This window comes from Lycorma delicatula, chromosome 10 (assembly GCF_047948215.1).
Source record: "Lycorma delicatula isolate Av1 chromosome 10, ASM4794821v1, whole genome shotgun sequence".
Lineage (NCBI taxonomy): Eukaryota > Metazoa > Arthropoda > Insecta > Hemiptera > Fulgoridae > Lycorma > Lycorma delicatula.
Genome location: NC_134464.1, coordinates 6101500 through 6245678, shown reverse-complemented (window position 1 = coordinate 6245678; position 144179 = coordinate 6101500). Strand labels below are relative to the sequence as shown.

The 144179-nt window shown below is 33.9% G+C and overlaps 1 protein-coding gene across 1 annotated transcript; it reads left to right on the top strand.

Annotated features, from left to right (window-relative positions):
• Positions 1-31470: 31470 nt before the first annotated feature.
• On the top strand, positions 31471-131933 carry LOC142331333 (uncharacterized). The gene is made up of 4 exons (XM_075377161.1): positions 31471-31737; positions 80245-80388; positions 121176-121899; positions 131765-131933. The coding sequence occupies exons 1-3, from the start codon at positions 31717-31719 to the stop codon at positions 121869-121871; spliced, it is 861 nt and encodes a 286-aa protein (XP_075233276.1). The 5' UTR covers positions 31471-31716; the 3' UTR covers positions 121872-121899; positions 131765-131933.
• Positions 131934-144179: the final 12246 nt, after the last annotated feature.

Genomic DNA, 144179 nt, shown 5'->3' with positions numbered 1-144179 from the left:
ATGCAGCTGTGCATTACTAGTGAATTTCTTATCGTATTTGTAGGCTTATTTAGATGTTCTGTTGCCGAATTAAACCGAATCGATGCTTTGGAATCAGATTACTTTTATTGATAGCGGTTTTATTACAAACAATGGAAAGCGCACGATAATCATAATGGCTGCGCGTATACGAATTCTTCCAATAACTGTTTAGCCGATCACTTGATTTTATTTATATTTTTTATTATTATTTAACGAAACCGAACACGTTTTGATTAAATTTATCGCTTTTAGAAAACATTTTTAAGAATTACTGTCCATCTTTATCCTCTCCGGTCGCATTTTATTCGTTTACAAGTAAATTTATTTATGTACTCGTCCAATTCTGTATACTACGTGCTGTTACTTTACAATTTACTTTCCTGAATCTATTGTCCGTAATATTATTACATTAACGCTTCCTACTGACCTATATATATATATATATATATATATATATATATATATATAGCTATATATCTTTTAATTGTATTACTACTCTTATTATAATCGTCGTATAGGCCGGTTCTGATATAACATACACTGCGTTACAGTTTGATGAACTCAAGACGTAAGAATATACATGTGCTTGCACATACACACACACACACACACATACACACATTTACAATCACAAATATTCCTGTATGTGTAAATTTACCGTACAAAAATAATCCGGCTCACTGACCCAAAACATGATGCGCCGATTTTATTTAATAATATTATCGCTAGTATTTTATTTTATATTAGTTAATAAGTTACTACTGCGTAATTTACGGTATACTACGAAATAAAATGATAACATACCTAGAAATGTTAGTATAAAATAGAAAAAAAAAAAAAATAATAATTAGTCGATAGGAAGGCAAAATAATTCAAGTGTAGAATTAGAATTTTTTTAACGATTTGGAAATATCTGTTAATTTAGGTATACAGGATGTCTGAAAAAGAATTCAGCGGTTTAAACAAAATTACTTAATCGCAGTTATAATTACAAATTTGTGTTTTTTATTAAGCGAATGTACAAAGTGGAAAGGTTTTTTTTTTACCTTTTAAAGGATCGCTTCTCGGCCTCCGGCCCCGTTCTGTAAAACCTGTATTTACTGTTACCGGTAGCGATATACTGCTTCAACAAATACAGCGCGCCTACATTCGTGTCGTCGGAGCTGACAATGATCAGTGGCTGTTAGTCAACCTGCGTTGCTGCGGTGTTTAGGAAACACAGCTGCGTAATGTGTTGCAGAAGTGATACTGTCGGCTAAATAAAAACGTTTCCTTTGTTCGAATCGTGTCCCCGATTTCATAGGTTCGTGAGGCCAGTAAATTTTTCTGAACCTCTGGCAGGTTCGGGAAGCGATTTCGCTCCGACCTCGCCGGTGGTCTATATTAGGAGCTTTTAAGCTTTGACTTTTTCGAGCGGGATTGCGTGAGAACTAGCGGCCTTGCTCGGAATAACTAAGCTGAACGCTCACCTGTCTTGCGGTAGGTGTTAGGTTCTTTCAAACCGCAGCTGTAGCGCCCGGCACCGCAGTTGTATCGTTTTAATAAGCTGCGATTGCCTCGAGGACTCGGTCGGTTTAGCCAAGGACTTGGTTACCGGTGACCCCTTCCTGCCGAGAAGGTCACTAGGGAGGTCTCCGCCGAGGCCACGGATGTCTCCACGAGAGGGGAGTCCCCACTCTCTTGTGAACCGGCCGATTGCACGAAAAATCGGGCCAAAACCTCTGCGTCGAGCTGTGCGGGAAAGACTTCTCGGAACTGTGCAGGGAGAGCAAGGCAATGGAGGGCAAGCCAAGGCTGAGAGGCAGCTCCTTACGAAGTCGAGGATGGTGGAGTACCCCGATGCTTCAAATTTCAAGGCTTTGGGCACACCTCTCTCCGCTGTAGAACACAGTTGGAGACGTGTGGTCATTGCGCCCTTGCTGGGAATAAGGTAGTTAACTGCCCTAATAAGATCGCGCCTGCAAAGTGCGCTCCCTGTATCTTGGTGAAAGGCTTTGATGTCGGACACCAGATCGGGTGCAAACAATGTAGATCGCATAAGGAAAATGTTAATTTTCCTTATAAAATTATTTTGTTTTAAATTCTATTTTTTCAATAGTATTTATTTATCGATAAAATTTTGTTTGTACTTTCTAATGGAGCCGAGATCGTTGCTCATCGTTTCTACTATTTTGTTAATTAAACATTATGCTGCATACATGCATCGTTTACATATATTGTAATCGCATTCTATATTTATAATTATTTTTTAAAACGTTAGTGTTTTTGAAGTAAAATCGTGATTCAGATTGTCACTACAATAATAATTCAGAACAAACGAGTTTCAACGAGGTACGGAAGTCAGGACAATTCCTGCAAGTTAACTGTAGCCAAATCAATAAAGCAAGAAGAATATTCACATATGCGAAAAGCGCTCGTAATATATTACAAGTTAGTGCTTTTCCTTCCTACCGGCTGCTTGGATTTTCATTATAAAAATTAGCTACACCGGGGATTCGCTCTAAATTTTAGATTTTCTCTCACCTACATTATAACTTTTTGAATGTTAAACGTATACGATTAAAAAAAAAGGTGTCATTTTGAAGTTATTGAAGTACTTTAATTTATTATTTTAAGAGAAATATCGATTAAATATCAAAAGTATAAAAACATTTGTCGATAAAAGGAACTAAATATCGTTCATAATAATTAAGTTAACGAATTTTGACAAACCTAAAACCATCAAAACTGTTTGAAGCGAACAGCTAAGAATGCATTTGAAGATTATTGAAAACCAAAGATTAGTGTCTTTATTTATTTTATTTTATATTTTTTTTATTTGTATCCCCAAATGCGGGTATCAGAAACAATACCAGAAAAGGCGTATCAGAAAAAGTCAAGAACAAGATACACGCGTAGAAGTTTTAAGAAGTGCGAATAATATTTTACGAAGGAATTTCCTAAGTTAATTTTTGTATCGTAGGGTTATTTACGATAAATACAAGGAACACGTATCGTACGTTTTGATTCCTCTTCGTGAACAGACCGTTTAGTCGTACCGCTAAAATAAATTATTTAATAATAAATAAATAAATTATTTAATAAACATAAAAGAGCGTAGCATAGGCTAGTAAAATAACTTATCGATCTTTATCTTTAAATTATCTTTATCGGTCGCGCAAGGATCACGCAAATTTAATTTCATGCAGTTTCTTTCGTTTTCTACCAGAAGTTTTACATTCTTTCGGACTGTTATTTATCTCGTCTGTCTTTAGTCCATTCTCCTCTACTGAGTTTTTTCATCTAGGAACCTTTAATTAAAAAATTTTCTTTCCGTATTCTTTTCGACCTAGACAGTCGTTTTTTGTAATATAATGCGCTACAATGCCTTAATTTTGCATTAATAGAAAGATTTTTTTTTTTATCGTTAATATATTTTGCGTAAACGTTTAGTCGTTCTAATTTGTGTCTTTTTTATGTTAATCGTCAGTTTTTCTCTTCCATTTCTACTAATTTTTTCTCCAAGATATTTAAAACGGTCCGTGATCTTCGTCGACGACCAGGAAAAAAGAACGATCTTAATTTTATCATATTTTGTTTTTTTGATTGTTTTTGGTGGCGGGATATTTACTGGCAGTTGTCTTATTTTCTGTCTTTGAAAGGAGATTGCAAGCCTATTTTTCCAGCTACTTCTTTCAATCGGTTAATTTGGTCGATCCCCTCTTTTTGATTTTGCAAAAAGCGCTAAATCATTCGGCAAAAGCTAGACATTTAACGTTGACGTTTTGATTCTATATTCCTATTTTTGCACTCGAGTCGTTATTTTCCCAGAAGTTTTTCACGACTTTATCTAAAGTCGGTGAAAGACCACCTCCTTGTCTTAGTCCGGTTAGATCGGTTCATTAAAGATACGTAAATGTACATCGTTATTCACGGCTTATTCAAAGAATACAGGTCTGATGATTCGCGCTTCCCGAAACCGTACACCGATCTTAAGATGATGAAAAGGTTTTATCGGAAGTCCGCGGGAATTTCTACAGACCGGTGTTGTACATTTTGCAAGTTAACGTATCTCAAAAATGAAACTATGTATTTTCCAAAGAGTAAAAGAAAAAACAATACTCTTCGGTAGACGCTACCCGGAAGCCCCTCGCAAAATATTTTAATCTGTCGTGATTCTTTAACCTGAACCGTCTCGACGTTAAAAATTAATTTAACGGTAACTTTAAATTAATCAAAGTTTTAATTTAGGATTTAAATTTAATTTGTGTATTCGGGAGATACCTTTCGATGCGATAAAAAATTTATCGACTTATTGGAACTCCGTAGCACTTGAAAGTAAATGTCAGCGACAGTTTCTAGTTTAAAACAGTATGAATTTTTTATTTATTTAAATTTGAATAAAACCCATCAGAACGACATTTGCCGCTAAATTTTGTACCGTACACTTCGCCGGTGGACCTAAAGCAAGGTATTTTCCCTTTATATTCTTTGTAATTAATTTAAACATAGTCGCCGGCTTCATGAGAATCTTAGCCTTACGGAGGAGGGCTGAGAGGGTTTGATACTGTTACGGATATGTAGACAGAGTAGTAACCGGGAGGCTAGGGGCCCGCGTAGGTGCTTACTTCGCTAATTTAGGCGTTTTGGCATCGAGCCCCGGTTAGCTGAGATATTCGCTGTTAGGATGAGATGGATGTGCGGAGAACTCTGTGATGGAGCTTCGGTACGGGAGGGTATATTTATCGATCTCGCGGACCACAGCAGAGAAAGATAGGGCTTGTTTCCATTAGATGAATTTATCTCTTGATTTTCTAGTAAATCAGGAAAAATTTTAGTCGGTTGAATCGTAGGACAAAACTGTCGTTGTTGCGATCAACAGTTGTTTTGTCGGTATGAGAATAGTATTTTTGGTCTTAAAAGACTCGATCGAATAACGATCGAGGCATAGATACGGGTGTCTTCCTTTACGAAGAAATGTCTGTCGAGACATTTGCATCGATGGCATCCTGACAGAGGTCAAACCGATGACATCGGTGTGTTATCAGATTTAGAGGGTCTAAAGACGACCTCCGGTAAAGCCTATCAGGGCAAGGAACGGAGGAGATGATGTGGCGACTGGGATCGTCACAAGGTGGATCTCTTTCCCTTATGGGGTCAGCATAACTCGGCATATTTTATTCAAAGATTAAAGATAACAAAATTATCCGACGATAAACACAATTAAAACACTTACAAAGTCGGATAGACGTGACGAACGATAGACCTACTGTTCGCTACTACTGAAATACGAATACTGGATGCGGTTAAATAATGTAAATTGTGTTTCGTGTCGATGACTAAGAATTTTTTCCTATCGGTAGCGATAAAAAACAATATTTTATGTATATCGTATCAGCCTGTCTATTAAAAAAATAATTTTAATTAGTTATAACGTCGAGTATTTTCTCGGCCAGATTTTACATCAGCCGCTCTAAAATTATCGGTTCTATATAATAATGCTCACAATAATAATCGTGTTTCTTGTCGTAAAAAAGTAAATAAATAAACAGTCGAGATCGTAATGATATAAATATAATTTTCAAATAAAGATTAAATTTAAATTTTAGGCTTTATTCGACTGTCGGCAGGACCGAACCAAGGCATTGGCAACGGGACACTTGTCAAGAGCGCAAAACTCTGAAGGTGGCTGGGAACGTGAAACAAGCCTTTCTTACGGCGAAAAATACAACATAAACCGCAGCGATACATTCGTTAAAGGTTTTGTTCAAAGCTTAGACTTAAAAGGAATCGTATTTTGAACGTTAATCTGAAACGCATTTTATTTTGCGCTAAAAACAATTACGTGAAACCAGCGATAATATTAATGAAGGTAACCGTGAAATATTTTGTAATCTTATAAAATTTGAGAGCGAATTTGATATCACCCTGAAAAATGTGCTGGATTCCCAAATTAAACGCATAAAAACTATTTATCACCGAAAATTCAAAACGAGCTTATAAACCTTTTATCTTCAAAGGTACGCGGCAAAATAATAAAAAAAATTAAGCGGACAAGATATTATAGTATGGTTTTAGATAATATCCCAGATATTTCACACAAAGATCGTTTAACAGAAATTACACGATACGTTAAGTATTTCAGTGGGAATTGTTCGACGGAAGAAAAAAAATAGATTTAATAAACAAGACAAAGAAGACCGGAGAAGGAATTGCAAATGAAATTAAGAAAAAACCGATCGAAGATGAGTTACCGATCGAAAATATTCGCGTCCAGAATTACGACAACGGAAGAAATATGTTTTAACCGGGAAAGACTTAATTTCATTATTAATAGAGGAAATAGAAAAAAAGGAAATCTGCTGTCGGCAGCTTACCAGAAATAGACAAAATAAGTTCATAAATGAACTGAAATTGTTTAAATACTTATAAAAGATTTATCGGAAAATAAATATCCTAGCGCTATTTATCGTACGAATATTTTTAATATACTGAACGGATGGGATTTAGAAGAACGATATTTAAGAACTGTACAAGCTACAAGCATATTTCTAACAATGCCAGCGGTAGTATCCACGGCCGAAAGAAGTTTTAGCAAATTAAGAATAATGAAAAGTTATTCGAGATCTATAAGAATCAAGATCGTACTACAGATTTAAACCTTTTTTCAATACAATATTAAATGGAATATAAATCGAGTGATTTCCAATTCGACGATATCATTAATGATTTCGCTAATTAAAAAGCGAAAAAATGAAACTACAGATACATCTTTAATTTAAATTTTAAATGCGAATAGTTAAATTAGTACCGCGAATTGATGTTATGTTTTTACGTTTTACATTTTTATTGTTTTAAAAAAAAGCTTAATTTTGTACAATTTAATTTTATTGCGATAAAAAATTTTCATAAAGAGGCGTCATATTTGATATTTGGCAAGGGCGCCAAAATCATTATTCGGTTCTGACTGTAGGGAATTTTCAACTGCGTAATAGCCATATATATATTAATTTACCTTACGTTAGGTTGTACAGTATTATCAAGTTATTTTAACTTTTTTTGTATTAGTTATTTTTACGATCTTGTATATCCGATGAGTTTTTACGTGCGAATTACTGAACTAGTACCTGGTTACATAAGATCTAAGCATTCCATTATTACCGATGGAAATAAATTAATAAATAAAATAACCTGAAAAATTATAAAAAAAAAAAATTATTCCAATTAAAAATCGTTCTCATTATATTAAAAGGAAAATAATGAACAAAACTGTACATATATTATGTACAATTTCAGATTAATGATAAGCTATTGGATCAAAGAAAAATATACATTACATTTAAATAATATATATATATTTATATATAGTATTTTTAATGTTGAAATAGTATTACCATCACGATCCGAATAAAACTTAGATTATCAGCGATTGTAAAAGGAAAAAAATTATTGCCGATTGTGTAAATCACGTTTACAGTTTTTTTTTTTTTTTTTTTTAATAAGAAATATTTATACAGAATTCAAATTTCATAATATAGGTTTTATAAAAAACTATTTTGAGTAATTGTTTGGATATATATTATATACAACTTCGTAAAAATATATTTAACGGTGTATTGTAGATATTATTATTATTACTGTGGTCCTGATATAAAATAATAATACCGATATTAATAGTAAATAATAATGCGATCGAATCCAATCATATTTATGCACCGTTGCACACGTATCTTAAGTCAGGGTAACGCTGCATCTAATTTAAATTTAACTATTTTGTATTATTTATTTTCATTACAGTATTCTTGTAATATTAACTAGTATGACGGTTGAACCTTCTGGTCATTTACCCATAATAAAATCGATGTTATATATAAAAGTTTATTAAACAATCTATTATAGAATCGAGAGATCGATCGGCTTATTAAATAATAATTTATGGATCGATAAGACTGTAATGTACTTTATTCGCTGAGAGTTGAAAGAACATGTAAACATATTAGCGACTCATCAATATCTGACTGAATGTTCCGGTAAACGTGTAATCTTGAACAGACTCAGGCCGACCGTTCCTGAGACGTGTACTTAATTAATTTATCCGGCCGCCAAAGAACACCGGTACTCGCCGATGTAGTATTCAAATCCGAATAAAAGCAACACCGTTATTAGGATTTGAATCCTAGAACTCTCGACTTCGAAATTAGGCGATTTCCGATGACGAGTTTTACCATTAGACCGACCCGACGGGTTTAAAAATAATTTTAAAGCGGTTGACATCTTAGAAATATCTTTCTGTAATAAGAATTCGTAATTTAGATTCGCGGGTATATGCTTCCCGAACAATTTTTTTACTGTACCTAAAAGAAAACAAAAATTCTACTAGCGTAATAGTACGTTTTAGTAAATTAATATATAATAAAGATTTACAGAGTCTTAAGTAAAAATGGAAAAATTAAAAACCTTTCAGATATAACGATATAGCCTGCCGCTTATCGGTGCAAAGATAATCATTATATTTCTCTGCATCGCTTTTTATTCGAATAATAAAGATATAGCAAATTTTTGATGTCGTTTTACTTTTTCAACAGGTAACGTGCGAGTCGGTAAATCAAGTATGTACAACGATGTATCAAAGGAAACCGTGTTGAAACCTTGATCAGAACGGTAACTCGGAGTACGTAGTTTAGTTACTACGCAAAAGATAAAAATCATACGTAAAATAACGTTAAAGTAAATACATGAAAATAATAAATATAAAAAAAACTACAAAATAGTTCACGTTTCACAAGGCTTTAACTCTCTTTTTCCTGTTTAGCCTCCGGTAACTACCGTTTAGATAATACTTCAGAGGATGAATGAGGATGATATGTATGAGTGTAAATGAAGTGTGGTCTTGTACATTCTTAGTTCGACTATTCCTGAGATGTGTGGTTAATTGAAACCCGACCGCCGAAGAACACCGGTATCCACGATCTAGTATTCAAATCCGTGTAAAAATAATGATAAAAATCCGATAAAACGTCGATCAGAACAGCAATACGCGGCGGAGTGGTAGCGTTTCGACCTTTCATCCGGAGGTCCCGGGTTCGAATCCCGGTCAGGCGTGGCATTTTTCATATGCTAAAAAATTACGTATCGTTTACATATCCGAAGCGTAAGCTTCAAGCTTATTTGGATATATTATCGAGCAAAAAAAAAAAATGAAATAAAACATAGATGCTATTATTAAAGTCTACGTTACTTATTTAAAATCTAAACAAATAATATAAAGATACTAAATATAGAAAATTCACAATCGAGATAACGATAACGAAAATTATTTGACCGCATATTTATGTACACGTTGAGCGGAATATAGATTTTAATAAATTAATATCGTTTAAAAGTTTATCGGCAGGGTAACATTATTTCTTTAAAAGAAAATATTTTAATTGAATGTTAATTAAATTTGCGGAAGATCTTTTAAGCGGTTCGGTAATTTAATAAAAATTGCGAGGAAAGCATAAGGTCCTTTTTCGTAAGCCGATATGTTGTGTTGAGTTACACGATAGCAGTTTCGTTGTGCGGTTTGATAGAGGTGGATAGTGTTATATTTTAAGAAAAAAATATTGTTTCTAACAAAGACTGCACATTCGTAAACATAAAAACAAGAATTAAACGCCAGCAAATTCTTGAATTTTATACGCGTTCCTGCGTAAGTTCTTATGAAGAATCCTTTGAATACATTTAACGTTCGACTACCCGACTGAAAGCGAATAACGACGATCAAAAGCTGTTTCTTTAAAATTCTGCCCCCAGACTTTTGTAGTCTTAAAAGATTGAAGACACCGCATCGTTTCGATGGATATTGAAGTGGCGTCGATAAAGCCGTTGTAAGGCTAAAACTATCACCGTTTCTGTAAAATGCTTTTATCATAAATCCACGCTGTTCTTTCGTCTAGTACGGAGCGTTCAACTTACATCGCTTAGTTTGGTCTATTAGTGTATTTGCAAACGCAAATTAATTTACAGAACGTATTGAAAATGATGTTCATCCACTTCTATACACTTTTGGACACGTTCGACCGTGTTCCTGGCTACTATTGTTAGTTGTACCCTGTCTATTTCCTGGACGGAACCGGTAATGTTTGTCTTCGATTCCCGAGGACGTGCGGATCGCTCCTATAAAGAATTTCTTTTAAATAACTACACAGAAAGAAGTCTGGACCAGTCGCATCAGAGAACCTTGGTGGTCGCGATCCTTTAAAAAAACTTATTCGTCTCCTTGAAAGCTCACACCGTACGGCTACTTTCTACGGGCGTACGGAAAATTCAAAAAAATGTGCGGGTTTTCAGTACCTCAAGTCCGGTAGTTTTGACTACTAACGTACACCTAGATAAAACCGCGCTTCATTTACGAAAAACATTTGATTTAAAATGCCGATGTTACCTCTAATGAGGTTCTTGAGCCGTTGACAGTATGAACCCTTTTAGCGTAATCAGAATCATTTAGCGTGTGGAAAATACGCGTTCGATACGGATAGCATTTCAGCATTCTCCTCGCTGCAGTTTTGGCTGAACCGTATGAAATGTTCCTTCCCCGGCTTAGTCTCCGCATAAACGTTTGAGGAGACTACGCCTGGTCGTCTTGTACGACCTGGGCGTTAAAATTGATCTGTTTCACGTACGTTTCCGGTCTAATAGATCTAACTTGTTTCAAGAAATTTTTTAACCGACTTCTGAACGTAAGTTTTAGGGTTACTTCCTTTCAAATTTCTCCCTGAACTTCGCCGACACGCAACATGAAATTTCGTCTCTGAATAAGTTTCCATTACAAATACACGTTCTTCAAAAGTTAACCGCATTTTAATAAACAACAGCACGCGTTTACGCAACGTTGTTCGAAAGCCGATGCTCGACTCAGGCTGGCAATACGTAAATGTGTAAACGGTAAACTGTCTCCCCGCTCCACCTTCAGTCGTACCAACATCTTTCATATTATTTTATCCATCTCGCACTGACGTAAGGGTTTTAACACAAATACACATTAAGTATAAACTATCGAGTGACGGGGCCTCTTTAAGTTGAACATCTTGCACTTTGTTATAACTAAAAAGGTACAGAAAGAAGAATCTATTTTTTCCCAAATGTTACCGGAAAAAATGAGTTTATAACCGCCGTTTCAATTATTCGCCCTTCTAATGCCATCAATAATGACAAATTGCCGGTAACCGCTAGGTTTAGAAAAATATTATTTAATGTGTTGACTAGGAACGGATTGCACGGTATAAAACAGTTCAAACAAAGTGTGAAATCAAAAACGTCATTCGGATATCTGCGTCCTCCCCGAAGTTAAATATTCTAATCGAAAATAAAAGACGCTTTTGTTTTTGATTATGTAGTAAAATGAAACAAATAAGGAAAATTTTTGAAATTTATTCAGTAATACGTAAGTGAGAAATTAAATTAACGATGTATGTCATTTTAAATGTCGAATAAACAACCGCCTAGATAAAAAGTGTATCTTTTAAACCGAGTGAAAAAACCAGTAAATTGTTCATCGTTAGTTATCGATGTAAAATAACTTTGTTAAACGGGTAATAAACACGTAAAACTTTTAGACAAAACTAGTAGACGATTTAATTCTGAACAAAACGGTTAAGATAAGTGAAATAAAACAACAAAAGAAAGTTAGAAAAATTCAACTTTATTTAGAAAGAGTAGTGCATAACTACATTTGTCAGAAAAGTACTTATTTATTGTAAATAAAAACCAAATTCTTTTTAGCGATGTGAAAAATTTGAAAAAACACAATTTACTGTTAAAAAATTTAAAAATCTGGACATTACACGATTGTAAAATAAAAATAAATAAATAAAAATTACTTACATAATATATTTTTTTTTTTAACAGAAATACAATAAATTATTTGAAAAATTATTATTTCAAAGTCGATAATAGAATAGCAGGCTAATCAACAACGGCAATACTGTATTAATGTTTAAATTATTCTTTAAGGTATATTAAGTGTATTAAGTACTGTGAACTGAGCTGTCGTTAGCGAAGTTTTTCTGAGACTTTTAGTTTGAACGTGATGTCGCTTTCTCGTTGAAGTCGTACTTATTTACAACAAATGATAACTCTTATATAATATTCGTTTTGAGTGTGTGTAATGGTAATGCTACAGCTGTCGCAGTAGAATATGAAATACGTTTTCCGAATCGCGGGATTCCAGATCCCAAAACAGTTAGCGCTACCTTTCGCGATCATCAGGAAACAGGTTCACTACCAAGTATTCGTACCGGCTACGAACGATCTGCTCAACGCGTCGCCGTTATTGATAAAACTATTATCGATGCAGTTCAGTGCAGTCCAGGCGTCAGTATACTACGTCTTTCTAAGCGGGTCGGAATTTCAGTTTCAATGGTTTAGAGAACACTTAAACAAAACAAGTTTTATCCTTATCGTAAATAACTACACAGAGGAGACGGTCCGCTTCACTTTCAGCATTTCCATTCGATTAAATTATCTTTCCCTGAGAAATGGATCGGTCGTTGAAGTCCACATTCCTAGCCACCAAGATCACCTGATCTAACAACTTTAGATTTTTGCGTCTTGAGTCGAGTGAAAAATATCGTATACACAACAAAAATAAATTCTCGTAAGAAATTAATTGTCCCCTTTATGAATGCGGCTGAGCAACTTAAGGACATCTCACCGGGTTGGTCTAGTGGTGAACGCGTCTTCCCAAATCAGCTGATTTGGAAGTCGAGAGTTCCAGCGTTCAAGTCCTAGTAAAGCCAATTATTTTTACACGGATTTGAATACTAGATCGTGGATACCGCTGTTCCTTGGTGGTGGTCGGGTTTCAATTAACCACACATCTCAGGAACGGTCGAACTGAGATTGTACAAGATTTATACTTTATTAACACTCATAACATATCATCCTCATTCATTCTCTGAAGTTGTCTTATCTGAAAGGTAATTACCGGAGGCTAAACAAGAAAAAGAAAAAAAATTAAGGAAAACCCTGAAGAACTAAAACAAGCAACAAATCAGTGCATGAGCGTGCCAAGAAATGTGTTGAAAATGGCGGCTCATTTTTGGACATTTATTATAAACCGGTACGTATAATGCTGTTTGGTCCGCTGTACTATTTCTAAATAAAATTAGAATTTTTAAAAATTTTTCTTTGTTTTATTCAACATACCTTACATCGGTTTGTTCAGAATTAAATTCTCTACAAATTTGTTTAAATGTTTTATCTGTTTATTACCCGATTAACAAATTTATTGTACTCCAACATAAAAAACAGGGTTTTTCCCCCAATTTACTGGTTCTTACCTTAAATTTCTCAAAAAGCTTGCAGATACGGTTTTGAGACCTATTTTATTCGATTTTTTGGACGCAAAGCCACAAGAAATCATTAATTTTGCCGCTTAATTAAGCCCTACAAATTTCAGTACTACCTCATTTCACCGGGATAGCTGAAATCCAAACAAAATATTTCACTAGCCGTAACTCGCAAACAAATCATTTTAGGACATACGTTTATAGCGAACTCTTTCTGGTACTATCACGAATAGAATCGGTTATGAAAGTCCCACAACTTGGTGGTACACTTTTATATTACGGCAACCGAATTTAACTTATTCATGCGGACCTAGAACGCGGTGTACCTTATTATCTTCTAACACACAGAAAAGTTGCAAATTTTTTCCATTTAATGTATAATATGCGATAGAACGTGACGAAACGGAAAATCGGCATTTCTATCTTGTTACAAAGGACTGGCTTATACAAGTATATCGGCCAGGAGGCGGAAAGGAGTGAGTGAATATTAACGATACATTTCTCCCGTTATTATTTATTTTGAAATTATCGGTAAAAAATTTTTATTCTGGTACAGATATCGGTAGAATGCGAGAAATAAGTAAATTTTAATAAAAAAATTAGTAAAAATACGTTTGAAAAACTATCTATAATGAATGTTTCACATACAAATGGGACCGGGCGGCCGACTATCTAAAAATTATACTTCTACCGATTAATCTATTGTCGACCGGAAAGGTATAACATATATTCCTTAAAATCTGTACAACAGGATAAAATATGAAGAATACAAAAACCGATAGACCTTTACAATAGAGTGTTAACTTCCTGAAGTAGGCTTGAATGAGTTTTCGCAATCCAGCCGATCGTAACGTAGGTGTGATCAAGAAAGTAAATATTTATACGCTAGATATTTATAAGTTTTATTTTTTTCAACGTATTTTATGAATTTTATTTTTTTTTAATCGTGACAGTTGAATTAATGAAAGCATGAAAAACAGAACGACGACCATCCGACTACGTAAGCAGACACACTTATTTAATGAAATTATTAGGAAAATATTACGAGGTTCGTTGAAATGTTAAAAATATCAGCATAATATAATGCAAAATTCGATGAAATTTTGAAAACAAATAAGATGAATTAATCGATTTCAGGGTTATTTTCCTTATTGTCATTCTAACATTTTTAATCGATCTCCAATCTCAAAATTATTAACACAGAGTAAACATTATTTCGGATCGAGTGTTTATTATCTCCTGTCCTTTTATTTTTCGCTTAAATCTTTCCATCTTTTCTAAAATATTTATATTTCATCGTCATTTCATCTAGAATATCTCCTTTTCTATCAAACGAGTAGAATAATTTGAATTTTTCTCTCGTATTTATTCGACGATCCCAGCTCAGGAAGTTTCAGCGTTAAAGTAGTTTTGAGAATGGAGTACTCCGAAACTCGTCGACTACACACGTTAGACTGACAGTGCTAGAAAGGGAAGAAATTAAAACTCGGATCAAATTATGAAAACCCTAGCGCAAATATGAAATATTGCGATAAGATTATTTAAATTTGAATTCTTCTAAACGGCGAACAGATGAAAAGAATGAATATTTCTTTTAATAAATAATAATAATATTATATTATATTAAATAATATTTGTATATTCTATAATGAGATATGAATTGTATTAAAACGTAAATAATTACAATATCATTTACTTGTTAACAACTGTTCAAAAATATGTTTCATATCTTTGAGGTTGATGCTTAGTTAGCAGGTCAAAAATAAAAAAAAAACTTTGAAATATATTTGATCGGCTTGAACTTTTCAACATCTCTTAAATTTAATACGGACTAAAATTAATTCTTACTTTTCACACAGAAATCCCAAAAATTTAAGAATCAGTTTCTGTCGATGTAGAAAGTACTGTCTTATGTTAAACCTGTAAAAAATATGCATTTTTATAATACTTTTAAGTGTCTACAATTACTGTGATCTATAATAAAATATTATTGTCTTTCATAACTGAGAAAATACTGCTCCTCAGTATCAAGTTTATCATCTGTACCCCCTCTCGTCAATATTGAAATATCAGCTTTATTACAAATTCGTAGAATTATAATACATAATAAACAAAACAAAAAAACAGGTATAAATATATAAATTTCTTTGCCGTGCTGTTAGATGCTGTGAGGTGGAAATTAATTAGTGAACTGTGTATGGTGTTTTCGAATGGTGCTGGAATTGGTGTATGGTGCTGGAATCTTTAGTAGGAGCACGATTCGGCTGCATACGATTCAATATGGTATCGCAAGCAAGACAAAAGGACAATAGGCTAGTAGCGTATTATCTGAGTAAACAGATACGTCGAGATTAATAAATACAAACACCTTAAATAATATTTCTATTATCTCGATTCCCTTTCGAACGCTTCAAAAAACTGTCTTTATGTCTGTAAATTATCGGGCAGTACATGTTCATTAGCATTTGTAATCGATTTAACAAAAATATTACCAATTTTCGGTGGATGTTGAAATTAAAAAATAAAAAAAACACTAATGTACAAGAAAAGAGAGGGAGGTCGAGATAATAGACAAGTACGAACATTTTGATCATTGAACCGGAATACGGTACGCCGTTGTAACCATACTGGATTCGTTAAATGTACGTCTTTATTCATCGGCTGCTATCTTTCTTTTCAATTCCCAGTCTAAATTTACAAGTAACTATACTTGTTAATAGAGTCATTGTCGTAAATTTAAATTAAATTTCACACAATATTTTTTTTTGCGCGCGCGCGTGTGTGTGTGATCAAGTCTTTGGTACTCTGGGCTCATTCGGTTACTTATTTTCGAGAAATTAAATCGTTGTAAATGTTGAAACAGCGCTTGTTATAGTTTATTAAATCGATTTTCCGAATCGCTGTGCAGTAAATTTAGTAAAGTCTTTGCAGTAAAGTCTTCTTTTTCTATGCTTTTTATGAATAGTTATATTTATAAAAACATCTCGAAGAAATACGCTACACACTGCTTCGGCGTTGTTACTTATTCATTATTATAAATTACGTTATAATTTGGAGTTATGGTGAATAGATTCTTTTATTAACATTTTTGAAATGTCTTATTACACGTAATTATGTCAAAAAGCCGGCTCAACGATATTGGATTCTTTACAGATAGCCAACTGTTAATAATAATAATAATAATTACGATGTTTTTATTTCAAACGTACATTAAATTATAATAATTTACAGTTATAATTAAATTATATAATTAACTGTAATAAAAAATAAGTTAAATTATTACATATCGGTTTATATAATATTTTAATGTAAACTAATTAAATAATTTATTAATAACAATATTTTAAAATACGCTAATATATATAAAGTTTCAACGACGTATGTTTCAACACCAAATAATTTTTCAACGATTTAATAAAGAAAAATAAAATATATCGAAATTTAAATGAAAAAAAAATTATCTGTGACCCGGAGGTTAAAAAAAAATATTTCGCCCGGAATTCAGTTTTCCCGGTGAAATGAAGTCGTACTGAAATTTTTACGACGTAATTGAGGATCTAAATTAATAGTTTCCTATGGTTTTTCTTCTGAAAAATTGAATAAAATAGGTCTCAAAAGTTTAACTACAGTATTCGTGAAGTTAAACTGAAAACTTTGATGTCTGAGAACCGATTTTTAGGTTTGCAATACAGTAACTTTGTTATATGACTAATAAATGCGTAAAATTTATTAACAAAATTTGTAGAGAAGTTAATTCCAAAAATACTAATGAAAATAAGTCCGATAAAAATCAAATTTTACTGAAACAAACGCAAATGAAATGACTTAAACGTTAGAAATGGCTTATTTGTCAGTATATAAAAAAATTATCGTATTTAATTTTGTTTTATCTTTTAAAATTTAATTTTCATACCTTACAGATACTGTTCGAAACGATCGATTGTTTATGCAAAATCTCGAAAGACGTATTACATCAAAAGAAGTTTTTTAATAGTATTTCGGTAGTTCTTAAGATTGTCAGATGCGTTTAAAATTGGGTTCGATAATTCTTCTTTGGAATTTACTTTTTCTGCGTAAACAAATAAATCCCTTTTAATAACCCTAAAGGTCAAGCGATTTAAATCGGGGAACGTATGAGGCCAATCGATTACCCACCTCGACCGATCCATCTGTCCAGAAAACTTAAGTGTAATTGCTGTCTAACGTCTTGTGAATAATGAGGTGGTGCCTCACGTTTTTCAAGAGCTACATCTTCTAGCAGAACTGGCAGTGGATTTTGTAAAAAAAAAAAACTTTGTACGCAATACCAAAGAGGTGATTTTGAAAAATAAATGACCCGATTATTCGGTCCCCGATTATACTACACCACACATTTATCGAAAATCGGGATTGAAAGTTCAACTCTTTAATCGCAATCGGATTTTCAGTTGATCGGCTATTTACGTTTTGCAGCCCGGCCATTTCCATTAGTACAACCGTAAAGGAAAACATTATCTGCTTATTTGTGTTTGAGTGGCACCTCGCGTTTTTAAAAATGCACAAATACTTTATACAAATCATAAAAAGCGCACGTACATTACACAAATCACAAATAAGAGACTAGTTATGTTTAATTATTGAACAGCCGTACTATAACTTAGATTCAAATTTTGTTGCTGAAGAGAACAGTGTTGCCAACTTTAGGTTTTCAATAAACTTAAAGAACTTCAATTAATGCAGTATCCTTGAAATCCTGTTTTTGTAGAATATTTTAAAACCGTTTTGTAACTATATAGTTAACTAAATACTGCAGTATATTATATTTGTTTATTATTAACTGTCTTTTTTAAACGAACAAATGAGTGGATTGCAAAAAATTTCCAGAATAAGCCATTTTCATTTATTTTTTGTTCTGCTCCTTCTTCGGCAAATATTTGATTTTTTAAAACGTTTATTTGAATTTTATTGAACTTATTTAGATCGATATTTTTAGAATTAAATTCTCTACAAGTTTTGTTAATAAATTTTACGCATTTATTATTCATATAACAAAGTTATTGTATTGTAAACCTAAAACAACGGCTTTCAGGCAAATCATTTTTCACATTTTGTTCGGATATCGTAAAAGCTACAGGAGATGCAATTCTGAGACCTATTTTATTCAATTCTTCAGATGAAAAACCATAGGAAACCATTAATTTTTCTTCTCAATTAATGTCGTAAAGATTTCAGTACTACCTCATTTCACTGGGGAGAGCTGAATTCCGGGCGAAATCTTTCGATAGCTGTAACTCCCTAACTAAGCGCTTCCAGCCCTATATTTATAAAACTTTTTTCATTATTTTGATGAGAGGAATACACCAGTGAAGTTTGTCGGGTTTCTCGTGGAAAGCTGTTTATATATATTATATATTTTTTGTATTTTTTATAATCAAAAACCAACTTGAACAACCCAAATACAGAATTATATATATATATATATATATATATATATATATATATTTAATTTATCTTCAAGCATTTTGTTCAGAATTAAATTCTCTACAAGTTTTGTTTAAATATTTTATGAATTTATTACCCATTAAATAAAGTTATTGTACGTCAAACATACAAAAACAGGGTTTATAAGGCAATTTATTGGTTTTCACTTCAGACTTCTCGAAATATTCTGCAGATACGGTTCAGGGACCTATTTTATTCGACTTTTTAAGTCAAAAACCATAAGAAATTACAGATTCTGTCCCTTAATAAACGTTTCAGTACGACTTCATTTCACCGCGATAGGTAAAATCCGAGCTAAATCTTTCACTAGCCGTAACTCGCAAACAAAGCATTTTAGGACATATGTTTATATGTAATATTTTTCCATTATTCTCACGAGTCAAAGAGATTATGAAGGTCCGGGGAGAACTTCGTAATAAACTCTATATATATATATATATATATATATATATACATATACACACACACACACACACACACACACACACACACACAGAGAGAGAGAGAGAGAGAGAGAGAGAGACAACAGACACAGACACACACACACACACACATCATAGCACTATATTTTGTGAATACTCTATAGTATTCGCTTTAAATACTATACAGTATTTAAAGATGGACAGAGCTAGGTGCGCATCTTTAAACAGAGCCGTATGATTACGGCAGGGTTCCGTTTTCGGTCCCCTGCTGTGGAACCTGGTATTTGACGGGTTTCTGGGATTGACATTCCCAGAAAGGGTCACGGCCCAGGCTTTCTCCGATGACTATCTCCTTTTAGTTCGCGGTAATTCACGACCGCAGCTGGAAGATCGAACGCAAGCGGCGTTGTCAATCGCGGAGGGCTGGATGGACATTCAAAATTTAAAGATTTCTGTGCCAAAAACGAAGTTTATGCTTCTCAAGGGTGCAGACAAATTATCGTACAGTCGAAACCTCCCCGCATTAAGTATAAAGGCTGTGGCAAGTGAGAGTTCATAAGTACCTCGGTTGTTTTGTTTGATAAGAAGTTGCTGTTTAGCAACCACATTAGATAAGTAGCGGCGGACGCCGTCTCAGTGATGCACAAACTTAGGTGGATTGCTCGAAAAGATTATGGGTTGTCTGGCCGTCAAATTTACACGGTGTAACTTCGTGTTTTTGAAAGAGTGGATTTTTACGCCACGGGATGCGATTTCGGGCCGGGTCAGTACCGGAGCGGAACGGTGATCACAATGCACCGGATTTAAATTTCGTTCGTTCAGTTGCCCATCTCCCAGCTGCAGAAGAGGCTGCAAAGCCTCGCGCTGGAAGCACGGCGGCTGGAACGGGATACCACGACTAAGGGATGATCCTTGTACAAATTTATACTGGATCTGGGGGGACGGTATGCCTCGAGTTCGTTTTTAAGTGCAACGGGAGCCCAGGTGTTCACCAACCATATTAATTTGAACCAATATCTATTTCGGTTCGCCTGGCAGCTGATGCGGGGAGGTCCAGTCAAATGAACACCTGATGTTTGACTGCCCTGCTCTTGTGTGGCAGAGACCGAGCCACCGTGGAACTTAAAAGTCAAGGGGGAAAATTGGCCACTCACAAGCGTCGAGCCAGTGTGGCGAGAGTCGCATTTTCGGACCGTGTGGGAGTTCCTTGATGCGGTTGCTATGTTCAACCGACATCAGTAGGTTACTTAAGGGAAAGACTCCTAACGCACTGCTGCGGGAAGCTAATCTTGACATATATGGCCGACCACCAGCCAATCAGGGCTCCAAGCGCTTTAATATGGTGGACAGGTACTTGCTGGCATTCAGCGACCTAGGCGTGGCAGCGAATTGCTGTCTAGACGAAGTAAATTTTAATTTACGGATGTCATATGTATAGTAGTATTTATATGTCATAGTAGTTGAAGAGGTGCGCCTACCCATTTTAGCAAATATATGACAAGTGAGCAGTTGGAACACGTAAGCCGGTGGTATATGGCACCGCGCTTAGTCCGCTCACGCTGTTAGGTAAGTTCTAGGAGCTATTTAGGATACTAGTCGCTAAACTGTTCGAGGCTCTGTAGCCGTTTGTGGCACAAACATTCGGTTTTATGCTTTAGGGCGACCGAATGGGGTGGTGGCGGGCGAAACGCCTAGCAAACCAATCCTTTTGTTATTTCGGTAACTTTGTGTTGATTTTAATTCTATTTTATCGGTTGTGCATTTAAATATTATTATTCTTTATTTAGACCTTTATTCTATTGTTTATCGGGAGGCATCGTTGATATGTCTCTCTTTCATGTCACGTTGGTTTATTCGATCTACTTATAGTTTCGTTAGTCGGGAAACCGATTGTAAATTAAACAATACGGTAAAGAAAAATTTCAAATTAATTTCTGATAAATGTTTTACGGAGATAAACAAAGAAAAATTTTAAAGTGTAAATTTTTATACATAATCTATAAATACCTAACCGTTAATTTTCCTGATGTTTATCCAGAAATTTGATCGCATCTGATATTTAATCCGATAGAAATATTTTTGTTACAATGACATTATTATAATGAACGCAGATCTAACTGAAACGGTTACCTATAATAATACGATTGGTCGATGTAATAATAAAATTTATATAATTATTTTAATATAACATTCTTTTTTTAATTTTATCATTAATTATGTTAAAGCCGACGATGATATTGAAATTAATTTAAATCACCGACTATTGATTTTTTTATTTACTTCTTTTTCTGATTTTTCTTTGTAAAAGTAGTTATGTTTTGTTTATACTAAAGAATTCAAGTTGATGTTGCAGACAATTATTTCATAACGTTATTATTGTATTTTTTTGTTCGTATTTTTTACTACTGCAATCTATATTATGTTATTTCTAGTTAAAATAATCACATGTTTTAGTAGTGTTGTCCTTGCAGCCCTTGCACTCTTTCAGTACTAACCAGAATTACATCATTTATTCCTCAATATTACATTATTTATAATTGTAGCTATACAATTCTGCGGGTTTATTTTTATCAACGAGTTTATTCATATCTTCCTCTCACTCCTACTCTCTCATGTATACTTCTCTTTATTTCTTTCTCGCGTATTTGTATGTGTATCATGTTGCAGTTGTGGTTATTTAAAAAAAAAACTTGAACTGTAGTAAAGGACAACTCGATTTCTCTAGGCTATTTATTTAAATCTAATAATAACCGGTATTAATTTACAAAAATAAAGAATTACGAAAGATAAAGAGAGAAGAGTAATTTTTGTAAATAAATCGCATTACTTTCTCCAAAAAAATATATTTATATGCGATAAAAAAAGAAACTTTTCTTGATTATTGTGTTCTTTTAATGACTTAACCCTTTTTATTTTCCCTTAGTTCCACTGTAAATCAATAGACTTATCTGCACGCGCGCGTGTGTGTGCGTGCGCGCAAAAAAAAAATATTGTGTGAAATTTAATTTAAATTTACGACAAAGATCAATTGATTTCAAAGAATAAGCTTTGATAACGATAATAAAGATAAAACGGCTTAAGAACTGTTAATAAAAAGTAAAAATGTACTGCCGGTTGCGAATTGCGATTATTAAATATTTAATATTATTATTAGTAGTAAAGGAATTAATAAAAAAATAAATAAATAATACGTAAATAAATGAAAAATATATTTACGAAACATAAAGTACTTTTACGGATAAAATATAACAAAACCGTTAACCAAAAAAATAATAGTTCAATTAGTCTAAATAGACAAAGAAGAAATAAATGCTAACAGCTTACATCGACATGAATTTTCCAAACGACAGTTTATATAAATATATCTTCTTTATTCACCGGTAAAAATAATTATTTTATCGTATTTTGTAAATCTTAATTAATTCTATTAAATTAAATTTGCTATCGTAATTTATTTTTTGTAAACGTTTTTAAATAGTTTTCCTCTATGGCATTTTACGATTTTATTTTTATCTTAAGAACAAAAAAAAAGTTAAATGAAATTTACAAAATAGGTTCATACGAATAGCTAAGTGCAGTTGCATTTTGAATAAAAATGTTCTATCGCTAACTCGCTATTTGAAAATTAATTAATAATTAAATAAATTTAATTAATTAATCTATTTTTATTCTGTATGTAAAGAAACGCAGGTAAAACATCACCTGCGTTTCAGTGCGCAGTAGTTCAGTATATTAAACTCGATGAAAAAATCGACGGGGACGTACTTCACATTTTCTTAAATAAAATTGGCGCAGATAAGAGGGAATGATTGTGCCAATTTTTCGATGATAAAGTTACGTCGCTTCTTTCACATTTCTTCTTTACCGACGGACAGCCGAAGAATGTAAGAAGATAACTTTATATTTTCATTAAAACATTGAATTGTATCTTATTACTTTTCTTGGAAGGGAAAGTATTGTAATCGGTCCGATTTGGGCATATGCGGTTTTCACACCTAAGGAACCCACCCAAAAAATCGAATTCTAATGTTCGTATGTACGTGTGTTCGATGTTGGGCTCTAAATCACCTTTATCTCTACAACTACTGGACCGATTTTTACCAAACTTGGTCAGATTACTTCTTTATACAGGGCATTGATGCCATTAACTTTTCAACTTAAAAAGTTAAGGGGCTGACGCTGTAGAGTAAGGTCACCCTCAGTATCTCGAGATTTCGCCTAATTAAGGACTCGTTTTTCTTGGGCGCATTTGTTAACGATTAAAACATAATATTTGCAAAAAAATTTTCAAAATCACACCCCAACCGCAACAAATTCTCTAAATGAATGGCTAGGTGGGTATACTGCGTCAATAGTACCTCCGTCACCACAAGGAGCGCTAGTGTAGCACTGACGTACAACTGTTATAGAAAAATATTATATTTAAATAAAATCGGATTTGTTGTGATGTTTCGTTAAGACGTGCTGGAGCCGAATTGCACAAACCTTTCTGAAACCTAAACGGTCGCGAACAATGCGACCGATAACAGCTCTTAAAATATCGGGAAAAAGAAGAACCGGGCCGGAAATCGTAGAGCGACGATCTTTTCTGATTTCATCATCGACGCGTTTCAACAAGTCCTCGGTGATTATCGAGGGCCTCCCCGAACGTTCTTCATCGTGCACGTTAATTCTGTTATTTCTAAACCTTTCACACCGTTTTCGGACGTTTCTTTCAGTCATTATCACCGTACATAGCAACCAACCGCCTATAAATGTCAGCCGGCTCAACGTTTTGACGGTTAAAAAAACGTATGACTCCACGTATTTCACAGGCGGCAACATCGATTTTCCTACTCATTTTATAACGTAATAACTCACACGCGTAAAGATACTACAACGCGACAACTCACAGACAACAATGCAGTGTGTACATTACTAACGCGGCCATGAACGACAAAGGTTCGCCAACCTTAAGGAAAGAAATTTCTCAGCGGTATTTACTTTTGAGTTATCCTCGTAAAATAGGTATGTATGTTTTATTTTTTTCATAAAATACAGATATTTTCGCCGAGTTTTGTTTATCCTTCGCTAGAAATAAAATCATTACTTAACGGTTTTTGTATCGTAATGCTACATTGTTACGACTAATTCTACCGCATTTAAAAATTTATATTATATAGAAACATATTCGTTTCCTAAAACTTATTTTTTAAAAACCTTGTAAGCCGCTTGTAATACCGAAGTCATCAATTTTTGCCGTATAACTGTCCAAATTTAAATTTACTATTGGTGATGAAGAATTTAAATTTCTAACCGCTCTTAAATCCTTTCCCAAAGTTAACTCGACATTATACAGAGTGTCCCATATAAAACGCAACCCATCAATCACTCATCCATGAAATTTCAAAAGTCAAGCTTACTCCCCTACTCGTTACTGAAATGGACTCGTCCAACATCTGAACATCGCGGCGACGCGATAGAACACTACAGATAGTAACAACAATGCAATCATAACGTTCAGTGTATTGCTAGAGACAAGATGATGTTTTCGCTAGTTGAACGTGTTTTCATTGTCGAGTCGTACTTCAGTACGAAATCAGCGGTTGCAGTGCAAGATTTGTTTCGCCATAAGTACCCGGATAAACCGGCTTCTAACAAAACATCAGTATTAAGGTTAGTCGCAAAATTTAGAGAGACCGGTTCTGTTAATAACAAGGAACACAAAAGATCTGTGTCAGTGTTGAATACAGATACAGTCGCTGAAATTAAAGACCGATTACTCGCCTCGCCAAATAAATCTATCAGACGTTTGTCTGCTGAAATTAGTTTGTCTAAATCGACTGTTCATCGGGCGACCAAACGATTACAATTACGACCTTATCGCATTCAAACGGTTCATCGACTTCTTGAGCCCGACAAAGAAAAACGGCTACAATATTGTCAACGGTTCCGTCGATTTCTGCGTGAGGAAATTAACGTTACGGATTCGTTATTTTTCACAGATGAAGCACGGTTTCATTTGGACGGCTACGTAAGCAGCCAAAACAGTAGAATTTGGAGCGCTGAAAATTCCCACGTTTATCACGAAAAACAATTACACCCGCAGAAGTCGGGCGTGTGGTGCGCGATATCGCGGAAGAAAATAATCGGTCCTATTTTTTTCGAGTACACCATTAATGCAGAACGATATCAGAGTATTTTATTTCAGTTCATCGCACTCTGCTGGCTACAACATGACTGTGCGACATCGCACTACGCGGGTTCAACTTCTGATTTCGTCGAGGAATTCTTTGGTAATCGTGTTATCGGTCGAGGCTTGTGGCCACCAAGATCTCCAGATTTGACTGGGGCGAATTTTTTTCTACGGGGTTACCTCAAAGAAAAAGCCTATAGCAATAAACCACGAACACTTGAAGGACTGAAAGTCAATATTGAACAAGCCGTATTAAATATTCAGCCACAAAATTTGAAAAAAGTTGCAAGAAACGCCGTAAAAAGAATCGAAGCTTGTGTTCAAGAAGATGGCGGCCACTTCCAACATTTACTCTAAATGTAAGGTAATGGATGGTAATAATAAAAATTACATTTACATTTACACATACCTTTTTATTATTTCAATACCTACCAATATAAGGTCGGGTTGCGTTTTATATGGGACACCCTGTACTACCGTTTCGATATGAACGGATCGCCTGACCAAAGCATTTTAATCGTATTCATTCTATCTAATAACTAATACGGTATAATAAATAATATTAATCTAATAGATTAAATTATTTAAATTCAAAAAACCTTTGTTTTATTTACAGCAATATAGAGGAATGCATCAACAAATAACTCCGAACAGGTATTTTAAAAACTACTTAAATTTCATTTAATAAATACAAAACATCATTTTATGATTTATTTTTTAATTAAGTACTTTTTGTTGCGTTATAGTAATTACATAATCCTGTAAATTTATGAAAAGATAGGTAGGTATTAAAATAATCTATATAAAATAAAAAATTCCACGCCACAGATTAATATATTACCGAATAAATCACGATTTATTATATTCATAAATACAAAAAAAATCACTGTTTAATATTGCGATTTTATTTCTGTTTTAAATTTAGTTTATATTAACAGCAATTAATATTATTTGTACAATAAAGATAAATTCTTAAGACGATAAATCAAAATAACGAAGCGCTTTGTAAATTAAAAAGGGTTCTAGAAAGGAGTCACGCAAACACGAACTCAGGTTCGCCGATTGTTTATAAATGAATTCTATTATGCTCTATACGATTTCAATTTATAAACTGCAAAAAAAAAAAATGAAATTTCAGTAGATTCGCAAAATTACAACTTTAAACCTTTTACGAATAACAGTTTTCATTTGAAATAACCGATAGTACAAAAATTAAATTTTTTTATGATCGGACCTATAAGGATGAATGAAGTTTTTTTTCGTTCATATCAAGTGCAGATCTTTATAAAGTTAGTTCCTATTATGAATCTGACCAAAAACGTCGGTTTTCGGTTAAATGGTACATACTTTACTGTACGTTTTTTTATTTCCAAATTGACTACTAAATTTACTTTTACGCTAAAGTTTGAGTCCGTAAAATCTTTTCGTAAATTGATTTTCTGTGGCTGTGAAATCAATGTATTTCATATGCAAATTAATCTTGTTTATCGTGATTCTTTCCAATAATTACTAAATTTATCTTGGTATGCTAAAATCGGATAAATAATTTTATTTTTATAAAAAATATCTAGAAAGAAATTGAGCCGGTGGAAAGAATTTCTGGTGCCACGTTGAAGAACTGTTTTCGATTATTTTTTTCTTTTTAAATTTCTTTAATTTTCCTTTTTGCTGCAAGATATCTTTACGTTTGAGTTCGTATCTTACTATATACACAGGATGTACCGGAAAGAATATCGGGATTTTTAATAACTCTTAACAGTAATGAATCGCAAATATAAAACGAAAAAGAAACTCTTACAGGTTTTCCTTACAAGTCTTCGATATCCAATCGATAGGAAAGTTCGTCCCGTAGTTTAACCCGTCTGTTTGCAGTAATGGAAGCGACAGCCGCCTTAATCCTGTGCCTCAAATAGGGAGATCGGTAAGCAGCGGAGGCGCATTTACAGGATCCTTTATAAAATCCCGAAGGAAAAAATCACACGGGGTTAGATCGAGCGACTTTGGAATGCGGTCGGGGAATTTGGTTTGCTTGGCATTTCTTCCCCCACCACCCCATTCGGTCGCCCTTAAGCATAAGACGGAATGTCTGTGCCACGAATGGCTACTGAGCCTCGAAACAGTTTAGCGACCGATGTCCTAACTAGCTCCTAGAGCTAACCTAAAAGCGTGAGCGGAATAAGCGTGGTACCATACACCATTCACGTGCGTGTCCCACCGCTTACTTGTCATATATTACTAAAATAGGTAGGCGCACCCCGTATACATACTAAAATACATGACTAGTCAATAAAAATTTATTTCGTCAAAGACAGCAATTCGATGCCACGCCTAGGCCGCTGAATACCAGCAAGTACCTGTCCACGATAAAGAGCTTGGAGCCTTAATCTGGTTGGCAGCCAGCCTTATCTCTCGGTTAGCTTCATACAGCAGCGCAGTAGGAGTCTTTTCCTTTAGGCAAACTACTGATGTCGGTTGACGAAGCAACCGCATCAAGGAACTCTCACACGACCCGACAATGCGGCTCTCGCCGCATTGACTAGCCGCTTGTGAGTGACCAACTTTCCCCTTGACCTCTAAGTTTCCGGATGACCTGAGTTCTGGTTCCCCCAAGAGCTGAGCAGTTCAACATCATGTGTTCGTTCGACCGGACCTCCCCCCAGATGCACAGATCAGCTACCAGGCGGAACCGAAATAAATATCGGTTTAAATTTACATATTTGGAGAGCACTCGGGCTTCCATCGCCCTTAAAAACGAAGGAGAGCATACCATCCCCCAAATCCTGTATAAATCTATACAAGGATCTTCCCTTAGTCTTGGCTTGCCAGTATTGCTGCGATTCTTCCATCGCGAGGCTGTAAAGCCTCCTCCGCAAGTGGAAGAGGGCAACTGCTCGAAATTTAGAACCGGTGCATTGTGATCACCGTTCCGCTCCGGTACAGGACCGGCTCGAAACCGCATCCCAAATACCTCGGCCTCCCTGCCTCTTTGTAATTTCCACATGGCCGCCCAAACTTTCACCACTAAATCGATTCAGACAGCCTTTCCAAATACAGCGGTAGCCTCGGAGGAGGTTAGATTAGGTCATTAGACGTTAGCAAGTACGGTTGGACTTGTGAATAAAAAACTTAGAAATCGTCTGGTCGACCGGTTCCAAGGCAAGGACGGTGAATGCAGAAAACAGAAGCCTGAATCCAAAATTGAGATAACCAAAATTCGCGCGCAGGAAACTGAGAAGATATAAGTGAAAATCTTAGAAAATGAAGATTTAGAAAAAACAAAAAATAAGCCCCCAAAAACACGGATGCCTTTAACCGAGAGGGCGAGGACTTCGGCCGCACTACATGTTCTAGCAGTGAGTTGCGTCTAGTTTGATGTACTTCATACAGCGCCACAGGAGCCAGTGTTGTCTGATGCCGGCAACAGGAGATCCTCCGCAAGATTTCCGGCTGGGAATCTGAAGATTCTATCTCCGAGGCCTCAGATACCTCGGAATTTGACGTCGGGGCCTTTAGGAAGATAAAGAAGTGGAGCAAAAAAGAACGGTCAAATGGAAAACCTAGGCGATAGGCATAAGGATTAAGCTCGTTTCTATGCGCTCTGACAAATTTTAATGAATATTTTAATTTTTGCGTAACACAAAGACCTTATAATAACTTTGATAGAAGCGGTCTGTGTGTTTTTTAAGTAGGAAAGGCTGTTTCCACCCTATCACTATTCGTTTAATATTTTTTTATTTAAGTAAATATTTTGTAATGATATTTTCGATAGCGCTTATTTGATGTAAATTTGAATAATTGACAACGGTTCGTTACAAACGGTATGTGTTTTTAAGTGGCAAAGACCTTTTACACCCTTGCCGTATCGTGTTGCCTTCTGGGGTTTTAATCCTACAAGTTTATTTATTAGATTTCGACTGATAAGCCTATTCTACTGACTACGTCGCTTGCGATCTGTGATGTGGGAGAGAAATATTCTCTTCACTGGTTTTTTTTTTTTTTTAAACGGAAGGGGCTAATGAACAAAGTAGTCGTCGATCCCCCTAAAAATAAAAAAAATACAGTAATAATAAATAAGTAAATAAATAATAAATACGTGCAAGATCTGGGATGTCGGTATCTGGGGTGAGGCAGTACTTGACTCACCGGCCAGGATTAAATTTGTGGGAGGCGTCTGATTGGGGGAACATAGGCAGGATTAATGTACCGGGGTACGCCCAATCGTCTCTCCCCCCGCACCTTCTGACATATCAACCGACGAAAATATAGACTATTGATTTAACAACATCCACAACATCCGCGACAAATCCGGGGAATCTGGAGATTCCATCTCAGAGGCCCGAGACACCTTGGAATTTGACATCGAAATTAGGAATATGGAGAAGAGAAGCAAAAAGGATATCTTAAAGGAAAACCTAGGTGATAAGGCATAAGAAAATACTCGTTTTTATGTGTTTTTTTGACAAATTTTAATGAAAGGATAAACGTTTTAATTTTTGCGAGGCATGAGGATGTTCTAATAACTTTGATAGAAGTGGTCTGTGCGCTTTTTTAGTGGCAAGGGCGCTTGTCATCATGCGTTTAACGTTTTTTAATTTTCTGTAACGATGTTTTTGTGAATTTGATTGTTTGACAACGTTTCGTTAGAAACGGTTTATGTTTTTAACGCAAAAAATGTTCTAACAAGGGTCCTTACACCCTTGTCATTTTGCGTTTCGTTTTGGGTTTTAATAACCATTTGATAGGTCCATTTTGTAGACGATCTGCTTTTGACAAAACTTATTTGCTATGTTACTAGTGAATTGACGGGAGGGAAAAAAATATTTTTTCCTTTTTTTTTATGTGGAAAGCGGCTGTCTAATAACGACAGTATTCGATGCCCCTTAAACCTAAAAAAAAAATAATAATAAATTTAAAAAAAGTAAAAAAAAAAAAGACTTTTAACGAGACGAGTCAAGACTATTTGGAATGAAGAAATATACGATATATTTTTTTTTTGCTTTAAATTTTCAAATTAATCTTCATGAATTTTGTGCAAAAAGTATATTAAGTGTCAGAATATATCCATTACCGCTATAACAACTTTGACGAAAAAAAAAACGAAAAATATAATTTTTTATTATAAAAAAAATAAATATAGAAAAGAAAGAAAGGGAAAAGAGTGTAATTAGATAATTATTACGTGTCCTTAAAGGATAGAAACGAATTCAAACTTAGAAGCGACAATGTAATGTATCAAAATATAGAAAGATTACGAACACAATAAAAAAGTGAACATAATTGTCTTAGATCACCTTGTCGGAGAATGGATTAAAAAAGGCTAACTATATAGATCTTTCATTTATTCATAATATGAAAACAGAAATTAATATTTAAATATGTAGAAGAAAAATATAGATTTAAAAATACAGTTTAAATCTAAAAACTTTAAAATATATAGAAGAAAATATAGATAACGCGTTTCTTTTATAAAAGGGAACCAAAATTACGATGCTATAGGGTTTCCGAAAATGAAACGGTCGGAAGAACGCAAAGAATAACATGCGGAGAGAAAAACAGCAAAAAAGAAAAAGTAAAGGAGGTTGGAACGTGATTTTTCCTGTAGAGAAAGGTTTGAACATATACAAAAAAAATTACTGTACGTGGTGGTCGGATTAAAAATCTCTTACTTTTTTTTTGGTCGATTAAAAAAGTGGAATCTACTAAAATCTACGGTCGAATTAATTATTTACGATTATTCCTAATTTTATTGCTTTTTCGAATGTTAAGAAGCTAATCGATCGTAATACAGCATTTTTTTTTTTCTTTAAAATACACAAACAATGAAATATACGGTAAATAAGCGGTCAATATGATAAAACATTTAAAAAACATATTGTTATAAAGTTCGTAAATATATCGGTCATTTTTGGTACATCACAATTTTATGGTTGTGACAGTAAATCGTTAACTAGAATAGGAAGGGATTACTATCACGTTTTATTTCTGTCGGAGAGGGGGGAAGCGGCTAACTTACTGACTTGCTAGGAGGAATTATTAACGCAGCTGATGGTGAAGACGACCTGACGTCTTGAACCACTCTCGTTTTTATTAATCTTAACAACGCATGATTCAGTCGGTACACCGATAAACAAGTGCGTTAGGGTTTTAATACGACTAAAATACAGTGACTTGTTTTCTTTTGTACTGTACTTTACAAATCGGTGTAAAGAGAAGTGCTCTTCGTCGACATCACTTAACACCGGCAATTTATACGATACTATCTTAGAAAACATTTATTACTCGTACATTTTGTCATACGTAAAATAAAATGTTTTTGTTACGACACCAGGTAATTTTTCTATACTATTTTTTTTTTAGCATTATTACTATTATTTTATTATTATTATTATTATTATTATTATTATTATTATTATTATTATTATATTATTATATTATTATCTCCATGGCGGAGTGGTAGCGTCTCGGCCTTTCATCCGGAAGTCCCGGCTTCAAATCCCGGTCAGGCATGGCATTTTTCACTCGTTACATCATTTGTCATTCATCTAGTAACTGTTGTTTCTTTGTAGATGAATGAATAATTTTAATTAAACGGTTTTAATACTTTTTTTTACAACAAAAACTTAACTTTTCTGTTTATCGAGCCGGTTTTAGTTAATTAACCTAGTTAATTTTTCCAAATATATTATATTGGAATCGTTAATTAAATCTACAGTTAATAATTTTTCAAGAAAAAGAGTACGACGAGAACCACGAAATTAGAAGATTTTAATCGATTGAATTTTTTGTCGATGTACTTTAAAAAAGAATTAACTTTTTCTATTTTTACTCGTCATTAATTATGAGGTATCGTTTAAAATTATTCAAATTTTAAAAATATTTCTCAACCTTCTTTAGAAAGGGAAAAGGTTTCGTAATCCGATTTTTCTCGTATAAAAAAGTACAAATGTAACTTACCGTAATTAAATTTTCATTTTTATACGACTTTAAACGGGTACTGATAAATTAAAACGAAAAATGTTATTCTTATTCCATAACATAATAATTTTATTAATAAAAAGTCTATTTTTTATTTATAATTTCAAAAAAAAATTGAATAGATTAAATAGATCATTAGAATAACTGTTTGTTTTTTTAATTAAATATTACATTTTACACTGTCAGTAGGAGAAAGATGATTTTCCTTCGACTCATAGCAGAAATTATCCTGACGTAAAAACCGGTTTGACTTGGGTTCAATTTAAAGTTTAAATTTCGCAATTATATTTTTAATTTCGTTCATTTTTTATAAGGTTAGGTTAATATCCAAACAATTACTTCAGAAATTCAAGGATACCTTCAACTTTTTTTTAGTTTACTAAAACCGTTTTTCTCCTTATAGCCACAGAAATGTGAAGGCGCTGTTTCCAACATTACTAGTAATTTCTTACTTTATATTATCTTTTCCGTTACATTTTGTAGTGCGATGTATAAAAAACAGCCTTAACTATCAAATCAGAGTCGATTTCTCTGAGAGTAATAATGCTAATTACATACATTCACAACCTGCGGTGAATAGAGTGAAATTCATAATTTGTAAACCGGAATGACGGGCTTGATCCGCTGTCGCTTTCACTACTGAGCTCGGAATAATAACGTTCGTTACTTTATTCGTATAACAACACGTAAGCTTAAATGACGCCGTTAAGAAAAGAAGAAAAATAAATTGAAAACCGATTATTACCGTTTTAAAACTTGGATGGCGGATCTTTATCACCCGGAAAATCATTGAAGTTCAATATAAATTTAAGTTAAAAATTCATATTAGAGAAACTAATATGAAATATTAGTTGATGCCGACCGGTTTTTGTTTTCTTTATCTAAAAATTATAAAATATATCTCTAACAATAAAATGTTAGCGGTCTAGAGATTTTTTTTTTCTTTTAAAGTTTAACTTTATTATCGAGGAACTTAATCTTAAAATCCTTTGGTTTGTATGTTAGCAGGGAACATCCAAACCTCCTGCAGGGAATCTTCAGCTGTTTTTTTTTTTATAACTGGTCATTCTCGAGTCATGAGTCATGACTGCTGTTAAAACAAAAACGATTTTCGTAAATTTAAAGATTACGCGATAACATTTTTATTTTCTAATGAAAGAAAGTTTATAAAATAAATAATCCTTACGCGCCACATATAATAGATTTAATCTTCATTCGGGGTTTTCCTTCGAGTGTGCCTTACACTTATCAAAAAATGACGTTTTTAATACCTTGAGGAAATTCCACTGATTTTCCTGCGGGTGTTTGCAAATCGAAGAAAGTTTTTTTAAATACTTTGCCTTCTTAAACGATTTTAAGGCAAAATTTAAACGATTTCAACTAACAACAAAATACGTACAATGTATATTCCTGCCGCTCTAGACAGCCTTTGTTTTCTCATACTCAGTCTTTAAATCGTTTCTGGTGTTGTTTTTCTTATTTTTATCAAAACGTAGTTTTCTCGTCTTAGTTTTTCTTTAGATAAACCTTTTTGAAACAAGCAACCTTTTTGTACAAATGTTAAATAAAATTAAAAGATACAAATTTAGTTAAAAATAAAATTCGGTTCCGAAAAAAAACCTTTACTGAAAAATAATACTTTACTTTTTTAAATTTTAAGGCTTTACTTTTACTTTACTTTTTTTAAGTCGGTGCCAAATTAAGGCTAATTTTTAACCGACTTTTCGAAGAAAAGTACGGTATTACTTTCGGTTAAAGGGTGGGATCGGGGAGTAAATTGATATTCTTTACGTTCTGAGTTGCGAGGAATACGAAAATACCGTACCGTTCAGTTAAAAATGTGATGAAGATCGGTCGAGTCGTTCCTAAGTTACGCTCAATTAAAGGTCAACAGACAACATAACCTCAATTTGAGGTTACGTTGACTTTGTATAAGCGTATTTTTTATATTGCTTCTGCAGCGAGTAAAAGTGGCGAAAGAGTTTTTTAACTTGATACTTGTGAGCGGAGACTACTCGTTATTTTTAATTATTTCATCGAATTACGGTTATAATAATTCAATTCTTGTAAACAGAAAATATATTTTAATATTAAGTATACTAGCCCGCTGGGCCGGTGTAGCGGTTAACTTGTCGTTGCATATCGGTCGCTTAACAGCTTATTTTCGAAGTCGAAGGTTGTGAAGTTTAAATCTTACCAAGAGTTAGTCGCTTTTATACGGAATTAGATAATTTCTATCTATTTAGCCTCCGGAACCACCGTAAAGTATCGCTTCAGAGGACGAATGAGGAAGAAGTGGATGAATGTAAATGAAATGTATAGTCTTGTACGATCTCAAATCGACCGCTCCTGACGGAATTGAATACTAGACAGTTGATGCCGGTGTACTTTTGCGGCCGGGGTTCAATTAACCGCTCGTCTCAGAAACGGTCGCCCTGAGCTCTGTACGGCCTGACAAGATTACATCTCATACGTATCATCTTCGTCTCATCGAGCCGTAGAGGAGTTGCTTACCGTTCAATAGTTGAATAGATTGCGACGTACACATTAGGTAAAGAAATAAAAAATTATATACCCGTTTGGGTTTTATCATTTAATTTACGTTCTGTACATTTCTTGCGAAATGTTTTACAAAAATTTTATACGAAAAGTCGGTTTTTTGCGCTGAACCGCTCGATAATCTTTTTGTTTAAGTTTTGAGCGACGGTTTATTTTTAAATCGATTTTATTTATTTTTTAACGAAAAGTTTATTTTATTTTTATAAAAGTTTATACGTAATTAATTTCTTAAAATAAACGAATAAAAATACTTTAATAAAATAAACAGAAAGATTAAAATATATTTAGCATCTGATTTAAACATGTAGTTATAGCACGTTTCTTGAACACGGCTCCGCAGGTATATTTCAATAAAATAATTAAAAGATATTAATAAGTGATATATCCAGCTTCCAGAAAATAAGCGTTAAGTCGTCGAGATCGTTCGGTTTTTCAAACTATCATCAGGAGTTAAAATATTATAATTAAGTCAAAAGTTAAAATACGTATACAGTCAAGACTGCATGTTAACAGTATACTGAAGAGAATATAAAGATATTCTAGTGGATTGAAATATAATTAAAATGAAAAAATGTTATCGTAAATGATGTTTTAGTTGTTGTTATTATCTCTTTATGTTTGTATTTAGTATTTGATTACATAATGTATCTTCTTTTAAAAATGTCTGTTCATTAATTTCATTTTTTTGGTTACTATATGTGTGGAATTGCTCTAAATTATGTGCAATTTTTTTTTTTTTTTTTTGTTTAACCTCCTGGTCCACAGTTAAGTATTACTACAGAGGATGATATGAATGATTTGTAACGTGTGTCCAAATGCCGTGCCTGACCGGGATTCAAAACCGGGACCTGCGGGTGAAAGGCCGAGACGCTACCGATCGCGCCACGGAGGCCAGCAAATTATATGTATTAAAATGATTATAAGAAATATCTAACATTTTTATAAATGTATTTGGATTGTTTGACGTTAAATACTTACAATTCAAATACATTTATAAAAATTTTAGATATTTCTTACAATCATTTTCATACACGTAATTTAGAGAAATTCCACATATATAGTAACCAAAAAAATGAAATTAATGAACAGAAATTTTTAAAAAAAGATACATTATGTAATCAAATACTAAATACAAACATAAAGAGATAATAATAATAACTAAAATATCATATCTGACAACACGGTTTTCAATTTAATTACATTCAAATTCACTAGAGTATCTTTATATTCTCTTCAGTATACTGTTAATATGCAAACAGTCTTGACTGTATACGTATTTTAACTTTTAATTTTTGACTTAATTATAATATTTAACTCCTGATGATGGTTTGAAAAAACCGAACGAACTCGACGACTTAACGCTTATTTTCTGGTAGGTGGATATATCACTTTTAATTAGTTTATGTACTCGTAGTTATAGTTTTGTAAAATATCAATAACCGTTCAAGGTTATATCATCTTGATGTCTCGTAATTTCTAATAATTAAATATCTCAGAACTCATTAAAGTCTGTATCTTATTAAGATGAAAGTAGTTTGATTTCTTATCAGTAGTGACATTTTATTAATTAATATATCTAGGTATATCAAAATTTACGTCTATTGTGAGATTTAATCGAATTATCTAGTAATTAATAGAAATTATTCGGATAATATGAAATTATAAATTAAAAGTCACTGACGAACTGACGAATAAAGTAAGTTATATAACTTTACTAATCGTTTTCGTAGCGATTATTGAAATGTAATACGAATATGTGAATAATTCGGTTTTTGTCTACTATTAAATAACCGAGTATAAATAAAAAAGGAAAATTTTTAAGTACTCCTCAAAAAAGTAATCTTTTTAATATTAGCTCATTTATCGATCGTTTCATTGTTATAAAACAAACGAAAAAAATAATTTAAATCTTTACAATTTTAGCTGCATTTTAATAAAAATAATTTTTATAAATAATTTTCCGTTAAAGAATTTTAATTTAAGTTTAATTATCACAATTTTTTTAAAAGTAAAATAAAAATACGTAACAACTGTCTCATTTAATTAAAATATTGAATAAAGTATATTATATTATTGAACACGATTCAATAATATAATACTTGTATTCATTTTTTTTTTGTTCTACAAAAAGAACGTTTTACAATAGATTACGATACCGTATACGTATTAAATAACGAATAGGTATTATTTTTTTGCCAAATTTTATTATTTATTGACGTAATATTTCAATAACAGCTTTAAAATTTTCCTTAAATTAATTTTCACGCCCCGTTTAAAATATATTCCTCTCTTAATTTTCTTGGCGTACGCGAGCTATCCTCAGCATCATTAGCCGACTTCACCTGATCGTCGGCAAAGAATAATGTATACAGGCAATCGTTTCCCGTGTCTATTCCCATATCTGCGCGCTTTGTTCTCCGTATATTAAACGCTTCTTGTACGCATATTTGATAATGCGGATTACGATTAGTAACCTTGCTTCAAACAATACAGGGCGAGTTTGTTCTCAGATACCCCTTAAATTTCTTTTCGAAAAATTATTAATTTAATGTTTTTTTTTAAATCGGCGCGGCGTAAGTTAATTTAGAGTAAGTTAAGCAGAAATTGAAAGTGATATTACTGATTTTAGCGAGACAAACCCTCTTTGCCAAGCAATACCAGTATTGCGCATACAAAACGGAAATTTTAGTCGGCAGAACAATGAAATTCCAACGACAAAAAACGCTAAGTACAAATTATACTAAACCTAATATTCGCGTACAATCAGCCGGTCCATTACTTTTGCTGTTCCTACATCAAATGAATTTAGTCTTCTTGAAAACATTGCTGACAACGAAGGTTGTCATGCAAAAGTATTAAAACCTGAGCCTATTTTTGTAACAGGCGTTAATGCGACAACCGATTTGAAAAATTTTCTGTCACGTTTATTTCCTAATTGTAATGTTATTAAATATAAACTGACAACAATGAAATCGCGCCACGCGGTAATAGTTCTTCCGGTTGATACTGAAACGTAAAATTATTAGGTCAAAAATGCTTGACAACAGTATCGGTCGCCGTACATATAAACTTAAACATGAAAGAGCACATAGAGTGGTCGTGCGAAGCATGCATCACACGGAAGATAATTCAGTAATAATTGATGAATTGACGAAGTTAGGCCACGAGGTTAGAGACGTTATTAACGTTCTACATTATCAAACGAAGGAACCGCTGCCACTTTATTTCATAGATTTGGAGTCCAAATCTAATAATAAAGAAATATTTGACGTCAAATCTCTCAACTATACCATTGTAAGCTTTGAAGCTCCGTATGTTAAAAAAGAAGTGGTCCAATGCAAACGTTGCCAACGCTTTGGGCATACAAAAAATCTATGCAATCGCCCGTACCGTTAGGTGAAATGCGGTGCAGATCACGCTACAATAGTCACAATAGCAAAGGCCCCAGGTTCTAGCTTCCTGTGTCAACTGCGACGATCAACACCCAGCGAGTTACAAAAGGTATAAAATCTATCGACAGTATAAAACTAATGTCTATTCTCCCAAACCCGCCCTATCTTCCAGAATTGCAACTAATAACAATTCTACTGATAATAATAAATATATTAATGTCAATAATAACAATTTGTTCGTGCAACTAACTCGAGTAACAATGGTCAATGGTTTTCATAACTATAATAGTAGTAATATTAATGATAACAATAATAATAAATATAATAATAGGCTGAAAAAGTTAAAATGAGATTCCCTATAATCAACAAACTATTTCGTAGATTTTCACGGGCTCATGAATGTCGTCGACTATATGCTTCAAAGATTTGAGCGAATGCTTGAACATATGAAGGATAGAATGATTGCTGCATTCGTGAATCGTCTTGAGAAAAAATGAAAAACTGTCTCAGACTTTCTTTTTCCTAGTTAGCCTCTGATAATTACCTTTCAGATAATACTTCAAAGGATGAATGAGGGTGATATGTACGAGTGCAAATGAAGTGCAGTCTTGTACGGTCTCAGTTCGACCATTCCTGAGATGTGTGATTAATCGATACCCGACCACCAAAGAACACCGGTATCCACGATCTAGTATTCAAATTCGTAACTGTCTCGGACTAGCAACCTGGAATGCTAACGGTTTGTCTGATAAAAAAACTAGAATTAGAAGCTTTTTTTAAAAAGATAGACATAGTGCTTATATCTGAAACAAGGTGTACTTACAGTCATTTTGTCAAGTTTCACGGCTATACAATATATTGCACCAGGGATTGTACACGACGGTAGTGCTGTTATTATCAAAAGTAAATTTTCTCACTTTATATTGCTTGAACATAAAAAAAAATACTATTTACAGGCCACTACCGTGGTTGTCCACAATTTTCTGTCTCTTCCATTTATTGCCCACCAAGGCATGCTGTGAAGGCGGATTAATTTGCATCATTCTTTAGATCCTTGGGTCCGAGATTCGTTTGCGGTGGAGATTGGAATTCTAAGCACCTAACTGGAGAACGCGACCATCACCAAAAGACAGACAACTTTTCAGATCAATGACTGACAATAATTTGGAACGTTTATCTTTTGGTAAACCAATCTACTGGCTTACAAATCTTAATAAAATTCCAGATCGCTTGGATTTTTTCAATTTCAAAGGTATTTCTGAAAACTATCTACATTTTGAGCCGCATTTTAACTTGTCGTCAGATCATACACCTGTTGTGTTTACGATATCTTTTGACGTTATGCTAACTGTTCGATCTCCCACGCTGTTTAATAAATTGACCGGTAAACGACGATTTCAAGGCTTTTTTGGAGGAAAATACAAGGTTGGACGTGCCTTTAAAATCACCGGCCGATGTGGATAATGCAGTACACGAATTGACCACATTGATTCAGTCAGCGGGGTGGGCCTCCACTCCCAATTTGGATTCTGCTCCCCCAGCTCAAAATATATTTCCGGTTTTCATCAGAGAAGAGATAGTAGAACGCCGAAGACTACGACGCTTATGGCAGAGAATTCGTTACTCTGCTGATAAGTGAAGATTTAACAGGGCTTCTCAAGAATTAAAAAGATTAATTCAAACTTTTAAAAACATTTCGTTTCAATCTTATATTGAAGATATCTCTGATAGGCAGTATTCTGAATATACTTTATGGAAAGCTGCAAAGACGTTCAAGAGACCCCAGCAGTCTATTCCTCCTTTCCGTAAAAATAACAGAAAATGGACGAGAAGTTTTCAAGAGAAGCGAACTTATTTGCTGAGTACTTTTCAGGCTTATTACAGCCCAATAATGTCTAATCGGGTCCAAATTAAATTAGGAAAATTTCCGAATATTCGATTTCTCCTTCTCAAATGTCCTTACCGATTAAACGATTTACAATTCAGGAGGTTTCTTCAGTGATTAACAACGAAGTAAATTCAACAAAGGCGCCGGGATATGATTTAATCATCGGTCAGGTTCTTCAAGCATTACATCGACAAGCCATACGTTTAGTCACACTAATTTTTAATGATGTTATTCGAATTGGTCATTTTCCAGTGGTGGAAAATTTCACAAATAATTGATATACCAATACCGGGTAAAGAACCAACAGATGTTAAATCTTATAGGCTTACCAGCCTGCTTCCAGTGCTCTCTAAAATGTTTTTGAAAAGCTCTTTTTAAAAAGAATGAAGCAGTTCGTAAATGATCAAATTCCAAATCACCAATTTGGGTTTAGGGAGAAACATGCTACTGTGGAGCAAGGAAACAGAATTGTTAACGTTATAAATCATGCTCTAGACAACAAAAAATACTGTTGCGGCGGTTTTCCTCGATGTCAGTCAAGCTTTTGACAAAGTTTGGCACGTAGGGTTACTCAATAAATGAAAAAATATGTTACCGCATGTTTTCTATGTAGTGCTAAAATCTTACGTAGAATATAGATATTTCCCAGTTAAACATAAAGAAGTTTTAACGAATTGTTCCTAATAAAATCAGGGGTACCTCATGGAAGCGTTCTCGGACCCATCTTTATGTTTTGTTTACTGCCGACTTGTCAATCACGTCAGATACAACTGTTGCAACGTTTGCTGACGATACTGCAATTCTTGCCGTCCATGATAATCCAGCTACTGCATCTCATTATATTCAAGATTATCTCACTCTTGTCGAATCCAGGCTTACAAGTTGGAAAATAAAGGTAAATGAAACAAAGTCGAAGCACATCACATTTACCCTTCGAAAGGAAAACCGCCTAACTCTTTCTATCTTTAATACTCCAATTCCCGATTAGACATTATTGGGCTGTAATAAGCCTGAAAAGTACTTAGCAAATAAGTTCGCTTCTCTTGAAAACTTCTCGCCCATTTTCTGTTATTTTTACGGAAAGGAGGAATAGACGGCTGGTGTCTCTTGAACGTCTTTGCAGCTTTCCATAAAGTATATTCAGAAGACTGCCTATCAGAGATATCTTCAATATAAGATCAAAAAGTCTTGAAATCGTCGTTTACCGGTCAATTTATCAAACAGCGTGGGAGATCGAACAGTTAGCATAACGTCAAAATATATCGTAAACACAATTCTCATAAGTATTTAGGTTTTCATCTTGACCGGCGTCTTACTTGGGTAAAACATATCAAATCTATGCGAATGCAGTTAAATCTGAAGTTTAAAAACAGTTATTGGCTAATAAGACATCAGGTATCCGTTCTCAGTAGGAAATGAACTATTGATTTATAAATCCATCTTGAAACCAATTTTGACCTATGGGCTTGAATTGTGGAGTACAGCATGCAACTCCAGTATTGACATACTTGAACGTTATCAGATTAAAACCACTGCGAAAAATGTTAAACATACCTTGGTATATAAGCAATAACCTCATATATAATGATTTTAAATTACAAACCGTTAGGCAAGAAATCTCTCCGGTCAACGATATCAAAATCGTTTGGATCGGCATCCAAATTATTTGGCAGCCAATTTATTGAACAACACTATCAGCGATTTTTCAAGATTAATGAGAAACAATATCCTTGATTTGACATATCGATTAAATTAAGTGGTTTTATAATCCAGCTTTACGAAGTCCTCTTCAATTTCATTTTTTTTCGTTATTAACTTTTAAGTTACAAACCACTGGGTTTGTAGCTTCTTAATGTTAATTCCAAATGCAGCTTATTTACTTATCGTTCAATTTTATCTCTGAATAGATTGTAAAGTTACTGTAACGTTACAATAAAGCAAAAAAAAGTACCCAAAGAAAATTCATCTCCTTTTTCTCATTGTTTCCGAAATGTTTTCTACGCTTTTATATACTTCAGCATTGTTTCTTATTTTCCAGCCTTCACTGGTTTAAGTGATAGGCATTCACAAAGGTATAAACATTCAGTTTTAATTACAATGTTATAATGCGTTATTTTTGCATTTTTTGTTATACGATATTCTTAGTCAGACCGGATCATCTACGCCGGATTTCTCTAATCAATTTTCTTGGATCGTATCTCCTAGATATTTGTGCTAACTTTTTAACCTTTTCTATGCGACCGATATTTGTTGACAAAAATCATGTTTGACGTGAATTTAGTTTTTTCTATAGAAATTCTTAAATCTGTATCACTAGCTATTTTTTCTAAAAGATTAATTTGTGTTGTCGCGCCTGTTATTTATCGGAAAGTATGACAAAATCGTCTGCAAATATCAAACAGTTTACTTATTATAGACTTATTCTTTCTCCCCAATTTTATCGGTAAAAATTTTGCATCTTTTAGTCTCTTATTCCGAATTCTTATTATTTTTTCCGACACACAATTAAAGAGAATCGCTGATAAACCATCATCCTCTCAATCACATGTATTTATTTCAAAGGGTTTAGAATTTTCTCCCGTGAATTTAACTTCTGACGTGTTTGTGAGGGTTTCACGTATTAGTTTAGCTAATTTTCGAATAAAGTTTCTGTGTAAACAGTGTAAATACTTTTTTTTTTTAAATAGACAAATACTACATTTTATTAGTTTATTTTATTTTAATACGAACTTAGAATTTGATTCGATCTAAATTCATTTAAAATTACCGTGAATTTTTTTTTCTTTTATCCTCTAAGGCTATTCGTCTGTAACACTAGAAACTCCCCTTAACCGATTTACTATTCCGTAAAAGTCTGTGGAGAAAATTAACAACATTAAAATTTGTCGCTAATCATATACGTGCAAATATAAGCCGTAGGGAGACTAACGGTGTAGGAGGAGCAGTCATGTAATGGAGCTTATACGATGTCGGAGTAAATTATCGTAAGGAAAAAAGTATTAATTTTTATTTACTAATTAAATTATTTTCAGATTTAAATATTAATTCTAGTTTAAATTTTCCTGTTAAATTCAATCGATCCGATCTTCGTGGCGGAGCGGTAGCGTCAATGCCTTTCACTCCAAGGTTCTGGATTCAAGACCCTGTCAAGAAGGCATTTTTTCACGCGTTACAAAAAAGTCATTTCAAATAAAAATTATCATCCACGGAAACCTGTCATCAACCATCGGTGTCGGCAGAAATAAACGGAACCTCACGAGAGTTTTTGGGTTTATCAAAACCGATATATATATTTGCAACATATCTATTTACGTTCAAAGGGAAAAATTATAGATATATGGAACTATATTAAGGAAAAAATCGATTAAAGATTCTTATAAATGTTTTTTTTTTTATTTTTTATAACTAATTTCCATGCGTAATACAATTACAGATTCAAAAGCAATAAATTTTATTTCTACTATATACAATTTTATTTTTATTATAAATAAATAATGAAATTAAAATTTTATATAAAAATGTAAAATATAAATATAGAAGAAATAAAAAATGTTATATTTATTATTATATACATATTTATAAACCTAAAATATTATTTTTAAGCGCTTTAAAATTCCCACTTACTTAATTAGTACCAAAGAATTTTGATCTGAAATAAAGTGGTGTACCTTAATTGCCACTTTGTTTTTAACATCTTATGGTTACTGATCCGTACAATTAAGGCGAATCGTTAGATATCTATTTTTTTTTTAATTAATGTAGCCGTTTTGAAAGTACAGGGACACAAATAAAATTTGCCGTCCGAATTATATTACTTTTTTATTTATTTTTGGGGAAAGCACAGATATAAAAAAGTAAATGTTTATTTTTTTTTAAAGAATAATCGAAAATAAAATTTTTATTCGACTAAATTGTGAACATGAAAAGTGAAATTAAGACTCTATTAAAAATAAAATAGTACACTCAATTATATTTTGATTACGTGTATAGTAAAATTAGTCACGAAATTGCGGTTTTAGTTTTCTTTTACAATACTGAACGGCCTTTAAATAAACTCGTAATTAATTTAATAATTGTTACGAAATTATATATCATTAGTTAAATCGATCATGTAATTTAATAAAATGTTCAATTTAAAAAAAAAGAAGAAAATAGTATACAAAAAAATTAATGTAAACAAATAAGTTTCTTTTTATTTATTACAACATTCATCTATTTTTTAAAAAGTACAAGTATTATGGCCGTGGCACTGACTTATATTTTACATGTTGCCAACCTTAACCCCGACAGTTTTTAACTTTAACGTAACCGAATGAATAGCTTATAAAAACCGGTTAGTAATACCATTTGTCTTACAGCTTATTAATTACTTTCAGTATTAATTTATACCTTTTTTATAATCTTTTTTTAAATTTCTTTATTTTTTTTATTCTAACGCGATATTAAAGATATTTAATTAATTTTATTTAATCTAATCTTTTTATCGCGTAAAAACTTTGACGGTTTAATTTTATTATTATTTTTACTTACGATATTTATTTAATCAAACTTCCTAATTGTGAAATTATAATTGTTCGTAAATAATTATAATATTATTCGTAAAATATAAAATTAAGTTTTCTTTATTTATTTTCACCGACTTCAAAAAAAAAAGGTTAAAGTTTTCATTTCGGATTAGTTTTATAACAAATTTCATTAAAAAAAAGATTCTCAAATCAACCTTCCTTTCTTTTATACTTAATTTTTATAATTTACTCGATTTTTACCTGATAATCTTAATTCTTAACCGATCTCGTTTTAATAGGAGAAATTTTTAACGAAAAAATAAAAAATTGAATAGATAAATAAAGTGAAAAACGACGAAATAATGAAAGGAATTAATGAAACCAGAAATAAATATTAAAAATTAAAAAACACAACTGCCAGAAAAACGTTGCAGACAAACTTTGCCTTTAATGTAGGATAAATAAAAAGCGTGCTGGTGACAATTTTGTATATGGTATTTGAGCCGCTACCGTGGAACAAACATACATACGTACACCCTAAATTCATTACGCTCCTTTTTGGGCAAACAATATTTCAAGAACACATCCGGTTTTATTAACGTCATTAACATAAATGAGAATATATAGGTCACATTAATAAATGAAAATCGAAAGATCGGTTGCGACATTTCCGAATAATCGTGATCTGTTAGACCGAGAGTGTACCTGATGCGTGAAAAAGTTAGCCTTCGACCTAATAAATATCCCGTTTGAATTTTGAAAAACGGACGTTTGTTTGTAGAGATTATAAGAGCACTCCATTGTACCTGCCAAAACAGGGTCCTACGGTAACCCCGTTTGTTACCAGTTGATCGGTCTCGCTTTGCACGAGATGCTCGCATCACCTCACCGCTCTAGCCTCACGCGTAGTCCCCACCGAAAACCCCGTTATTAAAGTCATTTAATTCACCTTGTGATGTAAGGTCTGGCTTATTGGAAGATAATTCAAAATCAAAATCATTGTCGTCTTCTTCAGTACCGACCGATTTCTTCATCGCTGCTTTCGAAACATACATTTACAGGCGGCTCAGGAACTGGAATAATTTCACTGTGAGGTACAGTGAAATTATTCACTGAGCCACCTGTGACACACAGAAGAGAAATCCAGACGCACTTATAAACAAACGTAACAATCGGTTACATGATCCTTCGGTTCGCGCCAAACCATAGGTACACCAAATGGCAAAGCATTCCGCGTACCTTTCAGCCACCCTCTTAAATATACAGAACAATTAGTGCATACTATATGAGAAGCCCACGTCTTATCCTGATCATCAATTTTACACTGAAAGTAAAAATGTTACGATATGCTTTATTAATTAAAGGTGTAATGTTTTTTTTTTTTTTAATATTTGGATTTAGGGTAAACTCACGACATACATAACAAAAGGCATCCACATCATTTACACAATTTCGGGGCATTATGACACTGCACTGTTAACAAAGTTAAGACAGCAGTAAGATTGAACAAAATGAATTCATTCCTAAATCTAGTGCTTGATACAAACAACACAGCCGTGTTTTCAGCTATACGTTTTGACCTGTTCAAACATGATTAATCTTGTCCATGAAGGCTCATTCTTCAGCATTAGATATGTCATATGTGCTATGATATGATTTAATTCTTTGTCGAGTATTGTTTATTTGCAGCTTACAAATTATGTTAACAAAGTTAAATAATAAAAAATGAGCTAACAAAATACAATATAGGAGCTTAAAATGCTAACTACACGTTGAAAAATGAAAAATCCTTTAATTAAAATTTAAATTTCTTTCAAAAACGGTGGGCGATAGAAAGATTTTGAGTTCATATCCGCTTTTAGCATAAAAAAAAATTAAACTCATGTATCGTATGTTAGGAAACAAAAATTATGTTTATCAGTGTGATTATTAATAAATCAATATATTTAAATTTAAATTAAAAATTTAAAGAAGGAAATGAAGTCGGATTCGAACCGATGTGCCTTCCCTTTGAACGATTTCAAATCATTAATTTCATTAATTAAAATTTTGTTTGGCTACAACTCTGGAACCGATGAAAATAAATACCGCTTATGATATATCGTTGAAAAGCTCTCGATGAGAGCTGATTACTGCATTTATGAAAAATTCCAAAATCTAAATTCTTTTGGATTTTGGGCTTTTTTGGGCCGCAGTTCTAAATACCAAAATTTCAACATTTTACGGCTAATCGTTTTTGAGTTATGCGAGATACATACGTACGTACAGACGTAACGCCGAAAGTAGTCAAAATGGATCCAGGGATAGTCAAAATGGATATTTCCATTGAAATCTGAAACCCGAAATTTTTCGCGATCACCGTAATTCCTTTACATCGTACTAGGAACTAAAAATGATTAATTAATGCGATCAATTAATTATTGCTTATACGAAGTAAAGGAAGTATTGCGATCGTAAAAAGTTTCGGTTTTCAGATTTCAACGGAAATATCAATTTAGACCGTCCTTGAATCCATTTTTTTTTTTTTTTTTTTTTTTTTTTTTTTTTTTTTTTAAGGGCGAAAAACGGTTGAACGTTATCATCGCCCGGAAAATAAATAAATAGATAAATAAATAAATAAATAAAAATAATTTTAGGTTTTTAGATAAAATTAAAACTTAAAACTACTATCACAGAAACAAAATCTGGAATGGGTGTAAAAGGCCCATTCTCGGATAACAAAAACACTAATATGTAACTTAAAACTCTGTTAAAAACTATCACATTAAAAATAAATAAAACTTAAAACTATGTTAAAAACTATCACATTAAAAATAAATAAAACTTAAAACTAAAAAAGGAGATAAGACTTAAAACTAATATCACAAAAATCTTATAACTAATATCACAGACGAATTTAAAAAACATACAAAAAAAACAAAAAAATCCGATAGGGAGTGTAAAAGGCTCCCTACTCGGATAACAAAAACAATACATAGGACAATACATACAATTACTAAAGAATACATACTTATTAAATTTTTTGCATTAACCCTATACTACGTAAAAATATAAACATGCGGTTTAAAACCTCCTTATCGTCACGCAAGATACCACGGATGTTACTAGGAATTTTAAATTTACGACGCAATGCCGCATAACATATGCAGTCCACGAGTATGTGGCGCACAGTCACGCGGCAGTTGCATCTTGCGCATAGAGGTGGTTGTCCTCTTGTAAACAGGTACTCGTGTGTGACTCTCGTGTGTCCTATCCGCAATCGACAGAGAACTACTTCCTCACGCCGGGGTTTTCTGTATGAGGAGTTCCATGGTAACACAGAATCTTTAATCTGACGGAGTTTATTATCAACAGTAGCTGTCCAATCACCTTGCCACCTTGTTCTTAATAATTGTTTTACATAGTTAATGAAATCAGAAGTAGCAACTCGGGTGGTGAAAGGAGGCTGGTTACATGCTTCTTTGGCAGGGGAATCTGCATGTTCATTACCTGGAATCCCTACGTGGCTAGGGACCCAGCAAAAACTTAATTCTGTGTTGCGATTATTCAACTCAGCGATTGCGTTGTAAATTTCAATGACGATAGGATGTTTGGAATAAAAGTTCTTTAAGGATTGGAGAGCACTACACGAGTCACTGCAAATAAGGATTTTTCTATATTTAGGGTTAATGATGTTTAGAGCCTTATTTATAGCATATAGTTCAGCGGTAAACACACTCGTAATACTGGGGAGACCAAACATATAAGTTCTCTCATTGACAACAAAAGCACACCCAACCGTATCGTTTTGTTTCGATCCATCAGTGTATACAACCGCGTCTGGTTTCGTCTTGGAGAGAACACACTGAAACATCTGCTGAAAGACGATAGATGGTGTTGATTGTTTATTACATGTAGTCAGGTCAAAATTAAAATTTATGAGGTTTATTCTCCATGGAGGATATGAGCAAGGGTACATAGGAAAGAATGACGGTGTGTCAACATTTATATGCTGCAGCAGACGCCAGGTACGGACACCTACAGGTGCAGTACGACGTGGATGATCCTCATACTTTCCTAGATTAGGATTTTTAAAGACTGACTCAAGAACCGGGTGATTTGGCTGTCCTCTGAGACGAGCAAAATAAGATAATAAGAGCTGGTCTCGTCTATCCCAAAGTGATGGTTCACCACAGTCTACAAGTAAGCTTGCGACAGGACTTGATCTAAACGCGCCTGTAGCAAGCCGAAGGAAAGCATGATGTACACTATCCAGCATTTTAAGCACGGTTTGACGAGCTGATGAGTAGGCCACACAACCGTAATCTAAACGGGAGCGAACAAAGGAATAGTAAAAACGTATCATACATGATCTATCGGCTCCCCACTTGGTGTTAGTAAGGACTCGCATCATATCTAAAATTTTGGAACATTTTGTTTTCAATTCTTTTAAATGTTTGACCCAAGTAAGACGACTATCAAAAATTAAACCTAAAAACTTAACGTAATTAGAGATAGTAATAGTCTCACCGTTCAGAAAAATTTGCGGAATAGAAGGGTTTCGTAGCCGAGAAAAAACTACACGTTTTGTTTTTTCGGATGAAAATGTGAAACCAGTAATCCTGGACCAAGCTTCAAGGTGATATATAGTGTTCTGCAGTAGTCTCTCTGCTGTAGGTGCCGAACGGCTTGCAATGTAGATAGCAAAGTCGTCAGCGAATAGAGAGCATGAGACAGGAGCCTGAACACATTTGGTAATATCATTTATGGCTACAGAAAATAAGGTGGCACTTAATACACTACCTTGGGGCACTCCATTCTCCAAGATGACACTATCTGAGAGCGAATCATCCACACGAACACGAGCCGTTCGGTGATTTATGAATCCCCGGATAAAAGCAAGCATATTGCCCTTGATTCCCCATTTTTGGAGAGTGTTAAGAATACCACGTTGCCAGGCTGTATCATACGCCTTTTTTATATCAAAGAAGATGGCGACGAGGTGTTGCCGATTGAGGAAAGCGTTTTGTATGGCTGTTTCTAGTGACACTAAATGGTCAATGGAAGATCGTCCTTGTCGAAAACCACACTGTTCTGGAGATAGAAAGCCATGTTTCTCCAAGTACCATGTAAGTCTGCGGTTTACCATTCTCTCCATTATTTTACACAACACGCTTGTTAATGAAATAGGGCGATAGCTTGAGGGGTTCGTCTGATCTTTACCAGGTTTTAGTACTGGTATAATAAATGCTTCTGACCAGCCAGGTGGGAAGACTTGTTCGGAGAATATACCGTTGAAAATATTCAAAAGTTGTTGTAGTGCCGAATTAGGAAGGTGTGAAAGCATGGAAAGGCGAATGTTGTCCGGTCCAGGGGAAGTGTCCCGTGAATTTTTAAGTGCATGTAACAATTCTTTAAATACGAATGGAGTGTTTAATTCACCAACCGAATCACCAATGTTTAACGACAACACCTCCATTTGTATTTTGTACCGTTGAAAATCGTTATTATATGATGAGGTGAGAGACACCGAGCGGAAAGATTTTGCTAGACTATTTGCCACTTCCGAGGATGATGAAAGGAGTTCTCCTTCATCAATAAGACCAAGAATAGATTGTTTCGGTGATCCGAAGATTGCACGAATTTTCTTCCATACGGTAGACGTGGAAGTAGTGCGTGAGATTTTAGTGCTCACGTATTTCGTCCATGAATTCCTCTTAGCGTCCAAGAATACTCGACGGCACACCGCTCTAGCCCTGCGGTATAAATTTAGATGTTCTGTTGTGGGCCTACGATTAAATTTACGTAGTGCCTGCCGTCGATTCCTAATAGCAATTTTGCATTCATCGTTCCACCATGGAACGATAGGACGTCTAGGATTACCCGATGTTTGTGGGATATATCTGTTGGCATTCTTAAGTATCATGGACGTAAAAGAAGAATATTGGTCGATGATGTTGGCTCCATCGTCATACTGAGATTGGAATGCTTTACAGTATCCGTTCCAATTTGCCTTTTCAACAATCCATCTCCGTGGCATTCTTTTAATCTCGCAGTCTACACCGAAACTAATAATAATTGGTCTATGATCACTGCCGTGATAGTCATCACAAATCGACCAATTAAAATGAGGGAGTACATTCGGTGAGCATATGGAAAGATCAAGGTTAGATGCAGCACCAGTTGATAAGGACATAAATGTGTGTGATCCATTATTCAGTAGGCATAGGTCAAAATCTTGTCTCAATCTGTTTATCATATTTCCTCGAGCGAAGCAGAAGGTTGAGCCCCAGGAAATATGATGGGCATTGAAGTCTCCTACTATTAACGATGGAGATGGTATTTGTGTAAGGAGATTTGAGACATCTAAAGCACTGAACACAGTGTTCGGTGAGAGATACAGATTGCAGATATGCAATTTGAAGGGAATAGTGACCTTTACTGCAATAGCAGGAATGACAGTGGTTAGTTGAATTCTTGTAGCTGACACCCCATTCTTCATGAAAATCGCTACTCCACCACTCTCCCTACTGTCTACTAGGCAGTCGTATCTCTCGCAGAAGTATCCTCTAAGTGTAAATCGGTCATGTTGTAGAAGGTGAGTTTCCTGGAAACACATGATTAGTGGATCATGTGTGTGCGCCAATACTCTAATATCTTCAATGCGGGACCGAATACCTCTAACATTCCACTGAATAATGTTCATAAGTGTAAAAAACAAATAAAAAAATAAATGTCGGAAACTATATAAAAATTAGTTGTACGTGATTCGGTTTTTCTTTTTTGTATTTTTTATTTTAAAGAACTCCGATGCCCTAGGGTCGGGTGGTTCTTCAACCATATCCTCCAGTATATGAGGTGATGGTGGAGGAGATTTATTTGAATGGGATGCTGTAGTTGACATCCCAGAAGAGATAGTTATGTGGGTTCCCTTTATGGGGAGCTTATTAGGTGGCTTACTGCCAGCTGTGATAGTCGCTATTCGTGGCGGTACGATTTTGGGAATAGGAACTTTCGTATGTATCATACTGTTTGATTCACTAGCTGCGACGGAGGACTTTTTATTCATTTTTGTCAGCTCTGAGATAGTGGCTGTAAGTGAAGCTACTAGATCAGATAGCATCTGAACAAGTTTTTTAAGCTCATTGCAGGATCCGCACTGCTGATTATTAGCATTTGTAGGAATTTGTTTAGTTGTAGCGGTGGCAAAAGATACGTCTGGTTTAACCAGGTTCCGTGAGTTGTTTATCTTTTTATATTCTCTACGTGCAGCCGGAAAAGATATTTTTTGCTCCGTACAGATTTTAAGAATTGCCTTTTCTTCTTTAAAAGTTGGGCAATCTCGGGAGCGGGCTGTATGTGGACCACTGCAGTTTGCACATTTTTCACTTTCTTTGCAGTTAGTGTCGTTGTGACCTTCTTTACCACATCGAGCACAGATCTCAGTTTTCGTGCAAGATGTTGTAGTATGACCAAAACCTTGGCATCTGAAACATCGCCGTGGGTTGGGTATGAATGGTCGTACCCGAACCGAGAGGTAACCCACTTTAATCTTTTCTGGTGGAACAGGGAGATTGAATGTTAATATAAGAGACGGTGTCGGTTCTTCTGTTCCGTTCTGCCGTCTCATTATACGTTTCACCTCAACAACATCTTGGTGGCAAAGCTCATCGACTATTTCCGAGATATCTATATCCAGAAGGTCTCTACAAAAAATTACACCCCTGCTCGTATTTAAAGTTTTGTGGCTTTCAGCACTTATATTTATACCACCCATATTACGGAGACGTAAGATTGATCGACTCTGTTCGTCGTTGAATGTTTCAACCAGAATCGATCCGTCGCGTAATTTCCTGATATTCTTAGGGGAGCCACTTGCACCTGTTATGGTTTTGTTAATTAAGAAAGGTGAAACCTTTTGAAGGGAGCCACCTTCCTGACTATTTCTGAGAACAATGAATCTCATATTTTTATAGTTCGATTTTAAGAAATTCCCTTCAGTAGGACTTTTATCCTCGTCAGACGAAGCTGATCGAGGTCTCTTCGCAAGACTTGAATTGGTGGTTTTTTCAGATGGACCACCAACCATCATTGTGTTTATTGTTGGAACTGAAATTTTGGTCCCACGAGTACCGGCGAAAAATGGACCACTCCAGCAGAGCGCACGCGTACTGGAGCTAGAGCTAAGTACAACTGGGTTCGCCCTGGTGCCCAGAGGACATCGTTCGAGACTCACTACGTAGAGCCATTCACCCATCGGCACGATTTGTTCCCACCTTGGGTTACGGTTGCGTTTCGTAAGATGTCGCAACACCACCGAGTGTTAATGTAAGAAATATCAGTGTAGGATGTTGTTGTGTAATTGTGTAAGTGTGTATGTTGTAATTTATGTAGTGTTCTTGGTGTAGTATATGTGTATAATGTAAAGTGTTCTGCAGCTCACTGTATAGTGGGAAGAATAGCTGCAGAGGCTAGGCCCGTGGGGACGCCAACCCCCAAAGTCTTAAAGAATAAGACTCCCCGTCGGGGATGAATCCATTTTGAGTAGGTTCGGCGTGACTTCTGTACGTACGAATGTATCTCGCATAACTCAAATACGGATAGCCGTAGGATGTTGAAATTTTGGATTTAGAACTTTTGTAACAACTACTTGTGCACCTCCCTTTTTGACTACGATCGACTGAACCAAAGAAACCCAAAACCTAAAAAAATTTGATTTTGTATTTTTTGTTAATTGCGGTGTTAAGGCCTAATTGAGAACTTTTCAACGATATATCTTGATAAGTGGTACCGTACAAACTGATGTGGGTTCGAGTCAGACTTCATCTCTTTTTTTTTTTAATTTCTTTTTTTTAGTTAAAATATTGATTTATTAATAATTATTAACCTATTTTTTTTGTCTTCAGTCATTTGACTGGTTTGATGCAGCTCTCCAAGATTCCCTATCTAGTGCTAGTCGTTTCATTTCAGTATACACTCTACATCCTACATCCCTAACAATTTGTTTTACATATTCCAAACGTGGCCCGCCTACACAATTTTTTCCTTCTACCTGTACTTCCAATATTAAAGCGACTATTCCAGGATGCCTTAGTATGTGGCCTATAAGTCTGTCTCTTCTTTTAACTATATTTTTCCCAATGCTTCTTTCTTCATCTATTTGCCGCAATATCTCTTCATTTGTCACTTTATCCACCCATCTGATTTTTAACATTTCCCCTAGCACCACATTTCAAAAGCTTCTAATCTTTTCTTCTCAGATACTCCGATCGTCCAAGTTTCACTTCCATATAAAGCGACACTCCAAACATACACTTTCAAAAATTTTTTCCTGACATTTAAATTAATTTTTGATGTAAACAAATTATATTTCTTACTGAAGGCTCGTTTAGCTTGTGCTATTCGGCATTTTATATCGCTCCTGCTTCGTCCATCTTTAGTAATTTTACTTCCCAAATAACAAAATTCTTCTACCTCCATAATCTTTTCTCCTCCTATTTTCACATTCATTGGTCCATCTTTGTTATTTCTACTACATTTCATTACTTTTGTTTTGTTCTTGTTTATGTTCATGCGATAGTTCTTGCGTAGGACTTCATCTATGCCGTTCATGGTTTCTTCTAAATCCTTTTTACTCTCGGCTAGAATTACTATATCATCGGCAAATCGTAACATCTTTATCTTTTCACCTTGTACTGTTACTCCGAATCTAAATTGTTCTTTAACATCATTAACTGCTAGTTCCATGTAAAGATTAAAAAGTAACGGAGATAGGGAACATCCTTGTCAAACTCCTTTTCTTATTACGGCTTCTTTCTTATGTTCTTCAATTGTTACTGTTGCTGTTTGGTTCCTGTACATGTTAGCAATTGTTCTTCTATCCCTGTATGTGAACCCTAATTTTTTTTTAAATGCTGAACATTTTATTCCAGTCTACGTTATCGAATGCCTTTTCTAGGTCTATAAACGCCAAGTATGTCGGTTTGTTTTTCTTTAATCTTCCTTCTACTATCAATCTGAGGCCTAAAATTGCTTCCCTTGTCCCTATACTTTTCCTGAAACCAAATTGGTCTTCTCCTAACACTTCTTCCACTCTCCTCTCAATTCTTCTGTATAGAATTCTAGTTAAGATTTTTGATGCACGACTAGTTAAACTAATTGTTCTGTATTCTTCACATTTATCTGCCCCTGCTTTCTTTGGTATCATTACTATAACACTTTTTTTGAAGTCTGACGGAAATTCCCCTTTTTCATAAATATTACACACCAGTTTGTATAATCTATCAATCGCTTCCTCACCTGCACTGCGCAGTAATTCTACAGGTATTCCGTCTATTCCAGGAGCCTTTCTGCCATTTAAATCTTTTAATGCTCTCTTAAATTCAGATCTCAGTATTGTTTCTCCCATTTCATCCACCTCAACTTCCTTTTCTTCCTCTATAACACCATTTTCTAATTCATTTCCTCCGTATAACTCTTAAATATATTCCACCCATCTATCGACTTTACCTTTCGTATTATATATTGGTGTACCATCTTTGTTTAACACATTATTAGATTTTAATTTATGTACCCGAAAATGTTCCTTAACTTTCCTGTATGCTCCGTCTATTTTACCAATGTTCATTTCTCTTTTCACTTCTGAACACTTTTTGTTTAATCCACTCTTCTTTCGCCAGTCTGCACTTGCTGTTTATAGCATTTCTTAATTGCCGATAGTTCCTTTTACTTTCTTCATCACTAGCATTCTTATATTTTCTACGTTCATCCATCAGCTGCAATATATCGTCTGAAACTCAAGGTTTTCTACCAGTTCTCTTTATTCCGCCTAAGTCTGCTTCTGCTGATTTAAGAATTTCCTTTTTAACATTCTCCCATTCTTCTTCTACATTTTCTACCTTATCTATTTTACTCAGACCTCTTGCGATGTCCTCCTCACAAATCTTCTTTACCTCCTCTTCCTCAAGCTTCTCTAAATTCCACCGATTCATCTGACACCTTTTCTTCAGGTTTTTAAACCCCAATCTACATTTCATTATCACCAAATTATGGTTGCTATCTATGTCTGCTCCAGCGTAAGTTTTGCAGTCAACGAGTTGATTTCTAAATCTTTGCTTAACCATTATATAATCTATCTGATACCTTGCAGTATCGCCTGGCTTTTTCCAAGTGTATATTCTTCTATTATGATTTTTAAATTGGGTGTTGGCAATTACTAAATTATACTTCGTGCCAAACTCTATAAGTCGGTCCCCTCTTTCATTCCTTTTGCCCAGCCCGTATTCACCCACTATATTTCCTTCCTTGCCTTTTCCAATGTTGCATTCCAATCTCCAACTATTATTAAATTTTCATCTCCTTTTACGTGTTTAATTGCTTCATCAATCTCTTCATATACACACTCTACCTCATCATCATCATGGGCGCTTGTAGGCATATAGACGTTAACAATCGTTGTTGGTTTAGGTTTTGATTTTATCCTTATTACAATGATTCTATTGCTATGCGTCTTGAAATACTCCATTCTCCTCCCTATCTTCTTGTTCATCACGAAACCTACTCCTGCCTGCCCATTATTTGACGCTTTATTAATTACTCTAAAATCACCTGACCAAAAGTCGCCTTCCTCTTCCCACCGAACCTCACTAATTCCTACTATATCCACATTCATCCCATCCATTTCCCTTTTTAAATTTTCTAGCCTACCAACCTTTTTTAAGCTTCTAACATTCCACGCTCCGACTCGCAGAATGTTATTTTTCAATCTTCTGGTGACCCCTTCCTTAGTAGTCCCCACCTGGAGATCCGAACGGGGGACTATTTTACCTCCGGAATATTTTACCAAGGAAGGCGCCTCCATTATTGTTATGTGAAAATGCGGAGCCACATTTTCTTGGAAAAAAAACAGCTGTAGTTTTCCATTACTTTCAGCTGCGAAGTACTCAGAGGACTGAGCGATGTTGATATGGCCGTTTCAGTCATTGTGACTCACGCCCCTAACAACTACTGAAAGAGCTGCTGCCCTCTTTCAGGAATCATTCCTTAGTCTGGCTCTCAACAGATACCTCTCCGATATGGTTGCACCTTCGGTCCAGCTACTCTGTATCACTGAGCACTCAAGCTCCCTCACCAACGGCAAGGTCTAATTATTATTAACCTCTGATTGTAAAATAAAATTTACGATAAATAATAATTCAACAATAACTATAAAAAGAAAATGTGAAAAAATATCAGAAGTTTTTAATAAAATAAAATGTTACGTACTTTTCATTTTAAAGAAATGTGTATATGTAATTTAATAGGCGTACAAGGAAGTCTATCTTGTGCTCACACAAGATTTTTAATTAATTAATTATTAATGTAAAACGATTAAAAATAATTTTTTAAATAATTAATAACAGATGATAATTAGAATTAGAATAATCTAGAACAGTTAGATAATCGGTCACGGTTATGACTAATTATTAACTTGTTTTATTCAATTTGAACAGCTATTGTGTAACGAATAAAAAACGTGGTTTGTCTGAATCGATGTTTTTATTTGAATGACCCCAATTTGTTTCTATAAATCGTAGAAGGTTGAAATTTTCACAGAACATTCTTAAACCTTTTTTAAAAGGTCTGTAAGGTCTCAATAGAATCGGAGGGGGAACGGATGAACGACACTAAATCAAAATCGTATACCTCTACATGGGACATTCTGTATATACATATTTATGTAGCCTACTACACTCACGGTAACGTAAGGATTCCGACGCGGGGTCATACTTCAAAGTCAGTTTGGCCGTTGAGCCGCTACCGTGGAATAAACAAACATACATACACCCTAAATACATTACACTCGGGCAGTCGTGTAAAAAGAAGCTCAATCAAAACAATTCATAAGAGGAAAACTAACCAGGCTGGGACTTAACCGGGCTTGTGTACATTAACTGCCGCTTTGTTTTTTTTGCTTTTTTTCAAATAATCTTGTACTTAATGACACGTGCAATTGAAACGAGTCGTCGATATCTATTTCTTGAAAAATTATCGTAGCCGTTTTAAAAGTACAGAGACACAAACAGAATGTACCATCCACATAAGAGAAGAAAAATCGATTTAAGCAACGCTAGACGGATCAATAGAAAGTAAAAAAAAGAGAGCAAGGAAAGAGTAAATATTATAGACGACTTAAAAGGAAACCGGTGCTAATCAAGATCTTAAAAGTTTAATTGAGAATAGAGACGGACGTATGGTGCAAGGGTCTATCTTTCTTCTTTACTCCAGAATTCAAAAAAGTTAGTCTAAAAATACTTCATTTCTTTTAACTTAGAATTAAGAATTCTTCATTCGGAATTACCAATTAAGTAGGAAAAACTAAAATGTAAATAATTTTGAAAGAAATATTCGAAATGACCTTCTAGATTATCTTAATAAAGTGTAATTTGTTAAAAGTATAATATTAATTATTTTAGTAGATCAAATGTCGGTTTGTAAACATAGCTGAATGTATAATAATAATAATTGGTAATGTGTGAAGTCAAATCCATCGCGATACTAAAAACTATTCTATTAAATCTTTTGACTATCTCTTTTGTTGTTTTAAAAAAAACGTCTTGCTGTATGTATCTCTAATATTAAAAACGTTTGGATTTTGATACGCGCTAGATTCACTTCGTTCAAGTATTTAATACAAACGGCCACTTTAAAATTTTTCTACTTTCGATACTGAGCTCAAAATAAAGTAAGTTGTTTATTATATCCTGTTATACGGCGAGATTTCACGATTTGCCTTCCTTTTAATTTAGACTGGAAATTTTAAATTTTACCGAGAGGGAAACGTTTTTGTAGGGTAACAAATCGTAAAACGTTCATCCTTATGGATCTGAGAAATTATTTCTACGGAATAAAATTATTAAAACTGGAAAATTTATAATTTTTATCGAAGACGCGACAAAGATGATGTTTAACTGAAATTTTTTCTTCTTGAAACGAATACAATATGTAAGTCGATTACATATTCTGTTACAAATTTAGAACCGGATATTTTAGAATATTATCAGGAAGAATTTGCTGTTTGATTAAGAAGATCGACGGGAAATCTTTTTTTTAAATAAGGTTACTTATGAAGATTACGTTGCATTTTCTTTCGAGCAGGTCCGAAGAAGGTTTATGCGATGTTTCTTAAGCTACTACCTCTGACGGCAACAGAGTAATAATATCGTCATTCGATGATGCTCAAACCTTATCGGGAGTTCAGAAATATTTCACAGGAAAAGGTACGGTAACAGAAAGCAAATGTGGAACTCCTGGATAATTTTCTTCTTCTTTTTCCCGTGTATAATGTTGAATCCGGCTTACCTTGTTTTAGCGGTTGTAGATCTTCCAAGATTTATATGTTTTCCTTTTTCCTACCGATTTTTATTTTACGGATTCTAGAGTAGTTCTCTCTAGTTTTGGAGCTCTTCGCCTTTGTATATAATATTTTATTCTGTAAATTAAAATCGAGATTCCTAATTCTGCACAAATATCCCCGTTTCGAAATCCATCCGAGCCATCTAGTATACCTTTTAACCGCACGAAGGAATCTTGTTTCTGCTTTCTGCAATCTGGTGTCTTCCCTTGTAACTATTCTATCGGCTAGGCCTCGCTATTGAAAATCATAAAGGATACAAATATTGTCTTATAAAATATTAACTCTTCACAGTTATAAAGTTTAAATAAACTGAATTTTTTAATACTTTAAAAACGTTTTCTTCCGAAACAGAGTAATGTTTTATATATATATATATATATATATATATTTATCATATAAGTATGGCTTAAACTAATATATAACAATTTTATGCCGTTACATTTTATCGAAGACAGATCTTACGTTCAAGAAAATCAGTGTTGGTGCCTCTTTCTTTCCTCACTTTGTTAAAATGATTTTTCCCAAACGATGACCTTCGTGAAAGCAACTACAAGAATATAGTATTAAAAAAATAATAGTACAGTTAAACCGCATGTAGCATAATCGATAATTTTATCTACTTGCAGTAAAATAGAACGGTTTCCTTTGAAGCAAATTATTTTATATTGTTATATTTTTATCGGAATTAAATCGATTATTTCAACGGAAAATCTATTTAAAATACTTTTTTAATAAATTTTCGAACTATTTTAAATATCTTGGAGAAATAATTAGTAGAAAGGAAATAGACACTAGCGAGTGATTAACCGCAACACGAATTAGAACGACTAAAGTTTTATACAAAAAAATATTTACAATAACAAAAATATGTTTCTATTAATGCAAAATTAAGGCGTTATAGCACAATCGTAAGACCGGTCATCTTATTCGGCACGGAAACTACAAAACATGTAACCGGGATAAAAAATTTACTCGAGATAGAAAGATGAATTTTAAAAAGGATTGCGGTCCAAGAAGAACACAAACCGAGATCAAATAAAGAGATATACGATAAAATCTAAGACCTGGAAATAACAACGAGAAAACTGCGACTAAAATTCTACGGACGCATGTTCTGAATGTACCGATCAAGGCTAAACAGATTTTCAAAAACTCTTGAATTATAAAGATCACGGTGGCTATGTTAAACGGACGAAAAAAGAGCTCAAAAAGTTCAACATTACAGAAACGACTGTTTAGATCGAACAGAATACAGAAAGAAGAGTTTTTTAATTAAAGGTTCCTTTAGGTGAAAATACAAACTCAACAGAGGAAAATGTACCGAAGAAAGAAGAATTAAATATTCCGAAAGAAAGAAGAACTTCCGGAAGAACGGAAGACAAAGAAAGAAACTACATCTAATGATATTTGCGTGGTCCTTGAAGTCCTGTCCGCGGAGAAAAAACTATTCGAACCTTTTTCGGGCAATCGGAAAAAATTATTAGGTCTATAAGAATCGGTGATTTCCCTTGTTTTAATCGGAAAACTTTTTAGGATTCATTAAACGGAAAACGCATATTCTTTCAGCTCACACTCGGAAAAAAAATTTTTATTTATTTTCTTTGAATTCATTTTCTTTTAATTTTTATCGAGAAGCGGGTTTTTCACCGTTTCAGTTTCCTACAGCTTTTTATTATACAGGAAGCAACGTTTTTTGCCGATATGTTTATTTTATATAAAATTAACAATCGTTATATAATTTCTTTTTTAAATAAAATTTGTAATTAAAAAATTAAAAAAATAAAACTTTTTCAGTTCTTCATATTACAACATGTACGTATATTTTACTTTCTTTTTTTACATTTAATTAGTATTCATGTACCGTTCAAGTTTTGATAGTTTTAGAAATTAGATGGAACGGTAGAAAAGAGCGTAATAATAAAGTAACAGGGTTACGAATCAAGGAAAAGGTACCTCCAATAAATCTTATTTTAAAATATATATGCTTTGCACTCCTTTTTTTACTATAAAAGACTGGATTTTATTGCGACTTTCCTTTCTCCTACTAAATTTGTTTAATCTTCTCAATTTGCACAAAAGTAAAACTTTAAGTTTACCTTTTGGCTCGCGTTACAAGATTGATAGATATATATACATAACTTGGATACTAAATGTAACTTTAAATATTTTCTTCCGATTTCTTTTTAATATTATATTCATTCCAAAATGTTAAAATATTTATTTTATTGTTCCAGTAATTTATATTTTATATGCAGGTTGCACTTCAGGTTGAATTATGTGTACTCGTATATTATATATATATATATATATATATATATATATATATAAGAGTTCTTTTTTCCATTAATATTTTTGATAGTAAGTTTAATACATCGATACACCTCTGCTTAAATTGTACGCGTTGAATGCATTTAGTTTTACACTTCCTTATTTAAGGTTAAATTATAGAAATCAAAATTCTTACGAAACTATTTTTTAAGATTATAATAATTTTACGTCTTCAAATAGAAATTTTAATAACGTAATCAAATATTCTTATTTAATCATTGAAATGAATGCGATACGTATAACTTTAAAAACTTACACGTTCGTACACCGATTAACTATTTGCATATTTAAACGTAAAATAATAATAATAATATTCATTATTTGTTTGTAGGTAATTATGTAGAATACCCTTAAAGCAACAAATCTTTTAAACTGCTGTCGATAAAAATTATTTAATCCGTACAATACTTTTAAAACTCGTTTATTCTAAATTAGAAATTTTATTTTCGATAAATAAGTTACAGACCGCATCTGCATTGATCGTAGTTATCAAAATAAGTGGTCTTCGTAAAAGGACGGTGGGGTTTTGAATCCAGATAAAATGAAAACAAAAATTCTTACGGCTGATGATTATCGAATTTGTCATCTCAAACGATTTTTTTACGTAACTAATAAATTTCGATAAACGCACCGTTAGTCGTCAACGATGTCCAATCGATACTAAATTTCTGCCCGTATCAGAATTAACATATCTTCTATTACGGTTGCGATCGCTTTATTAATAGTTTCCTTTAAGTGACGTAGGTCGCGTATTTTTTGAGAATAAACAATATGTTTTTATATATCCCCGCAAGAAAAATTCGCAAGATGTCAGGTCTAGGGACTCCTTTGAGGCCAGGTTATAGGCCTTGCCGGCCTCTCCAACGATGTCTAAATTTTCCGTTCAAAGCCTGGCTGACGAACGCATTAAGTGCGGGGATGCGCCGTGTTGTTGGAAATAAATTCGTTATATGTTTTCGAGTTCATCCGATCGAGGAAAGCAGTAATCGTTTTAACGCGTTAAGATAAACATTTCCATGAACAATCTTTTCGGCGAAGAAGAAATATCCGATTACACGATTTTTCATCACATCACACCAAACATTAACTTTAGAAGTGTCGCGTCGGTTCTCAAAAATTATATGCGGGTTTTCAGAAGCCCGTATTCGTGAATCGTGTCTGTTAACGTACCCGTTAATATGGAATGTAGCTTCATCGGTAAAAATTGTATCGTTTATAAACGATTCGTTTTCATTAATGCGGTGGAAAACTTTCAACGGCGCAACCGATACGTTTTTCTCCATCATCAAGTTTCCATTCCTGCAGTAGCTGGATTTTATATGCGAGTAATCTGCGTGTAAGCTAGTGTGTAAAACTTTGTGAATTGTTGATTTCGGAATATCCAACTCGAGGCTTCGACAAGAAATGGATTTATTAGAACTTCTGATCGCAGATTGTCTAATTCATTCGACAGTTTCGTCTGATACTCGGGGTCTGTCGGTTGATTTTTGGTTGAGAACAGATCCAGTTTCTTTGTACTGTTTGAACCGACGTCGTATATTGTTTTCACGGGTGGCTCTTTTCCATATTCACGCAGAAATGCAGGTCGAACTAAAATTACGGACTTTAATTCAGTCTGTCGCAAAACACAATTTGCTTTTTCTTGAATAGCGAACGTAGTAACGAACTCAGCAACAATACAAAAGCCGGTGCGGTTTGAACTGCTGTTACACAAACTTTTGGGTTGGAGGCTACCAGGGCTACGGAAATAACTTCTCAAAATTTCCCTATTACCTTGATTTTTCCCCCCGATCCCCTGGACCGGACGTACAATGAAGTAAAGCACAGCCTAGGAGAGTGTCCTTCAAACTCAAACGTAACTCCAGTTCGGCTAGCCGGTCGGATCTTATTTTCTGATCAACGCCTGCCTCAAATCGTCAGGCAGGAGTTAACCAGGTCCGACTACGTTGTTCCTGGGCACCCCCTCAAAGGACCGGAACTCGGTCTGTACATTTTCTCGCCTGCCTCTAACTAAGAGGGAGGGGGAACCGGGCCCGATTATGTCGTTCCCGGGCCCCACCCGGCAGCCGGAACTCGGTCTTTTGATTCCCCAGCCTACAGACCCCAGGAGTCCCTTGTTGATCATCGAAGCCAACACACCTCAGCATGCCGGGGCTGACCGCCCTGCCCTAAACAAAAATCCCCTTCGACGTCCTTTGTCATCTTTTTCCCTCAAACCGTCGACGGCTCGACGGCTTGCCGCTGAAGCCAGCATATAATCTACTAGTTCTTCTGGTGTTAGGTCAGCTTCTGGCAACGGAACACGGTGTGCTCCGTTATGTGCTCGTGACAGTACATACACCTTAGCAATTCCCTTCTGCCTATTCTATACAGGTATTCCTCGAAATTGCCATGTCCAAACATGATCTGCGTCAGATGGTAATTTAATTCACCGTGTTCCCTATCGTACTGCCTTGATCTGAATTACAGAAACCCCACCGTACTTTTATGAGACTGTATAATAGATTACGACAAAGAACCACCGGTAATTTTATACAGAATGATTCTGGAGGAAAGGGAAATAATTTGACAACTGGTTGTAGAGCTTGAAAGAAATGAAAATATTCATAGAAACACATATCTGAAAACGCTTTGTTTTCGAGTTACGGCTAGCGAAAAATTTCGCCCGAATTTCAGTTTCCCGTGAAATGAGGTCGTAATGAAATTTTTACTGAAGGCGTTATATAAGGAGTAAATTTGATGGTTTCTTATGTTTTTTTATCTGCAAAATAGAATAAAACAGATGTCCAATGTTTATAGAAAAATTTGGTGACGAGAAACACGTTTATTATTTTTGAAGTACAATAACTTTGTTAAATGATTAATAAATGCGTAAATTTTATCAAAACTTGTAGAGAATTTAATTCTGAAAAACTTATTTAATAAAGTTTATGAAAAACTATAAGAAAATTAGCTTTTATTATTAAAAACAAAACAGAAAAATGTTATGGATTTGTATAAATTAAAAACAACTGTTTTTAGAATATTAAATTTATACCTTTGAAAAATTAACAGTGTTTCAAAGGCAAAAACTAACTGTTTTCGGGAAAACTAACTGTACGCATCTATATTAATTTTTAATACTACTTATTCAGTTTTATCACAAAATTGTGGTTACCAGTTAATAATAAACGCTAGACAGTTTAGTTCTTTGACATAATTTTGACTGCGTTAATTATTTTTGAGAATCAAGTTATGTATTATTTTTGTGTGTCCTGAACTCTAAACTGTACCTATATTTTTTCAATTGAATCTGAATTTAAAAAAATTAAATTCCGTTTTGAACTCTGTTTTGAAAAATGCCGCGTCTCTTCCTTCATTCATGCATAACATCTGCGGTGGAAGAATACCGACGTAGGTATCCTGCACGAGTAGTTCAAAAACAAAGCATTCTGTAAAATGTTTAATAATCTTCAAGAGAATTGTACACTTCCCGTCACTTAATCTGAACGTCAACTAGTATATGGTGATAATGGGAAAACATTCATTAGGTGGTACAGCTTAGTCCAACAACGAGCACTACAATAATTTCTACACGACTCATTATTCCACAAAGTACAATATGAAGACATTACATGCTCACGGGCTGCGTCCTTATCACGTTCAGAAATTTCAGCACCTCCTACTTGGTGACCGTACCAGACGATTGCAGTTTTTTCAATGGGTTGACGATAATTACTCCTTCAATGAATCATGAGACCTTGCCGATGGTAAGGGGTTTGAATGCTCAGTGATACAGAGTAGCTGGACCGAAGGTGCAACCGTATCAGAGAAGTATCTGTAGAGAGCCAGACTAAGGAATGATTCCTGAAAGAGGGCAACAGCTGTTTCAGTAGTTTTTAAAGGCGTAGGTCAGGAGGACTTAAATGATCATCTCAACATCATTCAATCTTCTGAGTACTGCGCAGCTGAAAGCAATGGAAAACTACAGCTGCTTTTTTTCCAAGAAAATGTAACTCTCTTAATTTTCATATAACAAAGATGGAGGCGTCTTACTTGGTAAAATATTCCAGAGGTAAACTAATCCACCGTTCAGATGTCCGGGTGGGAACTACTAAGGAAGGGGTCGCCAGAAAATTAAAAAATAACAATCTACGAATCGGAGCGTGGAATGTTAGAAGTTTAAAAAAGGTCGGTAGGTTATAAAATTTAAAGAGGGAAGTGGCTGATTAAATATAGATGTAGTAGGAATTAGAGAGGTTCATTGGGAACAGGAAAAAGACATTTGGTCCGGTGCTTTTAGAATAATTAACACAGATTCAATTAAAGGGCAGGCAGGACCATCTTCTTGTAATGAACAAGAAGATAGAGAAGCGAGTAGAGTATTTCAAAATTCATAGTGACAGAATCATTGTAATAAGGATTAAATAAAAACCTAAGCCGACAACGATTGTTAACATCTATGTGCTTACAAGTGCCCAAGGTGATGATGAGGTAGAATGTGTATACGAAGAAACTGACGAAGCAATTAAACACATAAAAGGGGATGAAAATTAAATAATAGTAGGAGAATGGAATGCAAGCATTGGAAAAGGCAAGAAAGGAAATATAGTGGGTGAATACGGGCCGGGCAAAAGGAATGAAAGAGGGGACCGACTTATAGAGTTTTGCACGAAGTATAATTTAGTAATTACCAACACCTAGTTTAAAAGTCATAATAGAAACATATACACGAGGAAAAAGCCAGTTGATACTGCAAGGTTTCAGATAGATTATATCATGGTTAAGCAAAGATTTAGAAATCAACTCGTCGATCGCAAAGCTTACCCTGATGCAGACTTTGATAGCGACCATAATAATATTGATAATGAAATGTAGATTGGGGTTTAAAAACCTGAAGAAAAGGTGTCAGATGAATCGGTGGAATTTAGAGAACCTTGAGGAAGAGGAGGTAAAAAAGATTTTTGAGGAGGACATCGCAAGAGGTCTGAGTAAAAAAGATAAGGTAGGAAATGTAGAAGAAGAATGGGAGAATGTTAAAAAGGAAATTCTTAAATCAGCAGAAGCGCACTTAGGCGGAGCAAAGAGAACCGATAGAAAACCTTGGATGGCAGAGGATATATTACAGCTGATGGATGGTGTAGAAAATATAAGAATGCTAGTGATGAAGAAAGTAAAGGAACTATATCGACAATTAAGAAATACTATAAACAGGAAGCGCAAACCAGTGAAAGAAGAGTGGATTAAAGAAAAGTGTTCAGAACTGGAAAGAGAAATGATCATTGGTAAAATAGATGGAGGATATAGGAAATTTAAGGAAAATTTTGATTAGATTATTAGATTTTAATTTATATATCAATGTGTTAAACAAAGATGGTACACCGATTTATAATATGAAACGAAAGGTCAATAGGTGTGTGGAATATATTGAAAAGTTATACGGAGGAAATGAATTAGAAAATGGTGTTATAGAGGAAGCAGAAGAAATCGAAGAGGATGAAAAGGGAGATACAGTACTGAGATCTGAATTTAAGAGAGCATTAAAAGATTTGAATGGTAGAAAGGCTTCTGGGATAGATGGGATACCTGCAGAATTACTGCGCAGTGCAGGTGAGGAAGGAATAGATAGATTATACAAACTGGTGTGTAATATTTGTGAAAAAGGAGTAGGTCTATCAGACTTCAAAAGAGTGTTATAGTATGATACCAAAGAAAGAAGGAGCAGATAAATGTGAAGAATACAGAACAATTAGCCTAACTAGTCGCATATCAAAGATCTTAACTAGAATTCTATACAGAAGAATTGAGAGGAGAGTGGAAGAAGTGTTAGGAGAAGATCAATTTGGTTTCAGGAAAAGTATAGGGACAAGGAAAGAAATTTTAGCGCTCAGATTAATAGTGAAGGAAGATTAAAGAAAAATAAACCAACGTACTTGTCATTTATAGACCTAGAAAAGACATTCGATAACGTAGACTGGAATAAAATGTTCAGTAAAAATTAGGGTTTTTTGAATTTTTTGAATTCATGGTGTTTATTTTCAATCAGAATCTCACTCGAAAAAAAAGCTACTTACCTCATTTTTTCATAGGATTAAATAAAACTTAGTTCTCATATGCATAGTGTTCAACAAACACCTATAATTATCCATTTTTTTCAGTGATCAGCTACTAACAATCTTTCACTTCAAAGTTACTTCAGGCTAAGACCCAGAGTAGCCGATTCAACAAAATATTAGGAGTTTAATCTTTTTCCGTTCTTTCTAAATTCTTTTACATATTTAACCCTTTAAATATATGTAAACTATAATATTTATACTGCTCATTTCACATGTTTATTCTCGATCCGCATAAAATATTACCCTTTAAAAAAAAGTGATTTAATCTTTGAAAGCATTTTTCTTAGTTTCGTGTTTTTGCGGGTCAGTCGCTAACGCATAGCTCTGTTCAAATAATGAAAATTGTTTTATTAAATTAAGGAATTTTCGGCACATTCTGAGTATAGCTCTAACGAAGAGATATCCAGTGCTGTGTCAACCGCTTTCCTATATCGATTAGAAACTGAGGTATATATTAAAAAGCACAAAAGAAATTTTAAACAAATTATAGACAGCTTATAGAAATTTTCTTATAAACAATAAATTTAAAATTCATTAAAAGAATCAATAGGAACTTTTTTAGCACGCAATATTTAACACATTGTGTACGACTTATTTCTTAATTTGATTTTTTAATTCGATAAGAATACATTATATTGAGTATTAGCGCTGGGAAACCGTCGACGTAATCTCATATTTTAATTTGCATATAATTAATTACGTATGTTGCCTTATTCAAAATCGATTCCGTTGTACAACATTCTTCCTGTTCATCTTAATTTAATCTCTTTTTCTTTATTTGTTCAACGAGTTCCAAACATTCTTACATTTTATTTGTATTTCTTTATAAATTAGTCATAAAACAAAGAATCCTAGTATTTTATAACGAGTTTGATTTTTAATTAACTTTTTTTCGCATTGAAAATAAAAGTATTTAAATAAAATAAGGAAGTACAATTTTAATGAATTTTGAAAATTTTCAAATAGATTTTAAACGTAGATTTTGAATAAAGATTTTAATTATATAATGAGATGTAATAAGGAGAATTAACTAGAATAGAAACTTAATCGCAATAATTTGGAATAGAAAAAAACCGATTGAGACATATCCATCAAAGGAGAAGGATGATTAAAATAATATTTTAAGGAACAGCAGAAATTATAAAAATAATAAAATTTAAGAAATGGAAGCGATAAGGACCTTAAAATTGTAGCTGGGTATAGAAGAAAATGTAGACAGACGTGGTAAAAAGAACCTACTTAGGGCAGATAGGTCCTTCACGACTGATGAGAAATAAAGTACATTCGTATAAAAATTTCCAAACATAGGGTAAAGTTATTAGTTTATATTTTCATTTTTCCGATCGTAAAATTGTAGTTATAATTTATATCTAAACGGAATACCGTATGTTTCAAAATGAATATCAGGGTTTTAACATTTTTTAAAATTTTTAAACACCCTCAAGGTAACCAGTCCCAGCCGTTGGGCACAACAAATTTACCTCAGGATGTCGTGGCAGCAGTCTGGGCCCTCCCTGACTTACACCTTCAAGGGGCTTTTCCAACAGGATCCCTCCAGCCCCATAGGAACACGCAGACTTCCTCTTCTGGACAGCCGACAGGCCCCCTGCTGAAGAGCTACCCTCCCCGGCCGAGACGTTACAAGCTCCAGACGTGCGTTGCACATGTCCTTTGCTGTCCGCGACCCTCTTACACCTCCAGAGTTCTCTATACCATGATCGGGGAGCTCCGATCCCCCTCCCACTCTTGCGTGTGGGCGGGAAAAAACACGCTAGGCATAGAGGCTATCTCCTTGGCCCTACACGTCGCCACGCTTCGACTCTAGACTTCCTGAATTTTTTGAAGTCTGTTTTTTTTATATAAACAAATACGTAAGAACACAACAACCCCAGTGCCGGTGGTCACGCACTAGGTGCGTCGTAAGTTGTTAGTAAGGAGTGTGGCTGTTACGTAAGGGCCGTTGCGCTGTACTCTTATTCCTTAGACGGTTAGGTTCGGTCAACTAAATGACCAGGTGCTTATGTAGTCCAGTTTGAGTTAAGTGAGGTTGTAGAGAGACGGAGCCTCGATATTGTCCTTCTGCAGCACCCGTATGTAATTAGGGGTGATCTGCCAGGATTACACAGCGGGAAAAGTTTTGTGTAGGGCGTACCTGTATGTCTGTCATTCTGTGCAGGAAGTCGCTTGATAGTGTCTTTATACGGCAGGTTTCTGACGCGCATCATGTTGTGGTCAGACTTGCCATTCGTGGTCAGAACCTTACAGTTCATATTTTCAACGCAGGGATCCCACTGCGTAATTCCTGACGCTCCTTCGTTCAGGAGCAAGGGAATAGAGACCTTTGGGGCGTTGTGTATAAAGCTCTTGAACAAAAGCGCGGGAAACATGTCCTCTTGTCAGCTTTGTCAACCCGCGAGGGTGTGGTAATTGATAAGAACCGTGTCCTTAATATTTTGCTGATTGATTTGCTCCCGGACGACACCGGTCATCCGGTGAGGTTTCATACCACCGACATGTCAGGCGGGAAGTCGCGATTTTCGAGACAGACACAATCTTCTGAGATCACTGAGCGCAAGTGCGCCAGGTGATCTGTAGCATAGCACGGCACAAGGCCCCAAGGTATGATTGTATCACAGTGGAGATCCTTGTCCGAGGGCTTCCAGTGGTCCTTAGTCCTCTAACTAAGATGTATTATTACTCTTCGCCGGTCACTTTTCGGCGTGTTGGAAGCGTAGAGACTTGGTGTTTTTCAAAGGTGGTGACAAAGATCCTACTGTTAGTTCTTCTTATCTTCCACTAACGCTCTTGTTCGTGATCGGCAAGGTTTTAGAGAAGGTCCTATATTTGCGTATTAATGTTAGATTGGACACTGATCATTTATGGTTTACGACCGGGCAAGAGCACTGAGGATGCCGTACTAAAGGTGATGAATATAGCTTCCTCTAGTCCATGTAAATATGTATTAGGGATTTTTCTGGACATATCCGGGACATTTAACAATTTATGGTGGCCCTCTGCCCTGTTTCAGATGCAGAAGCGTAAGTGTACACGAAATGAACTAGAAGTGCTTCAAGTTATTTCATCCTTCGGACCGTTTCCCTGCGTCATGGCGGCTCGAAGGTTCGTAAGACCTTAATTAAAGGATGACCTCACGGCAGTGTTCTGAGTCTCCTTCTTTGGATCGTAGAATTCGATTCCATGTTCCTCGGCCGATGGCGGTCCTGATCGTGACTTGGTAATGCCACGCGAGACACCATGATTGAAATGGGTGCTGTTGCGAGGTTTGTTTCTGCACCCCCACCACAAGTAGTAAATCTACTCCGGGTAGGAAGTCCAAAATTGAATTAAGTGGAAGTAAATCTGCATCGACTGGGGAAGCAGGAGGAGCTTGCGCTGCTCGGTCTCAAGTGGAGCCGGCTGTTGATGGGCGATCGAAGGATTCCTCGGAAGGTAAAGGCTGCGAGGACGCTTTGGAGGAGGAACTTGCGTCTCTGTCTCGAGACTCATGGATAGGTTCTGGAATGAGTGTTAGCACGGAGTGGTCACAAGAGGAGTCTTCTGCGAAGAGGCAGTTAAGTGTCTGTCCCACTGATGGGGAAGACTCAAATAAGTTGCGGGCTGGGTCCGGGGATTCTGAATCGTCTGCTATGGAGAGGATATCTGTCCGAGGTAGCGATGGGGAGACTGATGCGTATGAATTCGGGCCGGACGAAGCGCCCTTTACTCGTCGGGAACTCTTCCTGAGTGTCGTAGACAAACTTATTTCCCAAGTCAGGGACGTGAGGAATCTTGTTCGTCAGCATCCTAATACAGAACCGGAGCTTCAGCGTCATTCGATCGATTTGTGGAATGCGATGTCTTTAATTAAGAAGTATAGAGATGTTTGATAGGATGCTATGACTGATGCGGAGAATGCAGGTATATGTACGGAGGTGGTGTCGCGGGTGGCGTCCACACAGACGACGGTGGAACATAATGATCTTCGCCGTCGGATGTGAGTGATCAGAAATTGATTGAGGTAGTATCTAGGTCCTGGCCGAATAGAGTCATGAGGAAACTTGTCCGTGTGGAACATCCTTCGGATATGAAGGCCCTTGCTTGTCGTTCAGTAGACTTATCGGAGCCTCATCCTCAAGACTGTGTCGTGGCATCCTGAGCTTCAGTCCAGGGATATGTTGTAGGACACCTTCCGCAATTTAGGAAGGTCGCTGATTTTTCTGTTGATCAGCGGTTTTTTATTATTTTTTTAAAAAGAAATTTGGTTTTCTTGGCATTTCTCCCGCCACCACCTCATTTGGTTGCCCTAAAGCATAAGACCGAAACAGTCTGTGCCACAAACGGCTACTGAACTTCGAAACACTTTACCAACCAGTGTCCTAAATAGCTTCTAGAACTTACCTAACAGCGTGAATGGCCTAAGCGTGGTGCCATACACCACCAGCTTACGTGTCCCAACCGCTCATTTGTCATATATTTACTAAATTGGGTAGGCGCACCCCGTCAACTACTAAAAATATATATGACATCCATAAATTAAAATTTACTTCGTCTTGACAGCAATTCGCTGCCACGCCTAGGTTGCTGAATGCCAGCAAGTACTTATCCACTATATTAAAGCGCTTGGAGCCCTAATTGGCTGGTGGTCAGCCATATATCTCTAGGTTAGCTTCCGACAGTTGTGCGGTAGGAGTCTTTCCCTGAAGTAAACTACTGATGTCGGTTAAACATAGCAACCGCATTAAGAAAGTCCCACACGGTCTGATAATGCAGCTCTCGCCACATTGACTTGCCGCTTGTGGCCAATTTTCCCCTTGACCTCTAAGTTCCAAGGTGGCCCGGTCTCTGGTAGCCCCAAGAGCTGGGTAGTCAAACATTAGGTGTTTATTTGACTGGACCTCCCCGCCAAGGCGGGGAAAAAAAAATTTCTGTCAAAAAATTTCTGTTCTCCGCTGTCAACCCCGGCGGTTGTTGACAGCGGTACTGTTGTGGTTAAGGCGGTTGGGCGCTCTTACGCCGAGTTGCTCAAGACTGGTTAGGAGACAGTGACGACGGAGGAAGTGGGTAATGTACTGTCGGTGAAATGGTTGGTGAGAACACGGGCACTTGTTGCCCTTAAAAACGAACTCGAGGCATACCATCCCCCCAGATCTCATATAAACTTGTACAGATATCCTCTTTCAGTCGTGGTGTCCTATTCCAGCTGCCATGCTTCCATCGCGAGTCTCTGAAGCCTCTTCTACAGCTGGGAGATGGGCAACTGAACGAAATTTACATCCGGTGCATTGTGATCACCGTTCCGTTCCGGTACTGGCCCGGCCCGAAACCGCATCCCAAATACCTCGACCTCCGGGGCTCTTTGCAATCTACACATGTCTGACAGAACTTTCACCACTAAATCGATTGGGAGAGCCTTTCCTAATACGGTGGTAGCATCGTGGGATGTTGTTTCTAAAACACCAGTGTATACAACTAAGGTTCTGCGCTGGGCATTCCTTAAATTTTGAACAAGTGCTCTATTCATATCCGACCTAGGCGCCAAAATGGGCGCCGCGTAAGAAGCCATGCTTTCAAAGAAGCCTCGGTACAACATGTACATCTGACGGCCAGACAACCGGTAGTCCTTCCGAGCAATCCTCCTAAGTTTGTGCATCACTGAAACGACGTCCGCCGCTACTTGCTTAATGTGGTTGCAAAACAGCAACTTCTCATAAAAAAAAAACACCTAGGTGTTTGAACTCTCACTCGGCTGATTACACAGCCTTTATACTTAATGTGGGGGTTTCGACTGTACGATAATTCGTCTGCATCCTTGAGAAGCATAAACTTCGTCTTGGGCACAGAAATCTTTAAATGTTTAATGTCCATCCAACCGTCCGCGGTTGACAAGACCACTTATGCTCGATCTTCCAGCCGCGGTCGTGAATAACCACAAACTAAAAGAGACAGTCATCGGCGAAAGCCTGGGCCCTGACCCCTTCTGGGAATGTCAATCCCAGATACGCGTGAAATGCCAGGTTCCGCAGCAGAGGACCGAGAACGGAACCCTACGGGCTTCCCCTGGTGACAGATTTTTCACCCGCTCAGCGGTTTTGTTTGTTGTATGACTTTTCGATAGATGTCCGCCCCACTTTTGGGTTGATTTTGACGTCTCTGCGACGGATACGCAGCGAGATTCCGCATTCGCCGTTTTTCCTACCGGGAGGCCGGATTGGCTTCTACCTAGAACACGGTGTTGTTTGTGTTTGGATGATTGGGGGCCGGGCCCCCGGTTCAGGTGGTGTTGCCCCAGGTCTTCTGTGATAAACATGGAAAAGTGGTGCAAGCTTCACGGCATTCTACCCCGGCGGTTGTTGACAGCGGTACTGTTGTGGTTAAGGCGGTTGGGCGCTCTTACGCCGAGTTGCTCAAGACTGGTTAGGAGACAGTGACGACGGAGGAAGTGGGTAATGTACTGTCGGTGAAATAGGGACTTCTGGAGATTTGCGTATTCGAATTGATGGCGCTTATAATGCGGTTGCGCTGAAAGCAGGTCTTCAGGATAAGCCCATGGACTTGCGTGTTGACATGAAGACGAGGAGTGATCGCAGGTCGGTGGTTCACCTGCGGGATATTGAATGTACCACGACTGAGGTGGAGATTACTGAGACCATACGTCGGGTGGTTGGTGAGACAGCTGATTTTCGCGTGTCTTCGTTTCGTCCGGCTTATGAAGCGACACAGAACACCACTATTGTGACTACGTACGGTGTTGCGCGTAAGTTGATTGAACACCGGGCTAGTGTCGGCTGGGTGAATTGTCGGTATTCCGTGAGGGATCCTGACGATAGTTGTTATCGCTGTTGGGGCCGGGGCCATATGTCCTCGGCTTGTCGCGGGATTGATCGCTCGGCGTTGTGTTACAACTGCGGACGGCCGGGTCATCAGCGGGCCAATTGTGGGAACGCGCAGGTATGCGTTATTTGTGAGAGCGGATCATCCAACAGATGAGTGTGCTGCTCGCGGATGAGTTCGGAGATGTGCTGCTCAAGGATATCTGTGAGTCGTCAGGAGGAAGTTGGGGGGGGAGCGAGGGGGTGATGTACAGCCCCCTGCGGAGCCATCGTTCGTCCGTGCTTGGGCGGGTGGTGGTGATGAGGCACAGGGACTCCACAACCCCCGCGCTGAAAAAGACCGAGTCCCGGCGGGGCTGCTCCTGCTGTGTTATGCTTTACCGTGGATCCGGCCCAGGGGAAAAAACAGTCATTTGTGGAATGCCAGTCTCACGTGACGCACGTCGAGTTGATTTCATCAGACTGCGCGAAGCTTTCTCTGAGTAGTTCCATAGAACCTTAGATCCCTAGGGTCGAGAGGGCGTTCTGGTTATTGTATGTTTAACAAAACCACCTGTCTCGACGAAGGTTTGGTGCCAAGAGGAAATTGTATGCTCTGTAGAAGGATCCCTACCGTACCCTGTACGAAAATTACGTTGAATTGCATTTACTGACTGCACATCGTGAAGATAAAACACAGCGAACACTTTCCTCACCAGAAAATATATCCATCAGCCACCATCACTGATGACAGCGCTGGTGGCCGAATTAGGTGCTAATGAACTACGCGAGTCAAAACTTGATGTTCGGGCGATGATAACGCCGAAGCGTTTTTCGCCCAGAAAAACCAAAAAACAAGACTTGATATGGTTTCCTATGAAGTGAGATCTCAACCGAAGCTGTAAGTTACCAAAATGAATTTTTATGTGCTTTTAAAGTGGCGAAGTCCTTTTTAATCATCCGGTATAAATATATACCGGGCGGCTGAACAGCGATTTGCATCCCTCTGTAACGTTTTTCATAATTGAGATAACCGGATGCGGTTTGCGACAGTTTTCTTTGTACCGAGGGGCTATTTCAATGAATTTATATTTCATTCGTTTTTATTTTTGGGCTTCAGAGGACGGGGTAACTCAAGAATCTTAAATGGGACTAACGGTCGGTCATTTCATATATCATTTTAAAGAGCTCGATGAGACGAGAAAATTTGTACAATAAAAACTACATTCTGATAGCACAATCCAAAATAGCGGCCTACAATGTGTTTGTTTCGAACAGGAGAAAAGCTTTCGAGCAGCGTCTGTATTACTGCATGGAGGAACAAGGAGGGTAGTTTGAACATTTAATATGAGATATGAAGCGATAAAATGTTTGAACTGAAATAATTTTATTAGGCGGAATTATTGAGATTGTAGAACATTTTTAATAAAAGATGGAAGCGATTACAGGTGAAAAAGTAATTAAATTTCAAACCGGTATTTACTTAGATTAAATAAAATTCTTTCTTAGGACCTTAAGTTTAATCAGAAGAATTTACAAAATTGTAATAATTAAATTTTTCAATTTTTAATTAACGTAATGACATTTACTGTCGCCATTTTGGTTTAAATAGTCTTAATTTTATTTTTTTGATACCGTTTGTCTTGCTAAGATCTTTAAAATAATCGGTTACATGACTATATGTCTCATTTAGTTTTTGAGCCGCTTCTGCCCCCTCCCCCCTACCATCACGCTGAAGGCTGAATATTCTAAATTGAGGCTTATTAAATTAGCCTCTCTTATGGAGAAAATTTCCAAAGAGAGACTTGGGATACCTCGAAAAAAATATTTGAACGGGGGATCATAGTTCTAGCTATCTGAAACATTGTTGGCCGCCATTTTGGATCGGGCGATCAGAATTTAGTTTTATTCGTATAATTTTTCCCGTCTCATCGAGCTCTTTAAAGCGATATAACAAATGACCGTCGATCCCGTTTGAAATTTTTGATTTGCTCTCCCGTCACACAGCCCAAAAATCAGAGAGTGAAATGTACGTCGATTGAAGTAGCCCCTCGGTACGAGGAAGAATGCCGCAAACCGCATCCGATTAATTACAAAAAGCTAGGGGGGATATATATACCGGGTGGCTGAAAAGTAATTACATCCCGCTCTAACCTTTTTTTTTTTTTATAATTGAGATATATTTATGCATATACTTCAATCGTAGTATTATATTTCTTTATAACATGAAGGAAATTTCGTTAAGAAACGTAAATTAACAATCGAGCCGTAAATATAAATACGTTATAATTTAAAAGCAAATCTTAGATGCGGTTAAGCAAATAACATTATCCTTATTACCACGGTATATTTTACAAATATTATTACTGTTATTATTATTATATAAAAATTAATTAATTAATTTAATTTAAACGTTATCGTAACAAAGAATCATTATTAATGGAAATTCAAATTTATTTTACAGTTTCAATAATATTTATACAATTATTTGCTAATTATAACAGAACAATCCATTCTCTTCACAATTCATTTTATAACATTACGTCGTCGAGTTTTAACTAGAATGGACAAAACACAGCGTACTTTTATTTCTTTAACAATCTGTTGTCTAATATTCAGTGAAAATAATTACGAAACGACTAACAACGGTGAGTAACACACGAACACAATTCCAGTATTTGCGTGTTATGTGAACGTTTCAGTGTTGTATTTACTACTTTCAATCGCAATCTTAACTAAAACGTACCGTGGTTAAATGAATTTTGTTTATACTGGAAGCAAGAAATACTGTTTTACACGTACTTTCACTGTTACTACATACAAGTATATCGTATGAATGAGTGTGAAATGCGTGACTGGGCATATAAATGTGCGCCTAATTATTTTTGTTTAATTTTTAATTAAGTTACTCATTAATAATTACTATTATTAATTTTTTACTTATTTTACTTTAAACGGGTTCCTACAGATTGCTCCGCATCCTTCATCTCGATCCCCGTATTTTCTGCCCGTCCAGCGTTCTCCACCATTCTTCTATTTTTCACCGCCCTCCGCACGTCCTTCTGGGTGTACCTCTCTTCCTTCTTGCTCCAGGACAATAATGTAACAAGCTTTTTGGCCACCTCTCCTCATTCGTCCGTTGAACATGCCGTACCAAACTAATTCATTTTTTAACGGCAACTTTAAAGAGGACTATTTTGTTTTTTGTTTTAACTTCTTCTAAATCGTACCGACGATATAGCTAAATTTTCAAAGTATTTATATTTAAGTTGAAAACTTTACGAATAGGAATCGAACGATAAAAATAAACCTTTCCGTATAAAATGGGTCGGGATTTGAACCCGGAACCTTCTGAACGATATGTGCGAGTATGCGTTTTGACGATTAGATAAATTCCTTACCTTCCGTGTACGTAAAGGTTAAAATTTTACTTTATTAATAATTAAAAAATTTAATTTATTAATATATTTTTTATCTTATTTAATTTTTTTCTTATAATATATGTATCTCGGTCGTTAAAAACTTGTAACTCGTGTAAAATAATCTTAATATAAAGCGTATAATATTAATAGTAAAGCGTTGTTAAAAATATTTTTAACTATAATAAATATCTTTGGGATTTGTACATTATTTTTGAATTTAAAAGTTAACCCTTTAAGCTCTTTGCGACAAAAAAGAATCGAATAAAGTTACGGTTAGTAAAATAGATCTACCGTTACAGTTACAGTTTGTAAATAGATAAGCTTTTATACGATAGAAAATCGATTCTCAGAAAAACAAGGATTAGGTATTATAATATAGCTTTTAGACGTGAATGTATGTATGCGCCTCGGAGTGTTTACGTACGAATAAGATAGACGAAATTGAAGAGCTAGAGAAGAAGAGAGGAAAATAATAGGGCCGGTTAAAATTGAAGAGAATTAATGGAGGATTAGAAAAATGTACAGCTTTGTAGATTTAATAACAGACTTTCAGATGTTATGAGGAAAAGAAGGCCGATGTTTTTTGGACATCTTTTCAGAACGGAAGAAAAAAGACCGACTAAAAGAATTTTTAATTCGTCTATAATTAAAAAACACCTGATTTAATAAAGCTTTAAAGGATACGATAGAACTAAATATCAAGGAAGAAATAAATTTAGAAATATTATTTTAGAAAACAAGTAAAACACGACTACAGATGGAGTGAAGAAATAGAGCGAAAACATGCGAAGATATATCGGGAAGAAAGGAAGTCAAAAGTCAAAAAGCGATCCAGATATTTGTTGCGATCAAAAGGTGGCCGATTTAAAAAGAAGAAAACCCCGTTTCAAAAACCGTAAAAGTAATTAATTTTTTTTTTTAAATATTCGGAAAAAATTAAAAACAAACCCTATCAACGATTTACAAATCTGTAATTCGGTACGACAAATTAAACGTTATAAAATTTAAAAAATGCCGTTTTAACTTTTTCGTATATTTTTTGTCGATTTGTTTCCTAAAAAAGAAACCGCTACTTTCTTTTAAATATCGATAAGCCAAGAAAGGGAGGTTGCCTTTAATGAAAAAAATGCCTTTCACAGGAAACGCAAAACGTAAAATCTTGTCGTGTTAAAAATCAAAAAACATTTCAAAATCAAAAAATCAAAATCGACCGTTTTATTTACCGGTAGATTTTTTTTTTCAAACATTTTCTTGAATTTTTTCCTGAAACTTTCCTCAAATATTATACTTATCATTATCCTTTCTTTATAAAATGCTCTGCTTTCAAACCGATGTCTTCTACACAGGCAAGCTAAAAATTAAAAAAAAAAAACGCGATACTACGAAGGAAGTCTTATCTATGTAATACAATAATGTATGCAGCCATTACGTTTCTTATTACATAAATTGAATTAAATAACGCTAAACTTACAGTTACTTGTAACCAATAAAGAATAAATACGTTTGTAGTTTTATGTTGTTTTTTTTTTTTTGTTTTTTTTATTCTGCTCTGTGATTATCCGTTATTGTACTAATTTACTTAGTAAATTTATGGATATATTTATAGACGCTAATATATGATTTTATAATTTTATAATTTTTTTTTTGCTATTTCCATAACGAAGTTTTTATTATTTTCTATTTATCAGTTTACATTTATAAATATTTTTTGTTTATCGGTTTATTACTTTTTTGTGCTTAATTTTAACCGACTGAAGTGGTAAACGAGTTTTTTTTAGGTATTATCTTACGTACAATGTTTTTCTGAACAGAATTAGACGAGTAGAGGCGACATGATGTTCTGTATTAGGAGCGATACTCAATTTAATATATATTAATGATTTTTAATATCTATTTTATGATAATATAATCCTTATTTTTACTGAAAAAGCTAAACTTTATATTTTACTCAGAATGCTATTTTTTATGTAAAAGTTACATCGTTTGCAGGTGATATCGGTTTGACTTGTATTCTGCTGATTCTTGTAAGCTGAACCGATCGATTCTTTTTTCCAGCTGTTTAAATTGTTAAGATAGATAAAACGCAAGTATTTTTGATTTAGTTAGATAACTGTTTAGATTTGAAATCGCATATTATAATTTTAAATTTATAACCGTTAAGAATATATATTTTTTTTTAAGAAAAATGTGTTAGTATTTTTTTTCTAAATACATGTTGTAAACTAAAAATAATATTTTTGTTTTTTTCTCTCTCTCTCTCTTCTGAATTATAATACGTAAATAAAATAAATAAATTTTTTTGTAAAATAAATAAATTAATGCAGCGTTCGAAAGAACGTTCAAGATTTTTACTTTACCTAAACGGTTCTTAAGTAACTTTATTTCATGAAATATTTTTGGACCGTTCATTAATTTATACATTACATTACCTTAATTGTTATTTAATTTAAGAATAATAAGATAATATTATTCTTTGTTTATTTTTCAGGTCGTTTTAGTTTTAGTATCAGTCGTCACGTGGTTTAATTGTGCTGTTAAATCGGCAGAACTTCAGTATGTTTATACGCCTCATTATCAAACTAGGTCCTCGAATGCGCATCAACCACAACATTTAGTACATTTAGACACTTATGTAAGTTTTTTTTTTTTACATTATAATCTAAACATATTTTTACTCGATTAATGAAAATGAACTTAATATTTTTAATGAAAAAGTTCGACTTAAACGGGTATTAATTAAAAATTTGGCGAAAGCTGAATAACTGTTTGTTCAAAAACATCGAAATCGGCCTGATTATTTTATAGGATATTATTTTTTAATCGAGACAGTTAAAAACTAGTAAAACTATTAATAAATTAGTTTTCTTTGTGTTTTAATCTTTTTTTTAACGGATGAAATTTCATATATTAACGAAATATTGATTAAGAATAAAATAGGACCACCTTTGACTTTCTTTGTTTATTATGAAGTAAATTATTAAATTTCAAACTCATTACCAAAGAAATCACTAGTATAATAATTAATTATCTTCTTTTTTCTTATTAATGCATTTTAAATTTCCTCTAAAAACGTATTTCCGTTTTGAAAAATGTAAAAGTAATAATAATTACTTTATAATATTAAAAAAAAACATGTTCGTTACATATGAAAATAGCTTTTTTAATCATTTTACGTTAACTTTCATTAATCAATTAATTTTTATTAAATTAAAATTTTAAGTTCGTGTAAGATAAATCCGATTGAATTGATATACGAGTGTATGTAAATGCGTAATAAATTATAGGTTTTACGCGGGGTTTTGCAGGCGTAGGCCAAAACGATTAGACAAAAAACAGGCGATTTTTCGGAAAAATTCGTACCTCTTTGTAACTTGTCATGATGATGTACCGATGAAAACTAAAAGGTGACAATCACTTCAGGGAACGGGAGAAAAGGGGGCAAAATTAAAAAACGGTCCGAGTGACCGGTGAAAATCATCTATAGCCGGGCCGGAAACCGCTTTGGAAAAACCCTCGAAGACAAAATTGAGACATTGTAGATAACGATTCCTTAATTAGATCGCTTGCAATACGCAAAAAGGTGCAAAAGATCAAGAAAAAATGAATCTGATATTTCAAACTCGGTAAATTTGTTTTTTTTTTTTTTTTTCAAAAAAGAAAACCGAAAAAATTATTTATTTTTACTGAACAGCGATTCACAAAAGATGTAAAAATCTTTCAAGATATGTTCTTGTGTTGAAAATAAAGAAGAAGGTTCATATAAAATAGGTTCGGAAACGCTTCGTTAGCAAGTGTCAGCTGGCGAAAGATTTTGCTCTAATTGGACCTTCGGTAAAATTAAGCCTTACTGTAATTCTTGAGGTTCAGACTAAGAAGATTAAGGAGTAAATTTTAATAAAACTTACATCGTAAATTGATAAGCGAATGAAAATATTACACTTATTTTAAAATAAATACGTTAAATATTAAAATAGCTGATATGTTTTCCTTATTTCTGAAATATTCACCTTTTGCAATTGATCTTTACTTATTCTTCTGCAACGATTCATCTTTTTGTAGTTTTTAGAAAACGTGTACTTTATTTTAAATCTCCTCCGATTTATATTAAATGAAAAAGATAAATTCTGAGAAACGGTCCTATCTGTTATTTTCCGATTATTTTTTGGTGCATTTGTGCGCGCGCATGAATTCTATTTCTTCTGTTTTACTCCTCTTGTTCTATTTTTTTCTTTCGTATCTTTAATTTATATATTTTTTAAAGCTAATACAAATAAAAGAGTTTAATTCGAATAAGTGTAACAATAAGATAATAAACCTTATTATTTTACTGTTATATTAAAAAAAAATAAAATAAAAAGAGTTATCGATTTTACCGAATCGATATATTACTTTCTCAAGACGTATTTATTTATAGCACCATTATGTTCGTAGACTAAGTGATTGTAAATTGTTCCTTTAAGCGAAATTCTATTTCGTACCTTTTTCCTTTTATTTGATCGTTTCTAAATTAGATTCGTTCTAATATTCTATTATTAAAAGCTTAAAATCATTACTTATATAGTTCGTTTAATTATTTATTTATTGAGAATCACTCTCTTATACTGTTCTATTATGTAATAAAATTTAAGTAAACAGTTACGTTATTATATTATTAAAATGATTTTTTTCAACATAATATCGTGATTTTTATTTTTATTTAATTAATCCGATTAACCTATCGTTATTCTAATATATTAGTTTGCAACCGTTCGATTATTTTAATTACCGTAAAATGATTTTTTGTAACAAAATACCATTCTGTTTTTTTTTTTAATAAAGTGCATTCAGAATTTAGATTAAAAGACTATTTTATAAAAAAAATTTTTTTTAAAAAGACTGTCTAACGTATTTTATTTGTTTCTGAATAATAAAAAAATCGTCTAATGTTAATTAATTAAAGAAGTAAAAAACGAGTTAAGTTACGTATGGAAACAAACCATGAATTTTCAAAATTTAGATGCGGTCTTTAATTACGAAATTTAAAATTATAGATTTATAAATTAGCGATATATTTACAATTTCCCTCCCAAGTTCTTTTCACTTATCGGTGAAAAGTTTCAGGAATTAATAAACAGTAAAGTCGGTTTATATACGGACTATAGAAATAATTTGTCCGTAAGCTGTTTTCGAATGCTTAAGTCCATAATTTTCACTTTTTGCACGAAACGGAAAACATGTTGTTAGTCGAGGAAATTTAAGATTGAAAAGCCCCTAAACCTGCGATATTACTTTAATGATAGTGTTAATTTTGATATCCGTATAACTAACTAGAGCGATTGAAAAAACACCGACTAAAGTGTTTTGATTTAATGCGCTACGATCCATTAAGTCGTTTATCAAAGATCGTAGGTGATCGGTGAAAGATCGATTATGATCGAGTAAAAAAAAGCAAAGAATAATATACCCAGAAAGTCCTTTTATTTTGTAAAACAGTTCATCGTGGCATAATTACGTGACGTAATTAAATTCTACGGCATACGTATAGAATTGTAGCATTAGTATGCTATTTAGTTAGAGACCGGAAGTTATGTAATCAACAATGCCGAGTGATTATCGGATTGTTGGCCACTTTTAAATAGAAATCGACAGGAGAGTGTAATATTGGCGAGTGTTATATCGGCCTCGATTATTGGAACGAGACGAGAGAATAATCATCTTTTGGAAATGTTACAACCAAAGCGAAAAGTACATAAAAATCTATAAGAATTGAATTCTTCTTTAGGTTTAAAATTTTCCGATAAAGTTCAATTACGGCAAATTTTCATTTTATTAAAAATTAAGAACGGAATTAAATAAATCTTTAAAAGACAACTTTGCGCAGGAGATTATTTTTAAGATCTCTGACGTTATTAGATCATAACAGAGTGTCTTTATCGAGGAGCTTTTGAAAACTCGATTGATTCTATCCGAAGAAAAGTATTTAATAATTTCAACGTGCGAATTATTAATATTATCGTTATGAGACTGGAACACAGTTGACAAGAGGCGCCTGCCGAATAATTCCACCCCGTTCATTATCTGTACGAGAAACAGGCTCCTTTTCGTCGCTTAATAAGATTAAATTTGATCGTTACAAAGGAAATTTGATACAGCAAGCTAACGATTACTGCCGTCGGTTTTGTATTTATGAAAAAACAAAAAATATGGTTTTTCTACCCTCTTTAAGATTATATGTATTTGCGGTACGAAGAACCGATTGCGACTTTGTGCAAAGATAAGAAATGAAATCGGAGAGAACTAGTTGTGCACTTCATTTGCCGACGTCCGTCACAGTGACGATCGACGATGAAGAAAATGTTACGTACACGATGCGTAAGTCGAAGAGATGTTTGGAAATATGAAGATTGAAAGTCAATTTTGGGAAAGTCAGAATATTTATCGAAAGGAGGAACTTCTACGGATCCGGAGGGATCGCAAAACGTCAGCTTGAATGCAAATACCTTGGAATTTCTATTACGAACGATAGGAAATATAACGGAGAAATTCAATCGACTGAAGGTTCAATTAGAGTTCTGAATTCTGAAGACGGCCGAAACAAATTTTGGGCTACTCTCCGGAAAGGCGTTGAAAAAGAGGTCGTTCTAGAAAACACGGATGGAGGGTGCGATGGATATAATGCAGGATAGGATATTAGAGGATGGCGATCCGGTCGATAGACAAATCTGGCGTTCGGGAACCGGGATGCAGAGAAGGAATCCGTTAAAAATAATATGTTTTAAGATGTTACGTAGTCGGATCAATTTAAAAACTTTTGACTAATTTTGTACTTTGCTACCTATTTCTTCATGTACGTCTATGTTTTACGATTTGTCTAATATAAAGATTTGCTGGAAAGGGTGTAGTTGTGACCGATCAACCTCTATTGTATTTATAAACGAAGCGATTGTACCTTTTATTTGAATTTGAATTTTTTTAGTCGCTACAGTTTTACGTATATTTCAATTTATTATTATAAAATTCAAAGAAAAGGCAGAATTTCAAGTAAAAAGCAAAATTTTCATTATAATAAAATAAAAATTTTTAATTAAATGGAACCGATTTTTTTTAAATTGCTCTAAAAACTATTACTTTTCCAGTTATTTTTTTAAATTTATAGACCTAGAGATTAACATTCCGATTATTTCTTGAGACGTTTAGAAATCGTTGCCGAACTAACAGCTAATAAAATTTTGGAAGAATTTTTTTTTTTCATTTTTAGGGTATACTTTTATTCGAAGTCGATTTTATTTTTTTACAAAACGTTTATTTAAAATTTGTTAATTCTATTTTGTTATTTGAAACTTTTATAAAAACACTGCTTATATAAAACAAAACACTTGGAAGAAAGCGGAAAGTTGAGCAAACTACTTATTGGAAAAAACAAGAAAAAGAATGGAGTGAAACAACTGCTATTGAATGTAAATAAGGATTGCTCACTCTCTCTCAGTCTCAAACGCTCTCTCTCTTTCTCTCTCTCTTTATGTGAAATATTATTTTTTATCTCACCTTCTCTGATTAATGTTAATTACTACTTCAATATACTTTGAATGAAATTAGGTTACACGCATAAGCAATGATGACGCCGAAAAAATCAAAATACTTTAACGTTTAAAATGTCTTCCGCTTAGTTAACCGATAAACCTTACTGCTGGATCACCGGAGAAACGTTCTCTGCAAAATAAAAATCGTCAGAACGGTACATGAAGCTGAAGATTAAGGCTTAATCGTACGTATTATCTATTAGGTATAAATATTATGATCGTTTATACACTCTAAGAACTTAATATTTTTCTTTGGTTTAACTAAGTTAAACGTACACCGAAAATAAATTAATATATGTATGTTTTTTAATAATGAGAAAAATAATGTATGCGTGTTCAGAGAACAACGTGTTAAACAGCTCTTAAAATCAAGTTTAATAAGACATTAACCTAAAAACCGGTTTGAATACCGTATGTATAATAGAAAATTAGGTATTTTTACATCGACAAACGCAAAAAAAGTTACGTTTTTCAAAATAATATCGACTTAAAAATTACGTGAAATTATAACTTTTTACTTGTAATATTAAATTAAAATGCAGATTTACTTCAAATAAATATTTTTATAACTCGCATCTAAAAAAAAAAGGTACAATTTTTACAACAGAACCGTTGAGCTGCTACGGTGTAACAAACGTACTTATATACATACGCACTCCCTAAGTACATTTTTTTTTTTTTGTCTTCAGTCATTTGACTGGTTTGATGCAGCTCTCCAAGATTCCCTATCTAGTGCTAGTCGTTTCATTTCAGTATACCCTCTACATCCTACATCCCTAACAATTTGTTTTACATATTCCAAACGTGGCCTGCCTACACAATTTTTCCCTTCTACCTGTCCTTCCAATCTAAGTACATTATATTCTTTTATTAAACGAAAATGAAATTAGACGAATATTACCTGCACATCATCGGTTTTGACATTGAAAGGCCGATGAAGAAGGCAAAGCTACGTAACCGCTTTAATGCTTACTTAATTTTGTACGGAATGCTTGCTGTTCTTGAGAATTATATGCCGCAGCAATTCGTGTCTTGTATCTTGTATCGTGTCCGTTTCGGTCTTAACGGTTGCAACACTTGATAGTTAGTTCTGCTTAAAAGAAAATTTCAATATTTCGAGTTTCCCGCTTAAAAATAGCCTTTTAAAAATTAAAGCGCGTTTCTTAGTTCTCGGGTTTCATCCGGTTCGTTCATTTTAATCGATTTATTGAAATTTTGTATTGATTAACGAGAAAAGGATTATATAAGTTTTACATTCTTATGAAAATACTTTTGATTCTATTCGAACGTAAAAATTAATTTAAAAAATAAAACGTCAACTTTTCTTGAAAGCTGCTTTATAAAATTTTCAATAATTCTTTGTAATACATAATAGGTATGGTAATTTGGGAAAATTCATGCGACTTCTTCCCTTCCCGTATAAAAAGTGATATTTAAATTTTTCGGTTAAATATGCGTTTAAGAAAAAGATTTCGCTTACCGTAAATCATCCGTAACAAATATTTCGTATAACTTTCTTCACGGGTTTTAGTTATTATATTTCCATATATTATTATTGTATTATCAGATTTTTTTTTAATACAATTATTTCCGTACCTTGTTTTCATATAGATTTACGTACGTAGAGATATGTATTATTTATATATACGCTTATGAGAAACCTTCTCTTGTATCGTCAAACATTTTTCCTGGTAAAGTTTTCACTTCGTATTTTTCACACGATATATAATTTTAACTCTCTTTCTCGTTACAAGAAAAATAAAAGCAACTGTAATTGAATGCGAACGCGTATCGATAAAAGTAAATAAACGGAAGAAATAAATAAGCATTACGATTAAAAATAATTCGACTAGAAATTGGAAAGAAGTATATTTTCATTTTATAAAAGACGATACGGAGTTTTATCACATACACCGTAAAAATGTTCCTCCTATAGTATGATTTCAATTTATTTAAAATAAGTACGGTGTTTTAATTAATTAGTATTTTTTCACGGTTTAGAAGAACGGTAATACACAGCTACTATTCATTTTACGACATAAAATATGAAACGTTCATGGAAATACATTTATTAATCGCGTTTAAAATTTCAATTGTTTAACCCGCGATCGGTGTCATCGTAAAATATTACTTCAAAAAAATGTATTTTTTATACATTTTTCTATATTCACTGTTATATTACTAAACGCTAATCCGAGTGTATTATCTTAGAATCATTATTCGATCGGTTTTTAAGATGAATATGAACGTTTAAAATAATTAGAAAAGGTTTTACTTTTTCATTCTATAACTCTTTTATACGACATGAAAACGCACCTATTATTACAGCGCGTTTTCGGGTGTTAAAAATGTATTGTAAACCGCGACGGTTAAACTTAGAAAACTGAAATTTAACAATGTTTTTTCTTAGAAATTATACATTTTTATGTACGAGATCACCGCAACTCCAAGCCCCCCGAGGTGGAGCGATTCAAAAATTTCAAATGTAAAATGAAATGTCATTTTAAACGGCATACAAAACAAAGATTTCGGTATCAAAGACTTCGAGCAGTGACAAATCCAACCAAAACGACGATCGTTTAATATTTTCCGCTTCTAATTTTAAAAGTCGTCTACAGTACACTTTATTATATCGTTACAACTTTTTAAGTCGGAACCAAATAAGGGTCGGTTAAGTCGATTGTAGTTTGCCGATTTTAATTTGCGCCGACCTTAAAGAAGAGCCGAAATTTAAAAGATAGAATTATTTTTTATTTCTTGGAGTGTTTTTATAAATCGTTTATTAAAATTATTTTATTTCATTATAAATTTAAAAGTATTTTTTAGCCGGTAATTTAAATACAGGACAATTTTACCGTTTAATAATTATATTTTTCGAATGCGTTATTGTTATTTAAAATTATTATTATCCCGTGTATTTTTCACATAAATTATCTTTCTATTCGTTAAATAAAAACGTTCGTTGCGAAAAAATGTTGAAATAAAATAATATGTAAAATAGTTCTTCAAAACTCAAGGACGTACATTGTGAAACAACGAATTAAAAAAAAATAATTATAATATTTATTCTACAATATTACGCTTATTTTTAATTAAATTATTATAATTAATATTTGTTATACTGAAAAATATTACAAAATGTTTATTATTTTTAAATGTAAATAAGTTACAATAGATTTCCTATATTATTTTAGATTTTTTTCTTTTTTTAAATCGGTTTAAATCTATCTGAATATCGAATTCTATTAATATTGTAACATAAAAATTCTTGTTTTAAAGTAATCTTTTTATACCGGCCGAACCATATACGTGTCATGATTATTCAATATTTTATTACTCTTACTCAGGTAATATCCTTCGGCAGACACTGAAATTACATAATCAAAACGCTGGACATATCAGAGACTGCCTTTGACCTATGTTTTTTAAAAATTAAACCTATTACGGTTAACCCTTTCTCCACCGATTACGTAATTATTCTTTATCGATTATATTTCTTTCGCTTAAGTCTATTATAAAAAGAAAATTTTAGTTTAGAGTAACCTTTACCGGTAATTGCATTACATTTTGTGTTCCCCGGTTCGATTCCTAATACGGTCTTCACATAAGTTTTTTTTCATCAAATCATCGAATAAATTTCTAATACGACTGAGCCTCGCTTCAAATTAAATTACAATTTCGTACGTAGATAGATTGTACGCGGTGTAAATAGCATTTAAATCAAAATTATTTTCGGTATTGGAGGTGATTATATCTGAGGATATATCGGGTGTTTCATAAAGTTTCTAAACAAATAGTTTGTTTTATATAAAATTTGTATAGGCGTATTCCTTTCATAAAAATAATGAAATAAGTTTACATAAAAATCGGCTTGAAAACCAATTAATGAATAGAAACAAATAATGTAATAAAAATAAAAAAAATTTAAAAATGTTTAAATTCATCACCTTTCATCGCCCGAAATTATTATTACCCCATAATATTCCTATTCCCTATAATTAAATGTTCAGATGGTCAACAGGTATAACTGTCATTAAGATTTATTTTATCCCGGATGCAGCATAAATTATCTATTTAACGGCATCATATGGCCCGTTTTAACCGATTTTTAACAACAGCTTTATATTCAAATTATTTTACTTTATTAAATAAACTATCACAGACCATTACGTCCCGCTTTTTATGCGATTTATTTATTATTTGTAACGTTTAACTAATTCCTAAAAGTTAATTAATTATTTTCAATTATTAAAAAATAAAAATTATTCATAAAATAGTAAATTTCAGTGTTACCCCGATTTGACCCTTTAAAGTCGGAATTTAAAACGAGTTTTAAATCCGTTAAAAATTAAAAAACACGAATTCCAACAAAAAAAAATTAAAACGCAGGAAGTCCGGCCGGTGAAAATCATGTCCGAAATTTCGGACCGTTGCCATTAGATCCGTAAAGGCTTTATGCGAGTACGACTCGGTTAAAATCCCCACGTACTAAACAGATAGCCTATGACACTCCCGATAACGTAAGAATTTCAACGCGGGGTCATACGTCTAAATCCGTTCAGCCGTTGAGCCGGTATAGCGGAACAAACATACACCCTAAATACATTACACTCCTTTTTGAGCAGTCGTGTAAATAATAAAAACGATTATAAAAATGAAAAAACACGACCGCCAGAAAATAAAAAAAATATTTTTTAAATGAATAAATCGAACTAAAAGAAAGAAAACAAGATATGGAAAAAGAGGACGAAAACATCGTTACGCAGTATTTAATTAAATAAAATAACGGGTGACCAAGCAACTTCCTGGCGGTTTTAGTTTGTTTAAATATATTTTTCACGCGTAGAAATAGCCGGCAAACGATTAAGTTCTTACCGATTCTTACATCGATAAGAAAATTTTGTCCTTCGACGAAAATATTTAAATGCAGTCCGGAAGCTCTGAATAGTTAACTTTCTTATATTAAAAAGGCATCCGACCGCGTTTAAAAATTTTCGTCGAAGGACAAAACTTTCTTACCGATATAAGACCCGGGAGAAAAATCCTTTCTTTTGAGATCTACAGGTAATAGTTTAGGTAATCCTTTCTTACACTGCAAGCGGGCTAATTTTCATCGATTTATTTAAAGTAATTTTTGCCGGGCGTTGATTATCAGTAAGTCAGGACATTTTTATTAAACGTACAAATAATCGATACGGTCCCGCACGTTATTATATCTGCAATTAGCATTACATTAACTTTTAAAACTTAATATAATTAAAAATCGTATACAAATATCGATCGTTTTTACAAATAATTCTGTTAACGAAAGAAAAATAAATTATTCATTTATTTTTTTATTTTTTGACGTGACAACGTCTTATAAATCGATGAACGCCGGCAGCACGCACGAAAAAGCATGACTCATTGTCCCGTTCCGCCTGAGCCGAGCCGAACTGTCGTGCAATGGAATATACTATCATGTCAAGCAGGTTTTGGCGAACCAACCGGGTTGGTCTAGTGGTGAACGCATCTTCCCAAATCAGCTGATTTGGAAGCCGAGAGTTCCAGCGTTCAAGTCCTAATAAAGCCAGTTATTTTTACTCGGATTTGAATTCTAGATCGTGGATACCGGTGTTCTTTGGCGGTCGGGTTTCAATTAACCACACATCTCAGGAACGGTCTAAATGAGAATGTACAAGACTACACTTCATTTACACTCATACATATCATCCTCTGAAGTATTATCTAAAAGGTAGTTACCGGAAGCAAAACAGGAAAAAAGCAGGTTTTGGCGGGCATTTCAAAAACAGCAATTTCATGAATTTGTTTTATGATTTCAATTTCATGTTTTAAATTTACAGTTTATCAACATTGATTTGATTAAAGTTTATTTCTATAACAAATTGTTCATAATTATTTTTGAACAAATCATTCGATTTAAACTTTTAATTAAGTTAAACTTTCATTTTAATTAATTGGTATTTTCATCTAGCCCAACGCCAGTTTCTCAAAAATCATGTGCTTACTTCATAAGGATAACAAGTTTTTTTTTTCCGACGTTACAATCAAAGGTCGACTGCGCCCGCGATTCTTTTTTAATTATTTATTAACTTTATTTATAAATTCTTAAATGTTTAAAATTTCTTAAATTTTTTTTTTAACATTCTTAAATGTTTATAAACAATAAGTATGAAGAAGCAACACCAGCAAATAAGAGAAAAAAGAAAGAACATATTTACACGGTTGAACATGCTGCCTGTCAAAAAATCATAAAAGTTTTTCTTAAATATTTATAAACAATAAATAACAACAGTAATAATAATTGCAAAATAAATTAATAAATTTTACTATCGGAATTCATTCATTCAATATCGTAGCAGATCTTAAAACAACTATTCTCGATACAAATAAATCGATACTGAAAATACTATGGATTCACTAATACCCTAATAATAATAATAATATTTTTTTTTTGTCTTCAGTCATTTGACTGGTTTGATGCAGCCCTCCAAGATTCCCAGATTCCAAGATTATCTAGTGTTAGTCGTTTCGTTTCATTTCGGTATACCCTTTACATCCTACATCCCTAACAATTTGTTTTACATATTCCAAACGTGGCCTCCCTACACAATTTTTTCCTTCTAATATCCTTCCAATATTAAAGCGACTGTCCTTCCAATATTAAAGCGACTATTCCAGGATGCCTTAGTATGTGGCCTATAAGTCTGTCTCTTCTTTTAACTATATTTTTCCAAATGCTTCTTTCTTCATCTATTTGCCGCAATACCTCTTCATTTGTCACTTTATCCACCCATATGATTTTTAACATTCTCCTATAGCACCGCATTTCAAAAGCTTCTAATCTTTTCTTCTCAGATACTCCGATTGTCCAAGTTTCACATCCATATAATAATAATAATAATAAATAAAACCCAATAGAAAATAACAAAAGTATAAATAATGAGGGTTTAAAATCCTCATTATTTATACTTTTCATTATTCAATTACTTTACTTTTATATTTTTTCATTATTTATTCTTTTGAAGGATAAAAATAATGAGGGTTTGCTTTCATTTAGAATCGTAAAAATGATTTTTTTTCGGCCTTGTAATTACAACTAAACATACATATAGGCAAAACACGTGAGTCAAATCAAACTGTAAACAATAAAGGTCAAAATTAGAAGAAACAATAACGATCAAAATTAGAAGAATTTTGAATCCTTATTCCCTCCTTAGGGATTTATTGATTTTCTCTTTTGTTATTGTGTCAAGGAAGGTTAGTTTCATATTACGATAATTTGTTTCGTAAACCGGATATAATATATAACCGATAAATAAATTAATTTAATTTATATTTAAGCTTCCAGCTCTCGTATCGAGTGAATTTACATATGGATATTACAGATCTTAATGAAAATGTTGAGTGTGTAATCTTTAAAAGATGCCTAAACCGGTCTAAACCAAATTTAATTGGAAAGATTTGCTGCTATTTTTTCCCTTTTCCTCGATCAATTTTCATCATTCAAAAAAAAAATTTTTACTCAAGAAGTAATCAATTTTGGACACCTAATGATCCCATTCCTAGACGTCGCCCGCCAGGGCAACCTGCTCGGAGGACCTAGCTGCGGAACCGTGCCATAGGCACGCCCTGCAGCTAGTAGTTCAATAAAAAGATCAGTCACATTAAAAGTTCAAATACGTTGTGCAATAGATCGTTTAATAGTTTAATTTAAAATCTGTCAGCGATAGTTTTAGAAATAATAATAGCTTTGATTAAAAAAAATAATAAATGAACATTTTTTTGTAAATAAGAATTATAAATTTACGATTTCGCTATTGCGTATTTTATCGAACTCCTTAAGTTTGCTATAAGGTTCTGTTTATGACGAAGTTTATTTATTGATAATCGTCTAGTATGCCTTCAGCTCTTTGGGATCGATTTACATTGTCGGTCTTTGCAAGACGTTGTCACGGTCAAATCTCGTGCGAAACGTAGTTCCACACAAACCAATGTTTTTTCTGTTTTTTTTTTGCCGAATCGCTTTATTTACTTACAACCAGCTTGTAGAACGAAGCTATAAGCAGGTCGTACGACTGACCGTCACTTGAAAGCGGACCACCCGATGATAATCCTCAAGTAATATAAAAACAACGGTATAACATAACAGACAAACAATAATATAAAATTTGATAGTGCCTTTGAATGTCCAGTCGACATTAACGTTAAAACGACAAAATAAATATTAACTTTAAATAGAACGGTAAACGAAACGGTAAGTTTGAAATATCCAAGAAACAATAAGCGTGAGCACTAAGCCGCCAAACGGGCCATCGACAAGATCAAGCACACGCAGCTTTTTTAGCTGTTGACGCAGATTCAAAAAGAGATTGTTAATACGCTTATCCGATCTAGACACATATCTTGAAACTAGACGTCCAATTTCCTCTCGAACGCCTACGTAATCGTGGATCTCAGTATTCCTCGCGAACCACGACGCGTGGATTATGTTCCGTAGAAGTTTGTTCTGAAACCGTTGAATGACCTCCACGTTGCTGTTACTGGAGATCCCCCGCAGTTCAATCCCGTACGTCCATATCGACTTCAAGAAACCTCGAAGAGCAGAAATTTATTATTTAGTATCAAGAGAATTATATGATAATTTCCTTCCTCCTTTAATCGCAACAAATTTTGGTTTCTTAGTAATAATCGTACAACCAGGTGCTATTTTATGATAAAAAAATATCACCCGATCTTTTATTACAAAAACATACTTTATATTATTTCTACGTTTTTTTTTTAAAAAAAAAGAAGATATATCGTCTATTATAAGTGAAAGGTGATGATCAATTAGATTTTATTAACGTATTTTTCTATTTTATTAGAGGAGAAGATCTATTCCGATATTTTCTTTTCGCATATAAAATATGTTTTATTTTTTACGTACGTATTTATGAAATTATTACTGTAAAAGCAGGTTAACTTATTACTTGGAGCTATTAAAGTTTATTTAATTCTGATTAATATCGTTCATAATTATTATAAACTTAACGCATGATTTACCCTAATTTTTAAAATAATGTTACGAAACGTTAAATAAAAATAAAGTCAAAGTACCAGTATGTAGTATATAATATCGTACAGTTATTTTGTTAAATATATACAATCGAATTAGAAGAAAGTTTTAAAAAGTATATCCCGAAGAGATTTGTATAATTATCATCTAATCTTAGTAGGTTTAAATAATTTTACTTTTATTATCGCTAAAATTAAGGAACTAAAAATCTTCTTTACCGTAAGAAATAAAAATAAAAATATTATCGGCCTAAAGATTGAGATATCAGAATCTTTACTAATAAAATAAGAATTACATCCCGACGAACATAACGTAAAATAACATAGCGTTTTTCAGAAATTACAAAGTTTACAAATTCTTATTTATTCTTTTAATTAAAAATTGAGAACTGGAGAATTTATGTATTTTTTTATTAAACGAGTGTATTCGAGTATATTGTATAAACGATTTTTAAATACAACTACATAGACCGGAACAATAGAAGATGAAAGATAGAAGAGGTTAGTATCGGAAAAGGAATGAGGCAAGGAAGTCGTCATCACCGACACCTTTTTAATGTAAATGCCAAAAAATTTACAAAGTTATTAGAAAAAACGAGAGAGAGAGAGAGCGAGAAAGCTATTATAAAAGAAAAAAATAACGATAAAAAAACAAATACGTAGATGAACGAGAAATGTTAGCGGAGTCAGAAAAGGAAACTAAATTCATCGTAAAAAGTGAGAAAACGTATTTTGTTTTTGCTTTGTTAACCTACATTCCGAACGGGATGAAAATTTACAAAAAATAGGGCTCCACTGATGTATCTCTGAAAGGAAGGTCTAAAATTTAAAATGATAACTTATCGTAGCGTTTGTATTTACGAGTTTGCAATTTTGCTATAATTATAGTGACTTATTCCTAAAAGAATTTTTCAACTTTCACCGAGCTTCTTTAAGCCCTCCGTATTTATAGCATCAGCGACCGTTGTTCAGAAGTCATCGTGTCAAATTTCATCCAAATCGTTCTTTCGTCTGATGATATCAAGCAAAATCATGTTTGTTATCGATAATTCCACGTCTAGATAGTACAGAAAAAATTCCGGTCCTGGGACAGCCTTGCCTTTGACCTGATGACGGTACGAAAAAAAGGGTTTTTTGTGCGATTCCAAAAATTTGTACGATGCCAATTTGTAGCAGTACCCGAAATATTTAACTTGGAGTGACATTTCAAGCAAAACCGTGGCAGTTTTAATGAGACGTATCCTCTCGGCTCATCTTTGAAGACGGAATTCGTTAACAAAAAAAAGAAATTCTCAGTAAGCCGACAAATACATATATATATATATTTTTTTAATGAACAATTAAAGTCAATTTTCAAAGCTTTTTACGAAATTTCTTTACTTCTACAGTGAAAAAAGAAACCCTACTCCAACGGGGGAAGAAATTATCAGAACTAGTCTGCAAATATTTGCTAATTACGCTTCCGACGCGAAAATTAAAGAAAATTAAAAATCGTGGAAAAAGTTGCCCTTTCGCGAAATAGGGTGATGCGTCCACACGTAGATGACTCTGGCTGTGAACGTTAATACGAAAATTGTGTCTGCATTAGGCTCGTGTAAATATTTCTATATATCTGTTGAGAGCACAGATAATACTGACGCTGCTCAATTAAGTATTTTTATGCCTTATATAAATGAAAATTTTGATGTTGTTGAAGAACTTTTATACTTGCGGCGATTAATAATAACAACGAGAGGCGAAGACATCATTAATGAAATAGAATCGGTCGTTGAGAACAGTAACTTACAATGGATAAATTAGATAGCATATGCACTGACGGAGCCCCAGCTACGATTGGTAAAATTAAAGGTATAAATAAAGCATCATAAATTTATGTATCGCCTAAATAAATTTAAAAAAATATCTAATACGAAATATGTTACCTGTGTATCCGTAACCGTCTGAACAAAAGTTATTTTGAACGGAATAGTTTTTCGTATAATTCTTTTCATTTCTTCTGCCGCCTGATGTGATATTTAAGGTAATATTTAACAAATAAATCGGTTAAGAAAATTAAATTAAAAAAACAATTTGATTAAAATAAGATTTTTAAGGTAATTGTATATTTCATTCTGATTAACGTTAATTTAAATAGATCATTAATAATTCAGAAGGGCATATAAAGATCAAATACAAGAATTCCGTTCGTCGAAAAGTACGCTTTGTTTAGTTTAAAAGATTGCTTGCCGACCTCCACGGCTAAGTAGCTAGTGTCTCGGCATTTCGTGCGAAAGTCCGGGGTTCGAATACAGGTCCGGCGTGGCATCTTTTCATACGCTACCGATTTCCACCTTGCTAATGACCATAGCCGTTGATGTCCGCTCTTTCATAACAAAAAAAAGATCGCATATAAGTTTTTAAAAATAAAATTTATTTAAAAAAAAATAATAATACATTAACCGACTTTCTTAAAAAAAAATAAACGGAGGAGGTTTTCAGTTCGACCCGTATGTAGTTTTTTTTATCTTACTTTTCACTAAACTGGAGCGATCGATCGTTCTTTTTACTTCCTTGTACGAGGTAAAGGAAGTATTATGATCGCGAAAAATTTCGGTTTTCAGATTTCAACGGAAATATCCACTTTAACCATCCCTGAATCCATTTTGACTAGTTTCAGCGTGACGTCTGTACGTAGGTACGCACGCACGTACATATGTATGGTTATATGCATGAACTTATGTATCTCGCATAACTCAAACGCGATTAGCAGTAGGATGTTGAAATGTTGGATTTAGGACTGTTGTAACATCTAGTTGTGCACCTCCCTTTTTGACTGCAATCGACCGAACCAAAGCGTCAAAAAAACTTAAAATCCAAAAAAAATTGTATTTTGGACTTTTTCTTAACTGCAGTAATACGTCCTCATTGAGAGCATTTCAACCGCTTAATTTCAACGGTTCTAGAGTTATAGCCAAATAAAATTTTAATTAATGAAATATTTGGATCTTACAAGGGCACATCTATTCGAATCAGACTTAACCTCCTTTTTTTTTCTTAAAAAAAAAATGTTTTTTTTAATTTAAATACGTCGATTTATTAATAGTATTAACGTGCGATTGTAAATAAAGTTTTACGATAAATAATAATTCAATAATAACAAAAAAAAAAAACATATGAAAAAACATCAGAAGTTATTAATTAAACTTTTATGTACGTTTCACTTTAAAAAAATATGTATATGTAATTTAATAGGCGTAAAAGGAAGTCATGTGGTGTCCATATCAGATTTGATGAAACATCTGATTATTTAATATTAATTGAAAATTGTAATTTAGAATCGTATTTAAATTTTATGTAAATTTTATTTTTTAAAATTGCGTATATGTAATTTAATAGCGTACAAGTTTCTACAGTACAGTAGCGTACAAGGAAGTCATGTGTGGTACACATCAGATTTTTTTATTTTGTTGAAGAAAATCTTGTCGTTTGCAAGAAAATTAAACAGTTTATAATCGTTACCCTTTATTGAAACCTTCGAGGCCCGAACGAACTCGTTGTATATATTTTAATTCTAAAAGCCGCTCGATATCGTCCCCCTGGATATCATTCTGTTTTGGAGTTTTAATTAACATGTCATGTTCTCTAACGATCGATGTACGAGTAGAAGTTACCAGTAAATGTACTAAACGGGCAAGGGACGTGTCCACTTCGATCCCGAAATCTAATAAAGAAAAACTCGATATAAGAATATTTTGTTATACATCTTACAAATCAATCAAAGCGTTTCTCTGCTGCGCCCCTCGTAAGTTGTTTCTTATAAATTAAGTAGAAGATTTTCTTTAGTAAAAATGACATCGGCCACTAGGTATTTTTCATTTATTTTCGTTCTTTTTTATTCGTAATCATCGATAATACGGTTATTGAATTTTTATTAAATAATGATGATAATCGTTATCTCCTGATATCATATGACATTCAAATTATCCTGAAAATACTAAATTTTAAGAAAATCGCTCGGAAAACGTTATGTAATGTTAGAATGTTTGAAGAGAGACTATTGTAACCATATTCACTCTTACATCCTCGTGGGGGACCGGTTGGTAGAATACCTCCTTGGTGTTTCTCTTGGCGACTGAAATGAGAGAAGCAAAAAATCGAAGTCGTTTACTAGTTATGTTTACGCATAACAATATAGTTAATGCTTTTTATTATCCTACAGCTAAGTAGGTCCATCGTTGTAGCGAACTGAAAAATGTATGAAGATATATGGCAAGTAGCCTTAGCAACCGACGCCATTATATAACATTGGTGTATATATAATCTTGACCAAAGAAAAGACAAAAAAACAAAAAACTTCACTGATGTGTGTGTGCGCGCGCTCATATATATATTCATAAATTCTAGAAAGCCTTAGCTCATATTCAGTAATAGTCATTTTATGCCACAAGTCATTTCTTTACATTCTCTATCTTTTTATATCAGGACTCATGTTTCTTACCTTGTGTTTTATTTTTATACGTAAATAAATAATTTATTCTAAACGCTTTGAATTTACGGGTACATAATTATAAATTATATAGATGATGTCAGGAACGAGTAGATTTGCTACTATCCGTTACTTAAAACGTTAAGGTTTAATATGAAGGTATTAAATATAAAAAAATTGTGAAAATAACTACCAAATAATTCACAATTCAGAAAACTTAACGAAAATTGGATTTATACCGCTGAAAGGGATACAGAAAATTCTATTTTTCTTTTATTTTTTAATCGGTATTATTAAAAAAAATCATCGACAGAGTAATTTTATTTTCATAAAATAAATTTATTTAATTGCGTTTTAAATAAATTAGCGGAAAGATTTTTTAAGCGGTTCGATAATTCATTAATTTCAGACAATGGAAGCATAATAAGAAGCTTTTTCGCAAACCAAAGTATAATGTTAAGTTACGCGAAAACAGTAAGTCCTTTTGCCTGGTTCAGTAGAGAGGTAAATTTTGTCATTTTAAAAAAAAAACGAAAGTGACGATGTTCCCACAAACGGTCAAGAAAAGTATTTAGAAAACTGTAATAATAATAATAATCATGCCCTGAGGCGTGATCCCCACGTCCGGAACATAACATCTACGTTCCAAATCCAGGGCGGAAACAGCTGTACATAAGTACTTTTCATAATACCGGCTAATGGGGCTCCGAAAGTTTTCCCTCGGAAATGGAATTTTCATCGATCTGATTCCACCTAAGAACCGTAATACAAGGACTGGATTTTCGACCGCCTGCAGATATGAAAACTTTAATGATTACGGAAATGGATTCACACCATCCTTAGAGCCGGCGATGTGGCGGCCAAAGTCGAAGTGATTGCTGGTGTAACGGAGACTCTTCCGCTGTTCACATGTCCCCCGCGATGGAAAGCGTGTAATTAAGGTGCCCGTTTATGTCGGTGCATGGGAGCCCTGAAAACTTCGGTGCGTAGGGATCTGGAGTCGGTGCAGAGATTGCGCACCCGCTCTCTGCCAGGACATATGCCGATTCCGTCGGACCGGACCTGCAGGGTTGGTAGCCTTGGAGTGGGGGTGTATCCCGGCGGCTAACCTTGCTACAGAAGGGATCAAATTTAATGGAACATCTTGAACAAGTCAAGATGGCAGAGGGTGGACGTAAACACCCTCGTCTAGAAACAGCCGATTCGTCAGAAGCGAAGAGTAAATGCAGTAATGAATCTGAAAGGATTAAGAAAGACATCGATAGAATTAGAAAAGATTTGCAGAAAGTTATGTTCAGTAGCGATGCGCCGAAACCTAAACGTCTAGCGATAACGAGAGAGAATGGAAACTTCCAGAAAGTCAGTCCGTTCTTAATCGATCGAGAAATTACAAATTGTGCAGGAGGTCCTGTCAAGGAGATTCGTAAGACTTTTAACGGTTTGTACGTAGAAACCGTGAACGAGAGTGAAAGCTTAAAGGTTCAAGCTTTAAAGAATATCGGTGAGTTCCCTGTATCTGATCGACCACACAGTACCCTTAACTCATCTAAAGGAGTCGTAGTTTGCCGTGACCTTCTTAATTGCACGAAAGAAGAAATGTAGAGGAAATGTCGAGTCGAGGAGTGATTCAATGCCGCAGGTTAACCGTGAGGAGAAACGGTGAGGTTCTTCCTTCAGCGTCACATGTGTTAACCTTCAATAGACCTAATCTGCCTGAAAGAGTACGTGCTGATATCTATCGTCTAGATGTACGCGCATTTATCCCGCAACCTATGCGATGTTTTAAGTGCCAACATTTCGGACACGCTGTAGTCAGATGTGTGAGGTAAAACAATCTGTGTGTGCGGAGTTGAAACTCATGAAGGCGATCCTTGTAAAGATCCTCCAGTTTGCATTAACTACAAAGGACATCATAACTGTCGTTCAAGAAACTTCCCTGTGTACAAATTGGAAACGGCTATTCAGGAAGTTGAGACGCTGAAAAAAATAAGCTACCCTGAAGCGTGGAAAATTGTTACTAGTAGAACACCTTGACCGACAACGACTTATGCTGAAGCAGCTGCTGCCCCTTCGTCATCCAAAGTTAACGTGGAGCAGTTGATTTCCACGCTTGCACCAAGTCTTGCGATTATGATAGAACCAAAGATTGAATTTAGTCGGCGAAAGGAAATAATTAAACCCGTGAAGACTCATTCGCAGATGGACACTTGGATTGAACTCGACGAAAAGAAACAGCAAAAACGGCGATAATGGTACCACCGATTGTGTACATAAGGATAAGGGGACATGTGGAAAACCCAAAAACATCACTCCTTCGACCAGCAATAAGACGAAGGATGTTGTGGCAAGGGCGCCGAAAAAGCGTGAAAATACTCTGATGGAGGTGCAAGTAATAATGGAGAAAAAACCAGACCTAGAAACTATAGAACCCACACCTACGGAACCTCTAAAAGCCCAGAAGCCACCTAAGGAGAGTGCGCGTACTTTAGCAGCCGCCCCAAGTACACCGTTAGAGATTAAATCGAGTCTAGATTCAGTAACATTCATGCTGACCGCTCCTTCTAAATTATCATTATCAGATGTCAGCCGCAGAGTATCGTTGGTATGTGAAAGAGAGGAAGATGGATGCCCGACGCTTCAGACACATTGTCATCTGAAGTAGAAGCTGTAAGGAAAATGAAAAAAAGACTCAAGAAAGGATGGTCGAAAGGAAAGCCTAGGAGGTAAACCAAAACAATACAAGTGTGTTCAAGAATCAAGTTTTTTCGTGATCGGATTTCTTCATCTGCTTTACTGTATAATGAGGAATTAAGTAACAGTGTTTAATTTCGTGTGAAATGTCACAATCTAAGTATACTTTTTTTTTGATGTGGAAGGGACTAATGGCCTTTTCAGTCGATGCCCCTAAAACTAAAAAGAATAATAATAATGCCCCGGATTAATTCAACCCACGTCCGTGTAACAACATCTACGCACACGTCCGGGGCGAGCAACGACATGGTACTTCGGTACCTGCACTTATGTCGGCCAACGGGGAAACGGTCTTATTCAGGAGCTCCCTTTACAGTACAGGATTGGCGGTCCCGAGTTGTCCGAGCTGGTTGCGGTGGTGCTTCTCGGTTTCCCTGCTTGCAGCAGGGGTGGCAGCCATGACCGTGATCTGTTTGCCGACGCTGAAAGGCGTGTGGACGCGGAGTGCCCATCCCTCTTCTCGGTTGTGGGGCCGTGTTGAGGGTGGGTTGCTGTGAGCTTGCTCTACCGAAGTCTTGCACCGTCCAGCAAGAGTCGGTCACTTCGTACCTTGGCAGGAATTGTCCCACGGGTGAGGTATCGGAGCCCTTATTGTTACGTGCGAGCCCTGGGATGTTGGTATAGTGGGTCAGGAAGTATCTGGCTCGACGGTCCTGATTAAATTTATGGAAGGCGGCTGACTGGGGGAACCCAGGCAGGATTAATGATCCAGGGCGCGCCCAACCGTCTCTCCACCCACACCTTGGGACAGACATCATGACTGGCATAATTTAAATTTACGAACATCTTAGCATTCACATCTTCTATGGCTGAGGGTTCACGTAAAAACCCTCGTTCTGAAGAGCCTTTGTCTTCGCAAGCAAATAGAAGGTAGAACGTGGAATTTAGCGATTTAGAAGAGATTATAGATCTGGAAAAAAAGAAGGAAACACATAAATTTAGACCGAAGAATAGTGGTTCGGTACCGAAATATTTAGTTATAAAGAGGAAGACGGCGATTTTTCAAAAACGGGTGATGATAGCTCCTTTAGTGATGATAGCGCGTGGTATCACGGAAGCTGCTGGAGGACCGGTAAAAGAGACACGGAAGACTGCAGTTGGATGTTTTGTAGACATTATCAACGACGTTCAATCTTTGCGATTATTAAAAGCCAAGAAGATCGGAGTCATGGACATTGAGGTATCTCCCCATGGTATTTTGAACACTTCAAAGGGCGTTATTGTGTGCAGGGATTTGTTAAACTGCACTGAAGTTAATTTTTTTTTTCATGGCATTTCTCCCGCCACCACTCTATTCGGTCGCACTAAAGCATAAGACTGAATGTTTGTGCAACAAATGGCTACTGAGCCTCGAATCAGTTTAGCGACCAGTGTCCTAACTAGCTCCTAGAGCTAACCTAATTTCGTTTGCGAACTAAGCACGGTGACACACACCACTTGCTTCGTGTCCCACCCTCATTTGTCATATATTCTAAAATGGGTAGGCGCATCCCGTCAACTACTAAAATATATACGACATTAAATAAACTAAATTAATCTCATCAAAGACAGCAATTCGCTGCCACGCATAGGTCGCTGAATGCTAGCAAGTAACTGTCCACCAATATTAAAGCGCTTAGAGCTTTAATTGGCTGATGGCCAGTCATAAATCTCGGGTAGCTTCCCACAGCAGTGAGATAGGAGTCTTTCCCTTTAATAAACTACTGATGCCGGTTCAACAAACCATCGGCATCAAGGAACACCCACACGGTCCGCCAATGCGACACACCACATTGACTCGCCGCTTATGAGTGGCCAGTTATCCCCTTGACTTCTAAGTTCCAGAGTGGCCTGAGTTCTGGCCCCCTCCAAGAGCTGGGCAGTCGAACATCATATGTTCGTTCGACTGGACCTCCCCGCAGACGGACAGCTCATCAGTTGCCAGGCAGAACATGAACAGATATTGTCTCAAATTAACCTGGTTGGAGAGCCATGGCACAGGTTGCCCTTAAAAACGATGGAGAGGCATACCATCCCCCAAGTTCTGTATAAATCTACACAAGGACCTTTCCTTAGACGTGGTGTCCCATTCTTGCTGCCATGCATCCATCGCGAGGCTGTAAAGTCTCCTCCGCAGGAGGGAGATAGGCAACTGTTCGAAATTTAGAACCGGTGTATTGTGATCACCGTTCCGCTCCGGTACAGGCTCGGCTCGAAACCGCTTCCCAAATACCTCGGCCTTCCTGCCTCTTCGCAACTTCCACATGGCCGCCCGAACTTTCACCACTAAGTCTATTGGAAGAGCCTTTGTCAATTCGGTGGTAGCCTCGTAGGAGGTTGTTTTAAAAAAAAAGTGCATAATAATAATGCTCTGCACTGGGCACTCCTTAAATTCTGAATAAGTGCTCTATTTCTGTCCAACCTACGCACCCAAACAGACGCACCATAAGAGGCCTTACTTTCGAAGAAAACACGGTACACCATGTACAAATGATGGCCCGACAGCCTGTAATCCTTCCAAGCAATCCTCCTAAGCTTGTGCATCACAGAGACGGTGTCCGGAGCTACTTGCCTAATGTAGTTGCTAAACAGCAATTTCTCATCAAACAAAACACCTAGGTACTTATGAACTCTAAGTCGGCTGCATCACACAGCCTTTATACTTAATGTGGTGGTTACGACTGTACGATAATTTGTCTGCACCCTTGAGAAGCATAAACTTCGTCTTGGGCACAGAAATCTTTAAATTTTGCATGTTCATCCGGGCCTTCCGGGCTCGAAAAAGATTTTAAGAGCACCCTCACCAAAGCCACCTTCCAAAAAGTCGGAAAGCAACCCCAGCTTAGGCACCCCGAGAACAGCCTGCCAAACGGCTCGCTTATGACAGGCAGCAGATAATAGAAAATATCCGGTATAAGTTGGTCAATCCTCGGTGCCTTTCTCAGTACCATTCGAAACCAATCGGTCTATATCTTCGGGTTCTACAGCCGTAGATAGTGCAGAATAAGGTGTTGTTGCGTGCTGTCGCATAATCATGCACCGTGACGGGTAAGTTCAGCCCTCCGCATCACATGTGTTAACTTTCAGTAAACCAAACTGTCTGGAGAAGATTAAAGCTGGTTTTCACAGATTGGATGTGCGTCCGTTTATCCCAACACCTTTACGTCGCTTTGGGTGTCAAAGATTCAGACATACGGCGGCTCGTCGTACAAGGAAGCAAATATGTGTGTGTGGTGAACCATCACACCCAGATGACCCGTGCAGGGATCCTCCTGTCTGTGTCAACTATCGTGGAAACCGTCCTGCAAAGTCTAGGAACTGTCCTGTTTATAAGCAGGAAGTAGCTGCCTAAGAGATTAAGACTACGCTGAAAGTCAGCTACTTTGATGCAAGGAAAATTGTGCTTGGCAGAACGCCAAAGACAGCTTCATACGTGCAAGTTGCGGCTGCTCCTAAGGCGATCTTTAGCGGATAAGGTAAGACAATCGACCGCCTTACATATTCTAGTGGTGAGTACATCCAGTCTGGACTGCGATGTACTTTTGACTGCGCCAGCGAAGCCGGTGTCATCCAACGCCGGGAGCCAGAGATCCTCCGAGACTTACGGCGGGGGAACTGAAGACTCCTTCTCTGAGGACTCAGATACAATGGATATCGACATCGAGGCCCTTCGGAAGATGGAGAAAAGGAATAAAAAGGATGATTGAAAGGGAAACCGAGGCGATAAAATTTAACAAGAGATCAATTTTATATTTCTATGAAGAATTTATTTTAATATAATTTGTCTTTTTATTTTTCCATAACTTGAGAGTTTTTAAGCTGTCTTTTTGACGTTCACTGAATATCTTCTACTATAAGTGACGTGTGGTATTAAGCGGCAAGGGTCCTTTACACTCTTGTCATTATGAGTTTGACGCTATATTTTTATATTAGTGTTTTGTAATAATTTGTACCGGTGATTTTTCACAGAGTTTACTTGATGTAAATTTTATTGTTCGATAACGTTTCGTAAAAAACGGTTTTTGTTTTTAAAGTGGCAAGGACCATTTACACCCTTGCTATTTTTGTGTTTTAATTCCACGATTCTGTTTATTAGATGAAATTTATAGACAAGACAAGTCTATTGACCATGTCGTTAGCGTTTTTACCGGGAGAGAATAGCGTGGTTTTCTTTTTTTGTTGTGGAAGGGGCTAATGACCATAGCAATCGATGACCCTAAAGCTTCAAAAAAAAAAATAATAATAATAGTACTTGTTCCCAGATAACAGACAATCTTATTCGCACGCTGCATTCCTTTTTTTCTTTCGTCAAAAGAAGCAGATTTTTAATCTTTTCTGTTTTCTGGGAATGTATTATTTAATAAAAAATTCCTTTCGTAAATCTCTGAGGTAAAAAAAATATCATTTTTTTTTTTACGAATCGTGCAGGTTACTGGAAAGAATAGTACAATTAACAGAATAAACCTTCGGTCTAATCATCACGTTCACATTGTATAATACATTTTTATAAATATTTTATTCTATTAATCGAATTAAATGAAAATATAACTTAACATAATTTTAAATTTAGATTATTTTCTTGTTAACACATACTTTTTTGATATATATATTTATATTATGAAAAAGTTTAAATAGAATTTCCTAATAATATTTAAAATTACTTTGTTATCTTCCTTACCTTTCACTATTAGAGAAGAATTTAATTTTATTATCACAGATTTCGAGAAAGAGATTTACAAGAAGGGAAGGGGGATAGACGCGTTAAACAGTGACCGAGAAAGTTGTCGATTTCTAAATTTTTAACGACAATAATAATCGGTAGTGAATGCTTGTTCGTAGTAAAGTATCAATTTACTTCCAAATTATATTACATTGTATTAAAAAATTGAAAGACTAATTATAATATGTTATAATCGATTTCATAATTTATTTTACATTCGTGTATTTTAAATCATAAATAAAACGTTTGTTTGTTTTTTATTACTTAATTTTTCAAATAAAAATAGAAAACTTTATTTTTATTAATTTATATCGTCGTAAATTAGGATGATACTTTTCAAAGAGAATTAAAAAAAAAATTACTTCCTGTATAATTTCTATTTTTAATTTTTAATCAGATAATTTATTCCGCGTTACTTCTTATTACACTCTTCTATATATTGTTTAAGTCACAATTTATTCCTTCTCAAAAGAAAAAAGTCGTAATCAAGACAGTACTTGTTCGTTTAATGAATAAAATATATGAACGAACTACAAAAGCGTGAAGTAATAATAAATCGCTTTAAATTGTAGATATACGTAACCGAAAAATAATAAAATTAGCCGACAATATAAATTTTGTTACACTTTTCTTTCACGACTAAAGAATGCGTTACTAATTAATATTCTCTTACATTAGTATTATTATTTAAATTAATATAAAATTATTTCAAAATACCTTACTATCGTATATAATACAAATAACATAGTCTATATACTAATTACTATTATTATATATGAGAAATATACTTTTTTTTTAATCGTGTCAAAATGAAGTGAACTCGCTTACGTAAATAATATTTTTGCTTCGCGTTTTAAGAAACGGTAAAAATATTTAAATTATATTTATAACACAAAATATATATATTGATTTCATGTGAAACCTAATCGAAAGAATTTCATTTCTCATCACGAAATGAGATAAAAGAGACAAAAAATTCTGTAAAAAAATTACGCCTACGTAAATTATGATTTAGGTCTAAATTGTATCCTATAACTTACAATTAGTTCACCTAACTAATTCTTAATTCTGTTCTGAATTTATAAGTTGAAAAAAAATTTTTTATCTTATAGACGACTTGCAACCTTTTTAATTCGATATTATTATTATTTTTTTTTAACTTTTTCTGTTTGTTACAGCCTGCTGTGCACCATGCTAAATATAGGTTAATCTCTTTTTCAACCTCATTTACTTCTTTACCCAGTATTTCTCTTGGATCGGGTTTTTTTTTTATTCTTTTGACCGGATATTCGATTTTGTTTTCTTACAAATCGGGCAGTGTTGAAACGTCTTGATATCCTGGTACTCTTGTCTACTGTAGATCACTTCCAGAAGTAAAGCTTTCATGTCTTCGACTTCCTCTTTGTATCATTTTTTTGTGTTTCTCTATTTTCTTTGAATTCTAAGATTCTTTCAGCTAGCGTCTCCGAGAGCATTCTTTTGATGCGAACGCAGAAGCGGAGTCTTATTTTCTTGAAGATGGTTGTGAGTTTTTTGTATCGTGCGGTATAGCTCTACATTAAATCTGTGTACTTTATCGTCTCTTTTATTTTATTTAAATATCTTTGTAAAAAAAAGGTAAAAAGTGACAAACCTACATTTTAATAAAATTACGAAAATAAATTTTAAAACACGACGTAGAATTACTATTACCAAACTAAACGTTAAGACTCTCTGTAGTGCGGAGTATACAAACGTTAACAAAGTACGGAAATCCTTAAATTAACCTTAACAAACCCTTAAATCCTAAACCTTAAACGAAGAGAAACGAAATTTAGCAAGTGCTTCTACCTCGAAACCGTCTATTTTTTGGTACGATACTACTACACCTCGAGCAAAAGATTTTAATCGGCAAGTGTAGGTTTACGAGATATCATTTTTAAAGGGCGTTGAAAAAGATTACTTAATGTAAAAAATTTGAGTTACCACCACCCTAACTAATATGGCGTCTACTTAATAATTTTCACAGGTTTCAAAACCGATCTAAATACACTTCCAAGTATTGGTCTCATATTAAAAAAAACCTGAACTTTTCGAAAGAGTATTTGTAAAAAAACCATTTTTCTATTTTTAACGTTGAAGAGTTGTTTAAGGATAGCAGTACTTTATTATAACTCTGTATATGTTATCAGATCTATACTATTTATAGGTTTATATATTAATATAAACTATACGTAAGTTTATACGCAAAAATCCATAAGCAAATAATTGCAGTTTATATGCGATAAAAACCTCAAGCAAATAAAAAAAAAACCAGAACGATCTGTTAAGACAAAGTAATTTTTCGCTTCAAAAATATTCTAACTGCTTTACCCGTGTAAGTTATTGCGTGTACACAAAAGAAAGTTCCATTATATAAAGAAAAAGGAATCGTCTAATCTACCCCGTTTTATAAAAAAAATTGCAAGATCAAGCTACATAATCAAACTATTTGATAATCTCCGTTTATTATTTTTTTAAGGTAAGTAGACGACGTTAATTATATTTATTACGTGACGTACGGCGACATGAAAGCAGTAGAAAAATAATCTATAGCCTACCAAGATGACAGTTGGTACTGCATTCGTCAAATGTTTGGTAACGGCGGATGTAAGAGCGATTCACTCAACGGTTCACAAGTGATCACAGTTAATAAATTGGCTAAGAAGGCGGTACTAGGCTAGATAGAACGCTACAGAACTAGATGCGGACTCGTTTTGCAATACACGTAAAATCATGAGTGCGCATTCTACGGCAAAACAATTTCCCGATTACCGATCCGGAAAAAATTCCTGCGATGGCAAATGTCATTCGATTTCTCTACCGTAAGGTAGATTTTCAATCTCGTGAAAATTTATTATGGAGGATAATGAACCCTTTTCTTATTGACACCTCTTCGCTATAACAAATAGTTTTGAAATAGAACATCCTACAAGAATTAAAACTAACAAGAGAAGTATTATAACTGAAAATATACTACGATACTTAATAATTTATTTCTTTATGGCTGTCTAAGAACCGCGTAACAATTGCATTTCCTTCTACTTTGTCGTTTCCAGTGTTTTTATTCTTCCTATCTTGGAATCCTTCTATTTTTCGCACTTTCCTACGAAACATATATTTTTCTGTTATTTCATCCTCTTTTATGTTGTTTCTTTCTAGATTTTTTTTGATCTCTTGGATTCAGCTTGTTGCTAACTTCTTTTCCGAAAAGGTACTTGAAAATCAGTTTCGATAACCTGTTGTCGTTCATTCTACAGTACGTTCGTCGGAAACTCGATGTACTGTATGTTTTAGAATTATGCGGGGTATTCTGTTCTTTCAGCGTTAGATCGGTCGCCCTGTGGGTTCGTTATAAAAACAAGATATCGGACTTGCTACCGCATGTAATGCTGTAAGAAAAGAACTGAAACTATTCCGCTACAAAGTAACGCGCGTTTAAGAACCGAAACCTACGGATCGTGCCAAAAGACTGAATCATTGTCGATGGTTTAAACGTTTTAGCGATCAAAATTCCGTAGGTATCCTCGCCATTACCTTTTTTTCACAGATGAAGCGCGGTTTCATCCGGAAGGGTATATTAATTCGCAAAATACACGACTGTGGTCGACAACTAACCCCTAAGAAACTTACACGAACAATCTTTACACAAAGCGAAAATTGGACTGCCGAAACTAAACGTTAAGAGTCCTTTTAATATGGAGAATACAAAATGTTAACAAAGTACGGAAATCCTTAAATAACTTTTCAATACTTAAACAAAGAGATACGAAATTTAGCAAGCGCTCCTACCTCGAAACCATCTATTTTTCGGTACGATACCACCGCATCGCGGCGGATTTCTCTAATCCATTTTCTTGGATCGTGTCTCCTAGATATTTACATTTTGTAACTTTTTCTATGCGACCGATATTCGATAACAAAAATCTTGGTGCACTCTTAATTTTGGACATGAACGTCAGTGTGAGTAGAACGCGCATTGTGGGACAGATCGATGACGTTTTTACGAAAAGTCTTTGGTAAACGAATCATTTCGACGGGTTGTGACCTGCACGATCGCCCGATCTGACTCCCCCAAATTATTTTCAACTGGAGGGGGACAGCGAAACAAGCAGTCTACCCCAACCGACCACGCAGGATTGACGAACTAAAAACTCATAACGGCATACGTACGAGACATTCCAGTACATCAGCCGCTTAAAGCGTGTGAAAACAAACTGAAACGTGTGCAGTGTTATACTGATGTTGCAGGAGGTCATTTTCAACACCTATTATAAACTATTCTTATATTCGTTTGTATAAAATAATGAAATGAAAATACAAAATAATAATTAAGAAGGTTTCGTTATTACACTTAATACCAACGTGCAGTAACTTTCCGAACGCGCGCATTATAAATGATGAGTTCCCAAAGAAATTCATTCTTCTTTTTCTCATTGTTTCCGAAATCTTTTCTACGTTTTTATATGCTTCAGCATTGCCTCTTATTTTCCTGTCTTTATTGGTTTTTAGTAGACCCAATATTTTCCTAATAATTCTTCTCTCTGAAAATTCTAATTTATTATTACGCGATAGGCATTCACAAGCATATAAACGTTCAGTTTTAATTACGACCTTAAAATGCGATATTTTTGATTTTTTTGTTACAGAAATTCTTAGATCATACGCTCTTTGCATTCTATGAATTTTTTCATCTACGGTGGATTTCTCTAATCAATTTTCTTGGACCGTCTCTCCTAGATATTTAAATGTTTTTACCTTTTCTATGCGATCGATATTTATTAACAAAACTCTTTGTACATTCTTAACGTTGGACGTGAATTTAGTTTTTTCTACAAAAGTTCTTAATCGGTTTCACTAGCTATTTCTTCTAAAAGATTAATTCGTGTTGTCGTGTCTGTAAAATTTCTGGAAAGTATGACAAAATGGTCTGCAAGTGATAGGCAGTTTACTTCAGTAGATCTTATTCTTCCTCCTTAATTTTATCGTTAAAATTTTACATTCTCTTAGTTTCTCATTCCAAATTCTTACTATTTTTTTTCCAACACACAATTAAAGAGAAGCGGTGTTAAATCACCCTGCCTAAAGCCTGTCTTTATTTCGAAGGGTTTGAAATTTTCTGTCATGAATTTAACTTTTTGGTTAGCTAATTTCTGTTTCAAAAATTATCGAATTATTTAGTCTGAGGTCTCTCTGCAGCTTTTTTAAAATCGACAAATATTACAACTACGGCTTTAGAGTTCAGTATTCTGTGCTATATTATTGATTTTAGGAAAAATATTTGTTCTGAGAAGGATCTGCCCTTTCTGAATCAACCCAGAATTTCACTTATTTCGTTATCTAAAGTTTCTTCGATTTAATAAACATTTAGAATAATAACACCGGTCAACGTAATATTGAAGACTGAAAGGGAATAGGTGTTCTATATAAACCCACCGGGTTGGTCTAGTGGTGAACGCGTCTTCCCAAATCAGCCGATTTGGAAGTCGAGAGTTCTAGCGTTCAAGTCCTAGTAAAGTCAGTTATTTTTACACGGATTTTAATACTAGATCTTGGATACCGGTGTTCTTTGGCGGTCGGGTTTTAATTAACCACACATCTCAGGAACGGTGGAACTGAGAATGTACAAGACTACACTTCATTTAGACTCACACATATCATCCTCATTCATCCTCTGAAGTATTATCTGAACGGTAGTTACCGGAGGCTAAACAGGAAAAAGAAAAGGTGTTCTATACAATATTTTATATGCTGAATCGGAATATGTATTCCGAAACAACCCATCACGAAACATTCTTAAGTTACAACCCCTTAAATTTATTTGTTCCATCATTCGTGGAACAAACAATACAAATAAGTTAGTACGTCTGTATGTTTGCTTATTCACATCTGATTTAAATTTTGATGCGTGCTGTAGACCTATATTTGATACATAATAGCCAATGACGTCGTTTCATGTCAAGCCAGACAGGTCAGTGAGTGAAGTAATGATTAATTTAGAAATTTACTTCAGCATGAGTTCAGCTTTTCGTATGACTTGTTCATTATTTGCGGTAATGGTTTTATCATACACAAATAAAGATTGTTTCATAAGTAATGCCGTAAATTTAGTGAAAGATTTTTATGACAACTTTTGGTATTATTTTATTGAACATCAAGATTTGGTAAGTTGTGGGTGTGTGTGTGTGTTTCGTGCTGTGTTTTATTGCACACCATGGCAAAACAAATTTAAGTAATTAAGTATTTATAAATTAAAACTTAATTATTTTTATAATTAATTAATTTTTTTTCCTGTTTAGCCTCCGCTAACTACCGTTTAGATAATTCTTCAGAGGATGAATGAGGATGATATGTATGAGTGTAAATGAAGTGTAGTCTTGTACGTTCTCAGTTCGACCGTTCCTGAGATGTGTGGTTAATTGAAACCCAACCGCCAAAGAACACCGGTATCCACGATCTAGTATTCAAATCCATGTAAAATCAACTGGCTTTACTAGGACTTGAACGCTGTAACTCACGACTTCCAAATCAGCAAATTTGGGAAGACGCGTTAACCATTAGACCAACCCGGTGGGTCAATATTTTAGTTTACTTTCATCCATTAAAATATTTTGAATTTTACAATGAATAAAAATCGGGCGTTTAAAAATTCTCCAAATATTTTTTGTTACATTTGAGAAGAATTCCCCACGTAAAGTCAACGAAAATCAGTATAAATATACTGAAAACCGCTTACAAACAATATTTTGCCCTGTCCCTTTGGAGACCAAGATAAATCCTGGGCTCCACATGTAGCATGCATCAAGTGCTACGTTAAACTAACCCGGCGGTTAATAGGAAAAAAAGAGCATACGTATGATTTGACGAGAGCCTACTAACCATTATGATGGCTGCTATTTTTGCTTAACAAATGTTACCGGTTTCAATTCAAACAATAAAAACAGTATCTGATACCTAAATGTTTGTTCAGCTATGAGACCGGTACGTCATAGTGTTGAATTACCGATTCTGGTCGCTGCAACTTCTTGGAAAGAAATTTCTGATTCCCCAGAAGACTCGATCGATGAATCCTCAACTTTAATAGATATTAATTACATTCCAGAAGAATCAGATACTGAGCCTCACATCTTCACACAAGCAGAACTGAGCGACCTAATTCGTAGTTTGTGTTTGTCGAAACAACATGCAGAACTCGTAGGTCTTAAAGAATGGAATTTGTTAAACAAGGATAATAAAATTTCAGTGTATAGATATCGAAACGAAAATTTACTGAAATACTTTACAAGAGACGGTTTAATTTGTTCTTGCCATGATGTCAGGGAGCTAATGTCTGAACCGAACACTGATTATTCGTGATGGGCATTTGTTTATAAACTCATCAAAAAGAAGCTTAAAGGCGGTGCTGTTGCATAACTCGAATGAGTTTTCTTCTACACCGGTAGCACATGCTGTAGGAATGAAAGAAACATATGAAAGTACGTCAAACATTTTAATAGCTATTAAGTATGATGAACACTTAAGGCGAATCATTGCTGACCTGAAAGCGAGAGGACTTCTTCTCGGTCTCTAGAGTGGTTTACAGAATAAATGCATTTTTGGGATACTCGGGCTACAGATAAACACGCAGTTAAAGACTCGCCGAAAAGAAATCGGTTTATCCCGAGAAAGGAAAATGTGGTCGATATTCCCCTTGTCGAAGGAGATTGTACGCCGCTACACATAAAAACTAGGCCTGTTGATGAATTTTGTAAAAGCATTAGATAAAGGTGGAGACGGCTTTAAATATTTAGCTAAGGTTTTTTCACGATTAAGCGAAGCAAAAATAAAAGAGGGATATGATGCGGACTATAAAAAGAAAAGAGGATTATAAAAGAGAAGAAGAGAGAGATGCGCATTATTTTCCTTTTGTGTTCGGTGAACTCAAAAGGAAAATAAGAAAAGAAAATTGTTTGCAAAATAAAGGTAAAAATTTTAATTGTAACTATTACTATTGTTTTTGTATTCTATTATTTAAAGTTTTTCAGTATTTTAAGGGGTCATAACTAAAAATCTGAGGGTGGTCATAATTAAAAAAACTGATTATTTTAAGATTCAGTATAGAAAATACATTCTAATTCACCTACTTTTATCTCAATTCCAAATTTTTTTATTTATTTTTTTTGTGAAATCATTTATTATGTTAATTTTTTTTTACTCGTTTGGTTTGTATAATTAATAAATTTAATTTAAAATTTGAGTTTACGCAGAGGTTAATACTCTTGAATTAGCGTTCCAAACCTTGAAACCACGCTACGGTTGTTTAATAAGTAATTTGAATCCCTACTTAAATCGTTGTCTTCGATTATATATTTGTGGTATCGACAGTAATTATTTAATCGACTATTAGGTGCCGGTGTAAATTATCCGAGTGAAATTAAATACGTTTGATAAATCGATAAATTTATTTTATAGTTACATCTGTATAAACGCATACGTGAATTTCGCACGTTTTTAAATACGCAAAAGTTACGTATAATAATTTAATATTGTAAATGCTTTTATTTTAACCGTCGCAAGAAACAAATCTGTCACTCTTATGAAAAGTATAGTCGTATTTTGGAATGTCGCCCGTCCAGTACATTCGTTCGTGCTTTAGTACGAATACCTAGCTTCCTTTGTTTATTTAATATATGTAACGTTAAACACCGATACGTATTTATACAAAAGCTCAATTCATTTAAATATCATCGCGATACATAACATACGAATAAATAAATAAATACATAATTAAGATATTAAAAACAATTTTAATAACGGATATATTAGTAAATAAGAAACAAATATATGTACAGAACGTTTGACTTACGCTTGTAAATTAATATGTACAAATACAAAACGAAGACTTGCCTGTACGGTAATAGAAGTGAAAGGATTAAAGAAATGAATTATTCGCAAAATAGAAAGCACTTATTTTCTCTCATATAAGAAATAATATAATACGTTCGTATATTGTTTTAATTATAAAAACTTTTAATCGATTTGTAAAAATAGCTCGATTATTAATTTGCCTTATAAATAAATTAATAATGTTTTTATTATTTTTTAGTAAAAATAATATTTAATACGAAAAAAATCAATGAACTCTCTTTAAAAATTAATACATCCGGACTTATCGTAGTATATCTTTTTTATTTCTTGTAATGTTAAAAATAAAAACGATTTCTAAAACGTGTATTTCTCTATTATATTTCTATTTCGTAATTATTATATACGGTAAAAACATGAATATCAAATACAGTTAGCTCGCTTCAATTAGATAACGTTTTATAATTAAATAATTATACTCTAAATCTAATAAAAAGAAAAAGAAGACGATAATAACTTCTTAAGAATGAAGATATAACCAAAGCACCGATAAATTTTCCCAAAGACCGAATTAAAAATAATAAAAAATAATACTTTTTCAATTCTTTTTAAAATCGATTAAAGTAAACCCGGCACCCGACTTAAAAAAAATTTTATTTGAAAAGGAATTTTAAGACGAGTTTTTTTTCTATTGAAATAAAGAGCGTAAAGGGTTATTTAAATAAATATAAAAAAAGATTCGTTCAAAAATTGTTAATTTTTCTTCGAGCAATTTATTTTTGCAACCGCTCGCCAAAACATCGCGACCATAACTGAACATTTTGGGTTAGAGTAACGTGTCAGGAGATCATCCAAAGATAGCGACTTTAATCTTACGATATAAGCGAAGCGATTAGTTAACAAAAAAAAAGATAATAGATAATAAATAATAAATGATATGTAATAACCCTACACCCTACTTTTACCGTTTAACAGTTTTTCAATTTTCCCCCTGTGGGCTTGAGCGCGGTTGTTTTTTCATACTGAAAAATGGATCGTTTTGAGAAAGGAGAATCGGCTGATACCGCTTTTAAAATCGGCTATGAAAAATATTAAACGGTGTTCGTTTTGGTTTTAGTCGTACAAGTTTTCTACGTCAAAATGTTTATTTTTCATTTTCCTTTAAAGTAATTTTCACAAACCTACTCTTTCTGTTTAAATTCTTTGAGTTCCCCTCCACAGGTGCTTGTCTACTGGATGCTTGGAGTGAGGTGGTCTAGTACTAAACAAAAAAAAAATAGATCGTTCCACGGTAAGAACATTTACTAAATGCTCTTACCACTATAAAAAAATTGAAAACTAGTGAAATAAAAAAAAAACCTCAACACATTTACGAAATTTAAAAATTTTGTCAATTTCGGCTGAATCACTACCCGTATTGTCAATTAATTTGTGTTTAATATTGTCAGTTAATTTCTCAAACACGGTACGCTGATATATTAAATCGATTAATTAACGATTAATATAATCCCCCTTACCGGCACGTCGATACGTTCTCTAGATCTTTCGGGTTATTTGGAAGCCATCATCAGGAGTTAACATTATTCCGTTTAAGTGAAAATTTAAAAACAATTATAACCGTCCCGGTTCTACTAGTATACTATTTTCATTTTACTAGCAGGACTAGATTATACTAGTAGGACCGGGGCAGTCATGACCGTTTTTAAACAGTAACTACGATTTTAAACTTTGACTTTAACGCGTTAGTTTTAATTCCTGATGATGGCTTCCAAGTAAGCCGAAAGATCTAGAGAACGTATCGACGCGCCGGTAAGGGGGATTATATTAATCTTTAATTTATTAATTCGCGCTTACCTATATCTCCGAGTACAGAGACAATCAAGGTTAACTTGAGGCTGCGTACGTAGCCCCTCCTCGAAACGTAGCCTCTTCCACGATCTACGAAGAGACGCAGAAAACTTTGGTACGGCTATATAAAGTAATTTCAATATTTTTTGACTAGCTAGACCGATTTCCGGTAACCGATTTCAAACTTTTCTTCTACTAATTATAATTTAGCTTTACTATAATTTGATTTTTTATAGATAAAAATCAGATTAAAAGAAAATAACCATTAAATTAGCTCCACAATATACCTTCTTTTAACCCGATTATAGGATAAAAAATAATATTGTAGAAATTTTATAAATAATTACTTAGTGAAAAAAAATTATTATTTTTAGAAAATTTGTTTTTAAATGTTCCAATATCCCGTTGTATCATGGTGGTCTTTGTGATATCGGCTTAAACAGACGGTAGTTAATTTTCTATATTTATCGGATGCGGGCGGAAACTATATATCTGCTTTCAACAATAAAATTATGTATAATGTAGTATATTTGACTAAAAAAAATTAATAATAAAAAAAACATATATTTTACTCGTAATATCTTTATATGGACGTAAAATAAAATGTAATAGATTAAATAATGTAAAAAATTAATAACGACTTCTTTTTACTCCTTGTACGAAGTAAAGTAAGTGTTCTGATCGCGAATAATTTCAGTTTTCAGATTTCAACGGAAATATCCATTTTGACTAGTTTCGGCGAGACGTACGTGTGTATCCCGCACACCTTAAAAACACAGGGCGTTAAAAATCACAACTTAAAGCACAGGACGTTGAAATTTTGGATTTAGGACTTTTGTAACATCTAGTTGTGCACCTCCCCCTTTTTATTGCGATTAGCTGGACTAAGAGTCTCCAGAAAACCCAAAGTCCAAAAAATTTGGATTTTGAACTTTTTCTTAACTGCAGTAATAAGCCCTCACTGACAACTTTTCAACGATATGTCGTAAGGAGTACTTATTTTCGTCTATTCCAAATTATAGCCAAATAAAATTTTAATTAATGAAATATTTTTATTTTAGAAGGTGAAGGCACCCGTCGGTTCAAATCCGTCTTCATCTCTTTTTTTTAACTTTTTTTTTAATTGAAATATATTGATTTATTAATAATTATTAACCTCTGAGGGTAAATTTTCTTTTATGATAAACAATAATTTAATAATAATAACAATAAAAAAGAAAAATAGAAAAAAATATCGTTAAAAATAAGGTTATTAATGAAATAAAATTTTATGTACTTTTCATATTTTAAAAACGCGTATATGTAATTTAATAGCGTAGAAGAAATCATATGGTGTACACATCAGATTCTTGGACCGCGCTAAGCCTCGTTGTCCTTAGATCAACCACTTTTTCTTTTCTTCCCAGTACTAACTCATTTTCTCGAATTGCTTTTTTCGACTTATAATAATGACATTCAAATATAATTTTTCTCAAAACTTCCACGAGAGATATCCCATTCAGAGTATGATCAACTTCAATCCCGGCTTGAATTACAATGAATGAATTAAAAAATATATGGATCAAATTATTTTTTTTTTTTTTGTCTTCAGTCATTTGACTGGTTTGATGCAGCTCTCCAAGATTCCCTATCTAGTGCAAAATTATGTGTAAATCGATCAAATTATGTGTAAAATAATTTTTAAGATGTACGGTCTCAAAAAAAAATATTTTTTCACAATCATATTTAATTTGTGTGTGCGCGAGCGTGTGTGTGTGTGTGTGTGTGTGTGTGTGTGTGTGTGTGTGTGTGTGTGTGTGTGGAACCGATGAAAGTAAGCACCACTTATACAATTGAAAAGCTCTCAACGAGGGCTTACTATTGCAGTTAAAAAAAGTCAAAAATCCAACTTTTTTGATTTTAGGCTAAAAAAGCCTAAAATCAGTTCAGTCGATTGCAATTAAAATGGGAGGTGCACAACCAGATGTTACAACAGTCCTAAATCCAAAATTTCAACATACTAAGGCTAATCGTTTTTGAGTTACGCGAGATACATATGTACATACATACACACATACCTACGTACGTACAGAGTTACGCCGGAACTAGTGAAAATGGATTCAGCGATGGTCAAAATGGTTATTTCCGTTGAAATTTGAAAACTGAAATTTTTCACGATCACAATACTTCCTTAACTTCGTACAACGAAGTAAAAAAGAATGACCTTCATTTTTTACAGAAAAATTAATAAAACATAGCTGCGTTTCAAAAAAATTCAAAACAATTTAAACCCTTTAAACTCCGAATTTCAAAAAATCGATAACTTTATTTTTTGATATTCCCATGAAGATTCCACAGACCAAAAATCAAGTTAATATCTTCATTTGTTACCGATTAATTAAAAAAAAAACCAGGTTTCAAAAAAAGTCAATATCCATTTTAACCGTTTAAACTCGGAATCTCAAAAACCTAGAAATTAGTATTTAGATACTCGCACGAAGATTAAAACCAAAAATCAGGAATCTTCATTTGTTACCGAGAAATTAAACAAATAGTTTTTTAATTTCATTGTTGCTCCATTTTAACTTTTAAACTCAGAATTTAAAAAAATCCTTCTTAGTGTGCACTTACACCGTAATATGAATATCTATACAAATTTTCATCGATTTACATTCAGTAGTTTTTGTTAGGCATTGATGAATCAGTCAATCAGGACAAGTTATTTAATGTTGTGCGCACCAAGATGTTCAGGTTTTCTTGGACCGATGAACAACCGAACAACTCCAATCGAGTATATGAGAACTGGCACACACCAAGCGCGAATGGCTTTGATTTTGTTTTTTGCGTTGAGTTCTGTCTCCAAATACTTTCTCTGACTGCTGTTTGCTTGATTTATTGTTTACGACGAGGGTCTGTTTGAAACCGAGATATTTGTAAGTGTCCTCTGCCTTTAGCGGCAAACTACAGCTTTTTGGAACATCCTCATTTTCTCCCTTTATAACCTTTAGAATGGCACATTTCCCGACACCAAAGCGCATCTGGATATGATTGCTGAATACGGCACTATTCAGCAAACTTGTAAGCTCTACGTCATCGCTAGCATACAACTTGAGATCGTTCATGTATATTAGATGGTTAATAGTGTATACACTTTTCCCTTGTCAGTCGTTTTGAAACCGCGTCCTGATTGGTCCAACATACTTGAGAGAGGGTTCACAGTTAAGCAGAACCACAGGGAGCTCAAACTATCGCCCCGAAAAATATCGCATTGGTTTTGATTTATTATTATTATTAAATTGAAATAGATTTTGAAGTGAAATAAATTTATTCGACAATGACGTACGAGTATATTAGAATGACATGTAGTACAAGATCTAGACAATTTTCTTCACTAAAAAAAAAATAATATTTCAGTTCGTTAAATTTCAACAGAATCAAAAAAACGGAATGTGTCGTTGATGATTATAGCGAGAGAACGTGCTGTTCTCTTTCTGCGCTATTGTATTTTTCTATAGCGTTTTCGAAGTTTTATACGAAGTGTTTAGTATGGATCTGCGACTGTAAGTTTGTACTACGATGGTGTGTAAGTAGTGTTGTGTGAGTGTGCGTGTGTGAGGAATTTTTTTGTTCGTGCTTTTTTCTGTATTTATTTGGAAAATAGTTCAACATTCTATACGTAATATTCATTATCTCGTTTAAGTTGTCGTAGACAAGAGAAGAGATTATTTTATTTAATATAAATTTTTTTTTAGTTTTTAACTCTTATATAAACTCTTTTTTTAGTTATTAAATGCGATTTTTTTTACGATTGTTTTTTTAGTTTGAAACATGTAACAAGTCTATTTACATTCGAAGAATTACAGTAAAGTCTAATTTTACCGTCGAGCAGAAATCGGAGCAAAATGTTTCATTATTTTTATGTAACTGGAAAAGAAACTGTTTCCAGACCTTTCTTTCTAAGGTCATTTTTCTTTATTTTTACAAATAGAACAAATTCATATACAGTTTCCGCTTCTTCGTGTGATATTGTGTACATTAAAATACGTCGAATTAAGAACCTGTTCTTTCTTTATCGTGAAGTAAAGATTAAGTTTTTTCCAGGATTATGTCAATTTTTCTCAAGTAGTGTTTTTTCTATATTTCTATAAATGAATAGTTTACATTTTTTACTCGAGTTGTATTAATTTTTTATGTTTCAGGATCATACGGCGGCGGCGGCGGCGGCTAATTATTTATTCAACTATGGAGTGCACGATTTTCATACTGGTGATTTTAAAAGTCAGTGGGAACAAAGAGCCGGTGATTCAGTAAAAGGACAATACAGTTTGTTAGACTCCGATGGAACATTAAGAACTGTCGATTATACCGCTGATGACCACTCGGGCTTTAATGCTATAGTTAAAAAATCATTACCGCGTCATTCGATCGCCAAACCGATAATAACTACAAAAGATGTATTAATTAAAAAACCGATATTAACTACACATAATCATCACGCTTCCTTATACCACCCGTTGATAAAAACAGTTTACTCACAGATATCACAGTCTCTGACAAAAGCACCTTTATATAATAATAATCCAAATTTAGTATTACCGTTTACATTACAACAGAGACCGCAATTACAAGGAGGTGAAGACGAACAAGAACAACACACTAATTCGATACACAATCCGGGACCGGTTTTATTTCCTAAAAACACCGATGACACAACGGCTACACCTGACCCGTCGCAAACATCGGGCGTAACACCACCACCTCAACAATTTATACCGCCCAAATCTGTTGAATCATTAATAAATCAAATTATTAGATCGCCTGAAACACAACCGAGAGATCCTTCACAATCTGATTTACAATTTCCTACGATTGCGTATCTGAAGAGAAGAAAATGATCGCTTTAACGCATTTTTATTTAACCGGGTAAGTTATAAATTTAAGTTACTTAACTTTTAAATATCTTACTGCTTAAATAGTTACAAACCTTTTGTTTAAAAACGTAAAATACGTCAAGTTTGTCACAAACTTTGTAAAAGTATTTCAAAACGGTAACGGTCGACGCTTATAAAAGTAAATGTCCTTCGTAGATCGTATTGCATCTCCATCGACCCTCATCTTCTTAGCCGAGGTTCAAATTCTCTCCGACACAGTACTAGCTCAAAAGTCAAGTCGTACAACCATTTATATATTTATTTTTCTTCGCGCAGAAATATTATGTAAGAAATTCGTTCTTTTTAGGACTTGATTTTATCTTTTAATTAAACACGTAATTTTCTTTTCAAAAGTATCTGACCGAAATACTTTAATCTAATTTTATTTTATTTTTATTTTTTTGTCTTTTCAAGGCTTATTTTATTAAAAATTTTTACTTACGTTTTTAATCCTTTTCCTTTATATTACATCGTCAAAAGTCAAACGTTTTGATGACGTATAAAATTTTCTACGGAAAAGAGCAAGGCAAATAATTACTTCTCGAATTAGCTATCCCTGAATCCATTTTGACTAGTTTCGGGTGACGTCTATATATACGTACGAACGTATGTATCTCGCACAACCCGAAACCGATTAGCCGTAGGATATTGAAATTTTGGATTTAGTGTTGTTGTAACATCTAGTTGTGCACTTCCCTTTTTGATTGCGATCGACTGAACCAAAAGTCTTTTTCTTAACTGCAGTAGTAAGCCCTCACCGAGAGCCTTTCAACCGATATATCGTAAGTGTTACTTGTTTTCATTAGTTCCACAGGTATAGCCAAATGGTATTATAATTAAGGAAATATTTGGATCTTAGAAGAGGAAGGCACATCGTTCGAATTAAAATTCATCTCCTTTTTTAACCTTTTTTTTAATTAAAATATATTGATTTCTGTAGACAGTACCATAACTTTCCGAACAAAACCGGGCAAGTTATGCGACATTTAATTTATTTATTTAGTTTTGTTGCCGTTGTCACGGTCATTACGTACACTATAGGACTGTTATATCGAAATCGATCGATAGATTGATTTGCGTCGCATTTCTCTCGCCACCACCCCATTCGGTCGCCCTAAAGCATAAGACCGATGTCCGTGCCGTAAACGGCTACTGAGCCTCGAATCAGTTTAGCGACCGGTGTCCAAAATAGCTCCTAGAGGTAACCTAATTGCGTGAGCGAACTAAGCACGGTGTCACTCATCACTCGCTTCGTGTCTCACCACTCGCTTGTCATATATTTTAAAATGTGTAGGCGCACCCCGTCAACTACTAAAATATATATGACGTTCAATAAATTAAATTTATCTCGTTAAATAAAAACCTCGCGTTAAATAAAAACCTCTCGTTAAATAAAAACCACGCGACCTACGCGTGGCAGCGAATTGCTGCCTTACAATTCGCTGCCACGCGTAGGTCGCTGAATGACAGAAAGTACCTGTCCACCGATATTAAAGCGCTTGGAGTTTTAACCGGCAGATGGCCAGCCATAACTCTCGGGTAGTTTCCCGCAGCAGCGAGGAAGGAGTTTTCCCCTTAAATAAACTACTGATTCCGGTTCAACAAAGCAACGACATCAAGGAACACCCACACGGTCCGACAATGCGGCTCACGCCACATCGACTCGCCGCTTATGAGCGGCCAATTTTCCCCTCGACCTCTAAGTTCCAGGGTGGCCTGAGTTCTGGCCCCCCTCCAAGAGCTGGGCAGTCGAACATCATATGTTCGTTCGACTGGACCTCCCTGCAGACGCACAGCTCATCAGCTGCCAGGCGGAACCGAAACAAATATCGGTTCAGGTTCGCGTGATTGGAGAGCACCCGGGTAGGATCCTATCGCAGCCAGTCTTGATGGCCCGACTGAATTGTTCAGCCACCAATTCCACCTCCTCCCTGTGCTCCACGCGCCAATCCAACCCCTGTAAGGTAGCCGCGCACTCGCGCCGCAGCCTGTGCTGATCCAGGCCCCTTAAGTTATAGCGTCCCGAACGGGTTATAATGCGTATAACTAATAGGTTATAGGTCCCGTTATATCGTAATAATAAATATACAGGAATAACTAAAATTTTAAGAAAATAAATTATTCTGCAATAACTTCAAGAGAATAGAAGCGATATATGTAACCGCGTTCCAGACGACCTTAGCTCGCAGTCGGTAGTATTTAATTAAATCGAGGTATCCCGTACAACAAGGGCGAACTAATCTTGTTTTCTTTAAAGGTCGGTCTGCTTCTCAAAACAATTTTTTTTAGAAAACCTCGTTTGACGTATTAGTCGACAGACAACAGAATAGCAAAGGCAAACAGGAATTCGTTATAAACCAAAAACCGCCACTACAGTTTAACGAGTGATTACAACGATCTCGACATAAGGAAGGGGTAGGTAGGAAGAACTATTCGCATTTAAAAGGTACGAATAGTTATTCGTATTTAAATACTTTTCAAATCGACATTTGTCGAGTTCGCCCTTGTTTACACGGAACGCTTCAATTCACGATTCCTTTTATCAAGACCGGTATGCGTATTTTGAAGTAGATTTTATTTATTTTAATTTTAATGTTACTACAGATTTTTAAAAAAAGGTTATTCCGGTTTAGTTTAGTTAAAGGGTAAAAAACAGATAGGTAATAATTTTGTTACGAAAAGAAAGTAATATAAAATCGTAAGTAAAATCTAAAGGTAAATAAGGGAATCTTTTTTATTTACGTGAAAAGAGTTGAAAAAGCAAATGTAATAACAATAAACGAATAACTGAAACTGCAATAGCACATAACTTCAATTAAATTAATCAGTTGTCAGTCCATCGGACATTTCAACTGTTTTCTAATTGCTGAAACCGAATCACAGTTAAGTTTAAAATAAATAAACGTGTTTTTATTATTATTCTTTTGTATTAAATAAATATGAAAAATAATAACGTTACATAGATATTATTAATCCTTTTCACTGAATAATACGGAACAGAAATCCTAACAATGTGAAAGTTTTTAAGTAACACGCGATTAGTACATTATTTTGATAAAAAAGTAAAGTTTATAAATAATTTTAACGATGCAACCGTGCGGGTTTTTTTTTTGTTATTATTTGTGATATTTTATGCCCGTTCGACGATTTTATTATTTCTTTTTTATAGTTATTATTTTTCTTATAGAGCACTGTTTCCTTCGTTTTAATTTCAAGACGTCAAATTAAAAATTATATTTTAAATAAAATAATAACAGGAATAATAAATTAAAAATTAAAATTTTAACTATAAATTTTATACTATAATTTTAACTATAAAATTTCAATGCGTATAAAATTATATAATTTTATGCTTTTTTTTAATTTTTTTTGCCAGTATTAGCCGTAGCACCGATACGGATATAAAAAATAAAAACATTACCGACGAACGTTTCCGATATTTGTTCAGAACTTAAAATTTAACTTTTCTTCAACTATTTCCCTTACTTAAACGGTCTATATTATATTTCTGTTAACTTATAGTTCATAATAAGAAACCCTGTAATGAATATTAATAAAGGTTATATTAATTATTTTTAGCACAAACACGTGAAATAACATTAAGTTAAACGCATCGGTATACTAAGCGTAAAAAAACAAATTCAATTCAAAAGGCGTTATTGAAAATTATTCGAGCGAATATCTAAGTATACGTTGATCGGGACGTAGAAAATTCAGTTTTTAACATTTTTATTTAAAAAATTCAACGAAAGGGTAATATTATTTCTATATAAAAAAATTTTTTAATCGTATGCGGTTCGGTAATTTATTAAAACTGAAAACGAAAGCGAAAGGACCCTTAAGCCGAATCGTAGATTTAATTTACACAGATACGTTTTATCGTCTAGTTTGCTAGAGGTGGTTATTTTTTTTTTAAATAAGCGACTTTTCTTTTTAGCGAAGATTACACTTTCATGTAAATATTATTTTCCTAATGTGTACACGGCAATCTGTTCAACTACCGAACAGTAAGCAACCCTACCCCACAGCCCGAAGAGATGAAAATGATATGTACGACATGTAAATGAGGTATAGTCTTGTACAGACTCAGGCCGACCGTTCCTGAGATGTGTGGTTAATTAAATACCAACCGTCAAAGTACACCGGTATCTACTGTCTACTATTCAAATCCGTACAAAAGCGACTGACTTTTACTAGGGTTTTAATCTCAGAACGTTCGATTTTGAAAATCAACTGTTAAAAAACTAATTTTCGTCAACTAGTTAACCGCTAGACCGGCCCGACGGCCTACGTTCATATACGTATGCAAGATAAAATAATATTTTTATCTGTTAACTATTTCACACAGAAAAAAGTAGTGTGCTTCACCTAAATTTCTCCCTTTTGTGTCGGCTTAATACATATAATGTATATTACACTGCATTGATTAACGTACTTTCTACACGTCAAAAAATCCAAAATGATTTACGGTACGTACAGCTGTCCCATAAGTTTCCACGCGTAGTTAAAATAACATTATTTTATGAAAACCGTTTTTATTTATTTTTGTTATTTCAAGCATATTTCCGGCTGTGCTTATAAGTGTACTTCAGCAGTGGAGGACCAAAATCGAAATGTATTTTCTACACAGCGGAAATTATGTACAGCGTATTACATAAATAAAAATGGTTTTCATAAAAAAAAATATCTATTTTTCTATGTATGGAAACTTATGGGACTTTCTATGGGTATAGTGACCTTGGATATATGATTTACATTAAATTTGGTACGATGATTTCTGTATGTCGGGGCATTAACCATTTAATTTTAGTTACAAGTCGGTCAAGGAGGTAGGGAGAACCTTATGGATTACTATCTCAGAATCTTTACTCAAAGAGCAGAAAATTTATGTGTACGATTAATTGTACCTACAATCATATAGATCTAGGATTTCTTCTAACGTGTTGTTCACATCCGATGGCTATCGACTCATTCCATTGACAATTTAATGTTTGTATAAATCTTGGGTAATCTATACCTCAAATAAATCAATCGATAAATAATCTGTGGTGTCTTATCGTCGTATATCTGGTTGGTGGTCTCGGAATCTGATAGCAATGAAGCAATCTGTGAATCGACTAAGAAGAGCTGAGACTAACGAGAGGGTGATCCCGATCGGCGTGCGGCCCTAACTGCAGATTACCGCAGAGCGAGGACTAGGTATTTTCATAGCATTAAGTCCTCCAAGCGTAATTCCTGACGCTCCTTCGTTCAGGAGCAAGGGAATAGAGACCCTTAAGGCGTTGTGTATAGAGCTCTTGGACAAAAGCGCGGGAAAGATGTCCTCTTGTCAGCTTTGTCAATCCGCGAGGGTGTGGTAATTGATAAGAACCGAGTCCTTAATATTTTGCTGATTGATTTTCTCCCGGACGACACCGGTCATCCGGTGAGGTTTCATACCACCGACATGTCAGGCGGGAAGTCGCGATTTTCGAGACAGACACAATCTTCTGAGATCACTGAGCGCAAGTGCGCCAGGTGATCTGTAGCATAGCACGGCACAAGGCCCCAAGGTATGATTGTATCACAGTGGAGATCCTTGTCCGAGGGCTTCCAGTGGTCCTTAGTCCTCTAACTAAGATGTATTATTACTCTTCGCCGGTCACTTTTCGGCGTGTTGGAAGCGTGGAGACTTGGTGTTGTTGTTCAAAGGTGGCGACGAAGATCCTACTGTTAGTTCTTCTTATCGTCCACTAACGCTCTTGTTCGTGATCGACAAGGTTTTTGAGAAGGTCCTATATTTGCGTATTAATGTTAGATTGGACACTGATCATTTATGGATTCCGACCGGGCAAGAGCACTGAAGATGCCGTACTAAATGTGATGGATATAGCTTCCTCTAGTCCATGTGAATATGTATTAGGGATTTTTCTGGACATATCCGGGGCATTTAACAATTTATGGTGGCCCTCTGCCCTGTTTCAGATGCAGAGGCGTAAGTGTACACGAAATGAACTAGAAGTGCTCTCAAGTTATTTCAGCAATCGGACCGTTTTCCTGCGTCATGGCGGCTTGGAGGTCCGTAAGACCTTAACTAAAGGATGCCCTCAAGGCAGTGTTCTGAGTCTCCTTCTTTGGATCATAGAATTCGATTCGATGTTGCGTTAAAGATTGCCATGTGGTTGTCGTGTCATCGCTTATGCTGATGATGCGCCGCTACTGATTGAAGGGGATTCGCGTAACGAGGTAGAACTCCGAGCTGCTCGTGCTTGTGAGACACTCCGACTGTAGAGTCTCCAACATAAGATGATTTTCAGCCCAGAGAAAACCACAATGATGTTGCTTAATGACGATTGGCTGCTTCCCAACAAATCCGGGATTGGATGGCTGGTCTCCCCTCCCCATTCGGTACGTTACGATTCAAAAATGTCTGGGTGTTATCCTTGATGAGAATTTTCGGTTCAATGAAGATCTACAGTATGTACCAAAAAAGGCCGCTGATGCTTTTTATGGAATCCGTAGAGTCATTCATCCCGATTGGGGATTGAATTACCGTACCATGCGTATCCTTTACAAAGGTGTCAGCGAAGCTATTATGCTGTATGTTGCGCCTGTTTTGGCTCACCGCGTGGTTTTAGGTATTGCGCGGACATTTTGCTGCAGGCTCAGCGACTCCTCTTGCTGACTGTTATAGGCGGTTACAGAACAGTCTCGTGGAGGTAGTCTGTGTTATAGCCGGAATTAAACCGATAGATATCCTGGCTAATGAGCGTAAGGAACGCTACAATTCCAAGGTAAATTGACGTCAAAACGAAAGCAGGAGATTGAAGACCGGGGCCTTGCGTCTTGGTCGGTGTGGTGGGATGAATCCCCCACAGCATGGTATACACACATGGTACATTTCCTATAGCGTCTAATTTAGGTGCGATTAAATGGGTCTCCTCCAATCGGTATATCACACAGTTTCTCTCCGGGCATGATGCCTTTCGGACGAATTTGGCTAAGTTTCTTTTGGTGGATTCGAGTCGATGCCCGGATTGCGAGACTAATGGTACAGTGGATCACGTCCTCTACGTCTGTCCCCGATACGAGGTCGAACGTTCACGAACTGTTAAGGAACTTGAGAAAATACATTCCTTCCTAGATCTCCGTACCAACCGGATGATCCGTGAGGAATGGTCTATAGTGGCTGGTTTTCTTCGCGCCCTTGCAATGTGTAGGTCTGCAGAGGGAGTTTGATCGAGGTACTGGATCGTGGTAGGATCCCGGGTGGTTAGGGTTTCAATGAATAACTGGGTTTCATACAATATTACGTATAAATATCGTTTCCAATCGTACTACATTTGAACAATTAAGTTTTATATCGCTTTTAATAAATTACTTTAATGCATCAAAGAAGTAATGATAATGTTTAAAAACGGACGATAAAATCCAATTTAAAATACAGAACTAAATTTTCAACTGTATCAGATGAATATGTCTGATTCTGAGAAGTTTCATTGTTGAATGTAATTTCATATTTTTTTGAAGCGATCACCAGATTCATACATTTCTGTTTTTTGTGATTTTTTTCAAATGTTTAACTTTTTATATGAATTATCAGTTTGTGAATAAATTTTTTTTTTTTTTATGCGTCTGTAATTTTGTTTTATCGAGTTGTGATTTTTTTTATGTAGATTTCCCTTTTTATCATGTTTTGTATCACCTTCTGTTTTAATGACAGAAGGTTCTGTTATCTGCCTTGATAGTAGTTACGTTTTTATTCTTGATTGTTCTACTTGTAAATCTATCAAAGCATTCCATCAATTTAATATTTAGCGAATAAAAGCTTGTCGCTTTATTTTTTTGTCGACATGGTTCTGAAGTACTAACATCTTTCAATTTTTTAGACATAGATTCTATAAGATTAATATTTTCCTTAAATGCTCTTTGTCTTCCGATGAGGAAAATCATTGAAGTTAACGAGATTTTATCGCTGATAAATGAATTAGACTTTTACAGTCAGTTTTATTTGAAATCTGAACAGTATTTTTTAAGTTAATGGAATTATTTAACCCGTCGATAAAATTACGGGTACATTCGCAATCTTCATTAACTTTAGATTCAATAGTTTGAGTAAACTTAAAAGAGTACTTAAGTGAATTATACGTTTCACAATGACGCTGTATATGTTTATTGAGCTGAGCTTTAGAAGCAAATACTGCAGGATGTAAGTGACACTGATTAAAGAACGGTTGACCTAAGTTTACGCTATCAATTTTCAGAAATAATTTTTGAAACGATGTCTTTATCATTTTCTGCACGTAAACCATTCAAATAGTTTTAAAATAGCTCCTTATGTAATAATTTATCAGAATGTTTCTTCATGCGTTATTAAATTGCATTTTTATTTTTGAAAACGTAGCATGTTTGGTATTCAAATATACCTTTCAAGGTAGCTCATTAATTTGAACTGTAAAATCATCTTGTATTACACTGTTAGTCAGAATGTTTGTGGATAAAGATTGCCGACTTCATCCACAATTACAAGATAAGACTCATAAGGCATGTTAGTAATCATAGTTTCATTATTCTTATCTTCTCTGCGTTTCATTTTTTTTATCTTGATCAAAATGAAACTATTTAAATCGCATTTGAATCTTGTTTTTAACTCTGAAACAGATGTAGGATTTTAATGCGGAATGTTTGAAGGAAGTGAACTTGTCTGAAGAAAACTTTGTTACAAATAATATCTGAATACTTTGTATTAGGTCCATTCTAAACGCACTCGGTTTCATTTTGATGCGAGCTCTTTTCTGTTTTATACAAGAAAACCCGTCTCGGTAAGTTACTATTACTGTGCTTATATCATTTGCTACGAAGAAACAGCGTTTTCTTTTTTATAATGTCTGAAATGACAATAATTACGATGGCATAATTACTACTGTAGAAAGGATAATTAATTAAAAATATCCCTTCGATGGCAGCATCGGTCCTGTATTATTATAAACTAGTTTATTAATATTATTTCAACAATACCTGAAAAACCTCTGGATAAAATTGAAATAAAAGTAAGGTTAACGTATCATCATTCTTCACTTATTTCACAATTAAATTAAAGTTAATGAAAAGTACCTCTCTGTTTAGCAATTGCTCTTTAATCGTAATAATATTAATAACTTGAATTAATAATATAAATCATTAACCGTATAAATAAATTAAAATGATATTATAACAATATGAATTTTTGCGAACCCATTTCCAATGTCGTATAATGTCTGTATCTCCTTTAATTACTCTCTTGTATTAATCGTAAATTACAAGTATTGAATTTTTAAGAGTATGAATTGTAGAACCTTCAATATCCGCGATCGGAGGATCAAAATATGTTCGAATAACTAACTGCTTCGGTGTAGTACCTCGATTAAGTGTAATTACTCTATATATTAATTTTGCCGGTTCGTATTTTGTAATAAATAAAAGACATTGTCCGGTCGATAATTAAATTTAATAGGTTACAATGATCATTACATGTTTAACGTTTTAGTTTGAGTTATTCTAAATGAAGATAGTTTTTTAACTTAGGTAATTTAATATTTCACTTAATATTAAATTTTCTCTGTGCGGTTTAGGTCGGTCGGTATGTTAATTTAAAAAAATGGTCTTTATCTCAAAAACCAAAAGGTTTTTTAAACTTTTTGTGGCATTCCTACTGCAAATCGTGACCGATCTTTTTTTTTAAAAATATTTAATAAATAAAATCATAGAATATGTTATTCATGTTTTCATAACTAACTTTTACATTTTGCTATAAAACCGTTGGATGTTAAGTTTACATGTTTATTTTATAATATAGATACTATACTTATTATTAACATAAGAACATTTTTTTGTTTCAGTCCATCAACATCTCATTACTATTTTATAAAGAAGAAAAGGAAATAATTATAATTATTAAACACCATGGTATTTTTGTATATAGCTAGCCTATTGCATATCTAATTTAACTTTATTATAGTATAATTCATTTATAAATATGTAAGCATTTTTTCATGTATGTGTGTGCGTGTATGTGTGTGTGTTTGTAAATTTATAATTTTTATTATAGTTAAATAGTTTCATTAATTTATAAAACGGGCCATTTTAATAATCGATTGATTTCTTTTACGTACACAATAAAAGAAATTATTAATATATTTTATTTTATTAATAAAATTTGTAAGTGGCAAATTCATAATCTTAAAAACAGTGATTTTTTTCTCTTCATTACTCGGAAAAAGAAAGAGTTATACTAGACAGTTATTGAAATTAATTGGAAAATACGAACGCTTTCAAAGACCATTTACAAAAAATAAACGTTAATCAATTTCTGTTTCATACGTAGATAGAAAATATTTATTTTATAGTGTTTTGTAATTATTTTTTCTACGGCTATATTATAACGTTTGAATTAACCACCTGGAATCTGTATTATAAAGAAGGTAGTTATGAAACAGATTTTTATTATCATACAGGTGTTCAACCGATCTTTTTTCAGCCTATCCTTTTTCAGCCACTGACCGATCGATCAGAAGCGGGTATTGTTTAGTTTTATTTACTTTGATTTTAATCCGATTTTGTAGTTAGCAAACAGAGGTTGATCTGAAAATACACCGATAGATAGGTAACTAAGTTTCTATATTACACTGTTTTTTCCTTTTGTAAATAACGATCTGATGAAGAATGTTTTTAACACCTATCGATATTAAAGAAAAGCCACAACTTACAACTAATAACTTATTACCGCAGAAACGTATATCGGGTAATGTATTTTTTTAAAAATTAAAAATATATGTATTCCGCAAACGATGTATTCTATTATCGATTTACCAATATTTTCTCAGCCGTACAAAAAATACGGTGTGCTACTCCGTATAATGGCTGTAAATGCACTCTTGAGTAGTTTACAACACACACGAAGATTCGTGTTGTAACTTAACTTCACATTCGTGCATTGCTATCATTATAAGCTCGATGCAGATTGTACTATTTTATAATTACTATTTAATTTATTTAAAAATATATATATAGTTAGTTCAGATTTAAGTAATTTTTCTGTAAATAGTCTTTGAACGCTTTCGTGTCTTATATTTAATTCTGTTACTGATCTTTATTTCATAGTTATTATTTATTTATTCGGATTGCTTACTACATCCACTATTTTCATTAAAAGCTAATTATAATAATGGACATTCTTTATATTCAATACAGGAAATTGATTTTTATTTCGCAATCTATGCACGCATTTCATATGAAATTCATTATCACTAAAATTCTTATGTAGGGTAAAATTCTGGATAACGCTGACAAAATCTGCAGATATTCTATCTTATGTAAGCTTAATAATCATTTTCCAGCCGTAAATATCACTGCGTAGATTATAAAATGTCACTATAAAAAGATTTCCTGTAGTTAAAGAAAATATCTCGTTTTAATTAGTTTTTAAAGTAGTTTGAAAGTTTGAAAGCTGCATTTGAAGCAAAGCCGAAAAAATAAAAACCTAACAAAATTTTAGCAAGTCGATTCTGTACATTTACTTTTTTAAATTTCCTGTCGGATATAAAATATGTTAAAAAAAATGTTTTACTATTTTATAGACGAATGCTTGATGAAGAAAAAAATTACTGCTTAGTATGTCACGTTAATTTACTTTAATTTTTTTTGTTAACAATAATAAAAAAAAGTACGTTTCTAAAAAAAATTGAATTTAGAAAATACGTTACTACTTATAAGATTTGTTTATATTATTTTGAGAATATGTATGTATATATAAGTATTTATTTACAGTAAAGCCCTCTTAAAATAAATCTAGATTTTACAGAAATTTTTTATAATCTTTAATCGAATCGATATAAATATAAACAAGATAAATTTCCGAAAAATAATAATTTGAAATTTCAATCGTAAAAATTTCTAAAAAAAAATAAAAATAAATTTATTTTTCAAAAATCCTTTCTAATGTGAACCCAAACGGAAAATTTTACATGAATATTCATAATAAGCCTTTAACTTACGATCTTCCATCGATAACGACGGAAGTCTAGTTACATTTGAAACTTAAATTCTCTAAAATTGTATTCCTAAAGTTGTTTTTATAAATATTTTTCCTACCGCAACATACATCATTTGACCGTGACACATACACACATTAGTTTTTTGTTGAAGCGTCGGTTTAGAGGATACGTTGTGTAAAAACAGATTGGTTTTTTCAGATAAGCCTTTAAACTTTAAATACGGTTCAGCTGCTGGGATTAAATGAATTTTAAAAAATAAAAATGTTTCTTCGATACCGTACATTTTCGCGTTAAAATGACGTTGAAATAATTTAATATCTTTCATTCCTGTAAAATAAACGGGGTTTTGGCTTTCCAAATTTCAACTATCTTAAGTTTATAAATCCTTGCACGAGTTTGAGCATCGTTTAAGTCCGTTAATAATTTTTTATTTTATCGATATTCCGGCGTTTGGCGCTCAAATTCCTTGCAGGTAAACGCTTTAAATTATGAATTCACCTGCACTGTAAATCAGAACGGTTAATTTTTTTAATCGCATTTTGAAACTCGATATAAAATTCATCAACATATTACCCCCTCTCCGAATAATAATTTTACGAATATTATATCTTTCTTTCAAACGTATTAAACGATCGGATTACGCTTCAAAACTCCCTTCTAACCTACGGACAAACAAAAATATATGGAACACATCAAAAATTAATTTTTTAATTAAAAAACATTTGTAGAATAGTGTTTTTTGATCTCGCAGCTGTTAACCGGTTAGACCGTCACCGGATAATTGGGAGTATACGTAAAGAATATTCTTAAATATTTTAATTTTATTAGCGTATTCAAGAATCGAGTCGATAAGTCGATCGTTTAAAAAAAAAATTACACCTAATATCGGAATATAATTTTATATCGAATTAAAAAAGCGCAAATAAATATAAAAATGCTTCATTTTCTTTTGAATGTCTTTTTTCTAAAAAATTTAATTAATTTTTACCTAGATTAAGGTATCCAAACAAAATTTAACAAAAAAGATTCTTTAACGCTTAAGAAAGTGATTTATTTACGCTTTAAGGGTCAAATAACAATTTTTTTTTTTTTACCAAAAAAATACACGTTGTATTATTTTTAATTTATACTGGATCGTATAAACGCCTGCGTAAAGTTCAGTTTATCTACCTAAAGCTGATCTCTGTAAAAATATATAACGAAAAAGTAGAAAATTTCACTTAAAGCCGACTGTGTATGCGATGTACGAAAAATTGTGTATTTAACGATAAGAAGATATCCGAATAAACAACGTCGATCGATAAAGCTCTAGCACGATTTTGTATATACACATATACACAGATGTACCGTGACGAAACGGAGAAACTTTCAAGACATGTTCTACCGGTAAAAATAATGAAAAAAGTTCATTTAAACAAAGGTTTGGGAACGCTTTCTTTTCGAATTACGAACGGCGAAAGATTTAGACCGGATTTCAGATCTTCTAGTAGAAAGACGTCTTACTGTAATTTTTGAGACTCAAATTAAGGAGCAACATTGGTGGTTTCTTATTTAATTTGAACTAGAAAATAGGATAAAACAGGCCCCAGAACTGTAATTCCAGTCGTTTTTAAGGTACTCGACGTAAAACACAAAATTCGGAGTCAAAAAACAAGTTTTTTTTAAGTTTTAGTACAACAGATAAAATGCGGAAGATTTAGTAAAAAACCTTGTCCCAAAATTTAATTCTGAGAAAATTAATGTAAATACAGCCCATATAAATAAAAAAAGAGAAACTATTCTCTAGAAAATAGAGAAAATTATTCTTTGTGTACCTAATAAACATTATTCTTAATATAGCAAAACATAAAATTAAACGCATTAAACGATAAATAGTAGCAGAATAACAAACCTCGGTTACAATAATCGTTCGAAACGCCTTCCTTCACGATGTATACAGCGCTTTACCCGGAGTAAAATACTTCCGGTGGCCTTCCGTGTCGGCTCAGGATCGTTTCGTATAAATTCAATAGCGTTTCTTATAACTCTTTGTCGGTATATTACCGTTTTCATGTAGCCCCGAATGAAGTAATCGAGTGGCGTTAAGTCAGGCGATCGTGGTGGCCAAACCGCGTCCGATCCGATTTAAGAATTGTCATTCAAGTGATTTCTAACTACTAAAGAAAAACGTGGCTACTAAAGAAAAAAAATCATTTGCAATTTAGTTTGTAAATGTACAATCCTCCAAAAGAGCCGGCAAATTATTTTTCAAGAAATAAACGTACGTTATACCTTATCTTTAAAACCTTATCTTCGGTAAGGTTTTCGTTGAAAAAAAAACGGTCCCAAAATGTCGTCGTAAATAATTCCACGCCGAACTTTAATGTGAAATCTACGTCGGAAACTAGTTTCCGCAGTATCATGTCGCTTGTCTTCGCTCCGTAAATTACTATTTTTAAAATTGAAGATTCCGTTTCTCGTAAAAGCGGTTTCATCGTAAATAAAATTAAATTTATTCATCGGCGTCGTGTAGAAGCCGATGACAGAAGTTTAACTGCCGGGGATAATCTGTTGGCCGCAAATTTTGAACCTTCTGCGAGCGAAAAGGAAAAAGAATTTCTTTCCGTAGGATGCATCACGCTTTCTTTTGAGAAACCAGTGCGACATCCCGTTGTCCGGGCTACGGTGAATATGCTGAATCGCACGATGATTTACTTGGCGTTCAACAAAAAACGAACGCGTTGGAAACGACCCTTCCGTTCGTAAATTCTGGTACACCGAAAAATGTTTATCAGGTACAGAAAGAATAATACGATTTTCTGTATATTTTTCGTCTATTTTGCTTCAATAAAAACCGATTTGTAAAAGTTTTTATTTACTTTTTATCGGCTGTATTTACATTTTCTCAGAATTAAATTTTGTTCAAGTTTTGTTACTAAATCTTTCGCATTTATTAGTCGATTAACAAAGCTATTGTACTATAAACCTAAAAAAAAAAAAAAAAAAAAAAAAAAACTTGTTTTTTGACTCCGAAGTTCGTGTTTTACATCGGATCTCTTAAAAACTACTGGAGTTACAACTCTGGGACCTGTTGTGTCCTATTTCCCGGCTCGAATTACGCAAGAAACCACCAATTTTACTCCTTAATTTGGGTCCTAAAAGTAGGGTTTCTTTTTATTAGAAGATCTGAAATGTAGGCGAAATCTTTCGCTAGTCGTAACTCGAAAATAGCATATTTCCAGACCTATGTTTATATGAACTTTTTTCCATTATTTTCACCGGTAGAACATGTCCTGGAAGTTTCTCCATTTTTCGTGGGACACCTATATATATATACACGTCAAACTGTACAATAAATAAATAAATTTACAACCGGATGACAACGTTTGGCCTAGAAAGATGATTGATTATTTGTTGTTCTACAATAAAAAATAGAATATTATTTTTTCAGAATTTAAAGTACAATAAATAACTGAAAACTTACCTAAAACCATTGTCTTCAAATAATTCATAATTAACCTGTACGAATGATAATCAGTGAAACAATAGAAGTTACGACGTGGAAAAAATAAAAATTAATATTACATACAGGTATTATTTGACATATCGTAATAAATTGTGTAATACTTTCTTAAGCGCAATTTTTTTTTTTTTTTTTTTTTGTAAAATATTTCATCTTTAAGGAATTTGGCGTTAAAAAATTTGTAAATTAACCGCTAATTTAAAAGTTCTTAATCATTTTTTTAATAACATTTTAAATATTACGTACAAGATTGGCATTCCAATTCGGATTCAGTATCTTAATCTAGAATTTATTTAATTTACAATTTATTTAATAGTTTATTTTTTCTACAAAAAACAGACGAAAGATTGAAAAAAGAAGCATTTTTATGTTTGTAATTAATCGGATTTTTTTTCCGTTTTATAATTAGAGAATCATTTCCTGACGTATATATGACTGTTTATGAACATTAAACGTATAAAAAAAAAACCAATAAATAATATATTTAAAAACCTTTTATCTTACAGGAACTCCGACGCGTAACATAATCGTACGTAAAAATAATTTAAAATATTTGTTTTGTTGGAATTAAAGTACTGCTGAATATATACAAATATACATACATGTTATCGTATTTTACTGTGTTAGATAACCAAAGATAATTTCTTTTATTATATCCTTTTTCTTTACAAAGTAAACGAAAAATATTTGTCGATTCGTTAATTTTTTTATCGTTATATAATAACCTAGGTAAACTGTTATTCCGATCGATTAAAACTGTTGCGTCTCATTACATTTTTAAATTATTAAAATTTGTATTTTCATTTATAAATTTTGGCGTCGTTTTTTATCGTGTCAATTTCTTTTTGTAGAATATAGTGTATCAGATAATTTATAAATAGGAAACGTAAAGTAAAACCGTACAGTCGACTTGTTGTTGTCGACTTGTCGAGATAAATAAAATTATAATTACGCGTCTATCTATTAATACGCTGCATAATTACGCGTAATACCTACTATCCGTGTAATAAAAAATGTAGACCGACGTAGTTTTAAAATCATCAACATTCATATCTGCGATACGCGGTAGCGCGGTAATATCTCCTTTTTTATTTGTCGGCTGAAGCGGCGTACCTGTTACACGATGTTACGCTTAACACTACATACTTTCAATTAACCACACATCTCGGGAACGGTCGAACTGAGACTGTACAAGACTACACTTCACTTACACTCATACGTATCATCCTCATTCATCCTCCGTATCATCCTAAAAAGATTCCAAGAGAAATTTTAGTTTACCGGTAAAAAATAACTTTAGTTTTATAACGCTTTTCTATTCAACATTGTTCGTCGAAGATCGATTTTATTATTAACGATGTACAAACATGAACATTATCAAATTGAAAAAGGCATATTAAAGGTAACCTATTAATCGCTTCTAATATCAGACTGCGATTGCCAACTAAAAAAAGATTAGCGATATATTTTCAAAAGGCTACCATTCCTAAGACGGTAGGTTAGGTTGAGACTAGTTAAATTATCAAATAAATATTTAATCGATCGCTGTAATTTATTAACCGTAAAGTTCAATAAATCCTTAAATCTATTAATATCTTAAATAATTACTTTTATTAATACCTGATAATACAAAGCGGCGAAGTACGTGTGAATATCAATATAAAATCACCATAACAATCCAGTCGACATAATCACAACCGCTATGCGTACGCACATACTAATCGGTTCTAGCAAGCGAAATACATATTCAATATATTACTATTACGATCGACTCGCATAATCGATCACGATTATTCTGTTAGGTTATAAAAGCAATTGTTTTTAATCGTCACAAGTCGACGACGTTCTTCGTTAAAATTTAGATTAACGTTCAAATTTGAATTTATTGAAATTTATTTTGATTATTTTTAAGTTTGCATTTCACAGCGATAATTTTTGGCACGCGATAACTTTATTATACTAATAAAAGAATCGGTCGATGAGTAAGTATATTTGTAGGGTATGTAAAGCGTTCCATTTATTTATTTTTTTGTTATAACCGATTAAAGTTTAAAATACTATTTCCATATTTTAAAGCGATACGAGTATAACTTTAAAAAGTTTACTTTGATTTTAATCACGGATTTGTCTCCAGGTATCGACCTGATAAAAATTATCTTACACAGTTCTTGTATTATTGCCTTCCGTTTAACGAAATACGTATCGCTCTTAGAAAAACGATGTAGAAATACCCAGGAATATGGAAAACCGAGATCGATGAACCTAGCCGAATAACTCGCTTCATATGATACTGCAACAAGACAAACTTACCCTTCATTGATAGGTAGTAATTTCAATACTACTTAAATAAATAAGTTGTATAGTAATATTTTCACTGCGGTTTGAAAAGCATTTAGGTACAGAAATTAACTCGATAAATATACGTTTGAAAATATTTTAAATCGATGTAGACTTGAAATTCTACTCTACGATAGTAAAAATGAACAGCTCAGAATTTAAGTTTCAGTCAAAAATGTAATTGCGCAACAGTTTATAATTTATCTGGTAAAAATTTACCTCGCTTTTCGGTTATTCTTGCGGACCGTAAATAATATAATACATCGTATTATGATATCTAAACTAAAAATTATTTTGCAGTATTTTTTTCATCGATTTCTTAACTGTTATTACGATAATTAGATTTAAGCGGTAATATTTTTATTAATAATATATTTTTATTAGGTCATATAATTTGTTTGTCACAGTCTAATAATAAAGAGAATAATTGAACAATACCGACTGAAAATACAGCAGTTTTATGTATTTTAATTTAACTTTAAAAAATCCAGATTGTAAGCGCACCGAATATTAAATGCAGAAGTCGACATTTAAATTTACATAAGAGTAAATCTTCACGGTTGATATTTCTGCATTTCAAATCAAAAATACTAGCCGGTAATTAAATACATTTATCGCGTACATAATTATACAATATCAGTTGTATATAGTATATTACTTAATTATTTTAATTACTATTACGACTTAATTACATTAGTCGACTTTATTACTAAAATTAATCAAATCATTATCGTGAATTTTTCATCGGATTAATTTATTTATTTTGATTTTTACGAACTAAGGTTCCACAACCCGTTTAGCGATCGTTTTCGCATTAGTTTTAAACTTTGTCGGTCGAGCGTTTAACGAGCTTAAAAGTATTTCTTGGAATTAGACTGTGATAACACGTTCTCATTCAGTGCAATATTTTAGTTTTATTTTTACGGATGTAAGTTTATTGTCGTGTAATATTTTTTACAGTAATTGTTACTATATTATAGTTAATTGTATTTAATCCTAGTCTTATCTTTTTAATTAAATATTGTTTATAAAATATCTTCATGTATACAAATATTTTACACCGTTTCATTTTTTGATAAAATAAAAACACTACGATTATTTATTTTGTCATGTCTTGCTTTATTTCGATATCAATTTTACCTTTTAGGAATACAATGTAAAAATAATCCTGCATTTAATATTTTATTATTAAAAACATCCAGCACGGAAAGCGATTTAAAACTGCAATTTTTTTTTTTTTTTTGAAAACAAACCTAATCAAATTTATAAATATTGTTTTTACTACTTCAACATTTTTTCAACCGCTCCTGCGACTATCTCGGTGACCGCTGCTGTTTTTGCTCTGCCGTTGGCCGATGGGTTTTTTTAAGAAGGTGTTTAAAATGCCTATTTGTTAATTTTGTGTTTGTGCCCATCATTTGCGTGAAAAATCCCCACCCGTCTTCGTGAGCCTAACTTGTTTGCGTTCTGTTTCCGGCATAATAACAGAATCGGAGGGGAGGTACCTCTATAAAATCAACTTAAAATTCGATTCCAAAGATAAAAGCAATTTTACGTTATGACAACTGTACCTCCTACGCAGAGAATCTGTTTTTATTTGATTTTTTTTATCGTTGAGAAATATTTTAATTATTTAATCTTGATGAGTTATATACGAATTAGAATTTAGTAATTAGTCGGTCCTATATCTTCTTTTCTCAAATTAAAATCAGAATTAGTATTAACTTGTTAATGACTTTTTAAATTTTATATATATATATATATTTATTTATTTATATATATGTAAAAGTAAATAACTGCTATATTGTTCGATTGTAGAAGTGCCTTCTGTGAAAACATGCATGCACTGCGTATGTTTGTGCGTAATCACCCCCTTCGCACACATATATGTGTGTTAAGAAAGTAATTCTTTTTACAATTTGGATTTGGATTATAAAAAATTCACGCAAAAGATTTTCCCAAACATTATTTCATACGGTAAAATATTTTTTTTTAAACGTCCTTTTTTCAAGCTAAAAAATTACGGACAATTCATCTTGAATCTTTCTGGACGAAATGAAAATACAGTAGCACAATTCTATCGTAAATTACTGCGAATAAACAAATTCGGTTTCATTATAAGTGTGCTGAAAAGGTACTCGGGCCGTGTTACAAAGAGGATAAATATTTATATACTCTTTCTTATGTTTCATAGTTTTTATCCGATTTAAATAGCTAAAGTGTATTTAAAAACGATCGTTAGCAATATTTTTGTTTTTTGCTTACGGCAGAATTTAATCCGTAATTAAGAATAAAAAACCTCAATCAAGCATATGAAATCATCAATGTCATACAAGGTTGTATCATCCGACTGTTGCAGCCCGTGAAATCAACGCCTCAATGTAAAATCTGTTGATACAGGTATATAGTTACTTTTCAAATGCACCTGCACGTATAAAATGCGTTTCATAATCGACACTGAGCAAAACCTACTGAAGATAAATTAATGAAAATTTGTATGCGTGTTCTTCTTATGGTGTAAGTGTACGCTAAAAAGGGGTTTTTTTAATTCACAGTTTGAAGGGTTAGTAACGATGAATTTACTGTTTTTTTAATTTCTCAGTAACAAATGAAGATATCAACTTGATTTTTTCCGCTTGTAATTTTTATATGAATATCTAAAATCCAATTTTGAAATTTTTTTTAAATTCAACCTCGAAAGAAATTTCAAACGGCGATTGCAAATTTTCCGATTTCTGACTATACTAAACAAGATATTCACAGTAATTAATATACAAATTTGTTAAGATAAAATGATTTTAATCCGTTACAATGGATCGTAATTATTATATTTTATCGGCTACTCGCAAATCAATTTTGAAATAGCCCTTGTCAAATATACAGAGTGATTAATTCAAGAGCTACGGTCGGGAAGTTTTTGAGAAACTTTAAATGTGGAACCTTCGCTAGATTTCCCTCTAAATTAAAAATAGAGTATTACAATTTTTAAAAACTTCACCTATTTTCAAAAATGGCGGACAAGTTCATTACTTCAAATGCAAACATCATATTTTTATTGCATTTTTGGGAAGAAAATAGAATTTCAAGACGTTTTTATTCTTTGGTATTTTGTTTTGAATCGGACTTCATCTCCTTTTTTTATAATTTAAATATATTGATTTATCAACCCGTGATCGTAAAAAAGAGGTTTTACAGTAAATAATAATTTAAAAAAAAATCAGAAGTTATTAGTGAAATAAAATTTTATGTACTTTTAAAAATGCGTATATTTGGTGAAACCTCTTATTATTTTTGGATTTCCTAGTCTTATTTAATTATTACGGAATTTCTGTTTAATTTTATCTACATTAAAGTTAACTACATAGCGACTAAAACACATACCCTCTCAAGGGGGTCAATCCGTTTGAAGTTACCAAAGGGTGGTTGCTTTGGTAAGCACCTGTTCAACTTACCCGCTTGTTTGCTACGAGTCTCAGTAATAGTTGAACTATTTTTATTTTAGCAGTTTATCTGCGACGGCCATTTTTGTTACAATTGTGCGATTGTAAGGGTTTACGGAAAAAATCATAACTAAAAAACTATTTGTCCTGGAAGAATGAAACAAAAAGCAATTTATCGTATTTTCTCAAGGTAAAATATCGGTCCGGTGGTTTATTTACCTATCTCATTTCTTTCTATGAAAAAATTACAAGTAAAGTTGAACATGAAAAATGTGAATTTCACATACGGTAATTTTTTTCAAAGGCAGGGATGACATACACAGTTTGAATTACTTTTTTATAAATATTAATAGCGATATACTTACCACCAAATTTAAAAAAAAAATTCAAATTTTTAAAAAATTATGTTCTTGGCATCAAATAACTCTGATGGGACTGGTGATAAAAATCTCAAATTCGCACAACTTAGTGTTTTTGTAGATGTTTATGGAAAATAAAAAAGGTTCTTTGTATTATGCCGATAAAAAAGTTAAAACCTCTCAAAAATCATGAAAAACCTGTTAAAAGCGATACCATTTTAACTAGCTAAATAAGAACTCCAAAGGGAGTTTCTTGACTTCTTGGCGCTTTAATATTTTTATACTTATTATTATAGTTGAAATAGACTTGTTTGAACCATTCGACTGCATCGTTTGTTATAACAGGCGCTTGAAGTAATTTCCAGTCGGGAAAATTCATGTTGCATCGTTCAGCTTTGCAGTTATAGACTGGTCAGTCTCGCATTAGTCAGGGATCTGTTCACATCTTTATTACATAAAGATAATAATCCCAACAAGAGATAAAAATGTAATATATAAAAAAAAAGGTAAAGTAAAATCAGTGAAACGGCTAGTACATGATTTTGCTTGTTTTTATTTTAAAAGTTTCAGTTTTTATCTTTGTTTTAATTACATTATTACATTTTTGACTTTGTTAACTATAA

What these genes read in the sequence shown, in the direction of transcription:
- LOC142331333 (XM_075377161.1), top strand. Translation starts at nt 31,717, where the DNA reads ATGTTTTTGTTACGACACCAG. An exon ending in TGTTTTTGTTACGACACCAG is followed by an intron (nt 31,738 to 80,244) that starts GTAATTTTTCTA and finishes TTTATTTTTCAG; the next exon opens with GTCGTTTTAGTTTTAGTATC. An exon ending in TAGTACATTTAGACACTTAT is followed by an intron (nt 80,389 to 121,175) that starts GTAAGTTTTTTT and finishes TTTATGTTTCAG; the next exon opens with GATCATACGGCGGCGGCGGC.